Genomic DNA, 131,967 nt, shown 5'->3' on the forward strand with positions numbered 1-131,967 from the left:
GGCAACCCTGGAGACTCCGACGAAAGCCTAGCAGGGGAGGATCCAAAGCGTGAATAAGACTACAGGAAATACACGGAGGGACCGACCTAGCAGGGGAGGATCCAAAGAGAAGAAACTCTAAGGGTCCGCCTGCTAGGGCGCCAACTATATACTGGTCGTCCGTAACTGCCGACGTAGAGCGCAGAAGGCCTGAGCGGCGTCGCAGGCTCTGTCCCAAGGTGATTGTTGGGAGGGTCTTGACGGATCAGTGATTGTGCGGGCGAAGGAGGCCGTGGACGATGGTCGGGGTGGGTCGGAGCGTCCGAGGGGGCGCCGGTCGGATGCGCCTCGGATGCGTTCGGAGGGTCCGAAGGAGGCCGAGAAGCGGGGGTTCCCCTGACAGTTCCCCTGACAATTTTGGGATAAAATCAACATATTTATAAGTCTTGATGTTATCAAAACCATCAGAAATGCCCTCTTTTGGATAGAATCAGAACTTATTCTGCCTGATTTGGGTACATATGAGTTATGCCTTTTCATGGACCTATGACTTTTCCCTGCAAACAGAGCTAGTGAAAGCTAAAAATGATGATATTAAAGGGGTTATGCCTTTTGAGAGGTATGACTTAAGAGGGGTTTGACTGTAGTGTGAATAGTTTAGACTAAACTGTGATTCAGAGAACCAAAAAAAGCTAATAAAAACTTAAAATATTGGAGATGAAATGGAAATATATAACCAATATGCCCTAGTAAGTACAAACACATCTGTTGTGTTGTTGATTTTGGTATTCACAGATGTGATTTAAAAGTGTTTAGGTGGGAAACATTACTGGGAATAGACCTTATTAGCTGCTGGAAAAAACACATTTTTTTTTCTTTCTATTTCCCTTCTATCTTCCTTCCAAAAATTTGAGGGATAGAGCGGATTTTCTTGAGAGTTTTGCTATCAGCCGCTCGGCCCGCTCCTGTCATCCGAATATGGGGCGACCGGCGCTGATGCCGGTGATGCTGCTGAATCACTTGACAGCTTTTGTCTCTCCCCAGCAGCATGTGTTGCCCAGAGGCATGTGACATAGCAGACTCCGTCAGACGGGAGGCATGAGGGAATTAACAGGAGAGCATTGGCCTCTCAGGCTGTCAACATCACATTACCGCTCTACGGCCACCCTGTGGCACATTTTCTTTCCAAATTTTCCTAGTGGAGCAATGAAACACTTGGATTTCCTTTAGATCTACACACTATTTTTTGTTACAATCTGAGGCTGCTAATAAGCTCTAATATATGAAGTTTTTCTTGGCTCAAAAACTCATTGTAAAACATTAAATATTTTGGTCCTCAAAATCCTTTCACCCCAGCATTTTTGGGGCAGGAAAAACTCAAAGTTATTAAAAAATCAATTCCAAAACTTTATATATTCTCCAAACATTTCCCACTAAACATTTTTTTGAATCACGGCTGTGATTGATGCTAACAGTTTGAGCATGTGCCATCATCATGATCATGTCACGGCGTTAACCTGCTTGGGACTGACGGAGTTCTTCCCTTACACCAGTGCGACTTCGATGTAGTATGCTGGCCACACGCCCTTCAAGTTGTGACACCGTCCTTCGCGATTGACGACGGTGGTTCAACTGGTTTGTCAAATTTTGTGTGAAACGGTCCTTGGCATTTTTGCCATTGGCAATCTAGCATTTCGACCAACATTGCCCTTGTTCCTACGCGCTGTAACCTCTTTTCACCAGATTTTGACATCGACTGGCTATTTATAGTGTTGTACTGAACTCCCGTTTCGACGGATTTGACACTTGTTCTGGCGAAATTAATACTGCGCAGCGAAACTCTATGGATCTTACGGCCGTCGATCCTCTTTGAATTCGACCACACGCCAAATAACTTGAACCTTTAAGCTCCTCCACAGCGGCCATCTCAGTCCGAATGCCAGTCTATAAAGCTGCTTCCAGCTCTGAGGGTCTGACATGACGCCGTTGAATCTTTCTTGTGCTATTTTGGCCCTCCTCGCCACACACACGGCTCTCGCCCTATCGCCTGCCAGTCTGGGTGACATTCAAGCGGGCAAAACGATCTTACGAGCACCCTCCGGATCGTCTCTTCGACTTTCGGGACGGAACCTCCACATATTCGCGCCAAACGGGTCACTCATTGACGTTTTCAAGGGCGGGAATGAGCCAGCCGCTAAGCTTTCCCGACAGTTTTCGGACTCGCACTTTCGCTCGGTGGAGGCATATGCAGTTGTCGATGGACCGGCCGTCATACAATCACTAACCGCCACCTTTACTATACCCCCCGTTCCCAAGACGTTCAACAGCCAACTTTTCTTCTTTGGCGCAGGCATTGGAATGGACAGCAACAACCCTTCTCTTCCAGCACTGTTCCAAGGCGGACTGCAGGTCAGTCTTCCTGTTGTAGATTTTCTCCCACCGCTCATCTACACTCCAGTACGGTGGGACTCCCTCCAAGGGCGGCTCGTTCTGGTCGCCTGCTATGCTCCAAGTTCAGGCCCCAGATGGCTCTCTTCTCTCCGTCGGCGTTCCCTTTGGCACTGCTATGGTCCTCCCAGGAGACCAACTGACCGTCTCCATCGCGAGAGACATGAATCATACTGGCGGAGACGGATATTGGTACCGTATTACATTCGGCCACTTGGACCTCGCCAAGCCCTTCACAGCGGCACTGTTCTGGGAGATACCACCGTCAAAGGCGATGATTAAACTAGAAGAGTTCATTATCGACGACGAAAGCGAATACCCCGTCGGCGCAGTCGTCTTTGAGGACGTGAAACTGAATACCACTGCGGGCTTTCCGCCGGTGTCATGGCACGCTAACAACAACCCTGCGATGAACGTCACCGTCAATGTGGAAAAGGATGGGTCTGAAGACGCGCAAATTGCAATTTCGTTTCCCGGAACTGGAAGCAATTGAAAAGAACACAACTTGAACTTTAGTTGCCGAGCTGGATTGTAGAACCACTCTTATCAGTGATCATGAATAAAAGGTCTTCTCCCAGCCTTCTCAGTCTGAATCATGCTCGACTTGAAGCAACCCAGTGGATGACTTTTTTGCTCATGATTCTCGAAGGTCTCGGAATAAGTATTTGCTACAGTTATACATTCTCTGGGAATTGGAATGCAATGCGGGCGTTTTGCGACCCATCCCTCTCCACATTTACTTGAATATTAGTGGCAGGTTCAGCACTGGTCTGCCACGACAGAGAAGGGAAGCCACCGGTGGTGGTGTTGATGTTCACGTTTTCGAAGACGAGCGTGCCGCTAGGGTACTCGCTGGCTTGCACCACACCGTATTCTTCGAGCTTTAGCAGTGCCTTGGGCGGCTTATTCTGCCAGACGGTTTCTGCGGTGAGGGGGAAGGGAAGGTTTAGGTGGTCAAACGCAACCGTATACCAGAACCACTCCGCCGGTTCGCGATCGAGCTCCCGCGTGATAGAGACGGTCAGACGGTCGCCGCCTTGGAGAATAGGATTGGCGCTCGGGAAGCCTATCTGGACGAGGGTACCATCGATGTCCTCGAGTAATATGATCGCCGACCAGAACGAGCCCCCCTGGGTGGGGGTCCCACCGTACTAGAATGAAGATGAGCTGCTGACTTCATGACTTGGAGGACACCCAGTCAGAAGACAGACCTGTAGCCCGATTTGCATCAGCGGCGACAGCGAGCTGACGCTGCTGTCTATCCCAATGCCTGCGCCAAAGAAGAAAAGTTGGCTGTCGAATGTCTTGGGCTCGGGCGGGACAGTGAATGTGGCGGTGAGTGATTGGATAACGTCCGTTACATTGACAACGGCGAGGGCTTCGGCGGAGCTGTAGGGTCCCGGTGAGCGGTGTGTTGCTTCTTGCGCATCACGCCCACTCTTTAGGACATGGATGAGTGTACCGTCTGGTGCGAATACATTCAAGTCTTCGCCCGATTGCCGGATTGACGATCCAGCTGGTGCTTGGAATATCGGCTTTCCGGCTGGGGTGTAGCCCACTGGGACAAGAGCTCGGGCTACCTGAGCGGCAAAGAACGCCGCAAACGCACAAGAGAGAAGCATCAAGTCATTCTCTGACCATGATTCGCTTTTATGGTACTCGAAAAATCGTGACCGGCGGTGGAGGCTGAGATGTTATACCACTTGATAGAAAGCTTGAAGAGTTCTTGGAGCGGGAGTCTCTTCGCTGCTGAGATATTGTTGCGGAGTGAGCAGACTGCGCCGCATGTGTCTCGATGAGCATGCGACTGAGCACCCACGATTGCTGAGTGTGAGAGACGGAAGCCCTGGAGCCATTGGAAACTCAAAAGTAAGCACTTTGAAGGTGAACATACCTGCCGTCACGGGAGTGTTGCGAGATGTGAAAGACGGGAAAGTTTTCTTTAGCTTGGATTGCGGAGCAGAGAGAGTCTGCCAGTGAAGCGGGAAAGAGGATAATGGAGCGATGAACTGCGACAGTAGGTTGGTAAGTACTAACAAGTTTTACGATTCAGACCTGCAAGATTATCTTGAACTTTGCTCGAACTACATGGAAGAAGCGGCGATTCCTAATTCTCGAAGGGTCAAGTCCCCGGTCCGAGTCATGTTGGTTTCCAGCGGAAAGAATGCTGAGCTCGAAGTGGGCGTCAGAGCGAAAGTCACAGTTGTCAGTTGAGCTTGGCATCAAATCTCGCTTGAAATCTTTCCACCTCGTCGGCGGTCGCCCATTTGCCCAAGACTCAACCACAATGGCTCATGTGCTGCTCTATAAAGACTTATCGGAAGGGAGGCATTAAGGTTCATTGTCTGAAGCCTTGAATACACCGCAGGTAAGACCTGACCTCTTCTCCCTTCTGTCCCATTGGCAGCCGGGCCAGCCCACCCTCACCAAGGCTGGTTCTTCATGTGTCGCTTTGCTGGCGTCATTTCGCGATAACAAATCGTGGTGTCGCTCACCCAAGCTCGCATTCCATATCGACTGTCGGCCTCAGGCTCCAACCGCATCCCTTTTCCCGGTCTATGTATCCTTCTATGAACTACAACAACGAGTACGATAGCAGGTGCGAATGGTTTGTGTGATTCCTTCTCATCAGAAAAGACAGTCGCTCAAGGTCGACAGTGCGGTTTCAGACCCTGTGCCTCGCGGTCATCTCTCAGAATACGTGGCATGGCCTCAGTTCCATGTGAGAGAGACTGACGATGATGATTTCCCCGCACCCGTGCTTTGCATTAGTGCCTACTCGCCACGGCCCGGGTTTTTTTAACTCGTTCGAGTACTCAATCTAGTGCCAGTGCTAGTAGGAGGCGGATGGAGAAAGGGGGACTGAATGTACGTATGTTGGTTGCTCTCGAACCATAAGAATTGAAAATGTCATAGATGCAAAACTATCTTGGTTGACCGACCAGGATCACTGTGGCTTAGTCATCAAACTCGCATTCGCATTAAGATACAACGTCGATCGCATAACTTGTTGGTCGCCACTTGATGGGCGTGGTCATTCGGTTCCAGACTGTTGCGATTCAGAACGCTCTTACTGCCAACAGCATACCCATCTGCAAAACAAATACACCAGGATGGTTGATTGGGAGTTCCTCAGCTCCATTCATATGACTCGGATATGGGTGGGTGGCATTAATCAAGTACATTCTATTGCTGACTACTCTAGAATCAAGTGCACTCCTTTCTCAGTCTCGAACCCATCGCTGGGAGTCACTTCTCACAACGGTCCTCGAAGCCGTGTTCTCGAAAGTTTTTTCATGTCTCGATACCGTTTTAGTGCTGCGGACACTGCGGAGACGGTTCAATCATAGACTGGTAAACTGGACCAAAGGACCTTCGACGACTGAGCGCCATTGCTTACGTCAGGCAGGCAATACTTAAGCACCCAAATCAGCACAGTACACTGTCCACCGCATTTGCAGAATGCTTTCCCAGATCGTCTTTGCCCTTGTTTTGGCTCAAACCTCATTCGCCCTTATGCCTATCGGACGAACTCCTTCTGGCAAATCCACTTTTGGAGTCCCGCCTGGAACCTGCGTGGAGCAATCCGGCAGAGACTTCAACGTTGTTGCTCAGAACGGGACTGTTATCCATGTTTTCACCAATCCAACCAAGTCTGCAATCGCTCCGCGCCAGGTTTTGAGCACGACTGAGGCTACTGTTGTACTGGGTCCGTCAGATCCTTTCAAAGAGTTCAATGCCACGATCATCGTACCTCCCGAGCCGACTACGTTCGATAGCCAGATCATCTACTTTGGCGCTGGGGTTCGGCAACTAGACGAGATAGGAAACACTGTCGCATATATGCAGGCGGCTCTCCAGGCCAGTTTTTTGGTCCGAATTCTAACAAGAAAGCTGACTCGGATGTTCAGTATGGCGCCAGCACGCTTCAAGGCGGGCCTTTCTGGACCGTTGGAATCTTCATTGAGTTCCCACAAATTGATGGATACCTGCAGTTCCTAGACCCATCGAAAAGCCCGCGCGTCAACTCCGGCGACCGGCTGGAAATGTGGACTGGTAGCGACCCAGACGGGCCACAAGTTCCTGGCCACAATCTCACCTGGTTCGGCACCTGCTTCACCAACGTTCTGGACGCCATTTCATTCGAGATGGAGATTGGGTTTGACGCGCCACGGCCGGTCATGGTGGTTTCGATGCAAGAGGAGGGCGTGTTTGTGGGGAGCGACTACCCGAACGGGCTTTTGCTTTTCGACGACTTGAGCATCAGTTATGAAACTGGGTTCCCCCCAGTTTCTTGGGCTGTCGGCAACGATGGCGCGACGGATGTGTCGATGAAGGTCGAAAAGGATGGCTCTCGGAATGCTACGATTTCCCTCAAATTTCCAACGGCAGCTTAATGTGATGATTTTGCGTTAACTGAGAAATCCGCAGTTCAAGATGCACTGCATTTAAATTCACAGGTTCTTGACACAAGAGGAGGGAGTGCCGTGTCAGACTCGGACACGATTCATCAGAGAAGGAACAGACCATCAGTGCAGTGGTGTCTCGCTCCTGAGAAGGCTCTACGCAGTCAACAAGTAGAGAGGCCACCAACTTAGAGAGTTCGTCGTGTGATGTGAAGTTATGCTGTCCCCCGTCACGCCAATTTAAGTGGACCAAACTCCGACTCAGAGTGCTATTAGGTTTACCTGTGGAAGGAACATAGAACGCGCCAAGTCACATCACGAGGCCATGACCAGTATAATCCACGAGGATACGATAGCAAATGACTAATTGCAGAGCAGCATGTAGGTATAAATGAGTCAAGGGCCCATAGAGCGACGCCTGAAGCGCACGCGGTAGTCTGGCCTTGCCAAATCAACACTCGCGATTGTCCTTGATCCTTCAAGCCTGTTGTCGGGCGTGATATCGTTGATGAGTATCCTCTCATCGCGCTCCGCTGTTTGCGAGACTACTTGAGCCCACTGTTGAACGTCTTTTGCCCAAGCGGGGTTCGAGTCATCCTCGATTTCTGAACCAGAATCGTCCGCATCTGCCAGTGGTTCTTTCTTGGCATTGAAATCTTGTCTCAGTTCACGGGCAGTGACCCGCCGCTGGGGTTCGGGATCGTATTTAGCGACATGTGCTGGCGAATATTGAGGGGAATACGGAGTTTGGATGACCTTCTTGTCGACTTGCGCATAATCGACAAGCCCCGCTTTGAACCCCGGCGGGACAGGGTCCACGTATGTCCAAGTTGAGTACAGGCGCAGAATAATGCTGAGTTGTAATGGGCCAAACCCAAATCGACGGTCTTTCCGAGTCTCCGATGCTTTCCGGACTCTTGCGACAAGCTGTTGGCCCAGCAGGTCGTCACCCACCGGTTCGTCGCCATAGGCACGCATCAGTTTGGCGCCCGTTCGAATTAGGACAATATGAGGAGGAGTAGCGAGTTCGAGGCGATGGGGTAGAATGGAGTCGGTCGAGTCCAACGGCAAAACAAAGTAGCTGAAAGTTTGGTCGCCAGAATAGGCCTATGACGGGCCGGATTCAACTTAGATGGCAGGTGCAGATGTAGGCACGTACCTCTAGTATAGGTCGTAGGCGCACAAAGGCTCGCTTTCTTTTAAAGTCCCGGAAGGACAGATGGTGCAGGTCATGAATATGGGGGATCACGATGACTCGCTCGTCGGTCAGGAGCCGCTCTGCCAGTGTTTCGTTTGCTGGAGGGTCGCCATGAGGCTCGTGACGGAGAAAATAGTTTAGACGCACAGAATTGTTCCAAGTGCTGCTCAAGATCTCGATAGTCAAGCCCCCAAGACCACTCTAGATGTGTTCGCTGCGATATAGCTCAGGCGAGATGATGGGGAGCTCATGGGAGGCTCACCGCTTCTTCTAGAATATTTCCCCTGCGCTTCAAGAAATTCTCGAGGGAGTCCGCGAGTAAAGACGCCATTCGCTCCGAAGAGTTCATGGTTGTTGGTGGTAAAAATATATGATTACATAATGTGCTGTCCAGATTCCCCAGTTCATGATGCACAGAAGTCATGTACTTGGTTGAAGACTGCCGTTGGGGTTTTCTCATGCCGGTCGAGTGTGTGCAGTGTACGACCCAAAGTATTTTAGGACCCTGGCAGCGCGTGTTGTCACGTCATGCCCTCGTGACATCCATACAAAAATACACAACAATGTGAGAGCAGATGCAAAGCAACACAGTGGACAGTAGATAGAAGAGATAAATCAGGCACCACTGGAAAGAGGTCGGGTGCTAGGGCGTGCAAGGTAGTCCGGCTTCGTCAAGTCCAGGCTCGCAACCGTCCTCACCCCTTCTTGCCAGTCAGGGTTGATGTCGTTGATGAACATCTTTTCATCGTGTTCAGCCGCCCGTTCAGTTGTCTGAGCCCACTGCTCTACATCCATTGCCCAAGTCGGATTGGAGTCGTCTTCAGCTTCAGAACCAGAATCCTCCGCTTCCATATTGACAAGCATATTGAACTTGAAGTCCCGATTGAGTTCGCTAGCGGTAGCCCGTCGCCGAGGCTCAGGCCCAAAGAAGTTGATGTCACCACTAAGTACTGGCGAGAGTTTGGAAAATGGAAGGTGGAAGGTAGAACTTGGTTCAACGACACATTCATCTGTCTTGTTGGGCCGAAACGATGGGTGCATGAAGTTGATGTGCGTATACCTAGAATATAAGCTGCGCATGTACTGGAGCTGTGCACCCCCAAAAAAGAAACGATTATGTTCTGTGGCTTCACGGATTCTGGTAACCAGCCCGTTGCCAATGGGGTCATCCAACACAAGGCCGCCCTGACAAGCACGCATAAGCTTGGCAGTAGAACGAATGAGAACAATATGAGGAGGTGTCCTCAGTTCTATGCGGCAGGGTGGGAAAGGGCTGGATGGGTCGAAAGGGAGGACGAAATAACTGAATTCTTCGGCACCGGCGTAGTCACTGAAAGCTCTAGTGACTAGAGCTTTCAGCAGGTTATCGTTCAGCGCAGCGGCGGCGTCGAGAAAGACTGCAACATACGGTGGTTACAATGGGGGCATCTAACTTGCATAGAGGTCGCTTCTCGTAATAGAGACCATGTATGTTTGTGATATGGGGAGCCACGAACAGACGTTCGTCGGTCAAAAGTTCAATATCTTCCGCGGCGGCTAGCCAGTATTCAACTCGAGGCCGAAGGAGTGAAGTAAAGTAAAGCTCACCAAACGTCTTCAAGTGTTCGCTCAATCCCTTGTACTCCAGACCCCAGGACCATTCAAGACCAGTTTGCTGAAATTGACGTCAGTGAATGTGTAGTGGACACGGGGGACCAACCGCTTCTTCCAAAGCGGAGGAGTTCCGGCCTTCGTGGGTCTCGAGGCAGTCAGCGAGCAAAGACGCGACTAGCTCACATGGGTTCATGTCGTTGACGGTTGTGGTGGCAAAAGAGTGGCAAAAGTTGTGTCCCAGTATTGTAACGCATACATTACTTCCTTAGTCATTGGCACGTTCTTGTTTACGACGCTCGTTTAACTTCGTTCGACGTTGTTGCCACTGTCCAACCAAAGTCGTGTTACAGAAGAAAAAGTAAGATTGGTTGACACGAATCAGTGTTGTTGCTAAGTACAATTAGTACAATTGGGAAACAAAAACACGATAGCAAACGCGGAGCAAAGGAACAGAGCATATAAAGAAAACTAAGGACCGACAGAATGACGCCTATTGCGCATAAGATAGTCCGGCGTGGGCAAATGAACGCTCGTGAGTGTCCTCGATCCTTCTCGCAAATCGGGTACAATGTGGTTGATGAGAACCTTCTCGTCATGCTCTGCCGCTCGCAATACTACCTGAGCCCACTGTTGGAGATCATTGGCCCATCCAGGATTAGATTCATCCTCGGTATCTGAACCGGAGTCTTCCATGTCGTCGAGTTGTTCAACAGGTGGATTGAAGGCCTGCTGGAGTTCGCTCGCAGTGACTCGTCGTTGAGGCTCCGGGTGATGTTCAATGGGATATGCCTGATGCCGCTTCGGAGAGGGTAATATGGGAGCGTCGTCAACCAGCGTTTGGTAGTCTGATAGGCCTGACTTGAAGGAGGGCGAAACGTAGCTCATCCGTGTCCACGATGAGTATAAGTCTCGAAGGATACCGAGTTGGGCAGTTCCAAAATAAAAGGGATCCTCGTGGGTTGCCAAACGCGTCCGTTCAATCAACTCCAGCCCGATTGAATCATTGCCTCTAGGCCTTCCACCATAAGCGCGTATAAGCCTTGCAGCAGCTCGAATCAATACGATATGAGGAGGTGTATCCAAATCGACTCGACGAGGTGGAACATTGCTATGGGGGTCCATAGCAAGCACGAAGTAGGCAAAGGTCTGGGAACCTGCATCATAAGTCTACGGGGGCTTCAGCCGAAAAATAGGGATGACAAGTGACAGACGTATCTCAGATATAGGCTTTGGGCGAGCTAATATTCGTTTTCGATTATTCCGGTATGAGAGGCGCCGGAGGTCTGTGATATGGGGAATGACAATGACGCGCTCGTCCGTCAAAAGTTCGATGTAGCTTGCTAGAGAAATACGGTAAGTCTCTACGGATATGTAAGCAACACAGACTTCGGCTGACGATATTGTTCTAGGTGTTCATCCAACCCTCGATATTCGAGGCCCCAAGACCATTCGAGACGCGTTCGCTATGAAATCGAAAATGAGAAGTATGCGCAATTATTATCATTGGAAACTGACTGCTTCGTTCAGAGCTTGCTCTCCGCGTTGTTTGAACGTTTCCAGCGAGTCGGCGAGTAAAGATGTTACCAGCTCGGAGGCCGTCATCGTCGTCGCCGGGAGTCAGATCTTGCAGAGGTAGGGGTTGTCGAAGTAAGTATCTTGGAAAGAAAGATGTTGGTTCGGTGATGTGTCTTTGGAGTAACTGTGCCAACACGAGTGTAATGGCAAGAAGCGAGGCAATGTGGGCAGAGATTGTTTACATTTCCATAGAGTCGGAAAGTCAGAAAGTCAGATCGAAATCGAGTGGTTTGTGGAAGTAGGTGGAAGTCAGTGGCAAAAGAAACGTCACGTGCTTGGCCAATTGATCGTCACCATTCTGGCCTTCAAAGGACTGGAAGTTACAAGTATTCTTCTTCAACTTCTGCCACCACCCCAACTTACGCTGAAGCGGGTGGGCGCTTCTGGCTTGCATGAAATTCCATCAATCGACTCCTCGCGCCACGTTCGCTACGGACAACAACAGAGATGGCCTAGCCTACAGCTCGGTTTTACGTGTATGAATGACAATGAATAGTATATTCTGCAAGTGGGTATCCAATCTGCCGCAAAAGCACCCCTCTTTTCTCCCTGTGTTCCCATCTAACAGCTCGCCTAGACTCACAACTCTTGGTGAACCGCCCTCCCATGCCTCTTTGCCCTGGTCGGGGCTGGCGTCGGCGAAGTCGTGGTAGTCGTCGTTGTTGTTCCACTCCCGCCCTTCTTCTGTACCGTGGCTTGCACCACCTGGCCGGCCTCGTTGAACACAATGTCAACAAGCGCATTCAGCGGGGCGAATGAGAAGGTTTTCTCGATGAGCCCGTCTGCGAGCTGCTTTACCGCGCCGGTAGCAGTCATGTTTTGTTTGAAGTCGCCGACAATGGTGGATGTGACGGCGCCAGCTGCATCGGTAACCTCTTGCACAATATTGCCTGGAAGAAACGCTCAGTTTTTTTGCAGAATCATGATGCTGTCAAGCACCATCCTTACCTAGGTTGTCGATGAGGAAATTCAGCACGTTCCCGTTCTGCGTTATGCTCCCAATAAGCCCGTCCACCGCGCCAACCACCACTCGAAGCACATCCGTCACGTCGTTGATAACGTCGATGAGGAGTGGGTTGAGGTCAAGACTCTTGAACACACGATTCACAATATCCACAAGGTGTCCTAGGCGGACAACCAGCTCAACCTCGGCGTCAACTTGTGAGATAGTGATGTTGACTTTTTCGATGGAGACGGCGACGCCCGCGTTGACCTGGACCAACGAAGCAACCTTGGCCTTCAGGTTGAGATTTGCTTGGAGGTTGTCTACATCAAGCTCGATTCGCCCGACATGCAGCTGAGGGACGCGTAGATGGACATCTGGAGTCGTGTCGTCGGTTGTTGGGGTAGATGTGGCCGAAGTTGTGGTTGAAGTTGTGGTGCTGCTGATGGGCGTGGTAGTGGACGATTCTTGCGCTAAAGCGACAGTGCAAGCAAGAAGGAGCGCAAATGGATAAAGGAGCGTTGAGGGAAGCATGACAGGGAACGGGGAAGAGAGAGAGGTCGGATTTTCCAGTCTTCAACTGGACTCTCTCTCTCTCATGCCATTTCATCGACAAGGCGACCACCCGGCCTCCGGAGAGCTTCTTGAAGAAAAACGACGCATAAACTACGCAATTGATCGAGAAATGCACAATTCCGGAATACGCGAATCTATGGCGATCAGAAAATCTCGTTACTTGGGCAATTCATGGCAACAACTTCCCCCGACACACGGTCTTTCTCCCCAACCGCCACGAAATGGTCCACCTCGTCGCTCCTTGTTTCCTCTCCTTTGCGCTCGTTGGTCTCTCTTTCCCCCTCGCGTCTGCCCAGGACGACGGCTATTTTGGTTACAGTCTCGAACAACGAGGCGACCCCAACTCTGTCATCTACGAGACTCTGGACACGCGTGCAGCGGGCGGCGCTGACCCAAATACCCCACCCCCAGATGTCTTTCTAAACGCCTCTGTGTCTGTCGACAACATCACCATTGATGTCCAGAACATCACCGCCAAAATCAACCTCAGTGCCCAAGTGCTTGCGCTGCTAGACTTCAACGCAGGTGTTGACGTGAGCATCGATCGGGTCAGGCTGGAGATTGACGATGTCAAAGCGAAAGTGCTGTTGGAGGCGCGACTGAGCAATGTTGTGGCGATGATTGGAGATGTGCTTGACTCGCTGGACTTGAATCCGGTCCTCGCTACATTGGGACAAGACATAAACAAAGTCGTGGGCTCTGTCACGGGGAGTGGCAGCGGCAGCAGCGGGTCTACTACAACCACGACAACCACGCCAGCGTCCTCCGCGACCCCGAATTTACACAAACGCGATGATGCCTTTGTCCTTGAGCAAAATATTCTGTTCTCCATCAACGACTATTCCGGCAATACACACACGAACCGCATCCTGACCCAAACGGGGGCGGTTGTCGACGAGTCGCTCGACAACAACGGGCATGTCACCGGCCGGACTACTGTTGGCACATTCGCTACGCTTTTCACGCCTTTGGCTGGTCACGAAGGTGGAGTGAAGACGACGAAAAACGGGATTCCTGTGACGGAAAAGCTGTTTATGTACATTCCTCTGCCTGGGGTGGAGGCAATCAGCGCCATATTCTTTGACGATGCCAATCGGGTGGTCGCGGCAGAAGTCATTGCGGAGGCGAATGGGGGAGGGTCGAGTACTATTAGTGAGGATGATTAACTGTCGTCGGTTGTGGTATACCCATCCAGATTTACTTGTACACGCAAAGGAATTCTGACGAGACTGTAACCGGATCCTGCAACACAAGGCCCTGAAATGTTTAGGACCTACCTTTAGACTACAAACCACTGTACAACTTAATCTCGTATTCAAAAATGCCAGCCAGGAATAAGAACGACGAAGATATTAATAAGACCATCATCAACTCAAAGCTTCAAGAAGATAGCGAGTAGCGGTATGTGGTACACATGAGGTCAATCGTCTCGAGGACAGTTGAATGGCTTTGGTAGAAACTTGCTTCGTCTACAATGTCGTTAATCCTCCAATCGCCCATTCGTATACGCCCAGAAACACCGCACCACCAGCTGAGATCCAAAGTGTTCTCGGCAGGACACCTGCGAATAAGGCGCTTGGGCCTTCAGTCTTATATATGGTGCGAAACCGAGTAAGAAGGGAAGGCAGCGCGGAAGACCGGTCACCTAGAGCCTAACAAATGTCAGAAGGGCGAATTTGTCCACGAAATTTGCAACTCACGCGCATGTCAAGCATAACCCGCGTTTTCAAGACGTCGAGCGGAGTTGTGGTCGCTGCCGCCACGCCGCCTGCGATGCTGCCACAGACGGCAGCTTCGTGTGGGTATAGTGGTTTCCGCCCAGTGTAGATGGAAAGTTTCGCTTTCAAAAGTTCGTAAAGAGGGAATTGTATGGATGTAAATGGAATCTGCCATCGGGAGGAGGGTCAGAGGAAGACAACCAAAACAATGAGAAGAATACCTCCCTCATTATAGTGATTCCAAACCCGCGATAGAACCCGCGGAAGCCGTCTGACGCGAGGATATGTTGCGCTGCAGAGAAAGAAGATTGGCCGGGGCCATAAGAGGAGGTCTGTGCCCGTGTCTTGATGACCTCGGTTGGAACACGGACTAGACACGCAGCCTAACTCTATACAGTGAGCAAGAACGAAGGGAAAGTAATGGTGATAACTGACAACTTCGCCCACAGATGCCGCGCACATATGAGTCACCGAGGCCATGCTTTCAGGGAGCGGCGAGCGCTGTTTGAGGGTGTCATATGTGGCGAAGAAAAGTGCCGCTGCGAAGAATGAGCGCTACTCTGTTCACGCTTTTTTGGGATTGGTGTACCTCCCGGTGCACTCCCTACGCCGACACTCCCAACACCTTTATATATTCCCTTGAGCCCACCAGCTCTAATAAATCCCTGTGGCGCTTGTAGCCGCGTTTTGAGTGTGTCTATCGGGAAGAAAAGCAGGTCAACAGCAGTGCCGGAGAGACCTCCTGCCTAAATGTGTGAGGAATGAAGGCTGCACTATCAGAGGTATAGTTGGCGTACGATGAGGGATTGCCAGAAAGTTGGCCGCCGATTCAAGGATGGTGAAGTGGACATTCGGCGAAAACGGAAACGGTGTCACGATCACGGGATATGATTTGTCACAGTTGTCAACGACGACCCATTGGCACTCATGATACTCCTATTGGGATTTGAACTATCGCACAGTACCGGCTCAAAATACCACTGGCGAAAAAGACACGGCTCTTCCAACCCTTTCGATCCTTCAAGAGGTGCTCTCATCATCGTATGACTTCATCAAGTTATCACCCGCAGTGAACTGTGACGCTGCTCTAGCCTCTGAAAGCGTTCTCTGTTCATTCTCTATCCTCAACCGAAACGCTTAACCCGACAGTATCACAGACTTCCAAGTCTTGTGGGGCTCTTCCAACAGCTTATCGCAGAAGCTTGAAAGCTCGCCACGGTTGTTGTCTTCCACTTCTATCATGCTGAAGCGGGGCGGAGGCGGCATCCTTGGCTATCATTGTCGAGGCACGGCTAATGACCATGAAGAATGGCGTGCGGAATGTTCAAGAATGTGTTGGTGAGGGAGTCTATTTTTTCACGGCAGCAAAATTATTATCTCAATACTACCTCTGTTCCTTGGTGTACTGCATGTCAACACGCTTGTGTTAACAGTGGAACGCCTCTGTATTGGCTCAAATTCAAGTATGTTTTCTTCGTCAAGTACAAGGTGATTATCGCATCTGACGATAGGCTCTTGCCGATCATATTTTGTGGGTGACAGCACTCCAGCGCAGCTAGACTCGCCTGCTGAGGGAAGATCAATACTCGTCTTCGTAAGCAGCATTGTTGACAGTCGTGCAGGTCAAAGTGGCGAAAAAACCGCAGATAATTGACCAGCATCCAGTCTTTGAACGGCTTGAAGATCTACTGTAACCGGACCGCAATGACTACAACGAAGGAGTGAAAATCAACTCAGTAATCAGACGGGGAAACACCTACGGTCTCAGACGAGTAATTGTGATAGGTGTAATATTGGGACATTGTTTGGTGTGGTCAAAGGTACGAACTACAGTTTGTTAGTGAAGTTGCTTATAAGATTGTAGATGCAATACCTTCTGTTGCTCGGCGGATTACCGCTCGAACACCTGTATGCACCCCCTTCCTTTATATGTTTAGAGGAGAAATTATCCATCTTGCAGTGTCTGATGCTCCCTCTCTACCGGACTGGCTCATATTCTTGACGACGTTCTGCACGACCGGCAACTGGGCTCCGAAGACATGTTTGTACTGCCAACGCCGTAGCGATGCGACTTGAAACACGAGCCCGCCGACAAGACACTGTCATGGTCATTGTTCTTGATATGGGATGAATCCAAATATGGCCTCTCACCGGCGGGATGGGCGTCTGTTCTCGTTTTAGCTCTATCGACTTCAAGTTTCAGGAAACTCTCTGTCCACTCTCTAACTCCCATATACTTCAAGACTTGGCTACTCTTGGCTTGCTTCAGTGTGAGTCAAGCCCAATGATTTTTAATTGTGAAATTTTCCACTGTTGCGACTCGTAACTTCACAGCGAGCTACTAGTAGACGCCAGTGTGACTACGAGCGTCTAAAACCTCGAGCGTGTCCGTTCCGTGTCACTGCAAGAACATGAGAATCCCGTGCTCGCCGCGGCACAAGGAATGCATAGTGGACACAAAGCAAGCGCCGGTCTGCCAATGGCGCTTCGCACTCATCTTCGGGGTCAAACTTGAACAGTGTGGTCGTCGCTGCATGAATTCTAGATATTTTGCCGAGTAATGCTGATGTGCAATGTTTATAGGGCAATTATAAGCTTCTCCCCGAAGAAAAGGCTGATTTCCAACCTCACTGCTTTGTTGGACACCCAGTCACACCATTTAAAGCCATGTGATGCGCCGTCACAGTACCTTGTTCTTTGACCTTTCACCTCCAGGTAGTTTCGGGTTCCCTTCCCGCAGTATATTGCTCTCATAGTCGATAGAACTTTCAGCTTCGAACACAAGTCACACAACGCTTCTTCTATCGCTCCTGTAGCTCAAATCTTCGCCGCCACTCTTCAAGTTCATTGCCTCGAACTGATACTTGGAATGTCAAATCATGTGGACCTTGATCATTTTCTGGCCAACAATATTGCCTTAACTCCAGCCGAACGTGTAAAAATGAAAGCAATTCTGGCAGAGAGTTACTCTTATGCAGGTCACCTCGCCTCTCGTATCACAACGCTTCGAATGGAACTTGAACGAACTCATCGCGAGCATCGGCGCGTTTCGGCCAATATACACAAAGCAACGCTCGTACTTGCGCCGGCCCGTGCCTTGCCTGCCGAGATCCTCAGCGAAATATTCTTTTGGGTTGCAATGGATGGCGAGCCACAACGCCGTCATCGGCCTAGGGGACCGCCTCCCTGGCGTCTTGGGCTTGTCTGTCGGTATTGGCGGAATATAGCGCTAGCCCTTCCTGTTTTGTGGTCGCGATTTTCCGTGGGGGGTCATGAAACTCGGGCCAGGCCACCCTCGGACAGGCAACAGCACGCTTTTGTGGCGCAGGCTGAACAGCTCGCTCGATCTGGCCGTTCTCCTCTCTTTGTGAGTTTCACGTGGTCTAAGGATTCCGTCGACACCACGATATCTCTCATGGGCATGCTTATGGAGCATAGCGGCAGATGGAAGGAATTTGCCTTCTACGCTATTCACGACGTCGATACTTTCTTCGCTTTTCTGCGGCCAATTTCGGGCCGTCTCTCGACAGTCGAAAATCTGCGTTGTAGTTGCTATCACCCACTGAACTCTCCCGTCGACCTCTTTTCTGATGTTCCACGTCTTGCCGAGCTTGACTTTATGGTGGAACGCAATGATATCGAGATGCCATGGCATCGCGTTACCAAATGCTATATGGAAGGACTCCTGGAGGAGCATCTTCCCAGTCTCGAATTGGCTCACAACCTCGTCGAATTATTTCTCAATGTCCAGCCCCCAGATTTCCTCGACCCCGAGCCGGACACAATAACCCTGCCTAGGTTGCGCACATTGTTCGTTCTCGAAACAGTGGTCCTGCGGTTCTTTACCACGCCAGAGCTACAGCGCCTTCATTTGACTTCGGGAGATCTTGACCTGGCCGCCGAGTTCTTTAAGCGATCCCAGTGTCAACTCGACATTCTCGCGCTTTCAGAGGAAGAGCGTCGGGAGGAAGGCATGATCATCTCAGAGTTTGTCGACCTCCTCCGCTACATGCCCCGGTTGAAAGTCCTGATTATAACTGGCCAAACACGTCTCTCGGAGCATCCAGAGGGCAATAGGTCATACGACCACGACCTCAACAGCCTTTTCACGGCTATGAAGATAGATGGCCCCGAGTCGTCCGCTCTAGTCCCTCAACTTTCCACCTTCTTCTTCGGGCTTGACCAAAACGTGTTTATGGACCAGACATTTCAAACCATGATTTGCTCTCGACGAGGTCCTCTCACTCGTGTTGTGGTCGAAATGACATCGAAAGAGTATTTTTCTGTGGGTGATTGGGAAGGGGCAGACCCAACAATTGAGTGGATGGAATATTCGGAAATCCAAGATGTGCAGTACTCGTATTTTTATAGGTGAAGCGCTTGATTACGGCCAAGGATTCTGGATATAATCGTATGAGGGCTGGCTAAAAAAAACATTAAATTTTCTCGATTTGGATGACCTCAGTCAGACTTGAACGAGATTGCGATGCTACTACAGCGGTTTGGCGGCAGGAAAATATGAAGGCCTTGTTTGAAGCTGTTCGCAGTATGTTGATGATGGAAACTGGAAGAAAGCATAGCTTAAGTCCTGGGGCTGGTCACCGCAGATCGACGGGTTCTGAATTCGGGTTTAAGGATTTTATTTTATTCTTTCAGCCGAGGAAAGGGGGATCTCAAGCCCTATTGACCCTTGTCGATAAGTACATTTTCTGCGGAAATCTCCCATGGCTTCTTTTTGGCTGCTGCAGACGAAATACTGGGTGGTTGTTCCTGCCCAATGTCAGTTTAACCCAACCACACAGGAGTCGCGCACATTCAGTCCATCCGGAATGACCTTGTTGTTGGGTATCTCGTCCTCTTTGCCTGCCTCGATGAGAGCCTTGAGTTGAGTAAACGAAAGCACGACCGGCTCGGAATCGGTGTCGTTGTCTGCGGATGGTATACTGGACGTATTTTGCGCCTCTTGTGGTGGTGCTTCAGAGAGGGAAAGCTCGTATTCCCTTACAGCGTCGATAGAGAGCTCTTGTTCAGTCACTCTAGCCGGTGTTAACGCTGCGATGGAAAATAAACCGAACGCACCGATTGAAATAGAATACGCGCGTCCGACGAAATATTTCCTGTCTGATCTCCTCTGGGGGGTCGTTTGCAAGGACACCTCCTGCGATGAGACTGTCCAGGCCGCTCTGGTGAATGACGAAGAAGCCGAGGTTCCCTACAACAGGGAGCACAGAGGGCGAACCTGATATTCGTCGTCGTTGGCAAAGTCAAAAGCAGCGTATTGCTCTAACGGAGTTGCAGTTTCCATGATGGAGGTTTGTGGTCAAGTGAAGACGGTCACATGATTAGGTCTAGCTCCCGAAGGTACAGTCTACTATAAATTAACAAACTACCAAGGCGCCTGCGTTCAACGTCCATTTTTGCCTCCAATTACTGTGGTGGCGCTTTCTGGTGACCACTCTCCAACTCAGACATCCGTACACGTTCATACTCGGCTGGTCTTGCGGCTTCCGTTTCCTTGTGCTTCACCCAGGTATAATATATAGAACCGAAGAGGATGATGGCAATCGATGATGCGCGGCCGCTAGAAATGGGTGAGCGATAAAGAGGCTGGATGCCAGAAAGGGACGAACGAGGTCATAACATCATGGAACAACCACATTCCAAGGAGAGACGCTGCGACGCCACGAACAGCAGAAGAGACCATATGCGTTATGGGGGAAGTTACTTTGATGGAGAGCAGACTAGCCAAGCTCATAAGGAATCCCACAACGCCCTATGTTCACTTAGCCTTAGTCCGAACTAATATATCAAAAAACTGACCGTAATGAGAGAGCCATAGACGAATGTGCGTAGTGCAGACCATTCTCCTGGTGCCTTGGCCAGCTCTTCAATCCCAAATAAAAGCTTCATGACATCTCCGCCCTCCACAAACATGACGATGGGAAGCAGAACAAAGACATTCAACAGATTGGTGTACCACGACAGCAAAATGGTGCTGTCGTTCACCACCTTGAGGCTCTGCTTGATGATAACCGAGTGTGTTGCAGTGATGGTCGAGCTCGCGACGCCAAAACCAACGCCAACCATCGACAGTGGCGTCCCGTCTAAGAACACTCCAATGAAGAATCCCGCCGTGACGATTGCACAAGAAAAAAGTATAGGCAGGGATGGGCGAGTGTGAAGCATCCAACCGGAGACGCAAACTGTGAATGGGAGAACGAGGCCACGAGCCACTTGATAGAAAGATGCGTCAACGTATTTGAGAGTATAGTTGCTCAAGCTTTGAGTGTATTAGCATTTAGACATCAAGCTCAACGGTAACGTACCTGAGCCCAAGAACGCTCAAGCTGACCATCGGCACCAAACCCTTGCAAGCCCTCACTTCGAACGACAAACGGTCCGGCAGTATCCGCATGGCGTCTGAGATAAGGAATAGTAGCACGGCAATGATGCATTGGGTCATGAGGAAGAAGAGCGGCGTCGTCGTCGTATTGAGGACCCACTTATTGCTGAATGAAGGTTAGAATGACCTTGTGAAATGTTGGTCGACATACGCCATGACCATCTATGGTATATAAGCTCACTGCAACGATATTTCTTGGTATTTAACTCACAGAAAGCGCAGCCGCGATATAAAAGAGAACGACGCCGGCCTAGATACGGCTTCAGAAAACAGCGGGGCTGTGAACGCGGTTTCAAGCGCACCACTTTGAGCCGAGAGGCTGGAGAAGGTGGAGGAGCGGGAGGCATTGTAGTGGTATCTGCTGCAAGCTAGGAGCAAGCCTTTTTGGAGAAGCCAACGACAAGTATTTGTCGTGACGGTGGAGGAAGACCGGAAATTGGAATGATTTCCTTTTCCGGAGGCAATACGTGACAGTCACACTTCTTCTCGACGCGAAACAAAATGAGCGACGACGAGGCACACCCTGGTACACGCCCAACTATCCCCGACCGCGATGAATGTAGGCATTATGGACCTATATCAAGCCCTCTGACGCGCCTCAGACCCGGACGACACGATCAAAATCATGCTTGCAACCGACAACCACATTGGCTATATGGAACGCGACCCTGTTAGAGGACCAGACTCTATCAACACGTTCAAAGAAATTCTCCAACTTGCTGTAAAACACGACGTTCGAATCACTTCTTCTAATGCCACTGAACAAAGAAATGACTTGCTTTAGGTAGACTTCATACTCCTCGCAGGCGACCTGTTTCACGAGAATAAGCCTTCGCGGGACTGTCTATATAAGACCATCGCGCTTTTGCGCGAGTACACGCTGGGAGATAAGCCTGTTCAGGTCGAACTGCTAAGTGACCCAGATGAGGGCAAGGCAGACGGGTTTTCGTGTGTTGCAGTTTCTTCTCGCCAGATAAGGCCTTAACTTACGCGCTTTCAGCTTCCCAGCCATCAACTATGAAGACCCAAACTTCAACGTTAGCATCCCCGTCTTCTCCATCCACGGCAACCACGACGACCCACAAGGCGCTGGCGCAGACGGGGCACTTTGCGCGCTTGACGTTATATCTGTCACCGGACTCATCAACTACATGGGAAAAATTGATCTGCCCGTGTCTGACGCCGAGGCGGGCACCACTGGAATCGCTGTCCGCCCAGTTCTTCTCCGAAAAGGGAATACCTACCTTGGATTATATGGAATGGGAAACGTCAAAGATCAGCGCATGCATTTCGAGCTTCGGAGCAATAGGGTTCGGATGTATATGCCACGCGATAAGAATAAGTGGTTCAACATGATTCTGCTTCACCAGAATCGGTATGTGGTACTTGGGAAACTACTTGCCTATGCTTTGACGGTTTTCTAGTGTCAAGCATGGCCCGCAAGACTTCGTTCCAGAAGGCCTCTTCGACGACTCGATTGATTTGGTTATTTGGGGCCACGAACATGACTGTCGAATTGTCCCGGAACCTGTTGCGGGAAAGCAATACTATATCTCTCAACCTGGATCGTCTGTAGCCACTTCCCTCGCAGATGGAGAAGCCATCGAAAAACACGTCGCACTGCTACAAATCAGAGGGAAAGAGTTTGAGCTCACCCCCATTCCTTTGCGGACCGTGCGGCCATTCGTTATCGAGAGCATTGTCATGACGGAAGTCGCAGAAGAGGAGGGGCTGAATCTCGCGGACTCGATAGAGATCAACAAGTACCTCAAGAGAAAGGTCAATTCCCTCATCGACCAGGCGAACGAGCAGTGGGAGGAACGGAACGCGCGCGCTGTGGAAGACGGGGAGGAGCCATTGGAGCCGATGCTACCACTTATCCGACTGAAAGTCGACACCACCGATGTCAAAGAAATGTCCAACCCAGTGCGCTTCGGCCAGGAGTTTACTGGTCGCTTAGCTAATCCACGAGATGTCTTGGTCTTCCACCGAGCCAAGAAGAGCGCTCGCGCAGGCAAGGTTGTTACGGAGGAACCAGACCTGGAGGATCCTGCTGAGGCCGGGCTTTCGACCTCTGAAAAGCTGGCTCGCGTGCGAGTCTCCAATCTGGTCAAGCAATATTTAGAAGCACAAGAACTTCAACTCTTGGGGGAAATGGAGATGAGTGACGCAATTGGGATGTTCGTCGAGAAAGACGATATCCACGCAATAGCCACGTTTGTTTCCCGACCATGTTGTTCCTTAGACTGACCTATTTCTCTAGATATGTAACTAAAGCTTTCAAAAAGCTAACCAAGAGTGCGCAGTCAACTGGTGGCGACAAAGACATGGATGACGACGATGTCGAAGAATTGGTTGGCTGTTTACTGGGACTCGGAAGCGCTCATTTATGTTTTCATAGCTGGCCAATGCGAAAGCGCAACAGGATCGCGAGTATGCTGACAAAATCAAAGAATCGCGCAAGGTTTGATAGTATTCTCCCCCCATAACGAATGCAACTGAAGGTTTTCAGGACAAGGGCAAGAGCAAATCTACGGCCGCTGCCGCAGACAACTCGGACGATTCAATGATGAGGGACGAGCCTATGGGCGGCTCTGACTTTGATGATTCTGAACCGGCTCCGGTAAAGAAGAAAGCCCCGGCGAAGGGCAAGGGCAAGGCCAAAGCAGATGTCTCGGATGACGACAGCGACGAGCCTCCGCCAAAGAAGAGAGCACCTGCAAAAACGACAGCGAAAGCCAAAGCCGCTCCAGCCAAGAAGGCCCCTGCAAAACGAGGAAAGAAGGCGGTTGTAAGTTTCAGTAATCCTGCCTGTGTTAAGCTAACGCTGCTTTAGAGCGAATCTGAAGAGGACGATATTATTGAGGTGGATAGTGATTCGGATGACGCGCCAAAGAAGAAACCGTGTGTTTTCCTATTCTTCGTATCGTCTGTTATATACTCACACTTGTCTACTTCAGGCCCGCAAAAAAGACTACCGCGACGACCAAAAAGAAAGCTCCAGCACAATCGCAATTATCATTTGCACCAACGCGGTCTTCTCGTGCGGCGGCCACAAAGGCGCGTGGAAAGATGGTCGTAAGGATTTCTCCGGGTACAAAACTCTAAGCTCATGAAGTTCAGGTTGATGACGATAGCGACTAGTTCGCAGAACTGGGTTGCTTTCAATTTCCCGCTACTATATGATTCTACTAACTCATTAACTTATAACCAAGCACAGCACCTTAAACTTGTACCTACTCTAGAACTGCAATTGCAATCTCTCCATCAAAATGTGACCGTACGTGTCTTTTTCTAGGGTTTACCCGTACCCGTACCTGCACAGTATAGGCAAATGCAGGCTGATGTTACATGCATTGGTTTTCACATTGACAATGATTACTGTCTAAGCCTGTCTTCATTTATCGTACATGGTTGGGAGCTTGTATGTAGGTACAGAGACCGCGTGTTTCGGGACCTTCAGAGGGGAATATACTTTCTTTCTTTTATCCCATAATAGGCTTTGTGATGAACTTACTACACTTAGAATTGAGTGATTTTTTGACAAAGAGTTTTTCAGCCACTGTAATGTTAACACTTGATCAAAATATGTAGTACAGTGACTGGGAGTTAAGGACTGCCCCTTGCCAGCACTAAGAATGATGTTGGAGAAGCATAGACTGAATTATCTGAGATTAAGTTTTTTCTATGATCTATTTAGTATTTATGGACGAATCACTGATCTGTGAATGTTTCATGTTTCACCCTAATTCCATCCGAATGCGGAAACATCTACATTCTCCCGCCCTTCATGTCGGTCAACAAACTCGCTGCAGACCGCAACCAGAAGCTCGTGCTAGAGATCGCTGCCCTCCCGGGAAACGGTAAGTCGCCAAACCCCCATCTTCCTCGTCAACTGACACCATCAGACATTTGCGCCGACTGCAAGGTCAGGAATCCCCGCTGGGCCTCATATAACCTCGGAATCTTCATCTGGTGCGCTAACTGGTCCGACCAAGTTTCTTTTTACCAATGAAGTCATTAGCGTCAACTGCGCCAGCATACACCGAAAAATTGGAACTCATGTCAGCAAAGTGTGCGTAACGAGTGGATGGGAAACCATGGTCTCATTCCGGGTGTAGGAAGAGTTTAACCATGGACTCGTGGACTAAGGAGCAGGTCGACGTGAGTCTTTCTGTGTGCGTCCTCCTTTTTCTTTATTCATTCGTTGGCTTAGCGGATGCGCGAAATGGGCAACGCCAACTCGAATTTCATCTATAACCCAAACGAGACGAGACATCCACCGCCGCCTAACTTGCTTGACGGAGAGCGCGACAGTGAGATGGAACAATTCGTACGATGTGAGTCTGGGTTCTTGCTAGCATGCTTGCTCAAGGCGTTTATGTAGCCAAATACGAATACAAGAGCTTTGTCGACCGCTCGGCGCTTGTTGCATCCAAGCTAGGCCCTTCCAGGTCATCATCGTCTACAGCGGCAAAATCGTTGACAGGAGGCCCTTCGACATCCAGACTGCCACCTCGGTCAAGCACTGTTGCTGCGGAACCTCCAAAGACCATCACTCCCAGCACCAGCAGATCTTTTTCTCATCCTCCTCCAAGCTCGCTGGCTTCCCCGCCTGCGCCGACTCCGCAGCAACCACCAACTCAACAACTGTCATCGTCCCAACAACTGGGCGGTGTTTGGAACGATCTAATATCATTACAAACACCTGCGATGAACTCTTCACTCCCACTGCAAGTTCAAGCAAACCCCACACCGGCGTTTCTGCAACCCATTCAATCTCAACAACCACTCATGACGGGTTATCAGCCTCAGATGATGCCGATGGCGACTGGGATGGGGATGGGAATGGGAATGGCCCACCCTCAATTTGCACCCAACTTGACTCCCCAGTCTATGCAAATTCCGATGCAGTTCCAACAACAACAACCTCAATTCGTCGCCGCACCTTCACCACCCATATTATATAACCCACAACCTCAACCATTTGGCTCGCAGCCAGTACAACCGATGTATGGTAGCCCTGCTCCTATTCAAATGACTCCCTCGCCAGTCCCAATGCACACACCAAGCCCTGGTATTGGCATGCAACAGCCGCAGATGTACCAACAACAACAACCACAATTTGGTGGGCCTTCCATGGGAATGGGCCAACAACCCATGATGACGAGTCAGTTCATGCCGCCTGGAATGCAAATGGGAACTATGGGTACGATGCCGGTAGCTACGGGTCCGCAGTGGATGACCCCAATGACACCGAATATGGGTTATATGCCTCAGCAGCAGGGACAATGGGGGGCTATGTAGCCGTGAATTTATGGACCAATTTATGTAATGCTTACTTTACTGATATCATCTTGCATAAGTCGTACGCCCTTGATTCTCGACGTGTTCCAGTACTGTTCCAGTAAAAGTAACACCTGTCTCGTGACCGTTCACCACTTCCTTTTGTCCATCATGGACACCGATTCAAAATTGCGTTTGACAGCTTTCTTCGCGCGCCAGAGAGCTCTCCTCGTCAAAGAGCGTGGTGCAGAGATCGAACGAAGCTCACTGCTACTCACAAACTGTAGTGCAAAACTATTGGAACAGAAAGGCCTGGCGTTGCTAGGGCTGGGTATCGTCAACATAAACATTGGATTGGGAGGGAAAACGTACGTCCAATGAGTTTCTCTACTCATAAAGCTGAGTTTCTGAAGGTAGCTTGGTTGAGCTGGAACGTCCATCGGCCTATCATACCAGCCCGCTTTTCCCGCCCCATTCACTCAGAACTGGCGATCTGGCAAGGATAGAAGCGAACGTTGCGGCGACAAGCAAGAAAGCTCCAGTCAAGGCCAAGGCTGGCGCAAGTCAGGACCGGGAGAAAGTCGAGGGTGTTGTTTATCGAGTGAGTAGACATTGCCAGATTTGGGGGAGACGCTGACAAGGCGAGCAGGTAACCGATACGCGCATCGTAATAGCAGTGGATGGTTCTGACTCGGCGTCAGAAGATCTTGACTTACCGGAGCGAGTCCGCATTGTGAAACTGGCCAATAGTGTCACCTACGACCGGTATGGCTGCGGTTGCACCGTGACCTTCGATTAGCGTCTGACGCCCATTCAGAATGGATAAAACTATTGATCAACTCGAGCGAATAGTAATGGGCAAATCTGAAGAGAAGATATCGTCAGAGAAACTGCGCCTCGTTCAGGTCCTCCTTGCGATGTCCACTCGCTCACCGGACACCATAAATCCGCTGCCCAACCTCTCTTTCTTCGACGAATCTCTCAATCCGAGTCAAAAAGACGCGGTTCGCTTTGCTTTGCAAGCGGGCGAGGTCGCTTGTATTCATGGGCCACCAGGTACATCTTCTAAACCAATCTTTTGGTCACATAACGTAAAGTAGGGACTGGTAAAACGCACACACTCGTCGAGATAATTCGGCAGCTCACCGCCGTAACACCAAGCAATCCAAAATCGCTCCGCGTTTTGGTTTGCGGCGCGTCTAACCTATCAGTGGACAACATCCTTGAACGACTGCTCGCATTGCCTGTTACAGATAAAGGCTCCCGAATCAAAGTTACGCGAATCGGTCATCCGGCGCGGGTGATGGCCAATGCAGACATTTTGGACTCGACGCTGGAGGTTAAAGCAGGTCGTTCGGACCAGGTATGTGACCACGTCTCGGCAATCTCTGTGCATAGCTCAATATAACTTAAGGCGATCCTTGCAAAAGACGTAAAAAATGAGCTCGAAACAGCTTTGAGCACGCTTTCAGGGAAAGGGAAGGGTAAGCCACCTCGTGGTGCCGAGCGAAGGAAGATGTGGGATGAAGTCAAGGCTTTACGGAAAGAGTTGAGCACCCTCTCATTTGTAAAATCGGATTGTCTAACGTTGATTAGGTATCGACAACGTGAGGGGGGTGTCGTCAATTCCGTTCTCGTGGAATCACAGGTACTTGGTGTTTTGGGTCCGTCATGCTATTCACCATGCATCCCAGGTTGTGATTGCGACATGTCATTCCGCAGGAGGCCGGCAGCTGAGAAACCATGAATTCGATGTTGTCATCATCGATGAGGCGACTCAGGCAATGGAGGCTGTTAGTATCAAGAGCTTTAGAAAATTGAAACTAACTTGTGCAGGTCTGCTGGGTCCCCATATTGAAAGGCCGCAAGCTTATCCTTGCGGGTGACCCAATGCAACTTCCGCCCACCGTACTTTCGATTGACAAGGATAGCAAAATGAAACCCCCAAAGCTAGTGGCGAAACCCACAAAAAAGAATGAAGACAAAAAGGCCGCACCACCACCACCTCCTCAATCTGGTTCGGAATTATCAGAGTCCGATGCAACGAGTGCCGAAGAGGGAAAGGAAGAAGCCAAATCCATCAAACCGGTCAACTCGACAGCGGCCCAGACCAAGAATAAGGGAGAACGTGGACCTCTTTTGAAACCTCCCAGGACACTTGAAATTACTCTGTTCGATCGACTTGAAAAAATGTACGGGAAGCAAATCAAGCGAATGCTTCAGGTCCAATATCGGTTTGTTGCCTTTTCCCCAGTTCACGTGATGCTTACCATACCGAAGGATGCACCAAGACATATGCACATTTCCCTCGAAGACGCTTTACGGCTCTAAACTTGCTTCTGCTCCCGCCGTGGAGAAACATCTCCTGCTGGATCTTCCAGAAACCCATGCAGACTCACCAGATGACGAGAAAGAGGTGTTGGCAACGCCGGTTGTGTTTTTCGACACCGCTGGATGCGAGTATTTCGAGCGCTTAGAGGGCGATGGCGACGAAGGCAGTCGATGCAATGAGAACGAGGCGACTGTCGTAAAAAACTGGGTGGACAAACTTATTGGCGCTGGCGTGCTCCCGAGTCAGATAGCGGTTATCTCGCCGTACGTCTAGTCCTTCTTGGATTATGACTTCGACTCGACACACCATCTCCCAGATACCAGGCTCAAGTCACACTTCTGACGTCGCTCATCAGACCCCAATACGGTGCGGAACTCGAAATTGGGACGGTCGATGGCATGCAGGGGCGCGAGAAAGAGGCTGTTGTGATCAGTCTTGTACGGAGCAATGATACCGTGAGCGGGCTTTCTCTTCCACATTGCGCAATCCAACGTCGTTACAGCGGGAAGTCGGATTTTTGAAGGAGAAACGGCGGTTGAATGGTAATGATAACTCATTAGGGATACTTTTTCGTCCACTCAATGTGTTCCAGTCGCAATGACACGAGCGAAGCGGCATCTTGTGGGTTGCCTTGTTGATAACCAATTGCAGTTACTAATGCGCTTTCCCAGTGTATTGTCGGTGACTCGTCAACGGTATCGTATGGCGGCAAGTATCTGAAGAAGTGGCTTGGTTGGCTGGACGGGAATGCAGATGTGCGATATGCTGGCTTAGAGTAAAACTGGAAAACAAATGTATCGGAAAATCCCCAGCTATCTGTTCAAACTACGGAGCTGTCTAAATTTCTCGTAAAATTGACCACATTTTCTTTCCAGAGTACTCCCTCTGACTTCAACCAAAGAAGCACCTAAAATATCCTTAGTCCTGCAGTTTGCACAGAAAGACTGAATTACGAACTTGAAGGCGGACATCACATCATTGAATCCGACAGTGCGAAGGTCAGGAATGCCGGGGCTGCGAATGGGACCGACTTGCGCCCCAGTGCAATCTCCATTGCTGGAGTTTTGTCAGAATACTTAGAGACGAGTACAAAGATGAAAAACTTGCGCGAAAATGAAGCAGTCCTGGCCAGAGTCGGGTCCGAAAGAGGAGATGTTGTCGTTGAAGCCGGCTGGGACGGGGACGCACTGGCCACTGGCGCCATGGGAGTGAGCACATGCACCAGCGAATTGGGTGTCGATGCACATAAACCTGGTGTCAATCAGCCTCGACTAACTCGGACTGTAGAAAAAACACCAACACATTGCCTTGGGTGCGAGAGGCGACCGTCGCGCCATAGACGACTGGGATAAGTGCGCCAAAGAAGATAGAGAGCTTCATTGTGGTAGTTTCTGGACTTAAGGGGTGCTAGCAGGGATTGCGAGACTGGTCTTTGTGGTATACTCACCGCTGCTTTTATAGGGCAAACCCCGACACCTCCAGGTTGAGCGCGAGCTTGGCTTGCCGAAAATGAGTTTCAAAGAGAGCTGAGCGGCGAACGACTCGTATTGAATATCTTAAGTCTAGTCCTAGTCAGGCAACGATAAGTATTTCAGTATCGGCGGGCGCTTGGCGCTGAACGTGTTTTAGTTTCAACTTCAAGATTATATTGTGACATAAATGTGAATGCCGAGGGAAGAGAGTTATAACCAATGAACGGATTGGACAGAGCACCCTGCCGAGAGACTGAGAAGCATAGGGAAATAAGTAGCGAGACTCGAGAGAAGGACTCTGAACTTGAAGGAGCACATCATGATAACGCGTCACGTCACGCGTGACAAGCTGGCTTTCAGCAGTACCCTCATGAGCTTATTCCGCACCGTGCGCGACCTTTTGTAGAGCCGATTTCACTCCGAGTCAACAGCAAGTAGGTACTCATATATTACAAGCACTCCTCCGAGTCATGATTAATCTTCTCCCTATTTCCCAGCGGCTCCTCCCTCCTGGCTTTCCGCTCCCATAAATCGCACAGCGCATCCATGCTAAGCGTCCGCAACGCGACCTGCCTTCCTAACGCCTTGTACACAATGGCCTCGACCGCGTTCATCACATCTTGCATTCTGTACATCTCTGGGTAGAGCGTGTCGAAAATCTCTTCTCGTGTCGCTGGCGAGAGAGTCCGCAAGAAGCCTCCGGTGCCGGGTTGGATGTTGGCAAGGACCTTGCAGGGGTATTCGCCGTTAAGCGCCCTGAAGACGGCCATTTCATGCAGTTTTCGTAAGGCCATTGTCGGGAACTGAGGGTCGCTTCGCCAGCGGACATCTTCCAACTGAACTGCGCTCAGAAAAACGGCGTCAAACCCAGAAAGAATTGCCAGCTCAGCCAGCTGGTGGATGTGCACGTTAGGTCCAGTTCCATCCCAATCAATGTCTTTTCTCACCTCCTCAAAGTCGGTCCCTAATATCCTTGTCGCGATTTTGTGCCGTTTGAAGTACTCGATAATAGCCAGAATATCTGTGATGCCAGGATGAGTCAAGAGGTTGGGAAAGGTCTGTTTTTGTCGCTTCTCTCGGGCTTGTAAGAGCTGAAGTATCCTCAGAGGTTGCTGGTGAAAACGACGAGTACTTACTGGTCGAACCGCGATCGAAATTGCCGCCGGGCCAGCTTCGACACATATCATCGCATGCCTCAGTCCAGACACGAGGATGAGATTTGTGTTGATTCGGGCCGCAGCAAGGACCTGTATGGCCTTGACTCCGTCCTCAGTTGCGACGATCTGAATTCTTGTCAAGAAGGGAAATGAAGAAGATGGTCGTACGCACGCTGACGATAACCTGTTTTTTGTCGATGCCTTTGGCAGTCAGCATGGCCACCATGCGCTTCGCGCTGCGCACCAACCCACCCACGTTGTTATGACGTCGTGGGTCGATTGGGAGGAGAATAGGGCCACCAACTCGGTCGTAAAGAGCGCTGCCGATCTCCACAAGTAAGCGCTCCATAGTGTCTTGAACCAAACGACGGTCTGGCACCGGCTCTTTCACTGGTTTACCACTCGAATCCTCTGTTGGCTGCCGATAGCCAGGGGTCGGATACCTTTGATCTAATACGTGTTGGATCGATATGGCAAGGTGGTACAGGCCATTCACATCGCCAGTTCCACGTACAGCCTCATGGAGGCTGTCGGGAGTTATGCATACCCCGGAAACCTCACTCACGAACAGTGCTGTGGACAGTGAGCATGGCAAGGGGCGGAAATGCGACTACTCACTGGTCAAATCGGCTGTGTTGCCGAGGAGATGGGTGTCTTCCGCTTGCAGTCGTTCTCTCAAGCTGGGACGCTTGGGGGGGAATAGCGACGCGTTTTCTCGCTCCGGATTCCGGTTCTCATTTCCTCCTAATCCCTCCTCACACTCGTGTTCTCCCCGATTCAAGTTTTCCTTGTGCCCTATCTCTACCTCACGGAGATAGCTTGTTGCTGACGCTGACTGCATTTGTCTGGTTGTTTCTCGCGCAATTTTATGATCTCCGTGATCGCCTCGTGCTCTCTTCGGCTCGTCAGAAGGTCTGCTCTTCTTTGGCTCTTCTGCGCCTTTGGAAGTAGCTCCTTGCAGCTGCTTGAACGGTCGAGTTGTACCCCCGCGACGGTATCGATTGACGATCAAGTGTACTCGGTGACGGGTCGGGAGGCTTGGTAATACGACCAGGGTACTCGTTGCGATGGAAGGATGGTGTGTTGCCACTGGCTCACTGTTGCCACTGGCTCACTGTCGCCTAGCCGTGCTCGCGTGGCTGGATCACCGCCGGCGGGAGCAAAATAATTGATGACGACGAGCCAGATGAAATCTTTTGGGGTGACGTCGTGTTGTTGTGTTGTGAAGACTCAGAAGAGAAAAATATTAGCAAGCCTGACAAACGAGCTCAGGGCAACAGGTTTTATCCTCTTGAGCAACGAACAAAGCCTTGTTGTTCAAAGCGCTGCAGACAAAGCACATGAGCCACTGGTTTCAAAGTTTATGAATGACCTTCTTTACCCATCCTTAGTCTGATCCTAGAGGGTGATCAAAGCTGATCTTACAGTCTGACTGCGGAAAAGAGCCTCACACAAGCCATCTTTCTACCCACTGAAACCAGACTTTACTTGTGAGGCGGCATCCACAGCAAGTTGTCTGGTTGAAATCGACATCTAATGCAAAAGAAGCTCATCTGCGGCGCGTGTAGCATCGGTGGAGACAACCTACTCGTTCCGGTGTTAATTCTGGCTTCAAGGCGAATATCGCCATCCTCCGGTCCAGTCAGTCCTTTATCTTGCACTTATCAATCCTTTCGTCGACGATCTACGACATGGCGCTTTCGACACCCGCGATTCCGGCATCCGCCTTACTTACTTCATCCGCAATTCCTCCGCTTTTCAAGTCTTGTTCGCCGTCCGTTCTCGTACGCGTGCTCCCGTAAAGATCGCCAGATGCCCTTCCCACTGGCGCTGCTTCTCTCTTTCCGTCCGCGTCCACTCTCACCCGACAACAGACTTGGGGGAGCTTACCACCGCCCTTGTACCGCGTGCCGCCCGCGGCAGCCCAGTGGCCCAACAAGCTTCTGAACTGGTATCAACTTTGCTGCTGCTTCGCGAATGTGGCGGGGTTTGCATCTCAGTTCGGAGCGGGGCCGAGCGAGTCGGGGTCGGAGGACTACGTCAATAGATCTGGGTCTGATGCAAAATGTGCTCTTATTTGTGTAGATGAAAGAATATTATAATGGACAGCCGTTCTTGAGGTACGTAGAGGAGAGGGAGGACAGAGAACAGAGCGCGACAGCAATGCGACGAGTGTGTGGGTAGCGTACAGTGGATACATAGCTTGGCTTCGTTCATTCAGGACGTCTATGTGATCGTAACGTTGCTTTTTTTGGGACTACCGGTGAAGCGGCGCGCGCTCAGACGAGTAACTTGGGTGCCAGCTGCTCGTCTGATTGTCGAGCGAGTGGTCCGGGATCGTCTGGGAGAAGGGGGGCAGGGTGTAGTGGTGGCCGCCGGCACTGTGGTTGGAGTGCGAGTGTGGCGAGTGGTTTGACTGGTGCGATGACGGCTGGAATAATAAGACGCGAAGCGAAGTAGGGACACCAACTCACATAGCTATCGTCTTCTGCCTTGACGCTGACATAGCTCTGGCTGCTCGCGCTCGACGCGTAGCTCGAAAGACCGTGGGGAATCGATGGAGGGCGGTGGCCGACTGGCGAGTGCGAATGAGCATGGGGATTGGAGTTGGCATGCATGGTGGCGGGCTGAATAAACAAATTACTAGGATCAAAAGCTCAAGCAGGGCAGCCCGGCCTAGCAGGGCAGAGAAATAAGACTCGCCGAAAAGGGGGGAGACGATGTTGAGCTCGATCCAGAGGGTGTATTAGGGATTTGGCCAAAGGGAGGCCCGATTGGCGGAGCATTAGGTGGAGGCAAGAATAGTGAGCCTGGAGTTGAGCTATTGGAGCTGGACGTGTGCTGCGTTGCTGAATAATGGTGAGGACCACCATGGCCGGACTGCGGAATTGTTAAAGGTGGGGGCCGAGTGAGATCGCTGTGGTGATGACTGCTGGGTGGCTGTGTAAATTTTTCGGTGAGCCGTTGGCCAAAAGATGAGGGAAACATACGAGGTAGTCGTCCATTCCATCCATCTTTCTTCGCTTGAAGTCGCGCTCTACAGAGCGATGGGGGTCGCCATAATTAGCCCCCAATGGAGAACCGCGTCTGCCCATACTGTCTAGACTGAGAGAACGGGCGCCGGTGACTGGATTAATGCCTGCATCGGCCAAAAGTCGATGCAGTTCGTCGTTTTCTTTCGTGAGACGCGCATTTTCTTGCTCGAGCTCGCGAATCTTAACCAACGGTGGAGGCAAGGATGTCACTTGCTCGGGGGTGAAGCCGAGAGCAGTTTGTAGCTTGGTAACAGTTTGCTCAAGCTGTTGACGCGTAAAAAAACCCTCTCCCTCTTCAACGACGAGTAAACACACCTGCTCGATGTAGGCTTTTCTCTTTGCGCGGTGGCGGGCTTGCGCCTTGGCGTTACGGCTACGCTCTGGCCTCTCTGCTGTTTGTGCCGTATGTCCGCTTATAGACGACATCAGGGTACGTAAGTTGGGGAGGGAGGAAAGAGTATGAGAGTAAGAGGGAAGAATGAGGGCACACGCCGTATTATAGGGTGCGCGAGGCAAGTCTTGTCCGAGACATCACGAGATTTACTTCGATCAGTTCTCTGAAACGAGCCCCGCCCATCGACAACGGGGCGACAATAATCCACATAAAAAAGTTTCTTTGGCGTGGATTGCGCTTTTCGAGCAGCCTAGGCTATGTCACCCATTCCCCCCCTCTCCAGAGCACAGAGCACCAGCCCCCCGATTTGGCCCTTTTGAGGCGAAGTTAGTCGGCACGACCGGCCGTTGTCAACCGCAACAACAGAAACGGAAGCAAATTTTTTTTATTCGCTGAGTCGTGATGGCCGATCAATGTTTGTTTGTTTTAGCGAATCCACTCTCCCGTTCCTGTCCTTCCCAACACACCCAGACCCCCGAGGAGCCATGGAAGGCCCTATGCGTCCCGCTCTCTATCAGGGTCCTTCTTGATTTGGGAGCTTTTCCAGCGTTGTCCAGCCTGTGGCTCGCAACGAGTAGCCTAGGTGAAGGTGTTCTTTGCTTGGGACTTTGCTTGGTCTTTCCACGCCAAAAGAACAAACAATCTACGCCATTTTTACGTGTTCTGTCAGTGCCGCGGAGTATGAAATTCGTCAAAAGCAGACAGGGAGAAAGCAGCAGATATTTTGCTTCCGGGCGGGCCCCGAGCCCAGAACTGTATGGTGTCTCTCCAAAATCTCACGGGCACAAAACAACGTGTCCGTCCGTCGCGCTTACGTGGCCCGCCTCGACCCCGCCGTTTTCGGGCCCCCGACAAGAAGGCAGCAAGCAAGCAAGATTCAAATATACTTTCTGCGACGCTGGCCAGCCCCTACTGCACCCAGTGTCTTCATTTCCTCAGACATCGGCGTGGAAGAAAGGTGGCTAGCGACCCGGTCGACTTGTCTTCATGGCCCACTCTTCGATTAATCGCCCGAATATCCCACCTGCCAGGCTGCTCCAACCTAGCTCGACGACAGACATATCGAAAAGGTCACCAGACTACTCCTGGAAACGGACCTTGACTGGCGCGTCTCAAGGTCCGCACGAAGCCTCAAATCGGTCAATATTATTATTATTCAGTCAACCTTCTCCCTTGCAATTAAATTCTCTTGAAGACTCGGAATTGCCAGTGCATCGTGTTGGCAATAAGCTACATCGCAATCTCTCGGTCACCTTGCTTGACAGTTCGCCCACCGGCTTCTGAATCCCACTCGCAGCCCCAAGCCCGACGCGAGAACAACAATTCAACTCCGACGGCGTTCAACTCGGAGTCCGACTTGCCAGTGAGAGTTCGGAACGGCGAATAGCCACAGAACGATAACAATAACCCCCAAGTTCAGCCAAGTTCCCGAGCGAGATAACGTTCGCCCCGGCGTCCAGCGCATATAGTTGTCATTCACGCTGAGTCCGCTTACGGACGGAAAGCCGGACTGTGAATTGGGTAGGCTGTGTCGACGCGAATGATGACTTGTATTTAGGTCGTGAATTCAGTCGCTAATAAATCTAAGGCTTCCCTCTTTAGGATGTAAGTCACTATCCACTTTGATTCAAGTACCTTGTCCCTGGCTTTCTCCTCGACGTCATTGCTTGCTGTGAATTTAGCTTGAGCGCCACAAGGATTGAAGTGACAGAAACAGTCTTTGTCCACACGACCAAGCAGGCACAAGGAACCACACTGAACGTGGAGTCGTTGTCAACGTCGCCCTCCGACGAAGTAGGAAATTTATCCAAATTCATCAGTAATCAACACTGTCGAATAGATACTTCGAAGAAAACATGTCAATTGTCATGGAATCTAGTGCGGAGCATTTCCCACTTTCCCGAGTTATGTAGCCAATGAGCGTCCAAAGCCATACACTGACTGACGGTGGCGCAAAATGATTGGCCACTACTCATCGTCGTCGTCCGAGATCACCAATCTATTCGTTTTGCGTCTTCCAGGTCCAGGATCCACCGCGATATCAGACTCGCTTTCCGAGGCAATTTCCACAGTAGTTTTGGGTGGTGAATCGGATGACTTCCGTGGGGCCGCTTTGGGTTTTGGCCATGGTCTTGGCCTTGGCCTTGGGGCAGGTGCCGATACCTGAATATCTGAATCTCCTGCATCCTCTGCATCGGAGACTTCATTTTCCTTTTCAGGGTGCAGGTTTTTCCTCCTCTTTCGCTCCTTTGGTCCCTCGTTCACATCCCTTTTCTTTCTTTTCTTTGTGCCCGTCGTCAACATCCCTGCACTCTTGCCAGTTTCTTTCGCCAAGCTCTCAATCCTTTGCCTCATTTCTTTCTCCCGCGCCAAAAACTCATCCATCGCACCATACTCTTCATCACTGTCCTCGATAAATTGCGCCGACTTGTACTCCTGCACAGGCTTGGGCGGTTTCTCCTTGCGTTGAGCATCACTTCGTCGCCGTTTCTTCTTCTTTTGCTTCTTTGTCTTTCCCCCATCTCCACTTCCATCGGTCTCGGCTTCTCCGCTGCTTGTGTCGGAGTTCTCCGAGTTCGAAGACGAGCTCGAACTCGAAGAAGATGAGCTTGACACGGAGACAGCGCGTCTTCGTGTGGATGTCGACTTTGTCAGCAGCTCGTGTGCCTTCTGGCCCTTGAGGTTAAACGGCGTGGCCAGGAACTTCTCGATCACGTTCACCGTCCGCTGCAGATCTTTCGGAGGTACAGTTTTGGGCACGATCCATTGCGCCTCGACCTCACCGTCGACTACGGAGGTAGTCAGCAAATGCCAATGGACGATTAATAAGAACGGGATTGCTTGCTCGCACCTTCATCGAGTTGGGTAAACTTAGCTAGTCGAAAGAGAAGTTTCAGCTGCGCATTTTCAGTTGCCGCTTTGGCTTCCTCATCGTCCGTGTATGGTATTACTGTAAAAATGATCAGCACCCGTCAACAACTCGTTAGACCATGCCATACGGAAATCTTGCATTTTTTCCAGCATTTCAGCTGATGGTGCCTCTATCCTCTCTGCCATGCGTTTCGCTAGCAAGGCCTCGTCGTCATCGTCGTCTTCATCGGCAAGAAGATCTCTGGGGCGTTCTTGCTCCAGAGTCTCGATAACCTTCTTCCACATTCTCAGCACGGTTTCGATGATCTATCGCATATGGTCCCTTAGCCAGTCAATAAGGCCTGAGTATGCTCCAATTACCGTGACGGTCCATGTAATCAAGCTCGCATTCCCTGATTCGATGAGTGCGGCGATGGTGATACCCAACTGCTCGCTCCAAGAGTACCCCCTCTTTACTTTGACCTCGTTCGCCCCGGGTCTTACCGCGCGTGTTCGGGTCTTCTTCTCCTTCTCTGGCGGAGCCTCCCAGCTCGAAAACGATTTCCACTGACCCCGGTTCTTCGGGAAAAACGCCTGCATAAGTATGAGTATGTCGCCTATAGAGGGTACTAATGAGGTACCAACCTCGACGGCGAGGAATGGCTCCTCCTCCAGCGCCTTGAAGAATCTTCTTAGTATGAAGTTAGTGAGCGAAATCATGTCTTTATGCGGCTGGTCGCGAGGAAAAGTCCTTTGCGCTGCTAAGATCGCCTGAAAGAGTTGCAATGTCGTTACCTGTGAGAGTAAGTAAGGTTCGTATCAGCGTCGAGATAAAGACGCACATTAAAGAATAACCCTTCGGCCTTCGCCCGGACTGCGACTCGATGTAAGAGCCCGATGACACGACGAATGGCTTCTGGATTAGACTGTAGCTCTTTGAAACGAGACAACTGAAGCAAGAGCGGCTTCGTAATCTCTGGAGTCGCAAATCGCTGTTAGAAGATTGGCCAACGGGCTAAAACGAAATGAATCATAACATACCATTTCAAAAGCTTCCAGCGAAAAAGTTGTTTCTCTTTCTTCGTTCGCTTTTTGCTGTTGCTTCCTGCGGGCCTCCTCTTCAGCATCGTGAGCATCCTCCCCATCCGCCGCTTGCTTCCCGACTTTCCGACGCCTGACATAGGTATTGTCTCCCTCGTTTCCCGCCCTCTCTACCATTCTGACCATTGAATATGCGAATGTAACTGCAGCATCGAGGAAGGCAGGTCCCCGACCGTCTGCGTTGCCTGTAGTACACGCTCGAAGGCAGTCAAGGGCAAGATCAAGGGGAACGCCAGCATAGATTAGCTGGGAACGCAGAGTCTGAGCTGCGTCGGCGTCTGCATTATCTTCTTCAGAAGTAGATGAAATGGTGTCCAAAAGGAGGAGGATTTGTGTAAGGCATCCCATACCGGCATATAGCGTTGGCCAGCCTTTCGGCTATGGGACGATCAACATGGAAATACTATAGCAACCAGCAAACATACCTTTTCTTCCGTCGCATCCTTCATACGTGTTAAAACATACGACACGAAGGCTGTTTCAGCGGCTGCCGCAACCAGTCCATGTCGTCGCTTAGTGCGTTTGTTCTTCTCGTCTTTGTTTTCAAGTAAGAAAAACGTCAGCATCCACCTAACCACAGCCATCAGCCACATCGGCACCCGTGCCCCTGTCGCCCACGTTCTCTCCATCTTGATGTCTTTGAAGAGAGCGGTGACAAAAGTGTTGAAGATGTCCTCGTCGAGCATTGTTCTGGCGAGGTTTCTCAGTACTTCACGGGCTTCCGGATTCAGATCATCGGCCAAGGAAGCTTCTATTGCTGGAGCAGCTCGAGTCTTTGGCGCGCGTTTGCCAGCATCTAACAGAGTAGACGTGCTGCCGGTTTTGTGAAAAAGGGCTTTGGCGGGATTGGTCTTCCGCAAGTCTTCATTTTCGGCAGTTTTTTTGGCTGGATTGGCAGTAACGACGATAGTGGTACCGAAGCGTGAATGGCGACTAACTGGGACAATCGCTGCTCGAGCTTCGGCTGCAAGAAGATTTTGAAGCTTGACCTGAAAATCGTCAGATAAATGGTGCCACGAAAAAGGATGGACACACTTGTGGCTTTTCGATTAGCGTCGCTGGTGGTGTCCCTCGAAATAAGAAGAAAAATATTTCTAGAATTAGCGTGTTCCAACCACCAAGGAGAGGATCGGATTCGGCGTTAGTCGCAATAGTGAACATGAGCTCGATAATATGTGTCTCCTCCAACCCACGGACGAAGCGTGACTGTAGACCGTCTCGGTCTCTGATTGCTGCAAGGTTGCGAATGATGTGTAAGACGAGGGTGGCAACTTGGTTATCGCGAAGTGACCGTTCTCGGGGTGGTTTGGCCAATGGCGGAAGAAGAATAGCGAAGAGCGCCGACATAACTCCAGGCTGAAGAAGGGCAGTCTTGTAATTGCGATGGGCTTCATGGAGTTGGGTATAGTCTGCTCGTTCCCCTGGTTCCAGTTCAGCGAGCTCCTCCGCTACGTCTATGGGCCAAGTCATTGCCGAGATAAGGTCTGCTGCAGAGACAGCGCGTTTGTCTTCAACCTGGCCCGCCCCAGCAGTCAGGAGCAGTATAGGCACAAGGTCATTGATGAGGACGCGTTTTTCCCAGAATATTCGCGCAATAGTTCGTTCATCGTCATCGTCGTCCTTCCTCCACAGTTTCTTTAGGTCTTTCAAACACCCACTGGCCTCGTCTCCCATCCGATACACGCCTGCTTCGTATCCACCAAGCGCGTCAATAACGCGTCCAATCACGGGCTCGAAGAGGATCCGCCGCGAGTTTAGTGGCTTCTGGGTGACTGGGTCTCGTTGGACCTCGTCGTCACTCGATTCTGGCATCGCAGTGGCAAGGATGGCAGGAACTGGTTAGAGGGAAAGGGAAACGCGTGTGTCACACGCGTGACCGTGACACAGCGACCCTGACCAAATTCACTTTCCTTATCTTTTTCACGCCAGTTTTCCAACTTTCTGGCCAGAAGCGCACTCGGAGCACTCGCACAAATATCCGGCGTACATTTGCTTTTCATGCCCAGGACAACCCCGAGCCGACCTGATGCTCGGCTGGCCACATCACCGCCAATCCCACCCAATCCAAGTCATTTCCCTTTCGCCTCTTATACTGCCGCTGTCGGTGTCCACACAACGCTCCACGCATTCTCTGCGCTATTTCTTCCTCGAACTCCTGGAGTCATAGAATTGATATCACCAGAACTCGACCCCAACTCATTCACCTCACGCGACAGGCCGCAAGCGGCGTTCCTCGAAGTCTTGACCCGTAGTCCTCCAGCAACTCTCGCTTGTATTTGTCTCGGAGCCGCTGTGCTGCAGAGCTGGTGGGGTGGCTGGTTAAGGTCATGGAGAATTGAGTCCATATTGCAGGGTACGGGAGCGGAGAGAAAAGTGGCAAGAGCTCGAATAGACGCGAAGAAGATTGCGGTATGTGAGTATCATTACCCTAGAAGCTCGTTCTCATCGACTGTAGGCGCTGCTGGATGCCTGGATCGCGACGGCCGTGGCTGCTGGAATTTATTTTGTCGCGCTGATACTTTTGGGAGCCCCAACAAATAGGTTTGCGCTGTTTTTTTTTTTTTTTGCTTTTTATGGGTCTCTCATGGAAGTCAGCCATCTGCCACAGACATTCCTATTTGCCGTCCTTCTTTCCATTCTAACAACGTTCGTTCCGTCCTACACTTTTGGCTCGCCCTTCTCCGGGACAGATTCGACTGTCACACGTCTTACGTGGATTCGTCTTTTCTCAGACCTCTCGTATGTTCCATCCCCTCCATACGAAATGCCTCTCAAAACAAATTCAGATGTCGCTCTCCAGTTGAGCGGGCAATACTTTATCCTAGTATCGGAACTATCGTCGGCTCTTGGATTGGGGTAATTCCCATTGCACTTGACTGGGACCGACCATGGCAGGTTGAGTCTTCCTACTGCACCAAGATTTGCACTGCTGACAAACGCTAGGCCTGGCCATTGACGCCAACAACTGGCGCGATTACAGGATATATATTCGCCTCGATATTGGCCCTCGCAGCGAGCGGGGTCCGCTTTCTCGCTGACGAGCATCTGCGCTCTCTTCATGCAGAAAAGCTAAAGACAACATAGACCGCACTGTAGTTTGGACGCGATCATATTCCTGCCAATACATATCTTTGGTTGTTGTCATTGGGAAATTCGTCCAGACACGACGTTTCAAGCCCATTCTCGTCGGTCAATGTGGGAACGTTGAACAACACATTTGTCGATCTCAGGCGTTCTATCAACGTAGAATGGGAGATACTCCGTTGGACACCGTGAGTCAATCACAACCATCTCATGTTGAGAGGCAATGCTAATATTTTGTGGCTTAGCTACACATGAGAGTCGGTCACCTCACAACTTCTCGTGATGTTACGCCTTTCTTCTAGCGTTCAGGCCGAAGTCCGCATGATATGTACGCATTCTTTAGGTGGATAACAGATTTCTGACGACGATAGCCTGACTCCCGGCAGCTGACCTCGACGATATCAAGCCACTCGAAGAGTTACCATACCTGCGTCAGAATCTCCCACCAATAGCCTCAATGACATGACCACTGATCGTGGTCAGAGTGGTGCTGCAGAACCTTCTTACTGTACCCGCCTCCTGGTTTTCGCATCCTCCTACCCCTTTAACTGTATACTGTCAGGAAACGACCAGGGCGGAGCACTTTAACGCCGCTTAACTCAATTCGAGGATGTTTTCCGGCCTGTGAACACTGAATAATCCGTTGACGGAACGATTGTCTCATCTCTCCCAAACGCCGACTCGAGGACTTGTCAGTCTTGCGGCAATCAGTCCACAAATCCGTTCATATTGTAACTGACCGATCGTTAGTAAGTGTGCTAAGTTTGGCCTCCAACTCTCCCAAGGACTTATAAAACCTGAGGTGTTTGCTCTTGACATCGGGCGGCGGGGACACCCTCCTCACAATGAACGACTCGACCATACGAGAAAAGACAGGTCATACTCTTCCGGCACTTCAGTCTGTACAGGGCAGCTTTACCAGCCTCGACCTCGCCATCGTGTACCTGGAATCCCATCCTGGTAGCCCAGCCGGAGAAACCACGGTCGACCAGGCACAACTGGTGCGAAAAATTGACAGGCATATTGTGCCCATCGCGCTTGCTGCGTTTACGCTGCAATTCCTGGATAAATTGTGAGTTGTATCACTATATGAGAACGCTCTCTGAGTCTGTTCCAGCGACATCAACGTAAAGTCCATTTTGTTTGGCTGCGCTTCCAAGCTTCCTGTTTAGCTCACAGTATGCGGCCGTGATGGGACTCAATCAGGATCTCAAGCTTATTGGCAACGACTTCAATAACGCTGCCAGTGCCATGTACATCGCCAACTTAATCGCCGAACTTCCTACTGGCGCGTTATGCATAACGATACTCTTGTCGAAAGTTGATGATGTTTCAGGTTACATCGTGCAGAAAGTACGACCAGGGAAGTGGTTGGGCTTCAACATGATTCTTTGGGGCGTTGTCACGGCTTGCATGGCCGCCGTCAACAACTACCGTGGCTTAGTGGCCACCCGGATCATGATTGGCATTCTCGAGGCGGCAACTGCACCGTGTCTGATGCTCATAACTGGTATGCGTAGCTACTCTGATATTTGATGAACTTATGGTTTCCAGGTATGTGGTACACTAAATCGGAAGCTGTGATTCGTTTTGCCATCTGGTATTGTGGGTTGGGTAAGTGACCTGAATTTGCGGGAAGGAACCGAATTCAGAAAACCGTCAGGTATTGCTCAGATGCTTGGCAGCCTTTTATCATGGGGTTGGTCTCCAGGCCTGTTGATCATAATGTACTCATTCAAGTCCTTCTTGAAGGTTTCCAAAAGGTGCACCATGAGGCACTCTCAGGCTGGCGAAACATGTTCCTTGTCCTGGGCTGCGTGACCGCAGCTACAGGTATTTGGGCTCTTTGTTCCATGCCCGATTCACCAATGGAAGCGTCGTGGCTCACGGAAGCAGAGAAAAGGGTTGCAATTCAGCGTGTTTCCGTCAATCAGACAGGGATCAAGAACACCCACTTCAAATGGCAGCACTTGCGCGAGCTCGTTCTTGACCTACAAATATGGCTGATGACCTGCCTCATCATCGTCACTTCCCTCACATCTGGTGTTATATCGTTCTATTCGACCACCCTCATCCGCAACTTCGGATTCTCGCCTCAAAGAAGCGCGTTATTGAACATGCCGAGCGGAGCTGTCTCTCTGCTCTCGTGCCTCGCAACAGCGTACATAGCCCACCGGTACAATGCCCGCGCACTATCTATGACGGTTTTTTGCTGTCTGGCTGCAATGGGCTCGGGACTGATGTCGTTTCTCCCGTCGAATCAACGTGCCGGCCTTCTTGCAGGCGTGTATCTGGTCAATATGGTGAGCTCTGGCTATATGTGATTGACCAAAGCGATGCCAACCATGATTTCCAAGGAAACTGTCACCTTGTTCCTCGTCTTCTGTCTCACCACCGCTAATGTCGCGGGACAAACCAAACGGTGTGTCAGCGAAAGATATGTTTCTTAGCTGAACTGACTTGGTCATTAGTGTCGCCGCTAACGCGCTCATTTCGGGTGCCTTCTCTGTTGGCAACATTATCGGTCCCCAGTTGTTCAAGCCCAAAGACGCTCCGCAATACATTCCTGCCAAAATTATACTTTTGGTGACTGAAATCGCCACAGCTTTGTTTGCGGCGGCGTTAAGGGTATACTATGGATGGCAGAACAGCGTTCGCGACAAAGCATTCCAAGAGGAACTCAACCAAAGCCGAGAGGCGAAGCCAGATAACCTTGAGTGGCGAAACTGTACGTCGCGATTTTCAATCTTGGACGTATTGACCCAATAATAGTAACCGACCGCGAAAACGAAACTTTCAGATACAAGTACTGATCGAACTATGTGTACTTGGAACGTCCGGATCCATGAACATCCCGATTCGTACTTAGACACAGATACGCGATCACGTGTACTGCTGAGTCATTACCCAGCTCTCCAAGCAGAATGGCGTTGCATGATCACGTTAAGTACGGCTCAATTTTATACAAGACACTTGATCCTGAAGTCCGATATAAGGCTGCCAGAACTAGTCAAATGTTTAACCGTCGTGGTTCTCAATATTAAACGCACAATGGCGATTTTCTGGCTGCTTTCTTTGGCTGAAGCTTAGTGTGAGTTGGTTACCACCACCACAACCAAGACAAACGACGGGGTAGAACCGTATGGTGCAGGACTGAATCAAACTGAAAATTTCGCTCTTTCCAAGTCGCTCCTTTCGCACATTGCGATGGACGACACACGGCGAATTCGATATCACTCTCCGAGGGAGGCTGTTATCGAAGCCTATTGAGCGGTTGAAGGCTCGAATGACCAATATACATCGACGGCAGACGTTTACTGCCGCCCTTCGGCCAAATCGTCGGCGCGTGTCCGCAACATCTGGTGCGCCATTTTCCGGGTCTGACGGATCAGCGGCAGCGTTGATAGACGGTGCTGTCGTTTCCCGGATAGGAAACCGGCGCTATGATCGACCGGCGGGGAAGTCAAACTCCTCAGTTCATCCTGCCAGACAAGTGTCCGGCCCTTGATGCCAGAACCAGTGTTCTGCCCTCATGCCGTGGGTGCTGTCAAGTATGTGCATGCTATATAGGCGTGTAGTCTTGCAAGATGTGCGACTTCTCTATCGCTTTGAGCCTCAGCAATGCCTGGAGTAATCAACACCACCGTCGGCAGCAGGAAGGGTACCAAGAGCCGAAACCTGTAAGTCGCTGCTCACCACCACTCTAGCCACGCTCTCATGCCCTTTCCAGCGATGTCGTGTTTGTTCACGACTCGACGGGTAGCCAGGACCCATATCTCCACTCTGCCACCCAGGAGACGCGCAACTACTTCAAGCTCATTTCTGATGGCCTCAAAAACGCGAAGCACTCTGGGCCCAAGGGAACTGCCCGCTTCCGTCTGATTGCCTTCCGCGACCACCGCGAGCAAGGTGATGCGTGGACAATCAAAGACACACACGACTTTACCTCAGACCCGGATGTGTTGGAGAAGCAGCTGAAGGCTCTGAGAGCGGAAGGCGGTGGTGACGGGCCAGAGGCTCAACTCGATGCTCTTGATGCGGCTCTTCGCTCTGCCTGGAGGGGTGACGCGCAAAAGGTCGTTTTCTTGATTACCGACTCGCCGCCCCATGGTGTCGAGCCTGGTGACAGGGTACCGAAAAGCCAGCCCAGTTGTACGCATCAGTCTTCTTCCCTCGACTCTGCGCGGGTTCAACACTTCTTTCATAGCTATCAACACTCCTCGTATTGTGTCGGATTACCGCAAGAACGACATCATGCTGGTATGCAAAATCCTCCACGGTCCCATGCGCTTCTGGTTCTCATGATTTGCAGTTTGTCTTGGGTTGCGTACCGGAAATTAACACGTACAAGGTTTTATATCCCACCATTGCCTCTCACTCGCATGTCTGACTAGTTTCTTAGCGGGCTGTTCACTACTACAAGCAAATGGTAAAGGACATTGGCACTGGGTGCGTTGCGATTTCAATACCCGACGTCATGCTAAGTAAAGCAGGGGTGCTTATGTGCCAATGAAAGTTGCCTCCACCAAGGATTCGGCGCGCATGCGCTTCTTGGTTGTCGGCTCCGCCCTTAACGCCTACGATGTCGCACATATTGAGCACGAGTACCACGACTGGATTATTGATCAGGCCAACAGCGGTCACGACGCGAAGGAAATTGCCAAGTCGCTGCACGGCAAGCTCAAGAAGGAGGGCCACAAGTGCCACGAGATCGACCACGACCATTCAGGCCACTGCAGTGGATATCACCACAATGTCATCTCGCATGCTCGGGTAAGCGCTTCCCCGTCGCCTGTAGAGTTTTTCTTTGCTGACCATGTTCTAGGTCCAAGATATCGTCGACCGTGCACTCGATGGGAAGCGGACACACAAAAAGACAGTTCGGGCGAAGGCGCGCTTGTAGTTCCAGAACCGCTTACTGTTCCTCCCACTACTTACTTATTCCGCATCAATGTCCAAGTTCTGTCAGCATTTTCTTGAATATATACTTCGCATAAGTAGTAGCCTACTAGCATGCACACCGGGATTCGCTGCAAAAAAGCTGCAAAAACTGGGGGGCCGGAACAGGGGTTTTTGTGGCAAAACTGGTGTCATCTGTGCTCCACCAATTGCATTCAAATCAAGGCCGCGGATTGTCCTACACGTGACTCAAAATTTCGTTATTTTTCGAGTCACGTGCACTAAATCTGGGGCCATGCCCATTTAGGCCTAGATTCTCCTCAAAAAGGTCAAGCCACCTTTTTTGCCTGAATCCACAGAGTGCGAGGGATAAACACGGAGGGTTCTGATAGTAGCATAAGTTCTTCGTCGTGACTTCAATTCCTTCATCCTCACAAGCCACCTTGACGCTCAGGCTCTTCTCTACCGGTACCGCCGTAGATCCCGTGTTGGGAGGAAATTTCCATTTTAGGACGTGGGCGTTGATTGCCAAATGTGGAAAGCGCTTATATCTATTGCAGAGTAACCCTCAGATGGCCATCGCTTCGTACTAAATAAGTAGTTACCTGTAAGATCCCTGCCATGCATTGTGCGCAGAACCGATGAGCATTAGTAATTCCCGACAACACCGCCATATCTGATTGCGATCTCTTGGCTGGTATGAGAGGAGCAGTAAGCTTCCACGGTCCGTTGAACCGAGTTCGAGCGCCCCCGCTTAGTTATCTATCCCACGATCACTTCCGCCACATAAGGCTTTAAAAGCGGCGCTGGCAAGCGGTATCCTTTGGAAGTTCGCCATGACCATTTCGCACAACACTTCTGCTCCGCTCGTTGTCGTAGCCGGTGCCACGGGCCTGCAAGGCAGCAGCGTAATCCGTGCACTTATTTCCTCAGACAAACCATATCGAATCCGGGGACTTACTCGTAACGGGGCCAAACCCGCCGCACAAGTGTGGGCTGATAAGGGAGTTGAGATGGTTGTTGTTCCCTCGGTAACGCAGGAGAATCAGGCAGCGGTTTTTGGTACATTCGAGGGAGCCACGTTCGCATTTGTGCGCCAGATTTCTACTAGTATACTCTGACTAGGAAAGGTCAGGCTAATGATCCTGCTAGCTTGTGACGAACTGGGTGGATCACGGTGAACCCACACGGGTGAGATCTTTTCATTTTGAAGTTCCTCCCTCTGATCCGCCCAGCAAATCGGAGAAGCCGAGCTCATGATCGACGCTGCCAAGGCCGCGGGAGCGAAAGGCGTCGTTTGGTCCGGGCTGTTCAGCGTGGCAGCTCTGTCTGGCGGGAAATACACCCGAGCGGCGCAATTCGAAACCAAGGCGCAGGTATCCGAGTATGGGCGACAATGTGGCGTGCCGTTCGTGGATATTCAAGCAGGAGGCTACGCGAGCGACTTCCTCACCAGCAAACGGCCTCGACGAAAAGCTCCCGAGTCTGACATCTGGATCTCGAGCTTCCCGATGCCCCCGTCCGCCGTTATTCCAATCATCGACATTGAGCGTGACTATGGGCTCTTCGTGCAGAGAGCCATTGAAGCAGAGGTGTTTCCGGACGGCCAGACGATTGCGGCATGGAGCGAACATCTAACGCTAGACGAGCAGATGCAACAGCTGTCCGAAGGTAAGCACGACATGTTTAGGACAACTTGGATGACGACCGACTTGTGTCTCTTAGTAACCGGAAAGAAAGTAGTATATCAACAAAGTTCGCCAGAGGAGTTCAAACAGCGGCTGAGAGCGGCTGGTGCCCCTGTCCATCTTATTGATGGGATGGTTGAGCTCTTCACTGGCATTGGGGAGTTCGGTTGTGCGTGATATCATGGTTCCACCTTCTCATTCCTTTCCAGGCTGAAATTTCTTCAGATTACGCAAATGACACGGTAATGTCGCATGAAGGGCTTGCACAGAAGACCCGCAGCTGGCGGGAGTTCGCAGAAGCGGCCGATTGGAGTGGGGTTTTTGTCTAAGCACGCATGTTTTCTCGTATGCTCTTTGACCACGGGCAAGGGTTCGATTACTGGTGTGCCGGTAATCGCAGTATTGACGGGTGAGCGGCAACTCGGAAGTGAGGCCTGGCGCGAGGGGAATCTTGTTCTCTTCCACTTGCCGGACCAGAATGAAGGCGAGTCTCTTTATATTATGTAGAGCGATCGCCGACAAGTGATATTCTGGTAACCGTGCTCAAACGAACTTGGCAGAAGCACCATGCCGCCCCTTGCTCCAGGCATGGAAGCACTGCATTCATTGTGAGAACCGTCCAAAGTTTGAAAGACGCAACACACTTATAGTTGTCTAAGCGCCGGCGGCGGAACGTCAAGAGGGAATTTCTGGGAAAACACGACATGGAACCGAATGGCTCTTGCAGTAACTGTCGGACTGATTATGCTGGCGCCGGTGGAGTTGCTCGAGAAGATTCGCGAATTGCCAGTGTGTCTTGTTTTGCGGTGTTCTCCTACAGACGTTTGCAAAATTGATTGCAGTCGTGAATTTTGATTGAGGATGACATCCCGGCCGGAGACCCGGAGTCTACCCAATTTGGGCCATGTGTGACGCACGTTACTCCACACTCCACCCCAAACCGCTCAGGCGCACGACGACCGCCGGCCCCTGGGGACAAATGGGTTGGTTGGTTGTCCAAAGTCGCGGTCAAGTCGTAGGATGTTGTATACGGTTCGCTCGCAGCAGCCTGCGAGTGCTGCAATCTCTGGGGCAGAGAGATTGTGCTGGTGCCTCCAGGCCACGATACGATGGCGGAGTTGCTCGTCGACAACTTGGCCGGGCATGGGCGGAAGGAAGAGACCGTGAAGGGAAGATCGGCCGGGCATTCTGTCACCGGACCCTTCCAAATTAGGCTAGATTGGGTCTATCTAAACAAGTACAAACACCGAAATCAAAAATGGCAGATCGCGGACGACGGGAGGATTGGAGGCGATCATGACATATTTAGGCACTAGCGCTGTCAGATAAGCAGCCAAAAAAGGCGGGGAAGCGGTATTCTCCTCGTCATCGTGAGTTGCGAATACGACATGCCGAGGGCCCCGTGAAGGTTTTGCACTGCAAAGAATCGCCATGAGGGAGTCGGGATTGTATTGCTGGAGGCGCAGACATCGGGAATGGGGCGGAGTACAAGCCTTCTGAGTTGAGTTGTGCCTTCACGGGGTCAGAGTCGGTTTGAGTGCTGGGTGCTCATCGGACCCAGTCAAGTTCCACCATTCGACTAAACAAACGTTGAACATTTGAACGGGGGGCATGTTGATGGACAATCAAGCAAGATTAAGATTGAGCATAGTTCCAACTGTGTTCAGAGAAATTAGGAAGTGCTGCTCCACAAGCACAAACTCTCGTTTTGGCTGGCAGTCAAGTTGCTGTCAAAGAGGTCACGCGTGACATACCATCTTTCCTCTTCCGTCATGCCTTTTGGGGAGGTGGTTTGTGGCTCGCCAGGCAGCGGCAAATCTACATATTGCCATGGAAAACACCAACTTTTCACCGCTCTCAATCGCCCCATCTCCATAGTCAACCTCGATCCCGCGAATGAATCGATTCCATATCCCTGCGCTATCGACATTTCCTCTCTGATCAAACTCCAAGATGTCATGGAGGAGCATGGACTTGGGCCAAACGGCGGGCTACTCTACTGTATGGAGTACCTTGAGGCAAACGTGGACTGGCTGGAGGAGCAACTGGATGCATTGGGGAAAGACGCCTATGTGCTTTTCGACCTGCCTGGCCAAGTAGAGCTCAGCACGAATCACGATAGCGTAAAGAACATCATAGGACGGCTGTCAAAAGGGGGCTTTCGCGTGCGTGCACTTTCGTTCTCTTTGCTTGTTCTTGCTCAGTACGAGTCAGGCCTCTTAGCTTGCTGCCGTCCATTTGTGCGATGCCCACTATGTGACTGATGCTCCAAAGTACATATCAGTGCTACTTCTTTCTCTGCGGACGATGCTGCATCTGGAGTTACCGCACATCAATGTCCTCTCAAAAATCGACTTGATTTCGCAGTATGGCGATTTGGGTGAGTTACCTTCGTCTCCATGAGCGTTAGTAATTATGGTGCTAGACTTCAATCTTGACTTTTACACGGAGGTTCAAGACCTCTCGTATCTCGAAAACGCCCTGTCTGCTTCAGCCCCGCGATACGCTGCACTTAACATGACAATGATCTCCCTCATTGAGGACTACAGCCTTGTCAACTTTGAAACTCTTGCTATCGAGGTGTGTTGTTACTTCTTCACTCTTCATATCTGATGAATCTCCAGGACAAAAACTCGATGCTTAATCTCACACGAGCGATTGACCGAGCAACGGGTTATGTCTTCGTTCCGGCAGCCGACTCCAAAATGCCAGAAGGGACGATTGACACGAGTAGTACCTCCGGCTCAACACGACCAAACGCATTTGGGCTGTTCACGAGTGCCATTGGGGAGAGGCATGGGTCATCCAACGACGTTAGGGATGTGCAGGAGCGATGGATCGACGCTAAAGAAGAATGGGACGCTTATGAAAAGGTTCAGTGGCGGAAAGAGGGAGAGACGTTGCGTGATGAGGCCGCTAGAGCAGGCAATATTCGGGAGAGGAAACCACCAGATGTAGTTGGAGACTGAGGTCAATTCACCAACTTCTTATTTATTCCTCATCTGGCGATCGACGTACAACGTTTTTCCTTGCCCTTGACATCGGTCTTGGGGGGAAGATATCTTTGGAGCATCAAAAGCGACGTGCCATACCCTTCATTCAACGACCAGTATGCCTTCGAGACGAAGAATACTAACTGATGTCCCGAACAAGAAATTTCTCACCAAAATGACATACCCTCACTCGCCAACGGTAATACGGTATCTGACTTGCTGCGACCGGGATGGCGATAACAGCGTGATATCGTCAAGTCGGGCCCCCTCTATCTGCCTGTCTCATGATCTCACAGTTAATGTTCTCAAGCCAATTCTCCATTCAGTTTATGGACTTCTTCGGCCGGTTATGACAAGTACTTAAAAGGGCGAGCGACATGCGACATACCAGCACGCGAAATCGATGTCCCACATCCAATCGTGGGCATATATTCCGCCTCTCGACAGCCCTTTCCCTGTATGTTGTCTTGCTATTCTGTCCACTCCCTAAAAAGACACGCAAATAGGATGACGGCGAGCTCGATTTCCTACGGTCGCAGACGGGAATCGAGAACATCCAGGAGTTGAAGCAACATGTCTCCGAAATCCAAGCAGAGGCGTACAAGGTGAATGACTTGATGTGTTGGTTCGTTTTGCAGAGCTCAGGCTGAGGCCCACCTAGATCTATCCGTACCCCTGCATCCGTGGCTTCGACTTCTTGAAGTGCGTTGGACCCAACTATACTGACACATGTACATAACTGAGGTGTTTTTAGAGCCAGAATCTTGCGTATTCCAGCTTATACACAGGCCCTAAACCTGCTTAAGGGAAGTTCTGACGCGATATATCTGGAGGTTGGAGCTTGCTGTAAGTTCGCTTGCAACATCTACGTTTACCGAAGCTTTTAGTTGGCGTGGATGTGAGGAAGGTCCACGCGGATGGGGTTCCAGCAGACAACATCGTCGCCACGGAATTGTTTACAGGTAGAACGCTACGCTTTTGACTGCACTCGCTGATTCTCCTTATCATTGTCAGAACTCTGGGAGATCGGGCATAAGCTGTTTAAATCGACTCAGGCGACGTTCCCAATCACATTTATTCCCGGGGACTTATTCGACGAGGCTTTTCTATCATCCCAATTTCAAGTACTCTCACAGCCGCGGCCAGATCTTCCGGCGCGAAGCATAACATCGCTCAGCCCCTTACGCGGCAACGTCTCGGTCATCCACATATCCTACGTTTTCCACGTTCTGAGCAAGGAGCGGCAAATCATACTCGTTCACAAACTCGCGTCGCTCTTGTCCCCTGCTCCAGGCTCGATGATTCTAGGGTGCCAGCTTGGTGCAAACCAGGAGGGCCACCACGTATTTTTTCAAGACAGGTCGGAGGCAGCGCGATTGGCTGGAGGAATTACCTCCTTCTGCTATACGGAGGAGTCCTGGCGGCGGTTATGGGAAGGCGCTTTTCCAGCTGGGACTGTCCAGGTAAACACGCATCTGGATACGGGCGATACTGCGGGAGTCATATCAAGTCTGGGGGAAGCCAGCGAGGAAGAAGGTGTTTTGGTGTGGTCTGTCACTCGATTGTAGGCTACTACATAGTTAGGGGCTGCACTTCATGATCTGATCAGTGACATGACGTGCCTTCCATATCGGGTAGATCTGTTACACATCGAGCTCGCAAGAAAACCTGACTATGGCGAATCGCCCTAAAGAAAGACGCAAATCCCCGGTCTTCTCAAACCACACTCATGATTTTTCCCAACAACACGATGTGTTGGGTTGAAACGGGCGTTGGCCAGAGCTCCGCCATGATGATACCAATCCGATTCCAAAGAAGTCCTGACACCTCGGGCGTGTGAGTCAGCGCCGCGAAGAGCGTCTGTTGTTCTTTCCTCATCTCAACCACCACCATCTCATGGCGCCCAAGACATACTCTGGCAACTGCCATTGCGGCGCGATCAAGTTCAATGTTGTCCTCCCCATTCCGATCGAGGAAATGGGTCTCAATGCCTGCGATTGCTCGATCTGCACCAAAAAGGGCTACCTCTTCGTGTTTGTGCGCAAAGCAAACGTGACTTTCACCAAGGGCGCTGGGACGGACGGTCTCGGAGGTGGAATACTAGTTGATTATCGGTTCAACAGCCGCATGGTCTGCCATCGCTTCTGTGGTCGTTGTGGCACGCCGTTTGGTGTTGTGAGACCACACATGGGGGCGAGCGAAGGGTTTGCACTCAATGCACGGATGCTGATGGGCGTCGATTTGTGGAGTCTGGATGTTGAGAAGTTTTCCGGAGGAGCACCATGGCGTCCATATAACGTTCCGACCTATCCCAAACTCAAAGAGCTACTCGCCCAGCCGCTCGAGGATGGAGAAAAGATTTACCACGGCAGCTGCCATTGCGGCGCCGTCACGTTTGCCCTCAAGAGCCCGTGGTCCCTCGACAAAGCAGGGCCAGAAGGTGTCGAAAACAACCACGTTCAAGAATGCGACTGTAGTACCTGTATTAGAGTATGTGTTTCCTCGCTCTTTCATCCTTTACTCATCCCTCTCAGTCTGCGGGCATGTTCACCTATCCTCGTCCGCTCAACCGCGTCTCCATCCACACCACCTCTCCTGATGCCATAACCACCTACGTCAGCCCGGTGGGCAAAGGCTTTGGAGGCGAGCAGTTCTGCAGCACTTGTGGGGTCCCTCTTTTCCAACAACTCATTGGCCCCCCTTCCGGAGAAAGTTGCCTCGGCCCCAGCTGAGGTCCAGGCCAAGATTCGCGAGAAGCTCGACTGCAAGCCGGTCCACGTCCGTGCGCTCGATGTCGCGATGGCCGTAAATAAAGCCGACCAGGCCGAGTGGGAGCGGATTAAATCAGTATGCAAGCGTGAGCGCGGGAGCCTTGTCGGGGAGCCGTATGTTGTCCCAGAGTAGGGCTACGTTTTTTGTGTTTGACCGAATAGAGCGTTGTTTGTCTTTTCTAAAGATGAAGCATGAGCAAGAACCGGCGGAACAAGATGCACACCAGCGAGTTACACAATGTGGAAGTCAGAAGATTGGATAATGTTCACTTGGTAGCTTGTCACCCAGTCAATCCGAACGACTTTCCGTCCTATTGCCTGCGTTGCGCGGAGGACTGCTTGCGAAAGAGAAATGAAGGGAGGGGCTTTGGCTGCCTCGAATGAGGCGAATCTGAAGGACAGATAGTTCAGCTCAGGTAATCGTCGCAAGACAACGAGTTGGTCCTAAGCCATGGTGTTAAAAGTGATTCAAACAGCGAACAAGGACAGACTCGGTCGGGGCAGAGGGCGAAGTCAATTCTCTGCACTCGGGGGCAATGCTGGACGATGGCTGATGCATCTTTTGTGAGGAAACCATCGAGCCAGAAAGACTGAATAGAGCTTACCAGCAGCCACAGGCTCACCCAGCGTGATGAACGACAACCACGTCAAGTTATGCATGCCCATTCCTGCACTCTCAAGACAGATCACCGCCCGCATTCGTCCCCAAGGGATACGAAGCTTATCGACATTCGGAAAGGCGCGGAAGAAGCCGGGTGTGCCGAGCTCATGGTTGCCAATCGCCAGCTCGCGAATATCGTAGAATGTATTGTTCTCGACGGCGCTGAGAACTAGCGGGGCTTGGGGTGGGTAGACCGTGGAGAAGGTGAGTGAGAGAAGCATCGGCAATCTTTGCAGAAGCTGGATCAACGCGGAGATTGTCCCGTCGTCCGTGACATCGTTCCGAAGGAACGCAACGGAAAGAAAGCTAGCGATGAAGTTTTAGCAAAAAAGCGCAAAAAGACGCGTCGGTTTACGCACCGGATGTGGGGCCAGAGGTGGGGGGCAAGAAGTAACCGCCGCAGACGACGAAGAGGGGTATTAACCGCGTGAGATGTCAACATCATGGCCCCTGTACAGGCCAGTGGTTCGGCGTAAAACCGTTCCCAAAGAGAGGGAAAGCAACACAGTCGCAGTCGGTGGGATGTGCTGCAGAGTACGCGGAGAGCATCCTCACGCGTAAAAACTAGTCGGGGAGTGCCAAATGCATGAGACTCGTATGACGAATAGGTTTGCGGGAGGTGGGAGATGACTTCCAGCAGCAATTCTGGGGGTAAAGGCCCGAAAACCATGGCGGGGAAGAGAGAGAGCGGACGATAGATGGCATGTGAGGTGTTAGCTCTCTATGCGCTTGATAACTTGATATCATGATGTGAAAGAACCACCAGCTGCTGGGGCCCGGCGTGGAAATAGTGTGGAAATGTCAAATATCAATGACGCGAGTGAACCTTAAATTATGGGTGCAACAACTGTTTTACAGTCCATCCACTGACAAATCTGCAATCGAGCTGCGATAGACCCTCCCGCCCTTCATAACAGCGAGTAAGTGATTTTCTGGCCAGTCTAATATAGTCACGTCTTCGAGCGGATTAGCGTCAAGGACCAGTAGATCGGCATATGCCCCCGGAGCGATCGTCCCAATGAGAGATGATTTTCCAAGCATTTTAGCTAGAAGCCATGTGTAAGACTTGTGCAACATTCGTGGCATGGCGGCTGGGCAATACTTATACGCACCTGGGTTTGTTGTTGCATGCTTTAAAACCACATCGGAGGGGAGGACACCAGCGCGGACGGAAAACTCCTCCGTTTGCAATGCGTGCATGGAACTGAGTAGGTCTGATCCGCTGTCATTTTGGTTGTTACTCGTCTCTTTGCACGAAAGCATCGGACTTGCTAGCAGATTGTCACTCCTGCTTCGTGGGCGATCTTCATCGCATCAAGCCCTTGCGATTGGACTTGCTCATTCTTGATCTTTCCGCTAGGCGGGAGGAAGTCTTCGAACGGCGGTCGAATCATGATCCCTAAGTGCCAATATTAGCGGCGAGAAACGAGTGTAGCTTGCAACATATACCATAACAGGATAAAGTAGGCGTTAGCTAAGTTGAGGACGTCAATAAAAAACAAAGGAATTACAGAGTTTTGGCCTACATAAACTCCCTTCGACGCCATCCTAAGATTGTACTGATATGAGCATTATTGGATCAAAGGGAGCGGAAACACACAGATTTGCAGTTGGCCGGTCAATGAGATTACCATGTTCGATGCCAGTAGCGCCGTTGTCAATAGCATGACGGACAGAGTCTACCGTATAAGCATGGGCGGTCACTGCAGTGATTCAGCAATGGTTTGTCGACTACTATGAGACTGCACAAACTCACCCATCTTGCCCCCCATCTGTTTGCATGTAGTAGTAACGGCTTGAATCTCCTCTGCTGTAAACTGGACACTCTCGATGGTGTCAGTTTCCGATGCAACGCCGCCACCAACCATGATCTTGATAACTTGCAGTTTGGTGAGTATAGAACATCGTTGAAGGGCACCTTACAATCGGCCCCGGCCTTGAGTTCTTCTCTCGTCGCCTTCAGAATATCAGGAACACCGTCGACTACACGTCCGAGGCCCTTTGCAGCGCCATGTCCTCCACAACACCCAGTGTGGCTCTCGCTTGGAGTAAAGTCTCCATGGCCGCCTGTTTGGGACAGTCCTTTGCCGCATTGAATCAGTCGTGGACCCGGGATTAGCCCTTCCTCGATAGCAAGTGCGATCCTCTTTGAGGCGCCGCCGGTGTCACGCACAGTAGTGAATCCTCGAAGCAGCATTTCTGTTTGGTAAGATATAGTATTTGGACTAGACAACGGAAGAACGAACCCTTGAGAACATAGGTGGTGCGGAGATTGACATCCTGTTCTGAGGCTGAAAAGATGTCCATCATATTCTGCCCTGGCTCAGCCGTAGATTAGATAAACGGTAGGACACACACTTGGGAGCCTGGTACAGCCGTAACGTGGACATGACAGTCAATCAAGCCGCTTCCCCGATATAAGCCCGCGATTAACGTTCGAAATTTCCACCCACGGACAAACGTAGGCGCCTTGAAGGTCGACGATCTTGACTTGATCACCTTCCCTGGTAGGGCTTGGCTCGGCTTTCGATGGCTTGATAGCCGCCACAAAACCCTTCTTGATGTGAATATCTTGCAGTCCGCCCAAGACAGAGCTGCTTTCTGGCCGCACGATGCGCGTATTTACGAGGATGAGTTCTTCCGCCGGAGCCCGCACCCACGGCTTCGCAGCGAGTTTCGGTAGGCTATCATAACAGATAAGTGCACATTTCGCTTGGCAAAGCCGACGCACAGGCTTGGACGTGTCTCGATTGGTGGAGTTAACGAAAGTTGCATGGTGGGAAGCGGGAAGAAACAGGCTGTCCCGATCGGGTATAACACCTGCCAAATTTGGAAGTGCTTACGCATGACTTCCAAGTAATAAAGTCATTTGATGCCGGGGACATAAAGGGTCGGATCTCACTGGAATAGTAGCACACGACCCCATAATTCGCTCCGTTATGCAACGCCGCCAGTCTCTCTTCAACGCTCCCGACGGACCTGGAGAGAGACCGCTGCTCGTTCTTGTTTTCGGTGCCTCGGCAATTCTGCTGTTGCTTTCCTTCGCCTTGACGGTTTGCGTCGACGCACACGACTCATGGCCCGGCGACCATGCAGAGAGTACCAATGCACTCACACCAATTCTCTTCAGCATTGGCCTCTTGGGCGTCTCCACAACCGGGACTGTCCTCTTGTACGACCTTGCAGTCAGGACTTTCGCTGTACGTGGCAGCCCTCAGATTTCTGACACATGGGCAAGGGAGGCGGTCGTGACAGAGGAATCAGGGCTTGCGACGGCTCGCTATTCAACGAACACTCAGTCTTCGTATGGAACAGTGAGGTCGAGTTATTGGTCCGACGGCCTTCTCGCTCTTGAAGCTGGCTGGGCGCCGGTTTTCGCAATTGCCGCCAAGGCTCCCTCCAGAGCAACATCGCGGCAAGCGACCGCAGGCTCATCGGCAGTCTCCAAAATCTCTCAGAGTTCAATTCAGCTGTCGTCAAACGAAGCGGAAACAAGTGTAGAAGTATCGGAGTTGCATGCCGCGGCGGACCGCGGGTGACTGGGTAACAAGTAAGCCATGTTCTCTTGTTTCAAACTCGAACTAACCCTCGTTGAGTGGATTATACCCTGTTACGAAGCAGCCCACAGTCATATCAATCCGAGTCAAATGATTTCCTATGGGCTTTGGCCATGGGCTAACCCACCAAAACTGTTTCTTTTTACTGGAATTTTCGGAGTCTAGAGGGCCGCAGGGAGAAAAACGGACTAGGGGGGACCATTGTCTCGCGCCGTGGGACGCAAGAGATAAGCTTCAGGTGGTCGCGGAGCTGCGGAGCTTGAGACGTCGAGAGTAAAAAGCAAGAAACAAGTTGTTCGACAGTTGTTGATCAATTTTGTACGGAATACCAAGGCACGATCACATGACACTCTCCCAAACTCACTGGTCACGACGGCGGGGCTTGAGCTTTAAGTACGACTTCGACCCTGTGTGGATATGATGCAGTGCACGACATAAGGGAGAGCAAAGAGCTCAACAAAGTATGCAGATCCACTGTTTTCGTGTGACAGATGTGACGCTCACATTTACTTTCGACAGCTTTCGACGATGACCACATCTGAGCTGGTCCCTGCTCGCTGATTGTCTAGAAACCCATACAGAGCGTGGTTCCCCTGCACTCAAGGAAGCGGTCTGTTATCTTGTCTTGAGCATACTTTTTCTGATGCGAAAGTCTGCTCAGCAAAAATGGCTTGGAGTGGTCGTGGGGTCTCGAACACAAGAAGTTGAACGAACATCTGCAGCTTTTTGGTGCGCCTATATCTACTACACTCCTTTATCACCCCTCCATCTCAATATCTTCTCAGCGGCCGCGGAAGATATGGAGCTTTTAACAGACGAACGGGTTTATGTGTCCCCTCATACCACTGACATACGTCGCATCTATTTTGGGAAGAGACCTTTGCGTACGCTCGATTTTCCAAACATAACCACCGTGCATTCGAGTTTTTGTCCCTTCTGCCAGCATTAACGCGCCGACAGCTCTACGCCGGCGCGCAAAAGTTTCGCTATTTTGTGATCCCTTTCGACCCATCCAGTTCTATCTTACCCCGCCGTGTCGAACTGAAGACTCCTCCTCACATCGTCCTTATTCGGTCCACTGCCAAGCTTATGCGGGCTTATCATGGCGCGCCAATGCTACACGACCCCATTGGCAGCGCGTTGGCGGATAGAATTCGCGAAGCAACAGAGCACGATCGTTTTCCTCTTGGGGCAGGGACCTTGCAGTTCATGCGTAGCTTGTACTGGAGGTTTACGCACATGAACCATGTCCATCCCTCATTCCGATCCAACCATTCCGACGACGAGCGGGTGGTTGAAGCAACTCCCGCTCCTGCCTTTGCTCTGATACGCCCTACTAGTAAACCACTGCCAATTCTCGGTGGTAAGATTACCTTTGGGCCCGAACCGCAACGACGGGTCACGGCGAGCGAACTTGGACAGGACTTCAACGAACCCGTCGATACAATAGAGGCAGAAGAGGATTCCGGTTCTGAGGCTGAGGACAACTCCAGTCCGACTTGGGCGAGGGATGTGGAGAAATGGGCCCAAACCACCGAACAGGCAGCTGAGCGCGACGAGAAGATGCTCATCAACGACATCAACTCCGACTGGCAAGAAGGAACGAGGACAGTCACGAGTGTGGACTTGGCCATGCCGGACTACCTCACACGTTCAAGCACTCAACTCCATTCCACTAGTGCTTGACTTTGTTTCCTATACCTACCATGTTGCTTTACATGTACTATCGCCATTTTTGTGTATTTCTCGTGTTTTCTACTAGCAGGCTGTACTGATACTATGTAGTACGAGCTATAGTACTTACCATGGTCATGTGTCTCTTGGTCGCGCGGTCACAGTTTGCGCTCGCGCACGGAAAACGTTCGCGCATATCCCCGAATACATCGCTAGTGATCAATTCAATTACACCAGCATACGTCTACAGTTCGAGAGAACATTTCGGACAAATTTTGGTTAGGGCCACAACGATGGGTCACGTGGCGCACAGCTTTCAATTTCTCCACGCATGCAGCGGCGGCGACCAATAATACCTCTCTCTTGGGCTTAGGCTATTTGCGTCCACGGTCCGAAGCAGCCTTCAAGCAGCGATGATGGACCTCTCACGCCCTAGCCGCTTTCCCCCACTAGCAACCCGGTATCCTCAAAGAAACGACCAATACGGATTGGATTGGAGATTAGGCTGAGTTACACTGTCCTTGACCTCAGGCAATAGCAAACCCAGCTGCCTGCCGCTAATCTTTCGAAACTCGCAAACCCCCCGATCATATGGTTGAGCCAACGTCTTCGCTCCGTATCTTCGTGGTTGGCGCAGGAATTGGCGGGCTTGCAGCGGCAGTTGCTCTCCGAAGACAGGGCCACCATGTAGAGGTGCGACTTTGCGATGTCTACTGGCCACAGTCGTCAATCGACCATAGGTCTTCGAGTCTTCTCTTATGAATAGGGAAATCGGTGCAGCCATAACAGTGCAGGCAAATGCGATGAAAGTGCTGGATTTCCTGGGTTATGAGGTGGCCAATCTCAAGGGGGTCGACTTCTTGGGGGTAAGCTTACTCTCTTTCTAGTCTCAAATTCGCTGATGTTCCAATATCCAGACGGTCCGGTTTGACGCAACCGGTGGAGAGGGCATTACAAGGGAGTTCAACTATGAAAATCTGGGTAGAGTACGTCCTTCTTCCTTCTCTCTCTCTAGGTCTAGTCCCTGATCACTTCATACTAGGCAGGATGGCATTGTCTCCGATCCGACCTCCACGACGAGCTGAAACGTCTAGCACTTTCGACAGACGGAGCCGGGAGACCCGTCATTCTTCATCTTGGCCGTGAAGTCGTCTCTTGTAACGCAGATGAAGGCAGCGTGGTCCTCAGGAGCGGTGAAATTCAGCAAGCCGATCTGATAGTCGGAGCAGATGGAATTCATGTTGGGTGGCCCATCTTTCGCGTGGAGTTTATTAACCTGTAGATGCTCAGTCCGTCGTACGGACCGCCGTTCTGGGCTACGAGCAGAAAGCCCTGGCGACCGGACTATCGACCTTTCGGTGTCTCTTTGATGCAGACAAGCTGAAGAGCTTGGACGACATGGATTGGTACACGCAGGGACTTTCAGGTGGAAGGGTAAGCACATTTGTTTATTCTGCCATCAGTCAAAATGTATCTGCAGGCTGTTCTCGCTCCGGGCGAGCGCTTTCGTTTACTGTTTCTGATTCCGTGCCGCCACGGAAAAGTGGTCAATGTCGCCGCACACCATGTAGACGACCGTAACCAGGACCAGCATGGCAAGTAATTCGGTTCGAAGACTACCATGGTGTAACTACAAACAGAATGGAGCGAAAAGGCCACCATGGATGACGTTCGTATCAAATCCATTGATATTGGAAAGACTGAGAATTTTACAGGTTCTGACCGAGTTTTCTGGCTTCCATCCGCGTTACCTCAAATTCTTAGAGCAAGGGCAACAGCCAATCCTCCGTTGGCAACTCAGAGCGCTTCCTGTTCTGCCTACATGGATCAGAGGCAAAGCTCTCCTTCTTGGCGACGCTGCACATGCAACACTTCCCACTATTGGGCAAGGCGCTGGAATGGCCCTTGAAGACGCTGCAACTATTGCCCTCTTACTTCCTCAGGGATCTAAAGTAGCCGATATTCCAGAGCGTCTGAAGGCATACCAAGAGCTCCGCAAACCAAGGGGAGAGTTTGTAAACCGGGAGTCGTTGGAACAAGCGACGATGCCGTCCAGAAGAGGATTTTATGAACGATGTGAGTTCAAATAGGGCTAGCCTGAGCGAAACCCGACTTATGGTTCCATCAGCGAGAGAGCAGCAATTGTTTCTTATCGGCTTCGATGTCATTGAAAGCACCAAGAAGTATTATCAAGACAATTTCTTCTGAGGTATGCATTGACACGCTGAATGACGAATCTCAAAACTTACTCGAGTCAGTACTTGTACCTAAACGTTTTGTTTTCCTGATCCGTCACTACGCAAGTAGTTGAGTGATAACCACAACTCGAGAAAACATGGGACGCACAATTTAACCACTCGATATTTTCGATTTCCTTGTCCCCCTCATGTTCCCTCTCCTTGTTCTTCCAACCATAATACAGCCTCAAGCTTAACGCTAAGACGGCCGAAGCAATTTGGGTCACGAGCAGCACGATTTTAGCGGGTATATACTGTGGAGCGTCTTTAGGCTTGAACAGCTGGGGCCCAACGATGTTCCCGACTGAAAATGCCCCAGAAACAAGTGCGTTAGCGGCAACACTAAGGCAATTAGACATAAGATGAACGAGAGGGAGAGGAAAAAATGTACCGCTTTGTCTGCCCGGCAACGTTGGAGGTTGTAAGGGAGAAGATCAGGAACAAGTTGGGGGTTATCTTCATCATTGTGTGAGACGCTGGTCGCTTTGTAACGGCGAAGCACTTACAGCGTTGACTAAGTAGATGCCTGCGAGGAGTCCGGCCCGGTTATACGAAGGAAGGAATGACATCAAACCGGAGCCTATCGCAGCGAAACAAGTAAATAGGGCCATAGAGAGTGCTCGGGCGTTGTATCTATGAGCAATATACGCTGTCGCAAGGGCCGATATCAAGGACACCGCGCCGCTGGGTATGTTTAATAACGCGCTTCGTTGCGAGGAGAAGCCAAAGTTGCGGATAAGGGTTGTGGAATAGAAAGAAACGACGCCGGAAGACAGAGAGGTGAGAATGACGAGGCAGGTCAGCAGCCATATCTGCGGGTCGAGAACAAGTTCGCGTAAGTGCTGCCATTTGAAGTGGGTGTTTTTGATTCCCGTCTGGTTGACGGCAACTCGCTGAATGGCTGCTCTTTTCTCTGCTTCTGTCAGCCAAGAAGCATCCATCGGCGAGTCTGGCATCGAAATGATAGCCCAGACACCTGCTGCTGCAGTAACACAACCGAGAACGATGAACATGATGCGCCAGCTCGAAAGGGAGTCGTGATGGACATGCTGAAAACCTGCGATTCTCATCAGAATGCGCGAAAAACTTCAGAAAATACGTACCCCAAGACATCAGGCTGCCGAGCATTTGGGCAATGCCTAACAAGTTAGAACCAGTTTGACTCTGCATTGGCCAGCACTCACTCAATCCGCAGTACCAAATTGCAAAGCGGAAAATTGCTTCCGACTTGGTGTACCACATGCCTGACGAACGGTAAGGCAGAAACGGGGCCAAAGTCAGTGAAATACCGATGATGAGCATGAGACACGGCGTCGTAGCTGCCTCCAGAATACCAATCACCACCCTCGTCGCAACCAGTCCGTGAAAGTTGTGGACTGCGGCAGTGGATGCCGTCACGACGCCCCAAAGAATGATGTTCAATCCTAACCACTTGCCTGGTGGTACTTTCTGCACGATATAACCTAGACTTATGTTAGCGGCTTGGGAGAGAGAGAGAACAATGAACGACGCACCAGTGGGGAGCTCAGCGATGACGTTCGCGATGTACATTGAGCTGGCAGCGTTATTGAAGTCATTTCCGACCAGGCGAAGATCTGGATTGAAGCCCATAACTGCTGCATACTAAGGCCCAAGAGGACAACAGTCAGCGTGAACCAACGAAAAGTCGGCCAAGAAGTACTTGCGTTGATATCACTGCAGAGGCATTAGCCGTCAAGATCCTGCTGTAGACGGTGAAAAACTTGCAGCTTGTCCAAGACCTGGAGTGTGTAGATCGCAAGAGCGATAGGCACGATGTGTCTGTCAATTCTGCGGACGAGTTGGGTGTGGTCCACGGATGCATGTATAGTTTGGCTGTCGGGTTGTTGTTCCAGATAAGTAATGGCGCGGTCCAGACTAGCTGAGCTCCTCTTGCCATTCAACCGTGGAGTTTCTTCCAATCTTTTGTCCGAGGCCATTGGAGCAACAGTCTCTTCCAACCGTGGTTATTTTAGGTTGGAGGGAACACTCTTGAAGATTGACCCACTTTCAGCTTTGGTGAGTGAGCTGAGAAGAAGAGCGGGGTTATTGCGCTACCCTCAGGACCCAGTGCTAGGTGCGTGTCCAATTCGTTCGGTCCGAATGTCGGAGAAGGACGACACGGGCCGAAGTTATTTGGGGGTCAATTAAATGGCCAGTCTTCGAAATTTACATCAACAGAGTGTGGCATCGAAGCCTTCACGAATTGAGGAGCACTGGCAGGTCGCAATGCAACTTTTCAGTCTACATCGATATCAACCAAGGAAGGATTCGGTATTCGGGGGGGTCATTCAAACTGGAGTTGCACTCACGAGATTTGGGTTGAAACACTTCATGGGTTGAGTGTGTGCGTAAACTAAGACTTGAAGCTCTGCTCAACAATGTTCGTGTCAGCAGAGTAAGCGGCCAGTGACGGCCCGGATGAGGCTGTCCAAGGCAGTGTTTTTCGCACGCACTGCCTCGTATCGCGTAGACTTCGCTGAGCAAGACGCGACGGTCAGCGACCTTGGCTGGCGCGCATATAGAAAGCGCGACGAAATGGTGAGTGAAATCAACAATATCGAGATCGACACTCATGGAGTCCACAGCTGCCATACAAACCAAGCCCAAACGATATAGGGCACCAAAGCCTCGTACTCCTGCTCTGCGGAGAGGGAAAGCGTGTTTGAACTGCCGGTATGTGACTTGTCTTTCTTTGTGTTGCCTTGGAATGACGCGTCAAAAGGCATCTAAAGATTGTGTGTGCTTGTTGCTCTTTTGGCTTGCTCTAATCACGATTTTCCTTGATAGCGCTGCGACGGTGTGGTAAGTCCCTTCATTTTTTTTCGTACTCTCTCACTAACAAGCTCTCTTCAGCAACCTATTTGTGGGAACTGTGTTCGCCTGCCCAAGGACGATCAATGCACCTACAACTTCACCGCCTCTCGCCGGAAACGCAATCAAGAACATAAACAAGCTGACTCTGCTTGTTGTTCCACTGGCTTCGACTTTCCTCTGCCAGATGAATTCTCGGACTTTGCATCAACCTCAAACCTTTCGACACCGGCTCTATCTCCAGGAGCGCTTTCGTCAGGTTCGTGGCTTGTTTTACCGGACACAACAGGCTAACTTTCCATCAAGACTCGTTATCGGAGGTAGCCTATGGCGATTTTGAGCTACCGACGGAGACCGTGAACCAGTTGTACGACACCTGTTGTTTTGTGATGACATTTGCTTATTCTCCACAGGGTCAGAAGCTTCATTGACAATGCGCAACCCTTTGGGTTCTTCCTCGATATGAACTGTTTACGGACGGTCGCTACTCCCTCCGTTGAGCTTCTCCTGCTCCAAGCACCTCCAGCGAACTCGTTACTTTTTGCAGCAGCGCTGCTGGGTGCTCGTCTAGCCAACCACACACACTACGAAAAGATACTCGTTCGACGGGCTAGCGAGTCCATTCTGGCCGAAGTTTGCTCATGGGAATCATCACAATGCAACACTTCAATGGCTGCAGAGACAATCCAAGCGCAACTCCTCCTTGCGCGTTATTTCCTTCTCGATGGACAGACACTGGCCGCCAAAGTTCAGGTCAGCGGGGCGGAGGCGATCGCATTGGGTCTCGAGTTGAATGAAGACCATCTCCGGTCGGCCGCATGGTGGGCCATTGTCGAGCTTCAGACGATGCTGGATGTTCCTTCTCCCTCTCTACCTGCGGCAACCTCTTCTTTTGTCGGTCCAGTACCGATGATGGCAGACCGTGAACCATTTTTCGCTGGCTTTTACAAGTCTGGGGAAAATATACCTCCCATTTCGGAGCTCGATTGGGAGTGGGCCGAGCATGCGTTGGGGCATTTATCGGATCCAAATCATTTCCCAATCTTAAGTAATAATAACTTGTGACGGCTCCGAAGTCAAGAGATTTCCTTATTCGGATCCTTGGCGGTCTGTTTCGACCTTTTCCCCAGTCACCACAGGTTAATCAAACTCTACACACTTATACACCAATCTGTACTCTGCTTTATGGTGATATACACACTTTTTAGAGATGGGGAATCAGCGAGCTCCAAGAAAAGTCTACAAATATGCCAGAAGGAAGGTCCCTTTCCCGCAACGTCGCGAATGCGAGCACTAGTAAGACCACCCGCGCCACGACGTAGCTGAGGATAGTGAGATGGTTGATGGTCGTGAACGTGTTGGCGACCTGCCGCCAGACAAACGAGGCTGGGTGCCGTCGCCGCAACCGTCTAGATAGAGCGTTGGCCAACAAAGCCAGCGGTGGGCAGCCAATAACTGCTACTGCGCCACATTGCCACAGGCGGGCTATTACGACAGACGGGAAGTAGAGAGCCCATGCCCCGCAGTGGACCGCGCCGAACAACAAACTGAGGATGAATTGGAGGGTGAGTGATGTTCCGTGGGTGGAGTTGGTGCTATTTTCCGAGATGTTGCGCCGCCCATTGGCAGCAGGTCCGAGATCTAGGAGCCAAGGGCCTGTCCAAAAGATGGGCACGGCCATATATTTTTCGATTCGTGGACGCCAGTAGTCGGAATGGAAGTTGCCGAAGAAGATGGCAGTGAGAATGGATGCGAGCGACCGCTGGAATCTTGAGTTGGGCAGTAACTCGCCGCTGCTAGCGTTCTCGAGCAATTCACTGTGTTCGCTATGGGTGATTGTTGAGTTGGTCTGGTCACCCTCATCCTCCTTCCCTGGCGCCGGCGTCATCGAATGAATATATTCCTATCAGCCATGATTAGTTTGCTTCGTTTGGTGTGCTGGAAGACCTACCCGTTCACGCCCGACTGATAATCTGATCGCTTCATTCACGTCCTGGGGTTTGTCTTTCCACAGCCACCATGTGCAGAGTGGTATCAAAGCAAAGGCAACGGTGGCTACCTCCAATTCGGACAACTTGAATGGCAGCCGCAACAGGAGTCGCGCCAAGATTTGGACAACAAACCAGACCAGCTGGGTTAGCGCGATAAACTTGGTAACAAGGTCGGCCTTGCTTTTGTCTTCGATGTCTGCGACGTCAAAGGCGCGAATGACATCGATGTAGACGGAGATTTCGGCGTATGAAGTCAACTTTGAAAGGGCCGCCCGTTGGTGTTGCAAAGCCACCCATAACGATAAACCATGCCTGTGTTTTGTGGATGTTGTAGGCTATGTGGATTTGAGCAGGACTCGGGGGGGCTAGAACTTAGAACATAGCGTACTTTGGACGATCTGTTTCATGTTCAGGTATTGTCGAAAGGCCAGGCCGAATGTCACCTCTGGAGCGATCAAGCCAATGAGAAACATGATGAGTTTGGGGTAAACGTCGCTGATTTGTTGCACGATCCATCTGCGTGGAGATTCGGAAAATGAGAGCTCGTTATTGTAGCGACCACGCCGGGTCCTGGGCACGTTTGGATGAAGGGAAGAATAGGTCGAGAGGATAACGGTGGAAAGACAGCTAATCAGGATTCCAGCGATTGTGCGGCAATTGTCGATATCGCGACATCGGTTCCCGATAAACTCTGGTAGCCCAGATTCCGACATGCGAGAAGGGGCGAAGATATAACCACACTGTCGGTTGCTGTGGTTAAGTACATATCCTTAAGCGCTCGCTCAATGAATAGTCGTGAGAATGCTGCAGATCGAGCATCAGGGAGGACGAGTGGGTTGTTAATGGGCTCGCGAGTTTCAATAGGAAAGAGCACCGTCTGCTGTAAGTATGAAAGGCAAGTAAGTTCTGGTCAAGTGGTCAACGGTGTGACCGCCATCAAACACTTCCTGCACGAAACCGCCAGCACACTCTCCCACTCACACTCCTTCTTCTTCTTCCGTGCCACGTAGACCCTCCCTTGACGAGAAAGCAAGCAAGATGGCAGCCAGCAAGCCTTTCGACCCCAACACCGCCCAAAACCACATCGATGTATGCACTATTAGCTCTCCGACGATTGGCTGCTGGCTAACATACGGTCCATAGATTGAGAAACAGTTGCGTTTTACCGCCGCCGTATAGCACAGAATCTAATAACGCGTGGTTAGGTTCGCCGTCAAAGCCGTTGAGCAGGCCCAGGTCCGTTGGCAGCCTCTTCCCCGCATTCCCTCGCTCAATATATTTCCCCACAGACGTATTGGAATCTCATTGAGAAAGTTCCCCCAACCGAACTCAAACTCACCAAGTGTGTCTTCCGGTTCCTCTTTCGCGCCGGCTCTTCTGACATAGGAATATTAAGGATTGACGATGAGATTTACGAGGACACACTCAAGACCTTTCCCGAGCTTGCCGAGAACGACTACGCGGGCTTGATACAGCTTGATGAAGAGTGGATGAAGAGTCCCTCAGGCAAAGAGCGCTGGCGAGAATTCATTGAGCGGTTAGCTTTACCCTCATCACATTTCGGGTGAGCAATAATGGTCGCAAAAGGTACAAGAAAAAAGTCAAGGACTACAACTTCGGGTCGCTCATCCGAATGAATGCAAAGGAAGAATACGTCGAGAAGAACACAATCTTTGGTGGGCTACTCGCTTTTGCCCTCTCGCTGTTGCTGACGTGTCCCGGCAGTTACTCGGATACAGGCAGGTTGCCTTTGGTATTTGAATGTCTAGTGCTGATCACTGCTCATCTCCAGTTCTACGCTTTCGAGGTTCGTCTCAGTTGTCTTCTAGTTTTTCTCCCCATCCCTGACCTTTTATCAGATTGCCCGCAACAGGCTTGGTTTGAACGACACTGCCCACGATCTCGCTAAGGCCGAAGCCGCCAAAGAAAAGGCACAGAAGGAGAAAGAGGCCGCAGCTGCCGAGAAGAAGAAGCGCAAGTAGGGTGGTATACGATGGAAAAAAGTAACGGGAATTGGGTCACGACGAATGCGGTGTGTATGTCGTTCTCGATTCGTGCGTATACTGATGCTGACGCAGTTGTCAGACCTTGTAGCATACTCTATTGATATTTGGTATCTATGGATTTGGAGCTCGCGGTGATAAGTGTGGTTGGATGAGTAACTCTGGCCTGGTTCAAATCCAAATGAAGACAGGTTCTGAGTAGTTAACAATCCGGGCTTGCCAGAATTAAGCCTCCCTTTCAACATTCAGTGAAAGACACGGGATAAAGTTTTACTACAACTACTGATTAAACAGAGAATGCGAAAATAAAGTTCCTCAAATAACGCCGTACTGCTTCAACTTCAACAGATACTTCTGCACGCGGCTGTTCACCTGCTTCGGCGTCCTTCTCCCACCCATCGCTCTCGATATCTTAGCGTAACGCTGTGCATCGTCATCCGGGATCTCCTCCAGCAATCGTTCGAGTAAATTCTGCTCTGAGGTTGTCCATTTGAGCTTGAACGTCTCCGATTTAGGCTTTGCCTTTGCTGGTGGGCGACGACGCTTGCCCAGGACAGATGGAGGTGCAGGGTGAGGGTTTATGGGTGACGGTGAACGAGAGGGGACTGGGGAGTCATGGCCTGACTCGCTGCCCTCGGATTCTGTCCAGTCCCGGCCAGTGTCGTCTGTGTTTAATGGCCCTGAAGGCAACGCGGAACGCGGTGGGATACGTAGAACAATAGCGCCGTGTTTCTGGTGAGAGACGGTTATTCTGAGCGTTGTTGCGCTCGCGAGAGTTGATGAACGGCGACGGGTGTGTATTCCTGGCTCGTCACTACGATCAAGATTCTGTCTTTCCAACTTGGTGGAGATACGCCGGGTTCGTTTGGGTTTGGCAAGGGCCATCGGGATAGGAGAGGGGCACTCATCGACATCCACGATAGTGCTACTTCCAGCGCTACTTCGGGCGTCGTCTGGTGGCTGTTGTGGTGGGGGTGGTTGCGCTGGTAGCGCTTGTGGCTTGCGACGTGGGGTACGATTCTGGTGGGTGCGACGGATGAAAAGGCCAGAGGGACCGCGAAGAGGCGTTGGTCGGGCATTAGCGTCAGGCGCGTCGTCTGGCTCGCCATACAAAGCAATGACGGGGTCGATAATCGTTTTCCGCGCGTTTCTGACAAGCTTCTGCAGCTCTGACAGCCCCGGGTTCACGGGTGGCTTTGGCTTGTTGCGCGCGGTATAGACAGCAAGCGCGTTGCGACCGAGTAGCGTGAGCGGCTTGGGGTCTGGGTTACTGAATCAGCCTGAGTCAGAAAGAGAAACACCATTGCGCACCTTTCCTCGCGAGAAGAGACCAGTCAAGTTCTTCTGGAACAGCTCCAGACTGAACCTCGGCCTCGCCCAGTCGAAAGGCATCGTCATTGAGCTACCCGTTACTATCAGTAAAGACAACATGAAAGGGGGCATTGCCAACGCACTTGTTCTGAGAGGGTACTGGTATCCACGATAGACTCGGCCTTGAGCTTGCGAAGGGTCTGGATGTCCGCCTTGGTGCGCGTCAAAAGGGCCCTTTGCTGGTCGATGAAAGCCTTCAGCGCATTCAGACTGGTCAGGGAGGTCAGCTGCGGCGGTGCTGGGGAGTGCAAGAGCCAAACGTTTTGGCTCTTGGATCGTCCAAGTCCATGGCGCGGTCATGGGGGATGAGAAGGAGTTTTTGGAAATAGGCGCTTGGCGGATAAGGCCGCCGGACAGATTGTGACTCCGTCACGACCTTAATGCGGCAATCCATCACGGCATGACGGTGATGATGACATTGACCCTGACAACGACGGCGAAGTTCCTGTCATACTTACAGACTATCTTTACATGCTAATAAGGGTGCTCAATTCTTGTGGGCTGAGGGAACACAAAAACCCAAATAATTGTTTTTGCGTAGCCGAATGATGCTGTCTGCTTAGCCGACCACTCAAAAATGCTCGGCTAGTTATTCGGCTATGCAAAAACAGTTTTTGGGTTTTTTGTATCCCCCCAACCCGCAAGAATTGAGCACCCTTAATAGCTTGAGGACTCAAAAAGCAAATGCTACGGTATAGGACTGGAATCAAATTAGACCTCAAGCAGCCAACCATGGAAACGGAGACAAATCCAGAGGCGTGCTTCCTTCAAGGTGTGATACTGGCCATTGGTTGCCAAACACAGACCCCGAGTCCGAGTCAGCCCACTCCCAGTTGTGCTCCTTGGTGGTAGGCGGGGCTGGGATCTTCTCAAGACGGTCAGAACAGAGTTCTGGGTCAAGAAAAGAACATATTGTCGCAGAAAGCCCCTGCAGGATCGTTTGGAGCTCGACAATGGCCCACCACGCTGCCGACCGGAGTTGGTCCTCGTGCATTTCGAGGCTAAGCGCGATGGCTTCCGCTCCGCTGACCTGAACCCTGGCCGCAAGTGTTTGTCCACTGAGAAGGAAGTAACGCGCAAGCAAGAGTTGCGCTTGGATTGTCTCTGCAGCCATTGAAGTGTTGCATTGTGATGATTCCCATGAGCAAACTTCGGCCAGAATGGACTCGCTAGCCCGTCGAACGAGTATCTTTTCATAGTGTGTGTGGTTGGCTAGACGAGCACCCAGCAGCGCTGCTGCAAAAAGTAACGAGTTCGCTGAAGGTGCTTGGAGCAGGAGAAGCTCGATGGAGGGAGTAGCGACTGTCCGCAAACAGTTCATATCGAGGAAGAACCCAAAGGGTTGCGCATTGTCAATGAGGCTGCTGACCCTGTGGAGAATAAGCAAATGTCATCAGAAAACAACAGGTGTCGTACAACTGGTTCACGGTCTCCGTCGGTAGCTCAAAATCGCCATATTTTACCTCCGATAACGAGTCTTGATGGAAAGTTAGCCTGTTGTGTCCGGTAAAACAAGCCACGAACCTGACGAAAGCGCTCCTGGAGATAGAGCCGGTGTCGAGACTCGAAAGGTTTGAGGTTGATGCAAAGTCCGAGAATTCATCTGGCAGAGGAAAGTCGAAGCCAGTGGAACAACAAGCAGAGTCAGCTTGTTTATGTTCTTGATTGCGTTTCCGGCGAGAGGCGGTGAAGTTGTAGGTGCATTGATCGTCCTTGGGCAGGCGAACACAGTTTCCACAAATAGGTTGCTGAAGAGAGCTTGTTAGTGAGAGAGTACGAAAAAAAAATGAGGGGACTTACTACACCGTCGCAGCGCTATCAAGGAAAATCGTGATTAGAGCAAGCCAAAAGCAAAGCAACAAGCACACACAATCTTTAGATGCCTATGGACGCGTCATTCGAAAGCAACACAAAGAAAGACAAGTCACATACCGGCAGTTCAGACACGCTTTTCCTCTCCGCAAAGCAGGAGTACGAGGCTTTGGTGCCCTATATCGTTTGGGCTTGGTTTGTATGGCAGCTGTGGACTCCATGAGTGTCGATCTCGATATTGTTGATTTTACTCACCATTTCGTCGCGCTTTCTATATGCGCGCCAGCCAAGGTCGCTGACCGTCGCGTCTTGCTCAGCGAAGTCTACGCGGTACGAGGCAGTGCGTGCAAAAAACACTGCCTTGAACAGCCTCATCCGGGCCGTCACTGGCCGCTTACTTGCTGACTTTCATTCAAATGTCAAGTATCTTTGATTCATGCAATAGTCGCTTCCGTGGCAACCAGCTATTATGAGTCCGAATCCACGTCCATCTCCTCCTCATTTTCCTCAAATTGAGGGAACGGTGCTCTTCCCAGTCTCTCCCTCGCAAACGGCCCATCATCTAACTCTAGCTTGAGCCCCAAATCGACGAACTTGTCTAGATCGTTTTTCACAATCGGCATTGTATCCCGTGGCTGCTGAGCAAAACACAACGAAAGAGTGTGCACTCGGGACATGCCATCAACCCAACTCCACCGACGTTCAACCAGGTCAGTCAGCATCCACGATTCAGCTAGATCTCTTGGACAGCCACGCAGCGTGATCGCTTCAAGGTCGCACAGCTTGGTCTTCTCTGAGTCTGAGCCTGGCCATCCCATAGTGACGATCTCGTGAAATGTTCTGAAGTCTTTGCGTCGCCAGTTGTCCACCTGAAAGTCGAGCGTTTGCAGCGTCGGTAGTCCCTTGAACCATGTCATTGCTTGTAGAGGGTTTCTTGACGAGTTTTGCACAGATAGAGAGCGGATAGAACACCCACAACGGGCTATAAGTTCACCGATTGGAGTGAAGCTCGGGAGATCGACAAAGGAAAGGTGGGAGAGTAACGGGGGGTGCAGGCCTGCGAGAATGGCTACGGGTAGTGCAGTGTTGTAGTGAAGAGACTTGAGTTGTGACAGGAAACAGCTGGAGACCGTTGGTTCCTGCTCCCGCTCTGTCTCGACAACACACAGCACCAGCGAGGTTAATTCGGGCATCAGCGCCAACATTTCGAGGATACCACAAGAGGATTGGCCATTTAGTTCGAGGGACGTAATCTGGGCTAAAGGAAGTGCGAGTTGGTAGAGCACGAAAGGAACGTTGATCTTGAGTGCGTGCCAATTGGGGGCTGAGATATGTTCTCCGTCTTCCATTGCGACATCGCCTGTGAGCCAAAGTGTTTCAAAGAAGGGCAACGTAGACGCGGCATTGGCGAGGGAAAGAGTAACGGAGTCGGCGGTGCAAAGGTCTACGTGTCGCCATTGCGCTGAATGTTTGACTAAAACGTCCCAAACCGCATCTGCCGTCTCATCCACAAGTATGATGCTGAAATCTACTGGAAGGCCGCCGGAACGGGGCAGCCAAGTCTGTAAAGCCTCGCTCGCCGATTTGACGCGGCCGCAATGCACTGTAACGCGTGTCCACATTTCGCAAGTGCTCCAAACGACATTGCGCCACTGCTTGCAAACGCTGGCCAGTAGCAGGCGGTAGGACAAACCCCGGCCCATGGAGAACGAATCGAGAATTGCGAAATGTTGGTATTCCGAAAAGTCTGCATGAGCTCGCACCAGGATTCTCGAGAGGATTTCTGGGGGTAATGTGTTGATGGGGTAGACGATGTCTGACAGCAGTTCTTTCTCGCGACGTAGCTCACTACGGGTAGCAGCAAGCTGTTCCTCTAATGACGTTATCTTGTGTTCGAGAGCAGATATGTTGAAACGAATGACAGCTGCGGCCATGGCGGGTCGAACTCGGAGTCGAAAGGAAAGAAAACGAAGTGCGTGACTTAGACTCGATAGTCACGGATATCTTCGATGCTTGTCCATTCTGCGAGTAATAGTTAAAGGACGTTCAGCGCATCTCAAGCACCTGAAAAACAAAGTCCAACGAGAGGAAGACTTCAGGAAGGAATCTACTCCGTTCATGATCATCCCGATATCACATGATGCTTTGATTGCAGCTTGACCTCGACCTCATCGAGCCAAAAACTCTATCAGAACATGCCTCTCCAATGTGGAAGCAGCCAACGATCCAAACCATATCTCCTGCTTGCACTTCCCGTGTTCTGTATGAACAAAACACTGTGTGGAGCTCTTTCTCAGGCGTGGGTTCATCTGCTCAGAGGCTGAATGTCTGTTCACGGTGAGGCACAGAAATGAACGGCAGAGTAGCTAAACAGCCCCATAGCTCCGTGCCATGTCCCACCCGTGAACATGTGGCGAGTGGAAAGATGTACATATGCCGGTCCGACCGCCAAAACGTCCTTCGTCCATGACCCTCCGATAACATGCCCGCCCTCCCATTTTCCAGCTCTTTACTTGTTCAGGCGCCGGTCGCCATTTCTTCTGACATAGGGGACCGGTGTCATGACATCGACGGTTGTCGTACGGTCATACAAATTCTTCTGAGCTGCATCTCCACCGTCATCCTCTCCACTTACTCCTCCGTTCATCCGAATGTCCCTCCCACTCGAAGAGACCAACGGGAGAAATCTTTCTGGAAAGAACACCGGCAGTGGAGCAAGCAAAATTTCGCGAATTTCAAACCCAAATTCGTCATGTTCCTTGTCGCTCTCGTGGCGCCAGAGTTGATTTTTGGTCTTGCTTATCGACAATACGCGAGTGTAAAACAGCTAATGAAAGGTGCGAAGCAGTCTCCTCATGCCTCCATCGCTAAACTCCTCAGCAGATTTCAAACTGAAGAAATCTCATGCGTGGCTCTTAGTAATGGGTGGTTTTGCGACGTCAGAGGGCCACCCTCTCTTCCGTCAATCGGATGTGATGGCATATCGCGAAGCAATGGAGCGACAAACACCGGTCGAAATCAAGGACAAAAGCAAAGCGGACCTTCTTTCGAAGCTTTTGGCTCTGGCTCAACTACTGTGGTTTGTACTACAGATTATGATGCGGGTTGCCACTGGCCTTCCGCTGTCGGAACTGGAAATCGCGACTGTCGCCTTTGCCTTCATTCCTCTTTGCACGTGGTGGTTTTGGAAGGATAAGCCGAAAGATGTTGGTGAGGCGATTCGACTGGACATTGAGCCAGGGAAAGAATTGGGTCTGAAGGTATGCACTTCCTCTGGTTTAAATCTAGTCTTATGCAGTCCTTCAGCAGTTGGGCAATCAAGTCGTCCGAACTAGTAGTCAAAGTCCACTTGTCGTTGAGGTATCCACGTTTCTGTTGACTCAAGAGTCGCTCTCATCATGCTTCCTTAGGTTAAAGCAGAATTGGATGCAAGCGATAGTGACAGCGATACAGTCGTGTCCACCTCGGACGCTATGAGTGGTGAACCAGACGATCCTCCCAGATCTGTTCCCGGGTATAAGATGGAAGAACCCGGCAATGGTCTCCAACACCAAGTAACATTTCGGTGTCGTTAAGGTCACCAATTCACCAGATATTTCCTAGACATCTTTATGTCGCAGTGGTACAGATACCACGCTGGTCGAGTCCGAGGTTGGGAATGACGGTTGCGAAACTCGCCACACTGAGGCAAGCCAATCGTGTTTGGATATTGTTAGAAGCTGATGGCTTGAATCTAGAAGCCTAAGTCAGAATACGGCCTACTCGCCCACCAATCGTGGTCCCAACAATTGGGGGTACTTCTGACCGCAACGATCTTCGGGACCTACCCAAAAACACCCGAAATGAAACAACGAACGGCCGTGCCCATATTTTGGCCAGGACCATGGCCAAAAAACAAGTCCGGAGTCTCCGCTACCCCCTTGCAAGCCCTTGCGTTACAATTCCTGATCTCCCTTTTATTTGGCGCCATACACCTCCTAGCGTGGGACCTCCACTTCCCTTCGGTCATCGAGCTCTGGATGTGGCGGGCGAGTGCTACAGCCATCATCATCATCCCATTATTTGGTCTCATTCTCGCAATGGCTTCCTCCGGGCTGAAGAACGGTGCACTGCGTACAGCCGTCATGTCGACCAACCATGTTTTGGCCGTAGTCTATATCCTCGCCCGCATGACTCTACTCGCGCTTCCGTTTACCACCCTCCGCAATCTCCCGTCTGGGGTATATGTCGACTTTTCGTGGAGCTCCTTCATTCCCCATATATAACTTCAAGCTTGTCTTGCGGTGCCAGCGGCCTCAGCTTCGTTCGCATATATTTATGGCCTTCGTTTCTCTTTCACGCTCTGAATTGAGCTATTGTGTCTACATGCCAAGTTTGTCCTTGACACATTGTAAGCTCGTCTTGGTAGATTTAGTCTATAGTATAGTATTCCCCACTCCTTTTTCTTAGTTCAAAGTCATCAGCTGCAGTGCTTGTCACGTAGCGGATGATCCTGGACTAGTCCTGGATACCCATGCTCTTTTTCTACCATGGCGGCGACATTCAAGTTGGATCGGAAACTTCTTCATGCTTCATGGTCAGCTCTCAATCATCTTCCGATTCCGTCCCGTCAGCCCACTCCTCTGAATCGTCTTCGAAAACCCCTCTCCCCGTCATGTCCATGGTACCGAAGAATATCTTGCTGATGTTTGGGAAGGCGTCTTCGTAGGGCTCCATGAGCGTTCTCCCCCCGTCGCGAATACAAAGCTCCTGCAGGGCACATCCAGAGCGCGCAATAAGCGCGGCAAGGGCGTTGATTGGCTCATTTCCTAACATGCATTCGGGTACTTCAAGCAGCTGTAGGGCGGGAAGACGAAGTTTGAGTAGAGCTAGGTTGCCGTATGAGTCGAGACTCAGAGTAAAGCGTTCCGCCAAGTGATATTTCCAGCGGAGTAATAGGAAGGCTTGCAGGTGGGGAAGATGAATGATTGGAAGCGCTTTGAAACTGAGAACACCAATGTAAGTTGACATGTGGTGGACAATAGTGGGGTAAGGACTGACTAAACTTCATCTTCATGAGAAGTCTTCACTGGAGCTATGGTTGCCCGACAATGGACTAGAAGTTGACAGTTGCGAAGGACAGTAACAAATTGTCGCAGCTCTATGCTCTCTAGATTCATGACTGTCAGCTGATACCAAGGTATTATGTCGGTATATGAGTCGCGGTCAAAAGACAATCTGACCACCTCGAGTGATGGTGCTTTTTTGGAAAGAGTTTGTTGGAGCCCACTTCGGAACATCCGGAAAGCGTATCATAGCCCCATTATTCTTTCGGGAGACGACGGTTAACGAGTGAAGGAGTGGCATAGGACCGTCAATTGCGTTGAGATGAGGCATTGGGTGCATACAAAGAGAGACGTGTTGCCATCGCGACGAATGTGACGCGAGGAGCTCCATGACCATGTAAACATATGGCGAATCATGTTTCCCTTCACAGACGAGAGCAAAGGAAAGTGGTACGGGGTCTGAACGTTCGAGAAATAGGTTGACGATTTTCAATGTCGACATTGACGCTGTCGAGGACTTGTGGGGGAGAAGGGTGATGATGAACGAGCTCCAAAGAGTGCGCGTGTTGAGTGCGATTTCGCGCCAATGATGACAAATCTGGGCAAGGACAAGAGGAGAATACCGACCCAGCAATGGAGCACGTCGAGCAGAGCGGAAGTGGGTAAAGATGCGTGAGATTATCTCCTTCGGAAGTGTCAGGACGGGGTACTTGTATTCCTCGAGCTCCCACTGGATGTCGTCGACTTCCTGCTCCAGTTTCGCGAATTCTTCTCGCTTTTTACGGAGGCGTCCAAGAACAAGAGCCTGACGTTTGCGAAGGGAGTCTAGACGAAGGGAACTAGCTGCATGACGTCTATGAAAAGAGCCTTCATTGATTGGAGACAGAAAACGCACTCATAGTGAAAGTTCTCGTCTTGTTCACGTTATGTCACATTGCACGTGGTATGCTCTGTCCAGCCAACTTGAAATGACGTCAGATATAACATTTCGCTCCTCCCTCCATGTCGTGGCTAGCACTTCGGTCGACGGTACAACTCTGCAGGCGGAGGTTGCCATGGAGGCTCTACTCTACAACGGAGAACACCTCTGTCAGCCACTCGCAATTCCTTGCCACTGCGGGTCCTCAGAAAAAGTGGAAAGAACGAGACAACGAGGATGGCTTGGAAGATGGTATCGGTGCGTTAGCATCTGTCTGAGCCGGCGCTTGCGCTTATACTCATCCAGGAAAACTAAGTCCAACGTCTTCGCACTTATTTAAGCTCATTCTCCCACTTGGCACTGTCAAGGTTGACGCTGAAAGCCGGTCGATATCCAGAGAACCAGCGAAAGAGCATACCCTACCACCGACTGTCCTACTTCTCCACCCAGCGCAGCCACTTTCCCACATTGCACGCCTCATACAAGCCTCTGAACCATTTGCCCGGGCCAACCCCCCGCCCAGTGTTTCCTTCCGGAGTGGTCATGGCAGCCATCGCCATCGCCCAATACCACGAAATCAACTCCTTCGATGGTCAGATTCGACGGATGTCGGGGATTTCATTCGCGACGCTGCGAGGGCAGCACATTTTTCTGTCCACATCACCTATGACGACGCTGAATCAAATGGTGTGATCCTCGATGTCCAAGTTCCCACTGCTGCCGACCGCACTCGCTTTCTTCGACGAAGACTCGCTCATGCAGAAGCTGAGCTGGCGGAAATGGAGAAACTCAAGAGGACATGTGATGCGGAGGCTCATCGTGGGGCTCGCAGAATGGCCACTGCTGGGTTCGGAATGCTCGTTGTTTATTGGGGTGTTGTGGCCCGCCTAACGTTTTGGGACTATGGCTGGGATATCATGGAGCCCATAACGTATTTGTCTGGACTGAGCACGGTCATTTGCGGTTATCTTTGGTTTGTTTTGTTCTTTGACTCTCAGTCTCTTTTGCTTTTGCTCATTATCACTTATCAATCCTCGCAGGTTTTTGTATCAGGGTCGAGAAGTTTCTTATTCCTCTGTGCTGGACACTTCCATATCGACAAGACGACAAACGCTGTACAAGGCACATGGCTTAGACATTGAGCGATGGTCGGAGTTGCGAGCAGAGGCGAGGGCATTACGGCGAGACATAGGGCGCATTGAAGAAGACTACGAGCCTCATGAAGAAGAAGACGAGGAGGCGGAGGAGGATGATAAGAAAGAGCGAGAGGCATAATTTTGGTGAGTGAATCACTTTACAATGGGGCCTGCTGCTGACGAGTGCCAAGGATGGGACTTATCTGATAGCGTGTTAACTCTCTAATCAATCGGTTTTGGCAATGAAACATCCGTGGAAGCAAGACATTGACGTCACCACGTTGCCCAGACTCGGGCCGCTAGAAGGATTTGCCTCTGACTTCTCTTCCCTTCTGCCACCATGTCAGTATCCGACTTGCCGAAGAACGACAATGAAAAGAAAGTCGAGGAGCAGGAAGAGCAGGATGTCGAGCTCCCTGTCTTGGAACACAAGACCGGAGAGTCCATTATCCGCGAGAAGATTGACGAAGAAGGCTCTGACTCGTTGAGAATCATCAACCGGCCATGGCGAGTCAAAGGCCCTGCTGTCTTTTGCGTCTTGCTATTCACCAGTGAGCTTCTCATCTCCGTCATATTTTCCGCCTCACGCATGCGTTCAGTTGGCTCAAATTGGGCGTCGGCATCTCTGTCTCCGCTCAAATCCACACTCAAGAAAGAGCTACACATCAATAACGCACGATATGGAGTGGTACGCCGTTGTCCACTAGCTATGATCTATCTAAACCTGTCGGAGATTGCTTCAGCAAACTCCCTTGTCAATACCGTCATGCCCGTCATTGGTGGTGTCGCAATTGACTGGTTCGGCCCAGAAATGGGCTCTTTGTTATCTTCTGGTGCGTGCTTGTCTTTCTGATACCCACACTCCGTCTCATTCCCGAGTAGTTGCAGTGTTACTAGGCACTCTTATAAGCGGGATCGGTGCCAGCAAAGCCAGCTTTGGTACGTTGGTTGCCGGTAATGTCATTATGGGTTTAGGCTCATGTTTGTATTACTCTGCGCGCTTTTCTCTTGAATTGACTTGAAGACAGCGACAATCGAGACGTGTCAGTCCAAGCTGTATACCCATTGGTTCTACGGAAACCATTTAGGCCTAGTATATGGTGTCGATATCGCCTTTGGCAGGGTCATCAATAGTACGCTTAGTGCTGCTTCTGTGAATCGGTATATACCGCTGACCTTGCTATCAGCCGTTGCAAAGGCAACCTCAGTGCCCATAGCCGAAGGGACACATTGGTGGGGCTGGTCAATTTGGATCTCCGCCATCATGTCCGCTTGTACGCTGCTCATTAACATCATCTACGTCGCGCTAGAGCGCAGGCTACCTGCTCCGGCACGATTGGTACCGACCAACGACAAAACTAGTCGAAAATTCTCTCTAGCCGCCCTTGTGTCCATCCCAGCGGCATTTTGGATCATCACACTGACCCAGTTGCTCCAGGCAGGAAATGTAGGTGCCTATGGCAGTATAACTGCGGATATTATGACCCAAACAAGAGGATCGACTGCTCTTGTGGCTGGATATACGAGCTCGATTAGCCAAAGTGCGCTTTATGGTCACCTGAGTTTACCAGCCTAACTCTCAAACTTAGTTATACCTATCTTCGTAACCCCGTTCGTGTCGAAACTATGATCCTGATCGACGCTTAATGTTCTATATTAGCTGCGTTGGAGCTCTCTTCGATAGATTTGGCAGGCGAATGTACTATGTGTCGGGGACTGCCGCCCTTTGGGTTCTGGTCTACTCGCTGATGGGCTTTACCGACGTTCATCCTCTTGTTCCGTAGGTTGTTCTACCATGTCGATCCTACAGTGGAACTAACCATGCCTCACTAGGACGATCCTCCAATCTGTTGCGCTCAGTTTCAACGCCATACCCTTCATCGCTGCCATTCCTCTGCTGGCTCCTTCTCAGACTTATCTCGGAACGGTGCGGTTTTCCTGAATTCGTACCCTGATCGAGGTCGTGACTCAGCGCCGCGATCCAGGCTTTCGGCGTATGGAAAGCGTTCAACAATGCTGGGTCCGTTATAATGGACGTCTCCGCTGGTGCGATCCAAGACCGCACTCCCACCGGAAGGCATACGTGAGCCGTTTCTAGTGTGTTGGTTTTTTCTTAGATTGGTCTGATCATGCATCAGCTACGACAACGTGCTGTACTTCCTTATAGCGCTCAAAGGCGTGGACTTCTTCTACGGACTGGTCTACGACGCGCTGGATCGAAGGTATTTTGGGGGCGTGCTCAGGATGTCGGAGCGTGAGCGCGAAGCTCGGGAGGACGAGGATGCGAATAGCGGAGAGAATCTGAAGGGAGTTGCTTTGAGACGCCCTGTGAGGATGTGGACATTCGTGGGCTTGGGGATTATGGGAGCAATGATCGTAGTTGCGTGGGTACTTTACTTGTTCTATGCTAAAGGGACATGAAAATTAGAATATGATGTTTTCCATGTAATGAAGCAGTATGATAGATAGCATCATCGAAGTGGGGGTTTGGGACACAAAATATTTCCCCAAAGAGAATTTAACTTTGAGAAATACTGTACCAATCTGACCGCAAGTGGGGCGAACACGTAACCCATCGAACTCGAAATGTATGGTGCCGCCGGGCTGATCACCTCCAAATCGGGACAGCTGACTAATGGCTGACTAAGCTGCTCAACGCAAAATTCCGCACTTTTCTGGCAGAGCTTATGTCATACTTTATATAGGGATTATATAAGCATGCTCATTCTGCAGGTCTTAACTTTTTTATTTTTGAGTATTTTTTACAAAGTGTCTTAAAGGATTGTTCCTAGGCCTAATATAAGTGTTTTCATTAGAGGAATTGTCTGCCAAGACATTCCTTCCCCACACAGTGAGGCCATCAATTCAATGTCCCAAAATGGTGGTGACTAGGGCATTGGCACCATAACAAGTTCATCAGTGATGAAATTACTATATATGGCAGGCCGGCAACAGCTGGCCGCAAAATTTTGATCTATTGTTGCCTAATTGAGCGAAATTTGATGGCAAATCTCTGTGTAACATGTAACCTATTTCAATTAGGTTCAGTTCAGGTGCGCGTGTAACGCGTAACCTGAACTTGCGGTCGGATTAGTACAGTAGTATGACAAAAATGGGTACATTGTCAAAACCATATGGAAAATAAAATTCACTGAGAGTGATCCAATTTGTACCAAATTAGTGTCAGGGGAACCCCCGCTTCGGCCTCCTTCGGACCCTCTGAACGCATCCGAGGCGCATCCGACTGGTGCCCCCTCGGACGCTCCGACCCACCCCCGACCATCGTCCACGGCCTCCTTCACCCGCACAATCACCGGATCCGTCAAGACACTCCCAACGATCACCTTGGGACAGAGCCTGCGATGCCGCTCAGGCCTTCTGCGGTCTACGTCGGCAGTTACGGACGACCAGTATATAGTTGGCGCCCTAGCAGGCGGACCCTTAGAGTTTCTTCTCTTTGGATCCTCCCCTGCTAGGTCGGTCCCTCCGTGTATTTCCGTAGCTTTTATTCACGCTTTGGATCCTCCCCTGCTAGGCTTTCGTCAGAGTCTCCAGGGTTGCCCTTACAGCAGAAGAAACTCTCTACAGGATTAACCGGTCAAGATTGCCAGGTTTGGCGCTGATTCAGGCTCGGAGTACGAGTCCGTACCCCCCTCGTCACCGCCCCTGCCACTTGACCCCTCCTCCTCTGCTCTTGTCGTCCTTACGCCCGCTATGTCTACCGGAGCTGCTCCGGACGCTGATGCGCGCATGGACGCACTTGAGGCGAAACTAGACAACCTCACCAATATCCTCACCCACCTTGCTTCCCAGGCTTCCGCTGCCGCACCACCTTTGGCAGCTCCCGAACTGCCTTCGGTATCTCCGAATGCCCCCGACGCGGATGCGTTATTTGGTGACATTACTGTCGCCTCAAAACTGGTCTTACGGCCAAACCCCCCGTTTGCGTTTAACGGAGATCGCAAACGTGGCCGTGCCTTCCTATACGCGGTCAAGACTTACACCCGGCTTGCCCCGGAGGCCTTCGTGGTCAACGGAGAGCCGAGCGAAGAAAAGGCCATCCGCTACGCCATGTCCTATATGGCGGAGGGACCTGCCCAGCAGTGGGCAGAGCGTCATGGAAGCAAAACCCCGTTCCCCTTCCCTCGGTGGAACCTATTCCTCTCCAAGTTTCGCCTTCGGTTCGTTGAGGAGAACGAGCAAGACCTCGCGCTCGCCAAGTTGGAAAGCGCGGGTTATCACATGGGAACGCGGGACGTCTACGGATACACCGACGACTTTGAGGACCTAATGGACCTCGCCGGATTCGAAGACGCGTTGGTTAAGGTGACCAAGTACCGCCATGGACTTGACCCCCTGATCAACAATGGCATCACATCCTCGAATGACCCCCCAGACCTCCGTGACTATCTGGGCTGGCGCACTCGGGCTTTCCGCCAATACGAAGCCTTGGTACGGGCGAAGCTCATCAAAGGGACCACCCCGCGGACGCCTTCGGGGGCTCCGCGTGGCGCATTCCCTATCGCCCGTTCGGCAACTCCGTTCCCCATCCGCCCGGTGGCCGCACCTGCGCCACCCGCGGCCCGCGCCCCCGTCTCGGTACCTCCGGCTCCCGTCCCTATGGAGTTGGATCGTACTAGGGCTCGGGGCGCCCCTCGTCGAGCCTGCTTCAGATGTGGCGACCCCAACCACTTGGCTCGGGATTGTCCGCTCCCCGCCGATGTTCGCCATGTGGACATCCTTGACGAGGTGATCCAGCAACTTGGCAACGAGATGCTGGGAGAGCTGCTTGCGCGGCTGTCCGATACCGCGGCCTTAGCAGAGGCGCATTCGGAGGCTCCGGCAGAGGATTTTGTCCCCCGCGACGAGTGACTGGTGTGCCCTCGTTTGCGTCCATAAATCGTTTCACTTGTTTGTATGATGAATCAACTCCCTTGCCCTACAACGAGCCTGAAACGAAAGACGCACCCCCTGCCCCCTCCGAAGCCCCCGTTCGGATTCGCCGACTTGCCTGGGAGAAAAAGTTACCTGGCAGCTATACCATCTCTGCCGCTCCTGGGGTTAACTCGCTCCACCTTCCTCTCGAACTTGAGTCCACTGCGAACGCGCTCAAGCTCTCCCTCTCAGGTCTGGTCGACTGCGGAGCCACTTCGGACTTTATCGACACAGAATACGTCAACCGAAACAACGTGCCAGTCCGAAATCTCTCAGTACCCATACCGGTCTACAATGTCGACGGTACTCCCAATGATGCTGGGTCTATTTGCCAAATCGCGGACCTCGTTCTTTTGCCAAATCGCGGACCTCGCTCCCTCGTTCTACGGTACAACGGACACTCCGAATGCGTTCAGCTGGCTGTAACCCACCTTGGGAAACAGGACTTGATACTCGGATACTCCTGGCTCAAGAAACACAACCCCGAGATCAACTGGGAAACGAAAGAGGTGAAAATGAGTCGATGCCCCCGAAGCTGCTCCACTTGCTGCGACGAGGAACGGACCGAGCGCGCTGAGGTTCGGCGCCTCCGACTCTTCAAATCGCGTTTGCTCTCGGGCGCCTTCCCCACCGTTTGCGCTATCAATATTGCCGGTCCAGACGATGCTGACGACGAACTCGGAGCTACTTCGGACCCTCTGAGTCCCTCGCCAGACCTCGACGACAACGAGCATCTTGAAGACGGCGACCGCATCTTCTACACCTCCTTTCGCCCAATCAAGGAGATTCGCGCTGGGAGCACCGTGTCCCAACGCCTTGCAGAGGCCTTCGCCCGTAACTTCGGCCCCCCGCCTTCGGAAATTCCGGACTGGGCCAAGGAGTTCCAAGACGTCTTTGACAAGGAGTCCTTCGACACGTTACCAGAGCAGAGGGCTTGGGACCACGCTATCGAACTTCGTTCCCGAGCCGAAGCCCGCTAATTGCAAGGTGTATCCGATCTCCCCCCTTGAACAGCGCGAACTTGACGAGTTCATCGAGGAGGGACTTGCTATCGGCCGTATCCGCCCTTCGAAATCTCCGATGGCTTCCCCCGTCTTCTTCGTTAAGAAAAAGGACGGAGGACTTCGGTTTGTCCAGGACTACCGCGCCCTCAACGCAATGACGATTAAGAACCGGTACCCCCTCCCGTTGATTAATGACCTTATCAACAGGCTCAAGGGTGCCCGTTATTTCACTAAACTCGATGTTCGTTGGGGCTTCAACAACGTCCGGATTAAAGAAGGAGACGAGTGGAAGGCGGCCTTTCGGACTAACCGAGGGTTGTTCGAACCTTTGGTGATGTATTTTGGCCTGACAAACTCCCCCGCGACTTTCCAGACGATGATGAATGACATTTTCCAGGATCTCATTCTTTCAGGAGACGTTATGATCTACCTCGACGATATCCTTATCGCACATTCGGACCTCCGTAAGCACCGCGAGATCGTCCCGAAGTCCTTCGGAGACTCCGAATGCACAAGCTGTACCTTCGCAAGGAGAAGTGCGACTTCGAGAAATCGTCGATCGAGTACCTGGGGGTTATCATCTCTCACAACCACGTTGAAATGGATCCCGTTAAGGTCGCCGGAGTCTCCGCATGGCCTCCGCCCGAAAACAAGAAGGACGTCCAGCAGTTTCTGGGGTTTGCTAATTTCTACCGCAGGTTCATTCGGGATTTCTCAGCCCTCGCGCAGCCTCTCTTTGCGCTCACCAAGAAAGACCAGAAATGGACCTGGGGAGACGCCTGGCCGCCGCCTTTCAAGCTATCAAAGACGCGGTCGTCTCAGAGCCTGTCTTAGCGATCCCGGACGACTCTCGGCCTTTCCGACTTGAAGCAGACAGCTCATATTATGCCGGGGCGGTTCTTTCACAACAATCCGCCCCGGACGGGAAGTGGCACCCTGTAGCGTTCTATTCCAAAAGCTTAAATGATGTCCAGCGCAACTACGAGATTCACGACAAGGAGATGCTCAGCGATCATCCGCGCACTCGAGGAGTATCGGCATTTCCTCGAGGGCGCCGCGCATCCGGTCGAGATCTGGACTGACCATAAGAATTTGGAGTATTTCCGAAAGGCACAGCACCTTAACCATCGGCAAGCCCGATGGTCGTTGTATCTTTCTAGGTTTGACTTCATGCTGCACCACGTCCCAGGTCGCCAGATGGGCCGCCCCGACACTCTCTCCCGCCCGGCCTGACCACGGCATCTCCAAAGACAACTCGGACGTCACCCTCTTGCACCCTGAGCTCTTCCACGTTCGTGCGCTTGAGGCCGTCACTGTCTCTGGGCCTGGGTCCGAACTTGTCCGCGATATCAAGGAAGCGCTATCCGGTGAGCCTGACCTAGAGGAGCCCGTCGCGCTTGCGGCCCGGCAACTCTTGAAGGTCTGAGGTCAAGTTCGGGGCCCCCGCTCATCACGTTCGGACGAGTGGGCCGTCTCGGGCGATCTCTTGTACTTCCGCGGCAAGGTTGTAGTCCCCAAAGACAAGGACCTAAGGAGGCGCATCATCGAGCTCTGCCACGAGACGCGAGTCGCCGGACACGCCGGTCGGCAGCTCATATGGCTGCATCTATGCAAAAGATGTGGGTAGCATCCTAGGGGGGTAATGCAAAAGATGAGGGCAACTGCTTGGAAATTAAATTAAATAACACTGTTTTCTTGTTTGTGGCTGCTATATCAAGGTATCAGTGATGGGATCAATGGCAGCCAGGTATGTTGATCAATGTGGAACGATTTTTGATTGCCATCAGAGCTTTTGATGACTGCATCTTGCTACATCAACCTTACTTAATCGATTATTAATTTTTTGGTCCCTGGGCTTATAGGTCCCAAATATAATATTACGAATATTCAGCCCAAAGAAAAGGTGATTTATCTTCCTATGTGTATTTTTATATTAGTCATATCTCTTGATTCCAGTGAGAAATTCATGAAATACATCTGTCATAACATCTTTTGCATTACCCCCTTGGGATGGTACCCACATCTTTTGCATAGATGCAGCTATATGTACTGCGGTCGGTTCAAAACCCTAGAGCTGGTTTCGCGCAACTACTGGTGGCCACAGATGTCCCGCTGATGAGGGTGGATGACAGGTGGGGAGACCGGAGATGAGACCGACACTACACAACTAAAACTCAACAACAAAACAACAAATAGTCGTTCTGTCTGAGCGATAACCGTATAACACCGTTCCAAACGTCCAACAACCACCAATAACCGTCTCCTAATACGAGTGCAGAACCCTGGGAACAGAGCCTGTACACGGGTGTGCAAGGTTGTAGGGTAGATCGAATGAAATCTTGTTAAAGATTTGTTTTGTGGTTGTCCTTAAGCGTACTATCGACGAAATCCAGCAATAGGAAAGCGCCAATACGATGCCCAGAACCGTTTATACTCGTTTGGATCAGGAACTAACTGCCTTAAACCCAAGGAGTCGTCTCAAGTCAGGAACTAACTGCCTTAAACTCTCGACCGCCAACCGAAACCAAGTGTACGCCAACCGAAACTCTCTTATACGGCAACCGGAACCCTCAACTCTTTGATCACAACGCCTTTTTACTTGAATGAAAGAGCTAGCAGGATGATATTGACAAGCTAGATCCCCAGATGCACCTAGTAACGCGGGGCAATCCGTGAATCGCTCAAATACAGGACAGAGATATAAATACTAAAACAGAAAATGATAAGATCAGGCAAATCGCCACAACAGAATGATGGTCCATGTGCATAATTTGTAAGGTATCGTTTCGCCATAAGGCCCAGAGTCGAAAATCCAGGTCTAGATGACCGGTAGCGCGTGTTTGGTATCAATGACCTTTGTAAATCCTCCTTTATTGCGACCGTCTATGCGTTTTTGTGAACGGTCCGCTAACCGTTGTTGTTATCGTCGTGTTGCTCCACTTCCTAGCTTTCCATCGATATCCATGACTTGAGGTTAACCGCCAGACACCGTTAGGCAAATCTCTTAACGAGATAATCGCAATCTGTTGTCGAGTTGTTCGGTTGGACGGTTGCGGGTTAAGGTCGCCGCGATCTGCAGCCAAGCCCTTGTTTCCACTGAGTCATGCTTCCCGTTTAACCGCACCTCCACATGTCCTTATCCTTGCGTAAGTTCCGAAACCGCGTTCCAATGCTGTCAGGGACTGATCCGTTCGAAGCCTGGTTGAACCTTCGTCGGAGCGTTCTGAGTTCGAGTCCCAGCGCGTGCCAGACCGAATATGCCTTTTAGTTTACACTCCCTTTTGGTATATATATAAAGGATTGGATGGATCCTCTATGTTGGTTGGGCTCTGCTGTTGTTTTGGTTGTTGTAAGAGTCGTTCTGAACGGCCAGTTGCTATCAACAACGGTCGAGTCGAAACGCCTCCTCGCAGATATCTCCCTAACTGGCCATTCGGGACTCATGCCAGTTCCTAGACGTGCGCTGTACCCATGAAACGAATGAAAACGGTGGTTTTCTATGTGTGTTCCAAAATGCGGCTTATCATCTCCCCCATTTTTAAATCCCGACTGTCCCCAGTCGCTTTGGCAATACTCGCGTTCGGCTACATCGCTTGTTCCCTCTAGCCCATCACTCTCCTCTGTTCTGTTGTTCGAACGGGAACTGTTTCGTTCTCGTAACGGAACCAAATTTCGCTTCTCACGTCACAACCTCATGCCTGCCAAGCAAAGGCGTTTCCGCAGATCCTTGATCCTCGCTCGAACAATGAATTGCTTCCGTTTAGTCTCACAGTGGCTCGACCCTGCGTGTCCGGGGAACCATCATTTTCCAATCGTTTTTTCCAAACAACGTCGACACGACTGAATAGAGCTCGTGTTTTTCCGCGGCAGTGTCCTTGAGCTAATTTTCCCAAAGTCCGGTTCGGCATTCAAAATTAAGCTTCAGGAGCTTCATTACAGTCACGTTTTCTTCCTCAGCGTTCTTTTTCTTCAACTGCGCGCGTCGACCATATAAGACGGCCCGTGGTTTTTCTGCTCCTTTAATTTTCTTTCTTCCTCTCCTCTTTCCTCCATGGCTGCTCGTCGCCCTCCCCCTCGTAAACTCACCACCGCTCCCAAGAAGACTGAGGCTTCGACCCCTGGCCCTTCCTCCTCCGGCCCTGACTTGGTATATCCGGACTCCAACAACCCCTTGTGGGCGGCTTTCGCCGACCCAAGGGCTCTTTTTCTGCGTTATCTTCGACACGCTACTAGTGACGACCCCCGCGTTTTCCGTACGAACGTAATTCCGGCCGAAGATATGGCCAATGCCTTCGACAAAACCCTCTTCCACTTCGTGCGCTGGTCTCTCCTCGAAAGAACCCTATCCTGCTATCTTCAAAATGTGTGCAAGCCTCGATGTACGTCCTGTCGTTCTACTCCGTTTTTCGAGCGTTTCTTCTGATATAGAACACAGATTCTTGATCCTTGCAGTTCTTGCAAAGTTCTCAACCGTGATTGCGTTCACATCATGGCAGGAATTCCATGTCTCCCTTGCGGTCTGTCGCGCAATGATTCCTGCGACTATTCCACCCTTGAAGGCTTCTCCGTTCTCTACTCCTTCAACCGTGAATCGCATTTGGCGTTCCTTGGTTCGTTCTAACTCCCGTTTTCTTGTTTCGGTTGACCGTTTTTTCAGATCACGACGATACCAAAAACGACGGGGAGAAGATTGCTAAAACCGTCGCTCTACTCCGCAACTGGGATGAGCTTCGTTCCAGTGAGCATCTCGAAACCTTCCTGGACTCTATGCGCGTCAAGGTCCAGAAAACGCTCGAATGCGGCATCCAAAGCATTTTCGGCACTCTCGATAATGATTCTCTCCAAGGCCTTGAGTCCTGTCTCGAAGGGAGCCCCAGCACCCAGCGACTCTCCAAACTCGCCCACTATTCTCGCATTCTCCTCGAAGACAAAGCTGAGATCCGTCGTGACCAGATCCGCAAGAAGATCCAATCTCTGAAAACGGAGTATTACGCTGCCTGCGAGTTGCTCGCTCGGCTCGATTCTGCTCATTCTCAGGTTATTCCTCCCAATGTCTCTGTTTTCTTTCGGTTCTCATCCCATTTTCCAGGCTTCCCTTCATGGTTTCGTACAAGATAACGACTTCCTCACAGAGTACGGACACACAACGATCATGAACATCGCCGATATCGCGTCTTCCAGCAGTTCGTCGCTCACCAGTCTTCCTGACCTTGAGGCGGTATCCCCTGTCATTCACCAGACCGTTATCCGTAAGGTTCCTATGGGTGCCACCGATGCCCCCTGCGTCTCCTGCGCTCCAGGTAGCTCACACTCCTTCGGTTCCTGCCCTACCGAACGTCTCCCTTGATCATCCTCCACGAAGATCCCCCTAGTCCAACTCGTAGTCTGTCGTTACCGTCGAAAACAAGCATTCCTGTCGTTACAGTAGCGTTTTGAAATGCCAAGGATGCGTTGTGCCTTGATTTCCTTTGTTCTGGCCCAACAAAATCTCGTTGATAAGGTACTTTTTGAAGATCTTGGCTTCCAGATATTACGATCGAACTCCTTTCAGCGATAGAGCATACGGTCGAGCTCCGGATATATCGTTCTCCACGTTATTTCACACCATAGTTGGTCCCTTCACCGGTAGTAAGGCGTTTTGAGGGTGGAAACATGATGTTAGTCGTTCTAAGGGCATCGCCGTTGGTGCGATTAATTCAATTGCGACCCACAACCATGCTTTCCTCGTCAAACGGCCACGCTGCGCTCCATCCGGACCACGTTGTGCCCATCTCCCCCATTTTTAACATCTTGCTGTCCCAGCAATGTAGCCCACCTATTTAGGATGCCGTGGTTAGACAACCCATTCCAGTTCCTCTCCGCTCTCTACCCCAGAACATTCGCTCCATATCTTTCCCCAAAAGTACGGTTCATCGATCTAGCGACCCGAATACTTGCGTTAACGAGCTTCCAGTCGTCCTCCAGTGACGAATCCATGGCTGACTCCGAACACGCGCCTCGAGAACCCTCTGAGGGAGTCTCAGAAGAGCTCGAAACCGACGTTCACGAGTTCATTACAACCATCCAGGACCTGCGTATTCGGACCAACGATGAAAACGTTCGCAAGATCCACCAGCTGTACCGTTATCTGGTCCGTGCCTGCGGCCATCGACCGTTTCACAACCATCTGAGACCGTTTACAGTTGCCCCAACTCAAAGACGAAGCTGTTCGCGAACGCCTCGCAGCCAGCCCGCTCATTTACAAGGACATTCCTCACTGCCTCCAAAAGCTCCACGCTATCCAGAACAACATTCGCAACGAATCAACCTGGGCTGCCAAACAGGACCAGCATCTTCGCGACACGAACGCTTGTATTGCCCACTTCAATCATATCGATGCATCCTCGTGCGTACGCAGCACAACGCAAGGCCGCCGAAGAAGCGAAGAAAAAGGCCCCTGAGACCAAAAAGGCAAGAACAATTCCCGTTTCGGAAACGCTTATCTTATCAATGACAGGCCACCTCCTCCAAGTCCACCCCGGTTCCTCTTGTTACTATTGATAGTTTCCTTCGCAACTCAAGCTCGTTTCAGAACACTCGTTCGACCAGCGCAGCGCAATCCAACAAGGTAAGTTCTCGATCCACACAATCCCCGCGCGTTTATCGACTGCAGCGCCAGCGTTCGACCGATCCAGAAGACGAAGAAGAAGAGGTCCGTCGTTTGTTTTACGATTCGGAGGACCCCGTTCCCATCGTTAATCTTCCTGTCTCGCCTCGTTCACAGGTCACTTCGGGCGACACTGATAAGAGTCCTTCCAAAAAGAAGCGCACTAAAGCGACTTCCCCCGAGTTGATAGATGAAGCTCGTGCCAAATCCGCAGCGTATCCTTCGTTTTCCAAGAAGAAGGATTCCAAAGACGTTCCCGTGGTCAGCGTTCCTCGTTAGCTCAAACTTCGATCTGACCGTCTCTACTCAAGATTCCCGCGTCTGCTGTTGCTGGCATCGTGCGTTCATTTCAAAATCGACTTCCGTTAAATCGTTAACCCGTTTCCAGATTCTGACTAATCCCTACACTGTCGATGATTCCGCACCTGCCGATCTTGAGTTTAAGACCGTTCAAGAGCTCCTCGACCAATTCGCACAAGGTGGTGAAGTCCGCGTTACGAACAAGCAAATTTTCGCTTGTCTCGAACTCGCTCAACAACAAGTCCTTCTCGCCGTGCAACGAATGGCGTACTCCCGCGACACCTACGAGGTTGTTGCTCGTCGGTACCAAACACTCTTCGACCTTGCAAAGGACCGCGGAATGAAGGTTGAAAGCAAACTTCCGTCCGTAACCCTTCCGTCTCATCATCGTGTCTAGTGCTGAAGGCTCCCCAGTGATCCATCGCAGTATCTGGCCGTTATTCGAGGAAACGCTCGACTCGCAACTCCCAATGGTCCGTCCCACAACCGCAAGTAAACGCTTTCCAGCGTTTTCCCCTTCTCCCACAATACTATATACCCCCACGCTCGTTTACAAGGCCACTTTCCCTAGCCGTTACTGTCGTTACTCGGATTGTATTGTGTACTCGCGCCTCAAGAGCCGTAGTGGTAGTATTTAGCCTAATTCCAGTAGGTGTACCTAGGAAATGCATTGCCTAGAATACTAGGTACAGCCAGAGACTATGTACACCTAGCGCTTTAGCCTAGGGAGAGTTACTAGGCTAAAGCATTATTTTAATAGGAATATATATTATTCCTCTTTATCTGGTATTCTATTACCTAAGCTAGTGCACCATTTATATAATGTTTTTAATGTGGAACCATTTTTGATTGCCATCAGTACTTTTGATGGCTATATTACAATACATCATTTTTGTCCAAATTAGGATTGTTATTGACACAGGCCTTCCCAACTATATACCGGGTCATCGGCCTGAAGAAAAGGAGTTTAAAGTATTATATATGTATCAATATTAATATTATAGGTATTATATAACCATTTATTCTATCATTGATGCTATATTGATCCAGATACCCTGAGATGATTCTAGCCTAGACCACTGGGTACACCTAGGCTAGGTACATTTAGTATCCTAGGCAATGCATTTCCTAGGTGCACCTAAGCCAGGAGGCTAATTCTTACAGCTATGGGTGATCCCTGCGGCCCTACGCAGCGCCCATCCGATCCGCCCTGGGACCTGGCGCCCATCCGATCCATCCCTAATATCATGGCGTATAAAACCGTACTTACAAGATGTAGTTGCTAGGCTAATATCGTCTATTCTCCGGGCGAATACCCATCTTTCGTGCTCCCCAGACCCTCTCGAAGTCGGACCCCCCGACGCCCCGATACAGCCCGAGCCCGACGCTGACACCTTTCTGATCTCCGCAACTATCTTGAACGGTCCGAGGCGGCGATGGGAGAACTTTTCCGAGGGGCGAGTTGTCCTGATGTCAGAGGCATCCAGCCAAACACGGTCGCCAACCTTAAACTCCGGAGATGGAGTGCGTCTCCGGTCGTAGTAGCGCTTGTACTCCTCTTTGGCCTTAGTGAGCGCGGCCTTGGCTTCAGCAACACCAGTGGCGATCCGGTCGCGGAACTCGTTCACCGACTCCATGGCGGAACGGACTCCGGGTTCGAAGCCCATGCGCGGGAGCCGTCCCGTGTCCGTCATGAAGGGGACCTGCTGCATGGAGGAGTGAACATGGTTGTTGTAGGCGAACTCCGCGGCTGGAATCAGCTCATCCCAGTCGTCCTGCTGATAGTTGGTGAAGATCCGCAAGTACTGCTCCAACTCCTGGTTGACGCGCTCTGTCTGACCGTCTGTCTGCGGGTGGTACACGGTGGACGTGGCAGGCTTGATGCCGATTAGGCGCCAGAGTTCTCGGGTGAAGTCCGCGATGAACTGCAAGCCGCGGTCGGAGACGTACTTCTCCGGAGTCCCATGGTGCCGCCAGACGTTCCGGTAGTAGAGGCGGGCTGCCCCTACTGCATCGACCGTCGTATGACACTCCGAGAAGTGGGCGTGCTTTCCAAGGGTGTCAACGATAACCATGATCGCGTCGTACCCATGGGCTTCGGGAAGCTTTACAATGAAGTCGACGGAGACGGTATGCCAGCGTTCCGGGGGCGTTTCCGTGGGGTACAGCTCTCCGTGGGGTAGTCTCTGAAGTGCCTTGGTGCGACAGCACAAGTCACAGGTCGCAACATACCGGCCGATATGGCGAGACATCTGAGGCCACCAGTAGTTCCGGGAGACCAACTCCAAGGTCTTGAAACAACCTGCGTGTCCGGCGACTCGGGTGTCATGGCAGAGCTCGATGATGCGTCTCTGGAGGTCCTTGTCCTTTGGTACGACAATCTTCCCTCGGAAATGGAGAAGACCACCGGAGACGGCCCACTCGTCAGAACGTGAGAAGCGGGGGCCTCGGGCTTGACCTTGGACCTTAAGGAGTTGCCGGGCCTGATGTTGATCAGCGGAAGGGGGTACCGGTTTTTGACAGTCATCGCGTTGAGAGCACGGTAGTCCTGGACGAAGCGGAGTCCGCCATCCTTCTTCTTGACGAAGAAGACCGGAGACGCCATCCTTCTTCTTGACGAAGAAGACTGGAGACGCCATCGGAGACTTGGAGGGGTGAATCCGGCCCGTCGAAAGCCCTTCCTCGATGAATGCGTCGAGCTCGCGTTGCTCGAGGGGCGAGATAGGATACACCTTGCAGTTGGTGGGCTTAGCGTTGGGGACAAGTTCAATGGCGTGGTCCCAAGCTCTCCACTCCGGTAGGGTATCAAAGGACTCCTTGTTGAAGACGTCCTGGAACTCCTTAGCCCAGTCCGGGATCTCGGAGGACGGAGGGGCGGAGTTCCTGGCAAAGGCTTTGGCCAGGCGCTGTGAGACGGTGCTACCTGCGCGTATCTCCTCCGAGGGACGGAACGAGGTGTAGAAGATGCGGTCACCATCTTCGAGCTGGTCATCTTTGTCGTCCGAGTCCGAGTCCGGTGTCAGATCAGGCAGGTCGGAATCGAGACCGGAATCGGAATCGTCTCCGTCTTCAGGGCCAGAGAGGTCCATAGTGCAAACCGAGGGGAACGGGCCGGAGCGGAGACGTTTCTGGAGCGACTGGAGTTGCCGCAACTCGGTCCGTTCAACGTGCTCTTCCTCGCGGCAGGTCGAGCAATTGCGAGGGGCACCGTGTCATCTTTACCTCCTTGGTTTCCCAATTGATCTCTGGGTTGTGTTTCCACAACCAGGAGTACCCCAGGATAAGGTCTTGCTTGCCAAGATGAGTGACGGTGTCAGGGGAACCCCCGCTTCGGCCTCCTTCGGACCCTCCAAGCGCATCCGAGGCGCATCCGACCGGCGCCCCCTCGGACGCTCCGACCCACCCCGACCATCGTCCACGGCCTCCTTCGCCCCGCACAATCACCGGATCCGTCAAGACACTCCCAACGATCACCTTGGGACAGAGCCTGCGACGCCGCTCAGGCCTTCTGCGCTCTACGCCGGCAGTTACGGACGACCAGTATATAGTTGGCGCCCTAGCAGACGGACCCTTAGAGTTTCTTCTCTTTGGATCCTCCCCTGCTAGGTCGGTCCCTCCGTGTATTTCCATAGCTTTTATTCACGCTTTGGATCCTCCCCTGCTAGGCTTTTGTCGGAGTCTCCAGGGTTGCCCTTACAGACGGCCAGTTGAACTCGTTCGGCATAGCCCTTGTACCGCAGGACCAAGTCCGCGATCTGTTTGATGGAGCCAGCATCATTGGGGGTGCCATCGACATTGAAAACCGGAATCGGCTGATCGAGGGTGCGGACCGGAATGCCATTCCGAGTGACATAGTTTGTGTTGATGAAGTCGGAGGTGGCACCACAGTCGACAAGCCCAGAGAGGGAGAGCTTTCAGCGCGCTGGGTGGTGGACTCTAGCTCCAACGGGAGGTGGAGGGAGTTCACCCCAGGGGAGGCAGCAACGGTATACTGCTTGGGTAGTTTCCTTTCCCAGGCAGTGAGGCGGTGAAGGACGATGACCGGAGTCGCAGGCGGAGTCAGAGACAGAGTTGAGGCGGGGCAGGAGAGGGTGTGTCTGTCGTTTCGGGCTCATTGTAGGGCAAGGAACTGCATTCATCATACAAAGAGGCAAAACGATTTACAGATGCAAACGAGGGCACACCAGTCACTCGTGGCAGGGGACAAAATCCTCTCCGGCCATCGACTCCGCTGCCGTCTCTGGCAGGGCAGCTGTATCCGTGTAGCGGGCGATCAACTCCGCTAACATCTCGTCACCAAGTTGCTGGATCACCTCGTCGAGGATGTCCATCAAGCGGACATCGGCGGGGAGGGGGCAATCCTGGGCGAGATGGTTTAGGTCGCCGCACCTGAAGCAGGCGTGACGAGGGCACCCCGAGCCCTGGTGCGATCCAACTCCATAGGGACAGGAGCTGGAGGCGCCGGAGCGGGGAGCGCGGGCCGCAGGTGGCACGACCGGAGCCACCGGGCGGAAAGGGGCCGGAGCTGAGATGCGGTTGACTGCAAATGGAGTCCGAATCAAACCGCTAGGCATCGTGGGGGCGGCTGACTTGATCAGCTTGGCCCGGACCAGGGCCTCGTATTGACGAACTACTTCTCTCCATCTAAGGAGGAATCACCGACTCATCGGGCCCGACACAACCCAATTCGAACCTTCGACGACCAATAGCGACAAGGGACTGAGTTAACAGGCCCTTTCAGTTTCGATCTACCCTGCTTGGCCTGACAATCCATCTGTTCTGCTCCGGGCACGCATTCTTAGGAGAAGACCTTGCATGGCCCGACCCGCAGTCTGATACTAGTCCCCTTGTGTTGCGAGTTAGGCTCAGCGACAGCCCAACACATTGTTCTTGGTCATGTGCTTCCCACATGTGCGTTCCTCCCTACTGTGGCACCTGTTCCCCATCATCACATGCTGTGTGTTGCAGGCCCTCGGTGGCCTGACACCAGCACCGGAACAGATGGGCCAGGTCTTATCTATGTCAACACTGCCCTGTAGCATATATTCTAACTACAAGGGATATGTGGGATTAAAAGGTGCCACAAGGTTAACCCATATATTCCCAAGCACTATTAGTCATGCCCCCAGTATGAGTTAGGCTCAGCATTGTGACTGACATGTCACACAGTGTGCTGGGTCATATACTTATCATATGTTTGTTCCATTGCTACTGGGGTGCAGGTTCTATGTCATCACATATTGTATGTTCTGAGATCCAAGATCTATGACACTCTTATAGTTTTTTCTCTTTGGATCTTACCTGCTTGGTCAGCTTCATTTGTATTTGCTTACCAATATTTACTCTTGGGATCCTCCCCTGCCAGAACCTTAATTTTAGCTCTGGGGTTGCCCTTATACTATTCTATGCTGTACTATTTTATCAGTTATGCATCACTCCTATGCTAATCTGACAAAAAAATTTTGTCAGTCACAGGGTGCCAACATGAACAACAAATTAGCTCGACCAGTCTCCTCACAGTTCAGAGCAGCCCTGCAGGGCTACAGTCTCTATGCACTGAAAACTCTACAAGTATCTCCAAAACAAAACAAAACATAGTATTTGCATAAGAAACTCATGAATCATAACTTCCTATTGAGTCCTGCAGATTGACCCTGAAAGCACTCGAATCCAGGTTTAGCTAGGTTTGAAAATTGGTGAAACCCTGATCATCCTGACAGACTCTGCTCTAAAACCCTGCAAATTCATCCTGACCTATACTCTACCCAATGCTTCTACCTTAGAAGTGTGGCAGGAATTGCAGATAGTTCAATCCTTGCTGTGAAAGTACACCCATTGGAACATGATAAAGTGTTGTGAAAGGCAGGATAAGAAGTGACAGTCTAGCAAGAGCATAAATGCCTGCCAAAAAATGGGTGAAATATACAAGCACTTTTCTGAGAATGCCATTTTTCATAGGAGAATATATCATGGCTAAAATGAATCCCAGAATAGGCACCCCAATTATCAATGCAACACTTATATGCCATAGCCACATTTCAACCTGAGTTGGAAACATAAAATTCCAGGCAATTGCATGGATAGCACCAAAAGATAATACTGCAATAACCTGCAATAGAATAGCAAATGTTTTTCCAGTAATGTCCTTTGCCTCCTGGGACCAGAATGTGGGAACCCTATTCACCAGGTGGGAGTCAAACCCAGGATAGACTCCGAAAATAGCTGCTGTAAGAAAATATCCTATATAGTCTTGAACTGAGTTGGATTCTGATTTCAAAGTATCATTATTAAACTATCAAATTATCAGATTCTCTTGGGTGATCAGCATTGAATAAGGGTTATTGACCTTGATCACTGAGGTTAATTCTGATTGGATAGGTAAGAGTTCTTCTAGCTATATATTCTTTAGTCTGTTTGAAAGATAAGATTAGCAACTGAGACTACCTGTAGGGTAATGACCTCCTTAATATCCTTTGGCTTGCTCCACCAAAAGATAATTGTCAGACTTTGGACACAGATAAAGGCCAGAGTCACAATCTCCAATTCACAAAATTGCATTTTCATTGATGCACGGGAAATGCATGATACTGAAAACCAAATGACCTGGAGAAAGACTCCTAGGGTTGCCAGGCCACTTGATTTATCCTTTATAATGATATCATCAGGATTGATATTCTTGATGGCTGCTGCATAGAGATGGATGTCTTTATTCATGACAATTGGATGTCCATTTGGAGCAACAAAACCACCCATGACAATATACCATGCCACAGATTGTTGCAGATCATATTCTAGAAAACAATAGATTTAATATATTTTATAAAGATACTAGTAGGATATAAGTATACTTACTCTTTGACAAGGAAGACATCTTGCTGTGTTGGCGGACAGCAAGTCCCAGAAGGACTTCAGGGGCAACAAGTGAAAGGAGGAAAAGCTTGGTTTTCTCTGTATTAAATCTGCCACATATCTGCATCAATTTTGCCTCCCACCCCCAGCTTGTATATCTCTTTGGATAATCCACAATATTCGGCTTAATTGAAATGTAGATAAGAGGGGCAGTAGTGAAGATGTTGCTGATAACAATTTCTGCCACAGTGCGTGAATAGCTTTCGACGAGACCAGGAAAGTGGGGCATATTGGCAGGCGTAGTTGCAACGTCGAAGGCATGCCATGATGGTATACCAGCAACTTTATACTGGTGCTGCCTCGAGTAAACCATGCTTGTGTGGCATGTGCACCATAACTCTATTTCAAGAGCGCTCGCCGGCTGGCCGATGTTACGAAGTTCGGCTGGCATGCAATCATTCATTCAAACTGCTGAGCTAGCATAAAGATAGGCTCATGATCAAAAAAGAACAACAGCAACTCCGGCTGACGCCTCGGACCCTACTGTGTCTGTTTCTAGTCTCTGTCTATAGCAGTCTATTCTTTAAAAGTTGTGGCTCGTCAAACAATCCATTATGTTAACTTTTTTTTTTAAACCGGTCCACATCCTTGCCAGATTTCGCACCCAACAAGTGTTGGTCCGAGTCGCTGGGGACCCGGAGGAAGCTGCGCCTTGTGCTGTGAGACCGCCAAACTGTGGCGGCTGTTCAAGCTATCATTGAGACGTCAACTTGAGGATAGCATACTAGTATGATACTACCCACCTGGTTTGCTTGGGGGCGTTCTTGGCCTGCAAGTGCAACTGGGTTATTTGGCTTCGACTCGCTATTATTCATCTGACAATCGGGTTATCTCAATCAGTTTCTCAAGTAGAGCCACCGAGCCATTCCTACCTCAGCATCCACTGGTTGCGTTATTTCTGGTGTGTTAATGTGCTGCGACTCGCGACTCGTGACAATCGGCAGCTATTTGGTCAGATTGCGACGGCGAGAGACGTGAACTTGCGCGGTTCTGGTCTGGAGCCTGTAGTAACTCAAATGAACAGATGGCTCCTAGAATGAAGGCGACGAACCGGATCACCACGAGGCGATGAATCTTGCGTATTTCCTACGCCCGACTTGCTATCGTCGGGAGGTTCAGGCTGTGGGTCGTCATCGAGAGCTTCCAGAGGCGTCGGCTCCACAGGCATCGAAAGCGACGAGGGGGGATGTGGCATTTGCACAAATGACCCGCTTTTGTATGTGAATATCATCAACAAGTCGTCGTGGGCGAATGGGTTATTTCGAGTTGGGCCATCTATCGAGCCACTTTTGGACGACACTGCCCCTAGTCGGTTGCCTTTGGCCTGATACCGTAGAGATTGCGCTCTTGAAAAATCCATTGCAGGTGTTCTGTCACTGTTTGACGGCAGCCTCATAACCCTCTGGCGGCCGCCGCTATGGACGGAGAAGACAAATTGTCGCGTCTTCGCTTCAAGCTTGGCTCCCGCAGTCAGACGGTGAATAGCTTCAAGCGTTGGACGATATATGTAACGCAGCCCGCAAGGCTGGCGTGGGGACCTAACTTCCTGCTTGCCAATGGGCGGATCCCAAGCAGGAGAAGTTCGTGTGCAGCAGAGTGTCGGTGTCAGGATGGGTGGAGAGGGTCAATTTGGTCTCTGTGGCAAAGAAATGGAGGCAAGGCGGCTAGAGCAGAGTGCCCACTCACCTCAGTCATATGGAGGCATCGCTGGCTGGTATCGCGATTTGTTTGTGTTCTGAAGTGGTGTGGTCGTTTGCCGCCCCATTGCTTGACAAGACCACCGTCACGGTCGCTGCTAAGTATCCAAATGCGTTGGCCCTGGAGCAACGAATTCACGAAAATAGGAAGAGGCAAGAATTCTCTTTGGTTACAAATCACTTACAAATCTTGATGGCTGGAATAAATTACAGGACATCGACCTCATTGAATGCAGAGATATTTAAAAACCCTACGTCGTGCTCAACCGGGTCATACGAGTCCATAGCAAAACCATAGAACAGCCCCTCACCACCACCATACATGCCCTTCCCGTTGTTGCCCACTGCCACATGGTCTACTGCGGGGAAAGCCGCTCTGAATCGGCGCTGGAGTTCGTCCTCGGGAGGACCATCAGGACTAAGAGCCGCGATAACCAGTGTTTGCAATCGACATTCACTTTTCTCAACTATGTTCTCCACAATATTGATTGCGGTGGCCGTTTCGTTTGGGAGAGTCAGTTTCAAAGTACGAAGGGAGGGAATAATGAGGAGGCTGAGAAATTGCGATATGTCGATCGGTTCTGGCAGCGGCGGGCAATAGTTCAGGACCAGCGATTGTAGTTCAGCAAGCTGTATTCTAAATGTCGTGTTAGAACGATTCAGGTTTCTCAGATGACGACTTACGCTTCATTTATATTCACAGTCGTCGAGTTCATCAGTGCTCTAATAGAACAGTGTACAAGGTTTGGCGTGCGTCGAAGAATGATAGGCATTTGGTCTAGGTATACGTATTCCACGTTGAGTACCGTCAAATGACTGAGCGAAAACCGAAGTGGGTCGCACAGTAAAGAGAATCGCGAATGGAGCCTTTCGAGAGCATGCGCCGTCTCTACTGCCTTGAGAAGGACTTCGTGGACGCTCGAAAAGTGGCTGCCATCGTGCAGCGGATCAAAATCGGGCTGAATATCGATACTGCGAAGACGCGGCAGCCCCTTGTCGAGAGAGGCTGGCAAGGTGGCGCGGGCAGGGATTCTGATAGCAACATGCTCCCAGCGATCGCTGTGGTCAAATAAAAGCCGCGCGAATGGCATCGGGTCGACATCATCGTCAACTTTAAACATGATTGAGAGCGGATGCGATTTTGACCGTGCCAAAAACAGCTTCAACAGGTCTAGTTTGTGGGGGAGTATCCGGTTTTTGTGGAGGGCAACGGTTATCGTCGCCCATAGCACTGGAGTTCCCAATGATATTTCCCTCCAGCGACCACAGACTTCGCCCAGGACATGAGCAGAATGCATTCCGACAAGAGGCGACCGTTGGGGGTACGGCGGGAGGAAATGGAGAAAAATTTCGCGCACAATTTCGGCAGGTAGTAGAGCAACGGGATATTTGTAGCCAGCAATGTATTTTTCTAGTTGTTCCTTTTCGTGCTCCAACAACGCCACTTGCTCGCGACTTCCAGCTTCCCGAATATCAATGACTATTTGACCGAGACGCAAGCGAGCAGTTGATGCTTTCTCCATTTCTGTTTCCGTGGTTGCTCCGTCAAAGGGCAAGACGCGGACGCGTCTACTGTTGTATCTTGACCGACGTTTCGGCGGCATCGTCGTGGCTGGAAGAAGACAAATACTTACGTCATTCCGTGCATGTCACTTTTGTCACAGCTCACGACAAGGCGCACACCGGTTGGACATCGCCATCCACAAGCGGATAACAAAGTCCCTACCGCCGCCTGAGTCTTCAAAAAGGGTCGACTCAACTCTGATTCTCTGAAAACCAAAATGGAAGTTCCTCGACCTCCCAACTAACTAGACTTGAACCAAGCCTGACTGCATCAGCGCAGCTGAACCGAGCATCTCCACTCAAACAAGACCACAATAGCCTGCTACCTGATCTAGCGGCCCACAGACCACAATCTGTATGCCGCCACGTTAAGGGCTTAGTTGACAGCATTTAATTGAAGACCGTACTGCAGGAAAATATCTAGTGGAGAGACACTGGAGAGGAAGCATACATGGCTGATACCCCCAACTATCGACACCAAAATCGACAAGGTCAAGCCCAGGCTGCCCAGAGACTCGAGAGCAGCCAGGCTCACTCAAATCCCGAGCTGACAAGAATCCGGTATGTAAATGCGATTCAAAAAATGATCACACGTTCAAAGAACTAGGTTTTCTTCAGAAAGCACTTATAGAACAGCCAATTAGTATGAGCATTGACATGAATGTAGTGAATTGAGAGATCCAGAATGAATAACAATAAAGTTAAACTTTACAACAGCATAACAGAACCAGGAAACAAAAGAAGAGAGAAAGGAGATCACTCAGGAAGCGTCCACGCAAACGTCTTCCCAGTTTCCTCACCATGGTACAAGTCTTCACCATAGAATTTTAGCGCCCTGACGGCTGGCGGTCGCTCTGGGGTCCCGTTTTGGCTGGGGGGACCCCTTATTTTCATCGTTCGCATCGTCAGGAACTCCCAGACAGCCTTCTCCCCTTCAGGCGTTCCGTCTGTTGTCCATGTACGGAAGGTTATCGACCCATCCGATCCACCCGTCGCGATAACACCCATATGCGAGTATTCACGCTCGTGGAAGGCCAGCGCAGTCACCAGCGGCGGAATCCCATCCGAAATGGAGGGTACTGTCAAGTTAAGCGTGGCCATTGGCCGTCCGTTGATGGTGTGTAGGCACAGTTTTTCCCGCGAGCAGGTCGCGATGTAGCCCGTGCTTTCGTTAATCGCGACGAGGTTGACAGCAGTCATTTCGCTCGCTTCCCCATGCCAAATTGACCGGATATAAATGCCGCGATTCAGATCCCAAATGGCGGCGCTTCCGTCCCGCGAGCCACTCAGCGCAATGGCCCATGGTCTTGAAGCAGTAACAGCAACGACATCATGAGTATGGATTCGCATGATGTGCGAAAGACCCAGCCTCCCCGGACTCGAGCTTGATGAGCCACGGTTGATCTTCCACAACCGCACGGTAAAGTCGCTGCAACCAGTGACAATGTTAGCCCAGTCCGCAAAGGCGGCGCAAACGCAGTTGGCTTCTTCGATGACTTGAATAACCCGCTGGTCTGCAGCGTAACGGAGTTGGCCAGCAGCTGCCCGTGTTGTACCCCATTCGATTCGCTCATGGGGTCGCCAAGGATTACAAAGAACTCCTTCCGGACAAGGAATAATTCGTTCACTGATCATGTCCATCACGAGCTCGCGAACGGGCACAGTGGGCCCGAGATCCTGGAAATGTCGTGCTGCTTGAACGAGGAGGTGTGGGTCTTCCTCAATACCGTTTGCTTGACCAAGCGGTAATGTGCGAGGGCCAACATCATATTGCGCTGGATGTTCAGTCGTAAACAGTTTGCGAGGTGTTTGGCCAACTATCGATGGACATTAGTCAAGCACAAGTTAAAAAAGATTGACTTACAGTTGTGAATGATCCCCACAGTTGCTTCCCGCTCAAGCTCGTCGGTGATGGCGTCGAGATTAATAGAGCCCTCGTAGGACAAGGGGTGGAAACAGTTGAGTGACGCTGTGTCTCGTTGCTTGCAACCCCAGATAAGATCAATCCATGCCGGGAGCTTTTCGGTGACATGAGCACTTTCCAGTGCCTAACCAGCTCGTCAACGGGTTGTGTAACTAGAGCAGTAACGTCTTACCCTCCGATTGAGCACGATGAACAATAACGGGTCATGCTTTGCCCAAGGTGGGAGCTTCACATCGTGAATCTTCTCGCCCGTGTTCTGTTGGACACCGAAGTCCAAGTTGGATGAATTCTCGAGGAACCTACGCCGTCATCAGCACCAAATTCATCTGCAATAGCCATAAACCTACTCTGGACAGGTGAAGAACTCTGGAATGAGTTCTCGCACATCTCCACGAATATCCGATGCAGCGGACTCATAGGCTCGAGGAATGTCACTTGCAATTCGTTAGCTTAGCCTCAGTAACAAGCAAAAGAGAGCATACACGAAAAGCCTGTCAGGCAAGTCCCAGTCTCCTCCTTGCAGGGTCTTGAACATATTCGTGAAAGGTGCGGTCCGGATGAGGAAGTGGCAGACGATCATGGACGAGCTGAAGTGTGTTCCATAATGGAACGGGTTTTCACCCACGCTCTCCAAGTTTGTGTATCGCATTTCAGCAGCTTCTCTTCGTGCGTCAGTGAGGGCGCCCATGGGTTTCGTTAGGCTAAAGAATACTGAGTTCTTTATAGTGCGAAATGTTCCGCCCACTCACTCGCGATATGAGTCGGGATTCGTTAGGTCTAGCGTAGCAGAGGTATAATCCTTGAGAACCCAAGCTATCGACACAATCAGTCACGAGACCACCGGGAAAAAGACAGGCATACGGAAGATGGGGTATTGAGTGGCGTCGCTAGGCGTTCGGCCAGATATTTGGTTAAGAATACTAAGATATGTGAACTGCGAACGAAGTCAATGAAGATTTGGGCATATCGGCAGATTAGCCATACATTGCTAATCTCGCGAGCTTGCCATCTCCGTTGCGCAGTTGAAAGTTCGTCGTTTCGTTGAAACGCTTTCCCAAACCTGGGTGTGCGCATGCGACCTGGCGTCGCGGCGATGGCGGTCTCTGGAGGATTATAACGGACAATAATGTTGTTGAGACGCTGGTCTATGTCTTTTCGTCGTTGCTTGTCGAGGAAGACGATCAATAACGACCGACTATCCTTGAAATAGATCTCGAGCCTGAAGAGATATAAGAACTAGAAGAATCTCTAAGCAAAAACTTACGCGACATCACGGAAAAGGAAGGTCTTGTCACTGAAGGCAGCTACTTGGTCATGTGACCTATAAACCAAATTAGAGGGCTCGAAAGTGAATACACAGCTGAGACCCACCATCGTTGGGCTTTCTGAGGACCATCTAGCTCCACAATACTGCCAGGTACAAAGAACAACCTCTTCGGAGCCTCATGCGCGTCGATGATCTCCCCGTCGTCGCTTTCGACAAGACCGTCAAGCATGTAAATGTGTGTTCGTCCGATGATCATTAGGCCAGCTGGAAATGGTCAGTGGTTGGCCTTGTCAGGAAGAGACTAGTACGGGAAGAGTCGACACCAGCAATTCGTGCAACAGTTGTTACAGCTTCGATGACATCGCCGGGTTCCAACTCGTGCCTGACACGCCGTAGTTTATCGTCTGTAATCTCCTCCGCCAGTTGTCGGTCTAAGGAGTAGTGAGTAAGGAGACTCCTTTGATTGGATACAAAAACTCGCCATCCATGTCGGTCGCTGAGATCTCATACGACTCCGCCCATGGAGGAACCTTTCGCAGTCAGCGGTAACTTGAGATAGGTAATCAATGTGCCTACCTCGACCTGATTGATTGACTGTGAATCTGCTTCAGGCGCCTCAACGTTTCGGATGTTCTGGTCGCTAGTATCCACGCGAATGGCCAGCGACTTGTCGTTCATGGGTTCCAAACGTTTCCGGACCCGATGCGGTCCTTCCGTCTCGTCTAATCGCCACATACGCTCTTCAGGATTCGGCCACAAACCCCGTTCAGAGGTCAACAAGTTCGACCATTCCGTCAAACGCGAGACTTGTCGTCGATTTTCGCGGCTACACAAATTGTCAGCACATGAATAGGGCATGACGAGATTGCTAACAGATCCAAGATGTTCTTCCTCAATCTCTTGTGCTCAGACGATTGGATTGTTAGCCTCCACTCGTTCATTCGGGTCATGATTTTGACGACGGTACGGTCACCAATCTGGATGCTGAATCGAGCAGACTGGATTCTCTGACGGACGGTTCGGGTATCATTTACGAGTGAAGGGTCGATTTGTGTCTTCTGCGCAGATGGGGCCAGGATGGCTTCAGCCTCTTGAAGAATGTCAAGGATCTATGAAACGGGTGAATGTTGGGCATGAATTGCATCTGGACAGCTACCTCGCGTTTTTGAGAACCGGCCACGTTATTATCCAAGGCAAGTCCGAGCCCAAAGTGAGTCATTTTCTCAAGGATCCGGATGGTGCGCGGGTTTATCTGAGAAGCGTTTGTGACTCGGAGAACGAAGGTCTTGTAGCTGTTCACAAAAAGTTGTGTGGTCTGTTGTGACTTGAAAACCTCGCGGAAACTGTTGCTCGATGCATGCAAATCCATGAGCTCTTCGACTAGGACTTCCATCGTGGACTCGACAGCCCATGAACCATTTCCTTCTAAAGCAGATATGAGCAATTGGAAACAACCAACAGATAACACACACCATCCATAACTTCGCAGTTCCGAGCAATGATGACTAGACCGGCCTGCAATGCGCAGAAGATTGTTGGTACAATTTGTGGACAGGCGATATTGATTCCACCGTTTGGTTGGCCGTTCGTGTGTCCGTTCCCGTTGGACTTGCCATTGGCTCCAGCATATCCATTCATGCCTCCACCTCCACCATTCTCCATCGGATCACCCAACCTTCCCAGGAGCACATCCAGCACGGCCTCATGGACACTAGGGTCCCAACAGCTCGGCAGGACTGTTTTGAGAACACTCCAACCGCTGATGAGCTCGAATTTGCGCGCAAAGGCGGGGCTCATGGCGTTGCTAATAGCAATGAGCATGAGAATCTGGCTGGCAATGAATGGCGTAGGTCGATCGCCAAGGAGAAGAAGACATATCCGTGTTAACGGGAGAACGGCGCTGAATTTGTTGTAGAGTGTTGGGTTCGCGAGGAGTTGGATCAGAATCTCCAAAACTTGCTCTGCTTTGTCTCGAGGATCACGATAGTCAATACGCGACATGACACTTTGAGGCGAGCTTGCCTCCGGTTCTCCGTCATCTCCGTTTTGGGCAGCAGGTGGTGAAGCATGCAGATTGGCAGCCAGGTACGATACGATGGGTTTGATGGCTTCTTCCTTCGAAAAGCTCGACTGGGCAGCACTTTTCAATGCCTGGACGACGTGAACGACAACCTCCGGAGAGTACCAGCTGGTTTGAAGGGCGAACAGTAACCTCCGAACCAAGCCGATCTTGGCGAAACGCTGCTTGATGTTGAAACGCTTGTATCGGGAGGTAATGAGGAGGGTCGTGAAATGTTCGAGATGGACTCTTTGAACCTCTGCCCGAGTTTTAGACCATAACTCAAAATCCAAGGCAATGGCGCGGTATGCAACGGCATTAACTACGGTTGAGTGTCTAAACGGCATAAGTCGACGGAAGAGTCATAATTGGCTAATAACGCACTCTGGAGACCGGAAATTGAAACCCAAGAATTCGAAAATAGTCTCGAATCCCGTCATATTGACCAGTTGCGCTTTGGGTCGCAAGACGCTGGTCAGGATCTCATAGCCACGTAGCCGCTCCATGTCTTCCGAATTGACCCAGCTGTTTCGCAAACCGTCCATGAGGACACCCAGTGCCCGAGATACTTCATGGGGCGTCTGGGAATAACTATCTGTAAGAGTGGAGTCATCATCTGGCATGAAGACTCACATTTGCAACTTGCAGCAGTCGTAATGGAACCGCTGCTCCCCCGATCTTCCATAAACTCTGATCGAGACAGGCCGCCTTGACAATGAAGACATCGCCTTGAACTTGGAACTCTCGTTTACTGCCGTTGGCTGGAACAACACTTCGCTCGGGGTCGTTTGCGGGACAATTGAGTGGGCTCATCGAAAAAACGATTCCGGTTTCAGGTATGCCCAGACCGTCCTTCACAACCTTCATCAAAGGAATACTCTGAGAAGTCGGGCTCGTGGGATTGGTAGACGCTTTGGCGAGGATGGTGGAGAGATACATGTTGAGGGATGTACTGGCTTCGTAAGTCAGAAACTTGACTAGTACGGGGTCCTGGAAAGTGCCAGAGTAACGAGGACCAAGATGGTGAATGAACCGTGGAACGTCGTCTCCGAGAGGGAAAGACATTAAGTGTGCTGAGGCAATACACCAGCTCATTCTTGTCTTGGCTATATCCTCCCCAATGACATAACGAAGAGCTTGTGCCTGGGATTCGAGCTTGGGATAGCTCCAGTTTAAGCCATCGTTAAGCACCCCGTCAATGTAAAGTCGGATAGTTGGGTTTGCGTTTCGTTGGGGGTAATGGGTAAGGGCAACATGGGTCCAGCGCATTTTGTTCACAGAGCTTTTGCGGAAGACGCCGACTTCGCGACTGGATGTTGAAGTGAGCTCAAGCTTGCCATCTCCGCGCAAGGAAAGTGTAAGGATAGGACGATTCCCAGTGCCTATTCGGGCGGTAAAGATTGGGTGTGTGGTTGTCGGAAGCTCCTTTATCCAGAGCCAAATCATGAACGTAAATCCACCAACCGGCTGCAAATGGGATCAGCGATCAGAGAGCAGAATGGAATAACACGCACCAAGCCCTTCACATTCTCCTCTGTTGTTGCTAGCGAAGCCGGCGACTCCATAGAGATGTGCTCCAGCCAACGCGACTTCATTCCATAACGGATGACCTCCAAAAGTTCGGCGTCCAGGGTATCGTCTTCCCTGACAACCCGCTGAAACAGAAAGCGCGCGACAGCGGGTGTTGCGCCCATGTCAAGTAGTCGTCGGGTGAGTTTCTGCAAAACGTTCCGCTCGAGTTCAGGTGTTCCCGGTTCGCAAAATCGCTCCAGCAAGCCCCTTTCCAGGTCAAAACTGCTGAAAACGACATGATTTCGGTGGGTGGTGTTGGCTAGGAGTTCGTAGAGTTTGTATACACCAAATCTCATGGCCGCGTCGTCGTTGATAAGTTGAGGAGCGAACCGAACGAGGAGAGCCATGGCGCCGGGTCGTTTGATTCCCCCAAGGCGTGACACTACTTCTCGCAGAGTTGGCTCGACGTTGGTGGCAGCGACTCCACGTATGGACTTGAATGTGCCGGCAAGGGAGAAGTTTCGGAAAGCGAAGGAGAGGAGGAGACCCATCGTATAGTCAACGGTTGAACGATCCGCAATGAGACGAGCAACCGCAGAAGCCAATGCCTCATAGCCAACCCGATTCTGGACAGGCGTTAAACGAAGAAACTATAAGAGGACATATGGTACGCACCTTAAAGTACTCGGCATTTTGCTTGTGGTCGGTAATGGCTTCGGAAGTGATCATGAATGCAAGCCGGCTGCATTCGATCGTCTCTCCCTCGTCCTTGGCGTTGTGGTCAGCAGTAGAGAGCGCTGCCACAAGCCCCATGAACCCATCCATCTCCCGAAAGACGTCTTTGGTCGCCCCAACGGTGTCCTGTAGCATTATGCGCTGGATTTCGACAAGCACCTATTCCCGTTTAGTAAGCTTTACACGAGAATGGCAAAAAACTTACCTCTATTCTTTCCTGAGCGGTGTCTACCGTCTTGAGCTTGTCCACAGCCAGTCGCATGAGCTCTATGAGCACATCCCTGGCAAAGTCCTCTGGGTTTTCGAGCTCCTCCTCGTCGATGCTGGGTGAAGTGACATTATTGGTGACAGCCGACCGCGGCGACGAGTCAAAACGAAGTCGCAAGGGCGTCAGCAACGTTCGAAACATGGCCGAGGCTTGACTTGGAGACCGTGTCGCCGCCGAAGTCAACAGCGGAACGAGGGTCGACCAAGTCTGATGGAGCGTCACGCTGTGACGCTCATCCAGGGACCGAGGATCATCTTATCGGCGTTTCAGATACTTCCTCGCAACTTCCATGTCTTCTATTGCTCTACTCTCAAAAAACATACCATGGAACTTCATCAGTAGGTACCGCCCATGGATTGTCGAAATTCAGTTAGATCATAGATGCCTTCCCGTTGCTCGGCGGCGTCCACTGATTCGCAACTACTTGTATTGGGTTAGATGTAGACACTTAGCATCACACTCTCTTGCATCTTCATACTTATGAGTTTCGTTTTACAAGCACTCTGTGCAGTTGCTGTGCAGAAACTGAAAAATATATCATCACGTGAACGACGGATCTCGGCACTCCAATTACTTACGTTGCTGTGTTTGTTGTTGTTGACTACACTACAACTTTCACTTGAGCTTGCGCCAGAATACCACCAAAACCTTGGGTTTGGATAACTGAGGTCCCTGAAGGCAATCATAGACCACGTGCACCAACACTCTTGCAATAGCCCGCTTCCTATTGGCTCCCCAATGTGGGCCTGCGCAGTTGCGTTCAACGATCTCCCTTTTTGGACTGCTCGACTGTGGTGGTGCTCATCCACAACAACTCGGAGACTTTGTTGAGATGATAGGACAACAGCTTGGTACGGGGACCTCCTCGGTTGGCTTGCACTTCTCTTAAAAGGCTTTTACTTATTGTTGGCTGCAGCTCCTCTGCCTTAACCCATGTCCTCCGAGTCCGTCTCAGAATGCGAGAGCATCGACAACGGCGACACTTTTCTTGGCCTCAGAGTCGCCTCTGTCTTCATCATCCTCTTGTGCTCCACCTCTGGAGCGCTCTTCCCTGTTCTCGCGGTCAGATCGAAGTGGCTGCACGTTCCAAAGGCTTTATTCGAGTCCGTCGACCAGCCTTTTCTTGTCGCATAAATCTGACTTTAACGCCTCAAAGCTTTGCGAAGTACTTCGGCTCTGGCGTCATCGTGAGTAGTGCATCACACAGAAAACATGACATTCAAATTGATTAGATTGCGACTGCGTTCATTCACCTATTGGCTCCAGCTTTGGAGGCACTCAGCTCAGAATGTCTCGCCCCCGAATGGCAGGACTATGTTCGTCCAATCACTTATTGTTCTCGCGGTGTTTATCGATTCACTAGCCATATGCCCTTGCCCTGTGTCTCCTCAGCATCATGACCATCTTCATTGTCGAACTCATCGCCTTCCGCTGGGGAACAGCAAAACTAACGAGAATTGGGGTTCAACATGGTGCGCTACTTACTTATCCATCATCCCGCTCTCTGATTCCCACAAACACAGATGCTCATGGCCATAGTGTCGGCTCCCACGCGGCTCATGGACCTGAAAGCTCCAAGTTGGCTTTTGGCGGGCCCCCGCCAAAGAATATGTCGGAAGATGGCCACATTAGCGACGCAGAAATCGGTGAGGTAACGACGAGCACAACTGCCGATACAGCCGGTCAAATAATTGGTATCGCCATTCTTGAATTCGGCGTCCTCCTCCACAGGTACCTCGTTTATTGGCGTTTCAGGCGACTCAAACCTGGATTCTAGCATTCTGATTGGCCTGGCACTCGCGGTCGACGAAGATTTCAAGGTACTCTTTGTTGTCATCATTTTCCATCGTGGGTGCTTGCCTTCTCTTTTTGGCCTTCTTCTATATGACTCTTTGTAGAAACGTTTGAAGGCCTTGGACTTGGCTCCCGTCTTTCGACTGTCCACCTTCCTGGCGCTCGGAAACTGACGGCAACCTGGGTGCCCATCATTGCTGCTATTCTTTACGGCCTCTCAACCCCAGTCGGCATTGCCGTTGGTCTCGCCATCCGCCATACGTACAATCCGGGAAGTGCCACTGCTTCTATCGTCAGCGGGGTTCTGGATGCCTTGAGCTCAGGTGTTTTGATGTATACGGGTCTTGTGGAGGTTGGTTCTTCTTTTCTCGCTGTTAACCTGGTGCTGAAACCTTCATTAGCTTCTCGCACACGAATTTCTATTCAACAAGGAGATGATTCACGCAACTGACGGGAAACTGGCATATGCGATTCTGTCAATGCTAACTGGTTGCGGACTGATGGCGCTTCTTGGACGCTGGGCATAAGTTAGCCCAAAAATAGTATCACATTAATCCTCCAACAACGGAGTCTTGTAGCCACACCATATCACCTTCGATCCCCTTCAATATGAATTCTGTTCCTTGCTTCACCACTTCCCGCACCTGCTCTCTCGTGCCCCAACCTTCCACAGTCGGCGTAATCACAGCTAAATGAGCGCCGAGATGGCTTCCAGCTCCCCGAACAAACAACTCGTCCACGGATGTTTCTCGTGACTTTGCATAAGCTTTCCCATACGCTTTCAGCGCATCGCGCAGTTCTTCCTCCCTTTCCGGGTGGAAACACCCAATTGTGTACAACTCGGCGGCGAGCTGGCCGAAGTCAAGAAACGGGATGCCGGGTTTGGTGACTTCCCAGTCGACCACGAAGGCCTTTTCGACTGCGCCGGACGCAGCGTCGCGCCGACAGATGATGTTGCCCGTCCAAAAGTCACCCATCGTAAACACTTCGACAGCGGCCCGAATTTCGGCAGCTCGTTGAGAGCATAGTTGGCCTATTCGAGCCATGTCCTGCTCTGACAACCCGTCGGCGCCGAGGAGCGACGGCGAGAGAAGTCCACTATACTCCTTTTCGCCTCGCAAGATTGGGACGACGCGGTCGTATGTTATCCAGCTCGTGATACTGCGCATTTCTTCATTCGAGCCAACCTTCTCCATAAGCTCCGGGTCTTTGCTACCCCGATTGTGGATGTCGGCAAGAAAATGGCCCAGGTCATGGCATAAGCGCGCTAGATTGCCTGAAGGAAGGCTGGTTCTGCGCAGAAGTGCTTTGAGTGGCTCTGAATTTTCTCCAGCATCCTCCATGATAATAACATGTGCCACAGGGTCGTGTAGTAGCACTCTTGGGACCGTAACCAGTGAGCTTCCAGCATTTTCGGAGTCATCTAAGATCTGACGGACCCGTTGAAGAGCAAAAGCTTCGATGGCCTTGAATTTTATTACGGGATTAGTAAGATCTAAGCAAATTGCGAGCTGACCTGTCTCTCAATCTTCAACGTAAATGAGGGACTACTCTTAGACCATCCTTTCGCGTGTTTGAGCACAACGGTTTTCATGCCACCACTGATCATAGGACTGGGATTGTCGAGGAAAAGTCGGAAGGTGAAGTTTGCATTTCCACCAGGGAGAATGTCGGCTTGGTAGCTTGAAAACGGGGTCCCGGAGAGGTATGTGATGACATTGGATGCTATCGATAAATCGAGGTCGGTGGAGCTTGAGGACATCCAATCCAGAATGTGACGTCACGCACGCCTTTTCTCTACTTCAAGCTTCTTCAACGATGGTTTCAACACAAGACAAACGCAAGAACCCTGGGGCCTGAAGCAAATGCGCGAAACAATTTCTACGACTGTCAGTCAACTGAGCCGAATACCTTGGAAACTATGCAATATCAATTGCGGGAGGCGATCAGGGCTTTGCCCTGCTTTGCGGAACAATTGCCATTTTCGGGCAAGGTGTTCTTGAAAAAAAACAACGTAATAAGCCTGAGCACCGCCTGGGGTGGAAGAATAGATCGACAAAAAACTGTCTTCCTCTCAACTCTGATGTGGAATCGCTCCTACCCGACTAGGACGACCCGGATTATCGCCGTTCTCTTCACTGGAACCCTCATACTGGGGTGGACACTCTACCCCACCGAAAGCTCCATATATTCTCCCGAACTTCCCGCCCCAGAACCTTTGCCTTCAGCGTCAGTGCTTACCGCAGACGAGGCCGTTCGAATATTAGGCCACCCGACCTTCGGGGATGTTTGGAACTACGAACGAGCGTTGCCACAGCATGTCAAGCCCAGCCGCATAGTAGCGAGCACGAAGGAAAAGGGACCGAGGCACGCCGCTCGCATTCTTCCGTCGATTCCGTATAGTTGACGCGTTTGCCAGGTATCTTCGAATACCCCACTCGTCTTGGGGAACGGGGTAAGCTTTCTTGTCTGCTACTTCTCCGTTATGCTTATCAATAGGCTAGCTGGAATAATGTTTTCCAGGAACAGTTCGTCCGAGCTCCTCAAGTTTTATTGTCTTGGGCTAATGATTTATAGACTTTTCAATGCCCACCTCGCACATATGAGCGATAGAGCTTATGTGTTCCCTGAATATATCCCCCGCGACCACCCACCATATCCTGACACCCTTCCCAATGGAACGCGGCATATGCTTCACATTCCAATGAATACTTTTGTGGCGGGTCCCATTGGCGGGGGGCCATTTGCCGATAACCCTGTGGACGACAAATTGACAAGGCGGTCAATTTCGGAGGCATGGTGGGATGTCGTCTGCCCTAGAGAGCGAGTCAAAGTCCTCAACGTGTTTGAAGTTCACGGTAGTTTCGGATACGATGCGATCGCGGTCGAGGGCGCGGAGATTTTGACCAGGTGGTCAAAGAAATTGAGCGAAATGGACGACATGTGCGTGAGCGTAGAGGAGTACTCGATATTCCATTATGTGTGCGTTTCTTTTCCGGTTTACTCGCCTCTTAACCAAATTGTATGCAGATTCATGGGCGGTCAGTGGGTCACCAGCGCCTGGCCATCATATGGTGCTTCACCGGTTCTTCGCTATTTCGCTTGGTCTCCACTCGTGACAGCCACACTGTTTCGTAACTTCCATGCAATCGCCCCCCACCAATCAGCGCCTCCCATATATCTGGCTCCTCTCCGCGAGCTGTCGTCTGCCACTGATGTCAACCCTTTCGAATACTTCTCTCCGCTACCTGCCTCTTCACTGAAGACACCCATACCCGGCCTATTAGGCATCCATGTCAGACGTGGCGATTATGAAGGCCATTGCGGCTTCTTGGCCGCCATCGACTGCCCATACAATTCCTGGAATAACCTGGGAACGCCTGGCCTTATCGCCAATGCCAGTCTTGCTGCCCAGCGTTGGCTCGGTTTCGGCGGCAATGTTGACGATACGACGGTATGGCCACGTTTAAACGACCATTTGGATATTCCAGAAGGCATGACACGCAAGGAAGCTATCGTCTACCACTGTCTACCTGACGTCAAGCGGATCGTCCACAAAGCTGCAACAGTCCGAGCGCAGTCGGAGACAAAGAGACTGAAGACGTTGTTCATTGCTACCAACGGTAACAAGGAATGGGTCGCAGAGTTGGTACAGGCACTGCGTGCCGATGGATGGGAGCACGTTGCAACATCACTCGACCTTGAATTGGGAGTTGAGGCGTACGCTGTCAGCCATGCCGTAGATATGGGCATATTAACTGCGTTATCGGAAGAGTTCATCGGTGTTGGGGTACGCTTATAAAACTCTCACTAGCAAATATACTAATCGCTCGTTAGTTTTCGTCTCTGTCCAGTAATGTTGCTCAGATACGCCTTGGCGCTGGCGCTAATCCGAAAACAATACATTTTTGGTGATGGTGTTGAATGGGTCATAGAGTCAAGTTTCGCTTTTGATCTTTCAAACCTCCCTCGGATTCTTCCTCTGCTAGATCGTCAGGCGAATAGACGTTAATTGTGTTGGAAATCGTGATCATTCAGGTCGAGATGGCTTGCAGAAACGCGCGCCACTCTTCTATCTCGATCTAAAGACATAGGACATTGACATTAACTCGGTCGAAGCCGGAACTTGAGACGTACTGAGACAGGCTCCGCAGCTGTCTCATGTCCCACCAGCGGTGGTGTCCACTGGACACAGTCAAAGTTAGATATGATATGCACCAATTCCGTCGTTTTCAATGTCCAAAGTTCCGTGTTTATTCGCGTCTGGCTTGGACCCACACATTGACAAACCACATATAAGGCATTTGTGGCCGCGAAGCATGTTAAAACAGCTCTCCCTCTCGCTCCGACAACATCAGCTCCAGTCCCGCATACTTCGACGAATCTTTGCCTGCCAATTGTTCTCGTACACCGACGAATGCGTCGCTAGGCAGCGGCTGGAACGATAACCGCAATGTTTGTACCCGGGTCAGCCCTTCCACCCAGTGCCATCTCTTCGACACGAGCTCTCCCAGCAGCGCGGAACGCAAATCTCGTGGGCACCCTCTGAGCGTGATCGACTCGAGGTCAGAAAGCCCGCTGATAACCAGTTTGTGAAATTTGGCGAAATCGTCTGTGGTCCAGTGGGTGACCGCAAAATCCAGCCTTTTCAGGTCGTGTAGTTGTTTGAGCCAGTCGAATAGAGCGGCAGGTTCACTTGCGTGGTATTGGACATCGAGAGACCGGACGGAGGAGCCACAGCGGGTAATAAGGGCCTGTATGTCCTCGAATACTACTGGGGGCTGAGCAAACGTGAGTTTGGTGAGAAGGGGTGTGTATAGTCCGGCTAGAATGTAGGACGGGAGCTCTGGATTGTACTTGAGCGATTCCAACTGAGCGAGAACACAGGTCGTTGTTGTTGGAGGCGATGTCGAGTCTGCTTCGTCCTCCCGAATGAAAAGGGTCAACGAAGTAAGCTCAGGCGTGAGAGCGAGCATGTCCAGGATACCCGCGCCAGATTCGCCTGAGAGGTGCAGGGCTGTAATCTGTTCAAGGGGAAGAGGAAGCTGGTACAGGACAAACGGCGTTGTGATCTTCAGACTGCGCAGAAGCGGCGCCACAAGTTTGCCGTCCCCTTCCTCCAATGTTACATCGCCTCTAATCGCGAGTGTGTGAAGAAACGGGAGTGTGGAGGCAACCTTGTCTGTTGGGAGGACGACTGAATCGACAGTGTCCAGCTGGAGGAACCGCCATCGAGCAGAATGGGGTACAAGGAGGTTCCACGCCGTTAACGCCGTGGACTCGACAAAACGGACGTGAATGTCGATTGGAAGATTCTCTGAGCGTGGCAGCCATGCTGCAAGTGCCTGCAACCCTCGTTGAATACGCCCACAGGTTGCAGCAATCCTAGTCCAAAGCACGGGTGTATGGAAGATAACGTCCTTCCATTGTCGACAAACAGCAGCCAGCGCAAACATTCGCCGTAAATTGCGGCGTATATCGGCTGGATTGGGCTCTTTCTGAGCACTGATACCGAAGACGAAGATTCTGGACAACAGATTGGATGGGAGTGGGTGCTGAGAATACGGAATGAATGAAAGCTCCTGCTGGTATGTTTCCTTCTGAGCTCGCAATGCGCTGATTTCAGACTCCAGCAGGAGGATTCGGTCTTCGATATCTCCAATGGCGCGCCTGATAGTGACAGTAGACATGAGTTGTTGAGCGAGGTAGAGTGGAGAGTTATATATGACGAACTAGTCACTTGAGCGCTCCGGAGTCCGGAAGCTAGTCAGACATCACGGTGGGAAGACCGCAATGACTCGAGGAAGAATTCGTGATACTGCGGCTGAGTCGTACAGTAAACCAGCGCTTCCCTCCAAGCTAAGCTTGAGATTCGGCGTGGTGGTCGCCGTCATCCCGTTCACCCGTGGTCACGTGGTCACACGGGTTAGGTTAAGTATCTGAATGAAGAGGTTGACTTGAAGACTCCAAGGCAAACACAAAGACTTGCAACGTAGATAAAGTGTGCAGTGAATTTTTAATGGTTGGTTCCAAGCATTCTAAATACATGGAGTACTTACTAATACGTGAGTGAACAACTTTGCCCAAATCACAACTTGAAAGTAGTACTACTGGTGCAAAAGCCGTGAAAACGTAGGGTTCCAGAGACAGTTTATAGATGGGGGACAATAGAGCTCCACGAGAAGTCAACATAAACACCAGATGGAAGTTTTCTGAGTGTCGTGAACAGAAGCGTCAGTAAAATCACCCGTGCGAGGATGTATACCGCAATCAGAGTATGGTTGGCAAGGACCAGGGTCGCGCGGCGTCTGCCGCGATTCAAATTCGCGGAGATCGTAGAGAGAATGAGGGCAAACAACGGGATGATGATGATGGCCACGGTGCTGGAGCGCGACAGCCACAACTCAATGGTGGACGGGAAATGGAAGGACCACGCCCAGAAATGGATAGCGCCAAACGACAGGGAAATGAGAAATTGTGTGTAGCTTCCGGACCCTTTTAGGTGTATAGCGTCCCGCTCGGGCTCGCTCGATGGCCATGGACCGGGCCAGAAAAGGGGAACGACCATGCGCTTGTCGATTTTATCGCGCCAGTAGGCTTCGGGATATTGTCCAAGGATGACCGCGGCGAGAAGTCGCTCAATGCTGAAGGATACCGACTCGGAGTTTGAGGTCATATTTCGCTGAAGTGACTGTTAACGTCTCAGATTTAGTCTACGAACTTGGATTTGCTTACTAGTACCTGAACACCGCGGCTGCTGTATTCCGACTCTTGAGCTGAGTTGAGACCATCGTCTGGAGACAAAGGATTCTGTGAGCTAATTAATATTGGCGATACAGAAATTGGGTGAGTAGTGCTACTTGCCTCAGTTGCCTGATATTGAGGAACCGCCTCAGGACCATCTAGCACAGTCGTCTCAAGAGCGTAAGTGTTGATATCATTTACAAAGAGCTCGATCTGAAAATTTAGCCCTGATGGTTAACCACAGGCAGAATACTTACCTCGTCTAGGAGGGGAGTATTGGATTGTATCGCTTGAGCAGATTCAGCGCCGCTGACGAGAGACTGTCCAACAGGTAAGTATGACTTCATATGCAAATACAGACTTGCTTGATGTTTGTCCCGCAGTTCAGCGACTTGTGAAACCTCGAGTCGAATTGCTTCGCGGACATCCTTTGGCTTGTCCTTCCAAAACCACCAACTGCACAGCGGAATAAAGGCGAATGCGACGGTGGTGATTTCCAACTCTGATAGCGGAAGTCCCATGAGGGCACGCATGGTAATCTGGAGCACAAACCAGAGCAACTGGACGAGCGCGAGGAGCTTGGATACCAGATCAGCTTTGCTTTTGTCGCGGATTTCCATGGGGGTTTGGCGTTCAATGACTTCACGATATTGGATAACCTGAGATTGAAGGACGAGAGGGTGACCGTCTGCTGTCGCGAAGCCGCCCATGACGAATAACCAAGCGTGGGGTTTCTTCAGACCGAAGTCTGGAGCTCGTTATTGGGGAAGGAGAGGAGCAAACAATATACACACCTTTCACGAGCTGCCTCATGCTTGCGTACTGCCGATGCGCTAGCCCAAAGATCAACTCCGGTGCGACAAGAGCGACAAGGAACATGACGAGTTTGGGCCTGAAGTGCAAGAAGCTTTCATTCAGCCACCGACCAGGCTCTTTCCAGAGAGACTTCTCTCTCTCATTTCGTCGACTCTGCGGCACGTTGGGGTGGAGGGAGGAGTAAGTCGAGAGGATGACGGTGGACAGGCAGCTGAAGAGGATCTGCATGACTGTTCGACAGCCGTCGATAGTGTGACACTGGTCGCCGAGGCTAGGCTGCGACCCAGTGAACGAGAGACTAGGGGGTGGAAGGGCAGGCATGGTGGTGGATAACAGCGAGGACACGGTCGACGGTCAATTTGCCTGTGTTGAAATACCTAGTGGCTCCATCTGCCCCCCAGGTAGAAGGGCAAGTAGAAAGGAGAAAAGGACGGATTAGGAAGCAAACCTGCAGCCCCAGTTCTGATTGGCTTCTATTTTCGAGCTTGCCTCGCTGGTACCACACAGGTAAACAAAATGCACCCTGTGTATTTAATATTTTCAGTAAGCGCTCAAAGAAGTGGGATACTTAGGCGCCAATATACTGCCCTCCACCATGAGCTTTCGTTGACACCTATTCCAGACATAGGCTAGCCCATGACAACAGAAGCAAAGAGGACAATTTGTGCCGGTTGTCAAGAGGTTTTGAGCCAACGGTTGGCGATACTTACTCCGCGTGCGACGAAGCTTCAGCTGATACTTATTGCCAATAAAGAGATCGTTGGTACGAGGACATGCCGAGTGTTGTTTACAAGTGCCCCTTGCAGACTGTGTCTGAGCAGATGAAGAACCGAGTTGAGGTTTGTTGACAAGACTGGGATGATCAGATGACTCGGATCAAACTAGGGCCCGATCAGGTCACACGATCAGGTCACAATACTTACGCCGTCTCGTCAAGTGCTCGTTTTTATGAACAGAGAACAGCTGTATAGGTCAGCCCATGGATTTGGTATACATACTAATTGACTTACTCTTGGTCGCAGAATAAATTCCACACCAGCAAATGCCACTGTGATACCTACATCCACTGTGCCAGGTACAACCAAACTTCTCGAAGACCAGCTTAGACCCTTGATGTTCCCGGACAACAATTGAAGACCATAGGTTAAAGCATTGCGAATCAAATCGTCAGTCTTACGGGAGGAATCATTCGCCAGTGCACCACCTTCGAAGACCATGTTTAGTCCCAAGATCCTACCTTGCGAGATACGACAATCCTATTCGCGGCTTCTCTCGTCCACTGACTCCACTCGCCATCAAAATCTCCCGACGGATGGCCCTGTAGAAGTGTACGACATCTTATACTTAGCCCGACTACTTAATCCTGGCCCTTATCAACTCGCAGACGGCTCGGCTCTCAAAGCCTATTTCGCGAAATGCGGCTCCGCTGTATGTTAAACGTGAGTCGAAACGCTCATGAATGCTTGCTTCTTTTCTCGCTTCAGATCTGCTTCGTCTTTGGCAGCCTCTCTTCTGCCCATGCTGCGCCGTCGCCAAAAGACTCTTCTTCCCCAACGACGGACAGCATCTTCCCCATCAGCTTTGTGGGGAATATCGCGTCCCTTCAGCAGACCAACTTTGCCGGTGACACCCGCATTTACATGCAACAGCCTGACAACAGCATCACTGAGCTTAACATCAACGGCCCCCTCTCCAGCGCACGTCTGGTCGGCACAATGACTCTCGTGCCTGCAGCAGAAGTCCAATTCCAGTCCCTCATCGCCGCTGTTTCTCTGGATCCTGGAGCATTTGGCGTTGAGGTACGTATACCAGCCTAGTAGTTATGGCCCAAACTCACACCACCAGGCCCATGTCTTCTTCATATCGCCACAGAACACTCTCGCTGAATACTTCACCGCGAACAACCAGCCATGGAAAGGCGGGGTCAGTTGCACGACATGCATCGATCGCCAGGGCTTTGCTGTCCAGCCGGGAAACCGGGTGTTATATGCGATGTCGACGCAAGCGCCGGAGGGTACAGGCAACTTTAAGCTACGCGTGGGTTTTGTCAGCGCTGGCTCGCCCGGTACACTTTCTGAGGCGGAATTCAATCCGAGTACCGGATGGAAATTGGTTCAGCTGCAAGCATGAATTGTATTATGTACTTTTGATGTTGTTTTGGCGAGCTACGGCTAAACCAAGAGCATGAACTACTACCGCTGAAGCGAGGTCCAACGCGTCCCAAAGTTCTGTGCGGTAGACGGCCAGTGTCCAAGCACACAGCCAAACATCTCTGACCCGCAGAGCGTAGTTTTGTAGTTTGGCAATGACTTCTTTCCCTTTATTTGCGCGAGATTGGATGGAGTCGAATAGCTGACTGCCAAGGTTGTCGAAAGAGACAAGTCCTCCCCACGAAAGCGCACCGGGAAACAGGGCCTGTAGCAGGCTAAGTGGATGCGGAGCATACATATACGCCCTCAATGCGTAGAAGGCAGGAACGGAGGGGAGAACGAGTGTTGTGACGGGTAAAACGACCGTGTCGGGATCCGGCCCATCGGCAGCTGCTTTTGAATTGAGAATCGGGGCTGAGCAGTACATGGCCATCACCATTCCATGGATGGCAACGAATCGAGGGGGGTCAAGGGGAGCAGAACGAGTGGAAATGGCGAGAAGATGGGTGGGCTGGAGTCCGGGCTCGTCTTCAGACAAGTCACGATCAGGGAGGAGACGGACGATGGCTGTCCCCTGGTAGCCTGATGTTTGTTGTAATGCCGCGTCATCCACTGAGGCAAGCCCACGAATCATTGGCACTCGACACTCCGCGATCTGGTGTTGGATAAATGGCAGTGGTATATGAGCCAGCTCGGGATGCAGTTCATCCATCAGCGAGTGGAAGATTGCATCAGTGTGGACAAGTGGTGGCCGCTCAAGCATGGTGCCAGCTTGCGGTACTGGTTCAGAGGGAGAGGGAAGCATCCAGTGGCGTCTCGTCTCTTTACTCGACAATCAGCCTCGTTTTCCCCATCTGTTGTTATACGACCCTGGCTATCGTTCGAAGGTTAATGGACGGCTTGTCGGAAAACGGCATCGTTGTCATGGTCGAATCTTCAATCCAGGAAGGACCCGGAATGTTAGATGTTCGTCTGCTCGGGTCTTCCGGGGCGTAGTGACGGATCTTGAGGTGCAAATACCTTCAGTTCGTGAGCGTGAGCGCGCAGGACGACTGTGAAGGAAAGAAGTCCCTGAGTGACATCACTACACATGATCACTGAAATTTTTCGCGGCCAAACATGCCAAAAAGTCATATATTTGTGCCTTGCTTATGCTATTCTAAAGCGCGTCCCAGCCTCCCAAAACATCCATAAAGGTGTTAGCAAAGCGCTCTTCGATCCCCACACCGTATTTGATTGCTACATAGGTCTGCTTTCCCCTTCGTTTGCACATGTCCGCATGGAGCGTCGGGTTTACTGTTTCGATGAAGGGCAATGCCCTGGAATTTGTAGGATATTGCGAGTATTATAGCTCGACATAGAATGGTATACGAGCCAGAGCAAATTTTCTAAGCAAGGGGTCATCGTAGATTTCGGAACCCAGCGTTGTGCCACTGGTACTTTGAATCGACTTTCGTTGGACGATCAGCTGAGGTTTCGCGGTCAAGACATCTCGGCGGGCTAAAGCTAAGAGGAAGCGCATGTCATCATATGACAGCGCCATCAGAGTCATGCGTTCCGCAAGCGTTGCTAAATACCGATTTCTCGTTCAACAACTGCTCCTCATTACATATTGGTATTAGTACTCACCAGGGGGCTTGTTATCTGGAGAGCAAGAACGCTTGTGCAAGGGCCAATGGGCCTTCTGGCATGCTTTTGAGCAGTATTTGACGCCTTGGCAGCCTCCACAGGCTTTAAGTTTCGAGTTTTTGCTGAGTTCAAGTTGGAAACTCGGGCACTATCAGGGTTAGTGAGAAGCTAATACAGCAAAATCCAACAGTGAATGTACCATGGGATGAAAGCACCTTTTCCATTCACGCAGGTCGTATTCAGTCTTGAAAGCAACTCGTTCGGCCACCAATGTCGTGAAAGTGTTCCAGTCGGCTAACAAAGCACCACTAAACGGAGGATGGTGGAGTTGGTCAGAGGGAAGTCGGTGGAGGGCGCGCTTTGCGTGACCGACCAAAGATCGAGAGAACGTAGAGTCCGTGAACAAGTGTATGATTTTGGTGACTCCTTTTAGAATATATGCGGACGATTCAGGATTTTTTTTCGCGTCATAGAAACGGTGACATCGAAAGATGATAGGGAGAATATCGGCTGCAAGAAGCTGGCAGTACCAGATGGTCCCGTTTGTGACACTCCTGCTGGAGTCGATGACGCCTAAACATCTCTCTACAATGTGCGAGATGCTATGCATAGGCCCCTTTGATTCCGCAGCCCAATCAAGTACGGAAAGGATCAACTTGATTGGAGTTTGGCTGACAAACTCCCGAGAAATATCATCGCTCTTTCTTGCCAGTGTGAGACTCATCACTTCGACTGAAGCCATAATGTATTCGAAGTCGGCGTGTTTGTTGACAGCGTTGTTGAGATGAGTGAGGAGCAGTCGGACTAAGTCCTTGGGATGTTCGAAGCGATTTGAGAACACCGAAAAAAAGGTCAAGTCAGGTTCATACTCGGGTGACTCGGAATTAGGCTTTAAGATGCTGAGTCCTAGGACGGCCCGGAGGGCTATGGTCGCGCTATATGAGGCGATCGGCATGACTGAGACGCGGCCTTCGCCTTCTAGGGTCCACAGATGAGTGAGGAGTCCAATGACTTGTGTCAAGGTCGTTTTGGAAAGAATAGCTTGGCGCATGCCGGGGTAACACACAATGATTTGGAATATCATTTTGACGACCTCGGTCATGAGATCCCAATCATCGTTCTTGTAGTCTTCGACATCGGAGAACGAGTTGTAGACTTTCTGTATCCATAGACAGACATTTGGCCAGGCATCCCGCAGTAGGTCGACATTTAGTGGTGGACTGCCAGGACTCTTGGCATAATCTTTCCTGAGCGTCGTGGAAAGCGCGGCAAGATAGCTAATCGTCCGGGTGCGGACTTTAATTGAAATGGACGCAGGAGGAGGAGTTTCTAGAGGGCTAACAAAAAGTCGAAGGATGGCCTTGTTAACAGGAACATACTAACCTGCGCTGATTCTCTCTTGCGCAGTGTAGATGTCCTCTAAATTCCCGGCCAAGAGACCACTTGCAAGGTCCTAGCAAAGTATCGGCGAGCAGTTTGGTCCGAAGAATTCGACTCACGGCTAGTTGGGGAGGAAGTCCGTGCTTGCTACGAGAGGTCATGCATTCATGAGTGAAGAAGGGAAAGAGTGACGTCACGGTGGCTGGCACGTGCCCATCAACACTTTCGATTCCTTTCCAAGATCTTCAGACTTTGAGGATCGACCCCCGCCGGCGCAGCCGCCGGAGACTGTACAGAAGTCGCCCGGAGTCGTCACATTAGGCTCTCATAAAGGGCGGCCATCTTGCGAAGTACGGTAAGTCAGTCAATGTTCTCGTCTTCCCTATTACTATTCTCTGCACTTCTTTCGATTGCTGCATGTGCCCGCACTCATGCCTCTCCTTCAGTAACCATAGGTCGAGCGACCATCATTGGTCGTGCTCTGCCAACCTTTCAGCAAGAATTTTTCGCTGGTTTGTCTTTCATCTCTTCATGTCCCGGATTGCCTGACCAATACTACCAAAGGAATACCATACGCCGAAACCCCTCTCGGTCCTCGTCGTCTTTCGCCTCCGGTGTTGAAAACACGGCTCGATGTCGATACTTTCAACGCTTCTGACTACGGGTTCTCATGTCTTCAAGTGGTTCGTCCAATTCTCTTTTCGTAAAACACAGTTAAAGCGTGCATGCAGGACGCTCCTACTGAACAAGTGTCGGAAGATTGTCTGACACTCAATGTTTTGCGTCCAGCAGGACTGCCTGCCTCTGCCTATCCACTCCCTGTAGTATGACATGGCATCCATTCAACTCCCGCCTGTTCACTGAACTTGCTGCAGATGTTTTGGACATACGGAGGCGGATACGTCAGCGGCAACTCCAGCTACTTCAATGCGAGCTTCATTGTCGCTCAAAGTGTTGCCCGAGGGACTCCGATCCTCTATGTTAGCTTCAATTATCGATTGGGCCCACTTGGTTTCCCGGTCGGCACCGAAGCGGCGAAGCACGGTGCCTTGAATCTCGGTCTAAAGGACCAACTTGCCGCTTTGCGGTGGGTACACGAGAATATCGGGTTCTTTGGCGGAGATAACAGCAAAGTATGTCGTCGAAAACCGTCTCAGGACTGCACTGATAAACTCGCAGGTCACGCTCTTTGGTGAAAGTGCTGGTTCTAGTCTAACCAGTCTTCTCTTCTTGAACCCAGCCCTCCAGCCACTTGCCCGTGCAGCCGTAGGCAAAATGATTCTTGTCCATACGGTACACTGATGCTTCCCTCAGATATTCGAGTCAGGCTCGTCTGCTACTCTCGGGATTTATCCTCCAACCCGCAACGAACTTGACTGGACCCATTTCGCGTCTTTCATTCCAATCTGCTCTTCTCTTCCCCCGGCTCACATTTTTGATTGTGTCCGGAACAACGCCACGAGCAACGACATATTGGCTGCAACCGCTGCTGCTCAAGCGACCTCCGTTAATTTGTTCCAGTGGACTCCTGTCCTCGATGGGGATCTCATCAAGGACTTGCCATCGAACTACTTCGCCCGTGGAGAGTTCGCCAAGATTCCGTTCATTGCGGGCACTAACCTCGACGAAGGTACACCGTTTGTGCCGCCGTCAGTCAATTCCGCAGAGGCGCTACAAGGACTTCTACTTGGCTCCGTCCTGCGACAAGACGGCAACATCTCCAATGCATCGTCTCCCGAGCTCCAAAATGGAGTTGAATCCCTGCTCCAGCTGTATCCCGACGACCCCACTCTTGGTAAGTTTTTCGCGTATACTCATATATGTTTGGTCCTCATATTGTACAGGATCGCCTTACAACACCGGAAACGATACCTTTGGTTTGAGCTCCACCTTTAAACGGACTGCGGCACTTGGCAGGTTATTGTTTTCTCGCAATAACTACGTCTCAACTTCATACTTACAGTGGGCGATCTTTGGTTCCTCTCCCTGCGTCGACAATTCGCGGAAGCTGCGACTACTGCCGGTGTTCCTTCCTATGGTTACCTTTTTGACCAGCCGCAACCCGAACTGCCTGGATTTTATGGTGGTATGTCGTAGGACAAGACCGTCGTGTTCTTTCTGACCACGCATAGTACCGCATTTCGTCGAAGTAAGCTACGTCTACGGCGCACCGCTGGACCCATCTGGAGCCTCTGTAAACCTGAGTAGAACCATCATCGACTACTGGGTTTCTTTTGCGACAAGTTTGACGCCAAACGACGGCTTGGGGAGTTCTCGTGAGTCAAGGATTCGCGTCATTGATCGCGTGCTAATGTTCTCGTAGGGCCTCAATGGATGCCATATTCTCCAACGAACAAGGTCGGTATCATACGCAAAACACTGTCCATGCTTAACGCTCTCGCAGTCCATCCTTCAGTTCAATAATGCAAATCTGACGATGATACCGGACGACTTCCGCTCGGGTAAGCCCTTCTGCTACGAGCTTAATCGCAGTTGTTGACTGAAAGAAACAGAGCAAACGGAATTCATCAACGCAAACACTGGCCTATGGAGACACTAGCAGCGGAGAACTCTGCATAGTGCTTGTTTTATGTCAAGTTAGAGACTGCTAGTTCCGCGGTATAATAAATCAATGTTTAATGTTTTTTGTCGTCAACAACTTACAAGTGTAGGAGAATCCAAGTTGGCCACTGTTGGTGTGCCTCCCAATTTGGCGAGACACCTTCCTTTTTAGCTGCCAGGGAGCAATCCAGATAAAAAATGGAGAGCAAGTGCTCTTAGGTCAATGCCCCGAGTTCTACTACTACGCTACATGGTACTACACACTACAGGTACACCTAATCATCTGTTTATGTGTCTTTTCGATGGAGAGGCTGTCTGAGTGTAAGTTGGGGAACTAAGCAGTTGAGAAAGGGAACACTAACTCCACGAGCCTTGCAAAGATTCTCCCTGTCTAGCCGAATGAACTCGTTCAGCTCGTCGACGACCTTGGCCTCGGTTACCGGCTCCCCATCATCAAACAGCGGCAGTGACGCGCTCGTAGAACTCGCATTGGCCAGCCTGAATAGCATTGGATGCAGCGGTCGCGGCTCGTAGACGTAGTTGTCGCCGTCTGTGCTGAAGAACATGGAAATGAAGGGCGTTCCGGGGGGGACAAGACCGCTTTCGGTGTAGCGCTTGCGGGTATTTTCGAGGCCGGTCCGCATGGCGGTGGTGAGGCGCGAGATGGGGAGTATCTCGAAGCGCTCGAATTGGAGCATGATGATGGGGTTGTCTGGTGGAGCGGGTTTCTTGGTGGCGGGGAGGTTATCTGGGGCGGGGATGGTCGTTATTCTGGCGCGGATGCAGTGTTTGTCCGCGTTGGAGGGGTTGCGACGGAGGTCAAGGGCAACGATGGCGTACATGTCGAGGAGAATGATGATCCACGAAACACGCATTAGGTGGCGGATGAAGGATTGGGCGCGACGGTCGCGAGCTACATCTCGGGGGGTTAAATCTGGGCTGCAACGACACGAGCGTTTGTGGGTTTTCCTGACAAGTTGTCAGCTTTTGCCACAGCGAATGCAGGATAAATACCAATGAACAACTTGGCACTTTGAGCAATAAGTCTTTTGGAAGTCAGGTTTGACTGACACACGCACCGATTTGGAGCAATAGCGAGTCAACTGGCACTAAGGAAGGTCTTGAGAACCACACAAGTTTGTCAAGTGAGAGTACCACTCACGCCACTGCAAAGCTTCAGAGTGACCGTTGCAGAACTCTCGGCCCCGCAATGCGAGCAGGCGTATGTCTTGGAGGATTTGACGACGGTGAGGAATTCGTCAATGGCGGCTTGCGCGTTGGGCAGAGTTTCGAAAAGAGTCGCCATCAATGCAAGTGGGGAGAGGAGAAGAAGGTGTCGTCTATTCCTAGACAATAGCCTTTTTATTCTTCTCCATCAACACTGCCTAATTTGGTGTGTGGTCAGTTGCGACGATGTGGGCAAGGTACTGGAGAGAGGAGTGGGGCTGGAGAGAGAGAGGGAGTAGGAAATAAACGGCATGGCGGTTGGGTCCAGGTCCGGGATGGTCTCGTGACATTTCTTCCTCTCCTCAAACCTTGATCGTCTAGTGGTGCGGAAACCCCGCTGCCTGTGCTTCAAATGCGCTGTATACGTGTGTGGTTTTCAGGCGACAATACTAGTATTTCTAGTATTTCTTGATAACTTGACAGCCACTTTGCAAGACGAGAAAGGCTCACGCTTCCAATCCCCATTCAAGTAACCAAATGTAGCACGTTAACCAACGAAGTAAACGACCTCAATCAGGCCTAAAGGCACTCCTGTCGTGGCATTCTTGTCGACGCCGACTCCTGTACTTCCTGACAGCAACTCCTAGATTGTTTGCCCTTATATTGCTGTCGGTCGTCGATGGAGGACAAACAAGATGCTCCCGTTTCTTGGCCTCCTCGTCCCAGTGGTCATTGCTCAAGTCCCGCCGAGCCAACCTTCCTCCTCCGCATCGACTCCTTACTTTCTACCCACCTTTCACTGTCCACCCGACCCGTACATCAACAATGACCAGTATGATGACCTTCTTCTCGTTGCTCCGATACTGCAGTGTTTGGGCTACCAACCAGTCACGATGTCGAGCACGTTTTGCCGCTACAGCTTGGTGGGTAACGCTACCAACTCTCTGCCCTCTTTGTTAACTTTTTTTTTCGCAGACCACCGGCGAGCTCATACCCGGCGGGGGTTAACGTTCATTGGCCAGCTGCTCACCAATGGCGCTGGAGGGCCCCAGCTTCAAGCCATGTTTCTACCAGTGTCTCAAGACCGGCCCTGGCGGCCAGGCTTTGGCGTCATCCTATATAGGACGTCCCGGTGGCTCCTACTTGATATGTAGGTACGGAGCAGCGGATTACTGTTACTACGATGTGCGTGTTTTTCCTTGTCTCTTCGTTCGGGCATTGAACCATTGTCAGTCCGACAATGGGTCTCTCTACAATTTTGATCCGGAGGGCGAGCCGTCTGCCTGCCCGTCTACCGTGCCGTCTATTTGTACTGTCGGTAGGCGACGATATCGCGTGGATGATAATTTCACCGCGATGCTTCGCAAGAAGAGAGAAGCGGAACGGTTTTCTCGCGAGGCATCGCGTAGGCAGTCTTGACGAGTATTCCCTTGAACCGTGTGGTAGTATATATAGTAGAATATATCCTAAGTTGCAGGCGCAATTGTTGGACGGAGACCGAAAACAACGAACGAAGAGTATGCTCAATCTGAATTAACTTCTTCTCTCCACCACCACGTCCTAGTCAACGTAGCGCTTCCACTGTAGGTCCTTCCTGCCAGTACTAGTGAGCTGGGGTCGAGAATATTACATGTGTCCCATCCACTCTCACGTATTGTCTTACGCCCCTACTTGTTAACGGGTGTTCCCTTACTACAGTAGTAGACTCCGAGTCGGATGAGCGTCTCAGTACTAAGTTGTCAAAACACCTACAAGAGGACTCCCATGTCGCAATGACAGAAGTAAGTAGTATGGGCGCGGCGCGGGAAGAAAAGCCGCCTACGTGTCGTTTTGGATACTATTTATGCTATCTGATTCATTTTCAAACTAGTAATCTGGCGCGGATCAGTGTGTAGTTGTGACAACTGGCCTTGCTCACATCCATCATGGGACATACATCCAGCCCACAACCAGTGGTCCTATCGCTCCCATTCGAGTTGATGAGCAAGATCTTCATTGACTGCCTTCCTGCACATCGCCGTATCCGCCCACGATGCAGTGGACCCCCACTTCAACTCACACAAGTGTGTGGCCACTGGAGATCTGTTGCTCTCACTACTCCAGAACTTTGGAGAGCAATCCACATTATATTTCCGAGGAACCATAATTCTAGTGACCAGTCAGCCCCATCTGACAATCCCACTAGCACTAGCACTAGACCAAAGTGGAATCCAACAGCAACCCTAGAGCTCTGGCTTGCACGATCATTACCACTCTCTGTATCAATCACAATCTCCTGCACTGAGAGGCTACAGAATCAGATGACTTCCACACTGCAATCATGCTCCAAGCGTTGGGAGAGGCTTGAGCTCTATCTACATGATCTTGACCTAGATATTTTGGGCCAAACTCAGGGACCATTTCCCCTCCTGCACACATCTACCCTTCAGATCCTTCGCTTTCATAGTGCAGTGGCCAATCCAGTGACTCTTGCAGGATTTTTGGCTTCAGCTTCTGCGCTTAAAGTGCTTGCTATATCTGAAGCACATCTTGAAGAAATCAAAGCAGCATCACTTCCTCTGAGTGCACTTCATCTGCGTGGTGGCTCAGGCAGACAACTGGGTAGAGCTCTTATCCAGGATATCTTTATGCAATTTCCCAATCTTTGTCATCTAGGTGTCTATGGTATTAATGTACACCTCCCAGATACAGATCCAGATTTGCATCCACTTCAGTATATTCCACCTCTTCATACATTGATTCTAGCTGGAAGTCCGTTCTTCCTAAAAGCCTTGACCATCCCAACACTCCGACATCTCTCTGTGCAATTGTTCCATACTACAACTGAATTCTCCACTAATCTTTTTGCACTACAAACTCGAGATTTTCTGATCCGCTCAAAATGCCAACTTGAAACTCTAGGAATTACTGTTTCTGATACAGAGGAGAATAAAGATGTATCAGGTGAAACTGCACTTTTAGAGGCTATCCCTACTCTAGAAACCTTAGAACTACAGCTATGGCGACCATATACACCCCAGACAATACTTTCCAACTGCACGCTATCAGCTTCTCAGTCTTCCTAGTATTCTGCCACAGTTAAAAAATCTTATTATCACAGATACCAATGCATATAGTCCTAAAGTGAGCTATGACTTATTCTTAGCAGTTATAGTTGCTCGCAGAGAGTTATCCGAGTCCATTCATTTTGCATGGCTCTCAATCTTTTCAACACTCCATGCAGGGATGGATCAAGTTGATCCTCCTCAAGGATCTACCTATGCCTTACTACAACAAGTGCAATCAAGCAAATTGAAAGTTCGAATTTCAACATCCAGGACTTGGACAGATCTGGAGTCAGAGGCACTTCAGAGTATTGGTATGTGTGTGTGTATTTAAGTTGTTTTTATGCTTGGTTACTGATTGTAATTTTACTTTTTTTAGAATTGGAGGAGCATTCCTTGTTTGGAACCAGAGCTGCATGCTTTGGAAGGTGGTAGCTGTCCACTAACATATACAATCAAATCTCTCATAAGTTTTAATGTTGGGAGATCCCCCAAACCATTCCATAGTACAGTTATTCTATACCAAATATTTTATTTTTCCCAAAAAGGAAATTTATTTCCATTACTAAGTAATGCTGTAATATCTGTTTGCTTCTTCCCTACATCCAACTCACTCCCTGTCAGGCTTCAGATCAGGCCGTGCAAGGCTCCTTCTAGGAACCTGCACCTGGAACAGAACAGACAGATTGTCGGGCTAGTAATGCTGAGGTCTGGTTTGGTCTG

The 131,967-nt window shown here is 50.9% G+C and overlaps 47 protein-coding genes across 47 annotated transcripts; 22 read left to right on the plus strand and 25 right to left on the minus strand.

The window, feature by feature from the left end:
* Positions 1–3,101: 3,101 nt before the first annotated feature.
* MIND_01202700 (uncharacterized protein) lies at positions 3,102–4,650 on the minus strand (the record flags this gene model as incomplete). The annotated part of the gene is made up of 5 exons (XM_037368535.1): positions 3,102–3,578; positions 3,639–3,985; positions 4,247–4,273; positions 4,322–4,436; positions 4,483–4,650. The coding sequence occupies 5 exons, from the start codon at positions 4,648–4,650 to the stop codon at positions 3,102–3,104; spliced, it is 1,134 nt and encodes a 377-aa protein (XP_037215461.1).
* Positions 4,651–7,229: 2,579 nt separating this feature from the next.
* MIND_01202800 (uncharacterized protein) lies at positions 7,230–8,491 on the minus strand (the record flags this gene model as incomplete). The annotated part of the gene is made up of 4 exons (XM_037368536.1): positions 7,230–7,940; positions 7,993–8,129; positions 8,179–8,245; positions 8,294–8,491. The coding sequence occupies 4 exons, from the start codon at positions 8,489–8,491 to the stop codon at positions 7,230–7,232; spliced, it is 1,113 nt and encodes a 370-aa protein (XP_037215462.1).
* Positions 8,492–10,092: 1,601 nt separating this feature from the next.
* MIND_01202900 (uncharacterized protein) lies at positions 10,093–11,226 on the minus strand (the record flags this gene model as incomplete). The annotated part of the gene is made up of 4 exons (XM_037368537.1): positions 10,093–10,778; positions 10,836–10,964; positions 11,021–11,087; positions 11,140–11,226. The coding sequence occupies 4 exons, from the start codon at positions 11,224–11,226 to the stop codon at positions 10,093–10,095; spliced, it is 969 nt and encodes a 322-aa protein (XP_037215463.1).
* Positions 11,227–11,778: 552 nt separating this feature from the next.
* MIND_01203000 (uncharacterized protein) lies at positions 11,779–12,676 on the minus strand (the record flags this gene model as incomplete). The annotated part of the gene is made up of 2 exons (XM_037368538.1): positions 11,779–12,089; positions 12,148–12,676. The coding sequence occupies 2 exons, from the start codon at positions 12,674–12,676 to the stop codon at positions 11,779–11,781; spliced, it is 840 nt and encodes a 279-aa protein (XP_037215464.1).
* Positions 12,677–12,939: 263 nt separating this feature from the next.
* On the plus strand, positions 12,940–13,884 carry MIND_01203100 (uncharacterized protein; the record flags this gene model as incomplete). Its single annotated transcript, XM_037368539.1, has 1 exon — positions 12,940–13,884. One exon carries the CDS (start codon positions 12,940–12,942, stop codon positions 13,882–13,884), a length of 945 nt encoding a protein of 314 aa, XP_037215465.1.
* Positions 13,885–14,187: 303 nt separating this feature from the next.
* Positions 14,188–15,303, minus strand: MIND_01203200 (uncharacterized protein; the record flags this gene model as incomplete). The annotated part of the gene is made up of 6 exons (XM_037368540.1): positions 15,234–15,303; positions 15,026–15,182; positions 14,872–14,975; positions 14,658–14,819; positions 14,419–14,604; positions 14,188–14,370 (listed from the first exon to the last, which is right to left on the minus strand). Exons 1-6 carry the CDS (start codon positions 15,285–15,287, stop codon positions 14,188–14,190), a joined length of 846 nt encoding a protein of 281 aa, XP_037215466.1. The 5' UTR covers positions 15,288–15,303.
* Positions 15,304–17,140: 1,837 nt separating this feature from the next.
* On the plus strand, positions 17,141–18,811 carry MIND_01203300 (F-box domain-containing protein; the record flags this gene model as incomplete). The annotated part of the gene is made up of 1 exon (XM_037368541.1): positions 17,141–18,811. The coding sequence occupies exon 1, from the start codon at positions 17,306–17,308 to the stop codon at positions 18,809–18,811; it is 1,506 nt and encodes a 501-aa protein (XP_037215467.1). The 5' UTR covers positions 17,141–17,305.
* A 305-nt stretch (positions 18,812–19,116) lies between these two features.
* Positions 19,117–19,741, minus strand: MIND_01203400 (uncharacterized protein; the record flags this gene model as incomplete). The annotated part of the gene is made up of 3 exons (XM_037368542.1): positions 19,117–19,206; positions 19,250–19,648; positions 19,676–19,741. The coding sequence occupies 3 exons, from the start codon at positions 19,739–19,741 to the stop codon at positions 19,117–19,119; spliced, it is 555 nt and encodes a 184-aa protein (XP_037215468.1).
* Positions 19,742–19,863: 122 nt separating this feature from the next.
* Positions 19,864–21,186, minus strand: MIND_01203500 (TPT domain-containing protein; the record flags this gene model as incomplete). The annotated part of the gene is made up of 7 exons (XM_037368543.1): positions 19,864–20,017; positions 20,067–20,209; positions 20,257–20,716; positions 20,763–20,945; positions 20,991–21,001; positions 21,051–21,089; positions 21,142–21,186. 7 exons carry the CDS (start codon positions 21,184–21,186, stop codon positions 19,864–19,866), a joined length of 1,035 nt encoding a protein of 344 aa, XP_037215469.1.
* Positions 21,187–21,331: 145 nt separating this feature from the next.
* On the plus strand, positions 21,332–23,983 carry MIND_01203600 (Double-strand break repair protein; the record flags this gene model as incomplete). Its single annotated transcript, XM_037368544.1, has 11 exons — positions 21,332–21,398; positions 21,442–21,572; positions 21,624–21,787; positions 21,840–22,214; positions 22,264–23,055; positions 23,103–23,193; positions 23,241–23,303; positions 23,352–23,630; positions 23,676–23,743; positions 23,800–23,917; positions 23,963–23,983. Exons 1-11 carry the CDS (start codon positions 21,341–21,343, stop codon positions 23,981–23,983), a joined length of 2,160 nt encoding a protein of 719 aa, XP_037215470.1. The 5' UTR covers positions 21,332–21,340.
* Positions 23,984–24,629: 646 nt separating this feature from the next.
* On the plus strand, positions 24,630–26,146 carry MIND_01203700 (ARF GAP-like zinc finger-containing protein; the record flags this gene model as incomplete). The annotated part of the gene is made up of 6 exons (XM_037368545.1): positions 24,630–24,702; positions 24,748–24,814; positions 24,864–24,914; positions 24,961–25,003; positions 25,056–25,179; positions 25,227–26,146. The coding sequence occupies 6 exons, from the start codon at positions 24,630–24,632 to the stop codon at positions 26,144–26,146; spliced, it is 1,278 nt and encodes a 425-aa protein (XP_037215471.1).
* Positions 26,147–26,296: 150 nt separating this feature from the next.
* On the plus strand, positions 26,297–29,236 carry MIND_01203800 (AAA domain-containing protein; the record flags this gene model as incomplete). The annotated part of the gene is made up of 13 exons (XM_037368546.1): positions 26,297–26,493; positions 26,543–26,726; positions 26,775–26,890; positions 26,943–27,181; positions 27,226–27,488; positions 27,540–27,773; positions 27,820–27,918; positions 27,962–28,359; positions 28,406–28,720; positions 28,774–28,912; positions 28,960–28,999; positions 29,050–29,078; positions 29,129–29,236. The coding sequence occupies 13 exons, from the start codon at positions 26,297–26,299 to the stop codon at positions 29,234–29,236; spliced, it is 2,361 nt and encodes a 786-aa protein (XP_037215472.1).
* A 1,142-nt stretch (positions 29,237–30,378) lies between these two features.
* Positions 30,379–31,927, minus strand: MIND_01203900 (BZIP domain-containing protein; the record flags this gene model as incomplete). Its single annotated transcript, XM_037368547.1, has 5 exons — positions 30,379–30,822; positions 30,877–31,020; positions 31,066–31,212; positions 31,259–31,659; positions 31,705–31,927. The coding sequence occupies 5 exons, from the start codon at positions 31,925–31,927 to the stop codon at positions 30,379–30,381; spliced, it is 1,359 nt and encodes a 452-aa protein (XP_037215473.1).
* Positions 31,928–33,343: 1,416 nt separating this feature from the next.
* On the minus strand, positions 33,344–34,556 carry MIND_01204000 (BZIP domain-containing protein; the record flags this gene model as incomplete). Its single annotated transcript, XM_037368548.1, has 5 exons — positions 34,437–34,556; positions 34,077–34,385; positions 33,790–34,026; positions 33,561–33,713; positions 33,344–33,517 (listed from the first exon to the last, which is right to left on the minus strand). Exons 1-5 carry the CDS (start codon positions 34,545–34,547, stop codon positions 33,344–33,346), a joined length of 984 nt encoding a protein of 327 aa, XP_037215474.1. The 5' UTR covers positions 34,548–34,556.
* A 1,927-nt stretch (positions 34,557–36,483) lies between these two features.
* MIND_01204100 (uncharacterized protein) lies at positions 36,484–40,278 on the minus strand (the record flags this gene model as incomplete). The annotated part of the gene is made up of 9 exons (XM_037368549.1): positions 36,484–37,304; positions 37,367–37,465; positions 37,515–37,692; positions 37,747–37,959; positions 38,011–38,160; positions 38,208–38,357; positions 38,407–38,844; positions 38,892–39,455; positions 39,502–40,278. The coding sequence occupies 9 exons, from the start codon at positions 40,276–40,278 to the stop codon at positions 36,484–36,486; spliced, it is 3,390 nt and encodes a 1,129-aa protein (XP_037215475.1).
* Positions 40,279–40,464: 186 nt separating this feature from the next.
* On the plus strand, positions 40,465–41,550 carry MIND_01204200 (uncharacterized protein; the record flags this gene model as incomplete). Its single annotated transcript, XM_037368550.1, has 5 exons — positions 40,465–40,875; positions 40,922–41,007; positions 41,062–41,205; positions 41,253–41,361; positions 41,410–41,550. The coding sequence occupies 5 exons, from the start codon at positions 40,465–40,467 to the stop codon at positions 41,548–41,550; spliced, it is 891 nt and encodes a 296-aa protein (XP_037215476.1).
* An 845-nt stretch (positions 41,551–42,395) lies between these two features.
* MIND_01204300 (MFS domain-containing protein) lies at positions 42,396–44,363 on the plus strand (the record flags this gene model as incomplete). The annotated part of the gene is made up of 9 exons (XM_037368551.1): positions 42,396–42,622; positions 42,668–42,682; positions 42,723–43,060; positions 43,105–43,164; positions 43,214–43,249; positions 43,303–43,853; positions 43,908–43,972; positions 44,022–44,278; positions 44,323–44,363. 9 exons carry the CDS (start codon positions 42,396–42,398, stop codon positions 44,361–44,363), a joined length of 1,590 nt encoding a protein of 529 aa, XP_037215477.1.
* An 808-nt stretch (positions 44,364–45,171) lies between these two features.
* MIND_01204400 (VWFA domain-containing protein) lies at positions 45,172–46,453 on the plus strand (the record flags this gene model as incomplete). Its single annotated transcript, XM_037368552.1, has 7 exons — positions 45,172–45,230; positions 45,281–45,702; positions 45,758–45,810; positions 45,863–45,901; positions 45,953–45,999; positions 46,044–46,323; positions 46,376–46,453. 7 exons carry the CDS (start codon positions 45,172–45,174, stop codon positions 46,451–46,453), a joined length of 978 nt encoding a protein of 325 aa, XP_037215478.1.
* Positions 46,454–49,909: 3,456 nt separating this feature from the next.
* MIND_01204500 (GPN-loop GTPase 2) lies at positions 49,910–51,106 on the plus strand (the record flags this gene model as incomplete). The annotated part of the gene is made up of 4 exons (XM_037368553.1): positions 49,910–50,302; positions 50,361–50,517; positions 50,563–50,717; positions 50,762–51,106. 4 exons carry the CDS (start codon positions 49,910–49,912, stop codon positions 51,104–51,106), a joined length of 1,050 nt encoding a protein of 349 aa, XP_037215479.1.
* A 427-nt stretch (positions 51,107–51,533) lies between these two features.
* MIND_01204600 (uncharacterized protein) lies at positions 51,534–52,698 on the plus strand (the record flags this gene model as incomplete). Its single annotated transcript, XM_037368554.1, has 6 exons — positions 51,534–51,587; positions 51,637–51,735; positions 51,792–51,832; positions 51,885–51,976; positions 52,018–52,092; positions 52,145–52,698. The coding sequence occupies 6 exons, from the start codon at positions 51,534–51,536 to the stop codon at positions 52,696–52,698; spliced, it is 915 nt and encodes a 304-aa protein (XP_037215480.1).
* Positions 52,699–53,017: 319 nt separating this feature from the next.
* On the plus strand, positions 53,018–53,862 carry MIND_01204700 (uncharacterized protein; the record flags this gene model as incomplete). Its single annotated transcript, XM_037368555.1, has 2 exons — positions 53,018–53,620; positions 53,665–53,862. The coding sequence occupies exons 1-2, from the start codon at positions 53,027–53,029 to the stop codon at positions 53,860–53,862; spliced, it is 792 nt and encodes a 263-aa protein (XP_037215481.1). The 5' UTR covers positions 53,018–53,026.
* Positions 53,863–53,974: 112 nt separating this feature from the next.
* Positions 53,975–55,232, minus strand: MIND_01204800 (uncharacterized protein; the record flags this gene model as incomplete). The annotated part of the gene is made up of 5 exons (XM_037368556.1): positions 53,975–54,080; positions 54,137–54,345; positions 54,393–54,451; positions 54,507–54,868; positions 54,922–55,232. The coding sequence occupies 5 exons, from the start codon at positions 55,230–55,232 to the stop codon at positions 53,975–53,977; spliced, it is 1,047 nt and encodes a 348-aa protein (XP_037215482.1).
* A 182-nt stretch (positions 55,233–55,414) lies between these two features.
* Positions 55,415–57,409, minus strand: MIND_01204900 (Amidohydro-rel domain-containing protein; the record flags this gene model as incomplete). Its single annotated transcript, XM_037368557.1, has 12 exons — positions 55,415–55,608; positions 55,675–55,784; positions 55,835–55,961; positions 56,012–56,036; positions 56,089–56,110; positions 56,163–56,265; positions 56,319–56,441; positions 56,486–56,761; positions 56,809–56,875; positions 56,921–56,969; positions 57,016–57,246; positions 57,294–57,409. 12 exons carry the CDS (start codon positions 57,407–57,409, stop codon positions 55,415–55,417), a joined length of 1,443 nt encoding a protein of 480 aa, XP_037215483.1.
* Positions 57,410–58,772: 1,363 nt separating this feature from the next.
* Positions 58,773–59,805, plus strand: MIND_01205000 (uncharacterized protein; the record flags this gene model as incomplete). Its single annotated transcript, XM_037368558.1, has 3 exons — positions 58,773–58,848; positions 58,905–59,032; positions 59,080–59,805. 3 exons carry the CDS (start codon positions 58,773–58,775, stop codon positions 59,803–59,805), a joined length of 930 nt encoding a protein of 309 aa, XP_037215484.1.
* Positions 59,806–60,384: 579 nt separating this feature from the next.
* Positions 60,385–62,001, plus strand: MIND_01205100 (FAD/NAD(P)-binding domain-containing protein; the record flags this gene model as incomplete). Its single annotated transcript, XM_037368559.1, has 9 exons — positions 60,385–60,486; positions 60,534–60,659; positions 60,711–60,779; positions 60,836–61,033; positions 61,084–61,227; positions 61,274–61,388; positions 61,434–61,462; positions 61,509–61,869; positions 61,922–62,001. 9 exons carry the CDS (start codon positions 60,385–60,387, stop codon positions 61,999–62,001), a joined length of 1,224 nt encoding a protein of 407 aa, XP_037215485.1.
* Positions 62,002–62,047: 46 nt separating this feature from the next.
* Positions 62,048–63,988, minus strand: MIND_01205200 (MFS domain-containing protein; the record flags this gene model as incomplete). The annotated part of the gene is made up of 10 exons (XM_037368560.1): positions 62,048–62,088; positions 62,140–62,372; positions 62,422–62,486; positions 62,537–63,087; positions 63,134–63,169; positions 63,215–63,274; positions 63,320–63,493; positions 63,545–63,653; positions 63,716–63,725; positions 63,777–63,988. The coding sequence occupies 10 exons, from the start codon at positions 63,986–63,988 to the stop codon at positions 62,048–62,050; spliced, it is 1,491 nt and encodes a 496-aa protein (XP_037215486.1).
* Positions 63,989–64,623: 635 nt separating this feature from the next.
* Positions 64,624–65,927, plus strand: MIND_01205300 (Zn(2)-C6 fungal-type domain-containing protein; the record flags this gene model as incomplete). The annotated part of the gene is made up of 6 exons (XM_037368561.1): positions 64,624–64,724; positions 64,774–64,786; positions 64,839–64,853; positions 64,905–65,121; positions 65,169–65,229; positions 65,276–65,927. The coding sequence occupies 6 exons, from the start codon at positions 64,624–64,626 to the stop codon at positions 65,925–65,927; spliced, it is 1,059 nt and encodes a 352-aa protein (XP_037215487.1).
* A 139-nt stretch (positions 65,928–66,066) lies between these two features.
* MIND_01205400 (uncharacterized protein) lies at positions 66,067–67,566 on the minus strand (the record flags this gene model as incomplete). The annotated part of the gene is made up of 3 exons (XM_037368562.1): positions 66,067–66,765; positions 66,814–67,188; positions 67,249–67,566. The coding sequence occupies 3 exons, from the start codon at positions 67,564–67,566 to the stop codon at positions 66,067–66,069; spliced, it is 1,392 nt and encodes a 463-aa protein (XP_037215488.1).
* Positions 67,567–67,792: 226 nt separating this feature from the next.
* On the plus strand, positions 67,793–68,835 carry MIND_01205500 (DUF757-domain-containing protein; the record flags this gene model as incomplete). Its single annotated transcript, XM_037368563.1, has 7 exons — positions 67,793–67,942; positions 67,997–68,007; positions 68,059–68,089; positions 68,143–68,195; positions 68,250–68,390; positions 68,441–68,660; positions 68,713–68,835. Exons 1-7 carry the CDS (start codon positions 67,892–67,894, stop codon positions 68,833–68,835), a joined length of 630 nt encoding a protein of 209 aa, XP_037215489.1. The 5' UTR covers positions 67,793–67,891.
* A 336-nt stretch (positions 68,836–69,171) lies between these two features.
* MIND_01205600 (SANT domain-containing protein) lies at positions 69,172–70,516 on the minus strand (the record flags this gene model as incomplete). The annotated part of the gene is made up of 4 exons (XM_037368564.1): positions 69,172–70,118; positions 70,168–70,258; positions 70,311–70,437; positions 70,488–70,516. 4 exons carry the CDS (start codon positions 70,514–70,516, stop codon positions 69,172–69,174), a joined length of 1,194 nt encoding a protein of 397 aa, XP_037215490.1.
* A 429-nt stretch (positions 70,517–70,945) lies between these two features.
* On the minus strand, positions 70,946–72,260 carry MIND_01205700 (Zn(2)-C6 fungal-type domain-containing protein; the record flags this gene model as incomplete). Its single annotated transcript, XM_037368565.1, has 6 exons — positions 70,946–71,597; positions 71,644–71,704; positions 71,752–71,975; positions 72,028–72,042; positions 72,096–72,110; positions 72,160–72,260. 6 exons carry the CDS (start codon positions 72,258–72,260, stop codon positions 70,946–70,948), a joined length of 1,068 nt encoding a protein of 355 aa, XP_037215491.1.
* A 246-nt stretch (positions 72,261–72,506) lies between these two features.
* MIND_01205800 (F-box domain-containing protein) lies at positions 72,507–73,973 on the minus strand (the record flags this gene model as incomplete). The annotated part of the gene is made up of 1 exon (XM_037368566.1): positions 72,507–73,973. One exon carries the CDS (start codon positions 73,971–73,973, stop codon positions 72,507–72,509), a length of 1,467 nt encoding a protein of 488 aa, XP_037215492.1.
* Positions 73,974–74,521: 548 nt separating this feature from the next.
* Positions 74,522–76,304, plus strand: MIND_01205900 (uncharacterized protein; the record flags this gene model as incomplete). Its single annotated transcript, XM_037368567.1, has 6 exons — positions 74,522–74,876; positions 74,923–75,299; positions 75,346–75,399; positions 75,450–75,593; positions 75,643–75,726; positions 75,777–76,304. The coding sequence occupies 6 exons, from the start codon at positions 74,522–74,524 to the stop codon at positions 76,302–76,304; spliced, it is 1,542 nt and encodes a 513-aa protein (XP_037215493.1).
* A 319-nt stretch (positions 76,305–76,623) lies between these two features.
* Positions 76,624–77,989, minus strand: MIND_01206000 (Short-chain dehydrogenase/reductase family protein; the record flags this gene model as incomplete). The annotated part of the gene is made up of 4 exons (XM_037368568.1): positions 77,980–77,989; positions 77,309–77,927; positions 77,080–77,256; positions 76,624–77,023 (listed from the first exon to the last, which is right to left on the minus strand). The coding sequence occupies exons 1-4, from the start codon at positions 77,981–77,983 to the stop codon at positions 76,624–76,626; spliced, it is 1,200 nt and encodes a 399-aa protein (XP_037215494.1). The 5' UTR covers positions 77,984–77,989.
* A 97-nt stretch (positions 77,990–78,086) lies between these two features.
* MIND_01206100 (MCU domain-containing protein) lies at positions 78,087–79,278 on the plus strand (the record flags this gene model as incomplete). The annotated part of the gene is made up of 3 exons (XM_037368569.1): positions 78,087–78,261; positions 78,310–78,976; positions 79,044–79,278. The coding sequence occupies 3 exons, from the start codon at positions 78,087–78,089 to the stop codon at positions 79,276–79,278; spliced, it is 1,077 nt and encodes a 358-aa protein (XP_037215495.1).
* Positions 79,279–79,479: 201 nt separating this feature from the next.
* On the plus strand, positions 79,480–81,560 carry MIND_01206200 (MFS transporter; the record flags this gene model as incomplete). Its single annotated transcript, XM_037368570.1, has 11 exons — positions 79,480–79,690; positions 79,739–79,827; positions 79,873–79,972; positions 80,022–80,120; positions 80,168–80,272; positions 80,327–80,680; positions 80,729–80,750; positions 80,800–80,919; positions 80,973–81,066; positions 81,125–81,222; positions 81,278–81,560. The coding sequence occupies 11 exons, from the start codon at positions 79,480–79,482 to the stop codon at positions 81,558–81,560; spliced, it is 1,575 nt and encodes a 524-aa protein (XP_037215496.1).
* Positions 81,561–99,839: 18,279 nt separating this feature from the next.
* On the minus strand, positions 99,840–100,329 carry MIND_01206300 (uncharacterized protein; the record flags this gene model as incomplete). Its single annotated transcript, XM_037368571.1, has 2 exons — positions 99,840–99,935; positions 99,985–100,329. The coding sequence occupies 2 exons, from the start codon at positions 100,327–100,329 to the stop codon at positions 99,840–99,842; spliced, it is 441 nt and encodes a 146-aa protein (XP_037215497.1).
* Positions 100,330–100,837: 508 nt separating this feature from the next.
* Positions 100,838–102,234, minus strand: MIND_01206400 (F-box domain-containing protein; the record flags this gene model as incomplete). The annotated part of the gene is made up of 2 exons (XM_037368572.1): positions 100,838–101,267; positions 101,315–102,234. The coding sequence occupies 2 exons, from the start codon at positions 102,232–102,234 to the stop codon at positions 100,838–100,840; spliced, it is 1,350 nt and encodes a 449-aa protein (XP_037215498.1).
* Positions 102,235–102,949: 715 nt separating this feature from the next.
* On the minus strand, positions 102,950–110,099 carry MIND_01206500 (uncharacterized protein; the record flags this gene model as incomplete). Its single annotated transcript, XM_037368573.1, has 21 exons — positions 102,950–104,010; positions 104,058–104,241; positions 104,290–104,416; positions 104,465–104,551; positions 104,600–104,818; positions 104,867–104,930; positions 104,979–105,051; positions 105,102–105,336; positions 105,382–105,438; positions 105,489–105,648; positions 105,693–105,815; positions 105,866–105,914; positions 105,961–106,210; positions 106,258–106,493; positions 106,541–106,809; positions 106,857–107,779; positions 107,828–108,024; positions 108,077–108,910; positions 108,958–109,581; positions 109,631–109,849; positions 109,896–110,099. 21 exons carry the CDS (start codon positions 110,097–110,099, stop codon positions 102,950–102,952), a joined length of 6,195 nt encoding a protein of 2,064 aa, XP_037215499.1.
* A 792-nt stretch (positions 110,100–110,891) lies between these two features.
* On the plus strand, positions 110,892–112,279 carry MIND_01206600 (uncharacterized protein; the record flags this gene model as incomplete). The annotated part of the gene is made up of 8 exons (XM_037368574.1): positions 110,892–111,061; positions 111,115–111,145; positions 111,191–111,274; positions 111,322–111,430; positions 111,482–111,689; positions 111,736–111,806; positions 111,857–112,104; positions 112,154–112,279. The coding sequence occupies 8 exons, from the start codon at positions 110,892–110,894 to the stop codon at positions 112,277–112,279; spliced, it is 1,047 nt and encodes a 348-aa protein (XP_037215500.1).
* Positions 112,280–112,297: 18 nt separating this feature from the next.
* Positions 112,298–113,514, minus strand: MIND_01206700 (APH domain-containing protein; the record flags this gene model as incomplete). Its single annotated transcript, XM_037368575.1, has 2 exons — positions 112,298–113,218; positions 113,269–113,514. The coding sequence occupies 2 exons, from the start codon at positions 113,512–113,514 to the stop codon at positions 112,298–112,300; spliced, it is 1,167 nt and encodes a 388-aa protein (XP_037215501.1).
* Positions 113,515–113,547: 33 nt separating this feature from the next.
* Positions 113,548–115,667, plus strand: MIND_01206800 (SH3 and PX-domain-containing 3; the record flags this gene model as incomplete). The annotated part of the gene is made up of 6 exons (XM_037368576.1): positions 113,548–114,119; positions 114,172–114,207; positions 114,257–114,280; positions 114,330–114,734; positions 114,783–115,542; positions 115,590–115,667. Exons 1-6 carry the CDS (start codon positions 113,674–113,676, stop codon positions 115,665–115,667), a joined length of 1,749 nt encoding a protein of 582 aa, XP_037215502.1. The 5' UTR covers positions 113,548–113,673.
* Positions 115,668–120,527: 4,860 nt separating this feature from the next.
* Positions 120,528–121,442, plus strand: MIND_01206900 (uncharacterized protein; the record flags this gene model as incomplete). Its single annotated transcript, XM_037368577.1, has 4 exons — positions 120,528–120,640; positions 120,697–120,751; positions 120,797–121,111; positions 121,158–121,442. The coding sequence occupies 4 exons, from the start codon at positions 120,528–120,530 to the stop codon at positions 121,440–121,442; spliced, it is 768 nt and encodes a 255-aa protein (XP_037215503.1).
* A 6-nt stretch (positions 121,443–121,448) lies between these two features.
* MIND_01207000 (uncharacterized protein) lies at positions 121,449–122,267 on the minus strand (the record flags this gene model as incomplete). The annotated part of the gene is made up of 1 exon (XM_037368578.1): positions 121,449–122,267. One exon carries the CDS (start codon positions 122,265–122,267, stop codon positions 121,449–121,451), a length of 819 nt encoding a protein of 272 aa, XP_037215504.1.
* Positions 122,268–122,807: 540 nt separating this feature from the next.
* Positions 122,808–124,632, minus strand: MIND_01207100 (MYND-type domain-containing protein; the record flags this gene model as incomplete). The annotated part of the gene is made up of 5 exons (XM_037368579.1): positions 122,808–123,031; positions 123,092–123,239; positions 123,291–124,420; positions 124,475–124,544; positions 124,591–124,632. The coding sequence occupies 5 exons, from the start codon at positions 124,630–124,632 to the stop codon at positions 122,808–122,810; spliced, it is 1,614 nt and encodes a 537-aa protein (XP_037215505.1).
* Positions 124,633–124,838: 206 nt separating this feature from the next.
* MIND_01207200 (Carboxylic ester hydrolase) lies at positions 124,839–127,031 on the plus strand (the record flags this gene model as incomplete). The annotated part of the gene is made up of 11 exons (XM_037368580.1): positions 124,839–124,983; positions 125,036–125,154; positions 125,203–125,295; positions 125,347–125,604; positions 125,651–125,737; positions 125,786–126,266; positions 126,316–126,564; positions 126,604–126,747; positions 126,795–126,829; positions 126,876–126,933; positions 126,985–127,031. 11 exons carry the CDS (start codon positions 124,839–124,841, stop codon positions 127,029–127,031), a joined length of 1,716 nt encoding a protein of 571 aa, XP_037215506.1.
* Positions 127,032–127,320: 289 nt separating this feature from the next.
* Positions 127,321–128,339, minus strand: MIND_01207300 (MYND-type domain-containing protein; the record flags this gene model as incomplete). The annotated part of the gene is made up of 5 exons (XM_037368581.1): positions 127,321–127,344; positions 127,396–128,002; positions 128,048–128,064; positions 128,113–128,142; positions 128,196–128,339. 5 exons carry the CDS (start codon positions 128,337–128,339, stop codon positions 127,321–127,323), a joined length of 822 nt encoding a protein of 273 aa, XP_037215507.1.
* Between the last annotated feature and the right edge of the window lie 3,628 nt (positions 128,340–131,967).

This window comes from Mycena indigotica (genome assembly GCF_014461135.1).
Source record: "Mycena indigotica strain 171206Taipei chromosome Unknown Mind.scaff0011, whole genome shotgun sequence".
NCBI lineage: Eukaryota > Fungi > Basidiomycota > Agaricomycetes > Agaricales > Mycenaceae > Mycena > Mycena indigotica.